The following is a 121896-nucleotide window of genomic DNA, read 5'->3' as shown; positions in this document are numbered from 1 at the left end:
CAGTCGGAGTATTCCAAATTCAGTGCTAAAGCACAATCGAAGTATATACCAACATATACAGGTATATATATGGATATCGATATCATTTTCTTCTATAATTGGAAGTTAGCTATACAAAAATTTTTCGTTTATGACAGCATGCTAGGCATTTCTTTTATTTGAGAAAATATTCTTGGACTTAGCTGCTTGTTGGCGTGAAATCACTGGCTATTTTATATGCATGCAAGAATTATAACAATTAAAATAACCTTGCTAAAGTATTCATTTTCTGGCTCTGTTAAATTTACGGTAGCTGCCTTAGCCAGTAACTTAACATTTTTCCCCATGCCAATATTATACCTAAATATATTTCAAAATTAAGTCTGCTAACAATTGTATAGTTGTTCATTAAGTTTTTCTTAATAATCTTATGGGCAAATAATTTTGCCGGAAATTTGACCGAATCATCCATATAAATAATTCTTAAACTTAATGAAACATAATAATATAGTGGCCTTAATGAAACATTTCCTCTTTATTACTTATTAAATAATTTAAATTACCGATACAGCAATAAAATATTGGTTAGTATGTGTAATAAATCAGTTAAACGAACGGAATCATTGACACCAAAGAATTAAAAGCGGTTACTCTTTCATCCCAGCATGCATAATATTAATTGGAAAAATGTTCATATATATATATTCATATGAGTATACGCGAAGCAATATTTTTATATCTTCTCTATCTGTAGTATGGTATTGCGCACTCTCTAGTATTTCGTAATCCAAAGGACATTTATATTTACCATATATTATATAGCTATATATACAGCTATATTATATATTATTAAACTCTTCTAAAAAAATAAAAGAGACGGTCGCCAAAAAGCTGCACCTTCACACACCCTATTATAATATTGACGGGTAATATCTTTTTGAATACGTTTTCATTCTTAATGGTGTACAAATTGTAATAAGCATGATATGTGTAATGATATATATAACTGATGCATTTATTTTACACAAAAAACTGCCTCTTGTGAAATTATGCCCCAGCTAAATATCGAATTATGTTTTAAAAACAACTTAACGTATAAAGGTAATCACGGTTACACGAAACAACTTTCAACATCAACTCGCAACACAATGCAACAATAAGCGATTGGTTCATTAATCAATCTCCGATGCCATGCAAACCGACTTGTCAGACTGTAGCTTCTGTTGTTCTACCACAGGAGTTGATAGTTTATAGTTCTGAATTTTAACTCTTTAATTGTTGAACATATATATAGTTTCTCGTCTTAGTATTCGCGGTTGTAAAAGAGTGTCAATTACTTATAAGATTACGTAAGATGAGGCCTGGACTTCAAAAGGACCGCGATTTTTTGAGCTGATTTGTTTTTGTGTTCGTTACTTTTAAATTTAAAAGAGATGATGTGAGTAGTGGACTATAGTGGTAGTGCGTGGTTGACGACCTTACTTAGTTAGTTTCCTGTAAGAAATGATTTAGCTAAACAAGCCTAGTATTTAACTACTTTAACAGAAGTCAAATAGATTCGTATATAATAACGTTACGTTACATAAGAAAAAAATATAGATTTATACTAATCAGTAAATAGTTAATTGAACGAAACAACTATCTGCCTAACTATATTGCCATTGACCTATAAAGTAACAATCTGAGCCAATTATCTGATGAACCAGCCACTCTATCTAAATGAATATCTGACTGGCTTACCATCTTACAAACCATTATTATCTGCTAATAAACCAACCATTTTAGTAACCAAATTTGACTAATTAACTAATCCACCTAACCATAATTAAGGTGGCTCGATACAGTTTTCAAAAATTCCATCGTTCATCACTTTGACACGTTCAAACAACGCCTTTTACGATTTATTCTAGCGATATATTGGGGGTTTTATATATTTTGGTGTCTCTACTTTTGAATCGTATTAGTTTTAGTAACAAATTGTCCAAAATGACCTAGTGCCTCGGATAGTTGGAAAAGAAGCACGGTGACCCCAATTTTTTTTCGTGCATTATTTTATTTGGAAGAAAAACTAACAATTAGCAAAATATAAGTAAAGCTTGGTTTTAGCACGAAGTTCTGATTGTTATTACACTTTATGCAAAATAACCGTAATCATTGCTGTTTAGTCTCTTTTTCTGCCGACACCCAACGTCAGTTTGGTGGATAGAAGCGGTCCTAATGATGGAAACGAGTGAAAACTGGTGAAGACTAATTTTCAATATGGCGGACGAAACGTGACTTGGTTAGATATTTATGGTTTCATTCAAATTATTGTTTTTCGATACGTAAACATACAGTGTTGCGATGTTTAAAGGTGTGTATGGACATTGGTTTACAAAATATAGTTGGATGATCTCGAATTATCAGGTATAAATCTGATATTAATTACGTGTTAACATGTTTCAACTTTCAATGACATGCTTTTGAGACGTACATTAATATTAAACATTATCCCGTTTGAATAATACCGAAATTGTATTTATTCTTAGGTGCTGAAGCGAAGTCTATTTCGCCCAAGTCAAATACAATCGATTCGGAATAGTCGATTACTTCAAGAGCAGGATTCGCATGATGTCAGTGATGGTAAGCCTATTTGTGTTTAATACTTTCAAAAGTGTACCATGAATTGACATCTTAGAAAAATTGGGTGGCTTATATAGTAATTAAATATACATTACGATAAAAATGAATGAATGAATAAAATTTTATTTAGTCAGGGTAACCCAATCAGTGGAATCCACTGTTATCCTTAAGGGCCCTGATGCACATATTTTACAAATGTAGTATATAAATACACACTTAAATTAACTATGCACACTGTATAGATTATACGTACCTTACAAAGGCTTACATGTTATACAAAGCATTGAGACTATAAATATTATAACAGTTATAATGCTATACATATTATAATTATACATATTATAACAGCTGATAGCTGATACTCATGCTGGGCATAACCAGATATTTTGATCAAAAATATGAAATTATATTAACACGCTTTGTTGCTGTTCGGCACAAAAATGCTTAATAAACAATACTTAGTCTTTGGCACGCAAGTTTACTGTTGTATTGCATACTTGTGTGAAGGTCTGATGAAGAGTTTGAAAGCATATATAGATTTTCCATGAAATTTTTCAACAGAATTAGCTAGCTGTGGTATTTTTAGTTTGTTTATTTTTGAAAATGAACCCAGAGCAGAAATTGTGATTTCATACACTGTCACTGCACTATGCTTATAAACTCCAAAATATGATTTGATGAGCTCTACTTATAGTGTGGAGTTTCATGTTGATGATAGGGTTGTCTTCCTAAACCCAAAGCATGATCAGCCACTTTGTCTGGCTAAATCACTGTATACATGCTAACTAGTGCAATAATTGTGAATATCTTTTAAGGATTCAACAGACTGTTCCAACCTGTAGCTGTGTATCACACATCAAACGTCACGTAATTTCAATATACATTGAAATACTCACTTAACCAAGCCATGCACACTTAACCTAGTTATATCTCTGTTTTGTAGATATCACAACAGTTGAAAAGTTTAATTCAAAAAGACAATATGAAAATAGGGATTCTTTATGTGTTGCTCAGGTGATATCATTCCCCCATTCTACAGCTATTGGGCATGTACAATTGAATGACTTTGTTTTTGGTACAAATCCAAGGTACGTACATTATACACACGTGATATCATGACTTCGCTAATGCTGCTTAACAAAGTGCTTAAAATTTTGAATTTTTCTAAATTCTATGGTCTGTACCTGACCACAATTTTGTGTTTGAATGACTAAGTGAACTTAAAGACTGCACAACTGGCATCAATGTCTTCCTTAGTTCATTTTGTTACTCAATATTTTTAGACTTGACATACTTCATCGAGTTGTGGTATGGCAGAGAGCAAATGCAAGGGCTGTAAGTATTTTATTTCAAAACACTCAAGCCACTTAAATCGTATTAGCCATGGTAACTATAGGCAAGCTTAAATCATAACTTAAAGTTTTGCATAAAAATAAAGTATTATGAAATTTTTAAGGACTGAAATTTTAGCAAAAGGGTAAGTAAAACCCTTGGTATTTATTGGAGGTGATTTCCTCTGGAGTTTATATTCTTGAAATAAGGGGAGTGTTAAAATAAGTATTACTTGTCATACACCACTATTCCAAAGCTTTTTGATCATACAACCCAACAACAGGGGACGGCATGCGTTAAAGATCGTAGCGAAGTTCGAGGAGGTGGAAGAAAGCCTTGGCCTCAAAAAGGGTTAGGAAAAGCAAGACAAGGGAGCATAAGAGCTCCACAGTGGAGGGGAGGTATGGTGAAATAAAATGTATGCATTGGAAGAAACTGATAAATTATTTGTAATTGCAATTTTGAGTCTAAAAAATTTTGGGGAGTTGTTTTGATTATTTTGATTTAGCGAACCTTAATGGACAATAATTCGTCTTAATCTGTCTCAAAGCATTTCCATGCTATTTTCAAAGGTGGTGTTGTTCATGGACCAAAACCTAAGAGTTTTTCTTACACTTTACCGAAGAAAGTGCGAAGAATGGGTCTAAGAGTTGCGTTAACATGCAGATTTAGACAGGTGGGTTAGTATGCGGTGTGTGCAGTGTAGGTATCTGAAACCAACCCTTTATCACTCTGATCAGATTTTTTTTGTCTTTCCAGGGTGATTTGTTTGTGGTGGACTCACTTAGTTGCAATTCGTTATCAAATAACGTGAGTATTTAAAGTCAATCGTTATACCAATACGTCCATTTTAAAACTCCACTCTACGAAATAAGTCCACAGTTTTTCGTTTCTGTCACCGAAGACCAACAAAATGTAATATTGTCCTAAACATTGGGGTACGTAGAGACATCAGAGCGTGTTGTATTTAGAAGATGTGTTTATTTAGAGTTTTCTTAAAACGATTATTTTAATTCTTGCTTTATTCCCCTTTACACCAATTTCAGTAGATAAGTACTTCAATGTTACGTGCTGTGCTGTGCTGTGGTAACGTTATTGCACAACATTGCATGAAAGAATTAATTCAAATGTCGTGCAAATCTTCAGAGAATGTGCAACCTAAAAGATTTTTCAAGAACAGGAGTCTGAAGTTCTCCCTTTTGTGCTATATATTTTATTTTGAGACCCTTTTTATTTTCATACTCTTTCAGGAAATTGCAAATATTTTTGATAAAAACAATTGGAATTCTGTTCTGGTAGTTGACAGGTAACTTCCGACCTCAAAAGAATTACTAGTGGTGGATTTTTGTGCTTTTTCTCCATGAGCACAATATTTAGCAAGTATAATTGCCCATTGCTATACTTATAAGAAGCTACCATTTCCTGTCAGTGCAGTGCAGTGAAATGCGTGGATCCACCTGACAATGTGTATTCAATAACTCGACTATATCACTATGAATACTTCTTGTGTTTAGTGAACCAAATGAAAATCTTCGGCATGCCGTTGAATCTTTTGGGAAAGCAGAAATGCACAACACAATTAGTAAGTAGACGAATTCTGATTTTATCATGCACATTATCATGTATACGGGAGTATTTTTTGTATCCGGGTAAGTTCAATTGAAAATTCTATAGTATATTAGGTTAGAGTTAGGATGAAATTCGTTGTACATGAAATCCAAAATTTGATCATAAAATCATAAAATCTGAAATTTTGTACATAAAATCTAACAGTGTCCTGGGCCAAACTCAACTGCGATAAATGAATACAATAACCTAGTACATCTCAATCAACACTAGGAGTTTTTATAAATTTTTTTACACCACACTCAATTTATTGGCACGGTACCGGCCTAAATTGGTACACGAGAATGTTTGAAAAACATCGCCTGTTAACTTCGTTTCATCGTGTTTTCTATTTCAAAGATGATTTCGTCATTTCGGTGCTCGGTGTTTTTTACCAAACGATCGTGCTCTTCTTGAAGCTCTGGTTCTACTTGAGATCTATTGTAGAGTGTAATGGCGTATTTGCTCCCCCTGCTCCCCCTGCCCCTCCCAGGTGAAAAATAGGGGGGGAACGCCCTGAGCATGTGCATAAAAGGGTGATGAACGGTCAAGCATTCTCAGGATGGCGACTTTGTCTAATTGTTTTAACAATTTTTGGTTTAGGTCTGAATGTTTACAGCATTCTTAATCATGATAAAATTGTTCTGTCACTAAATGCTATTGAACAATTGGAAGAGCGACTATGTAAAGATAATCGACCTATTTGGAGATGACATCGTTACAAATATTTTGTCTGTCAACTGTTGTTAAAAAACATTGCCCCGAATGAGAATTTCCACGGAAAGAACTTACTTCTGTAAGAGGAGCCGGTAAATGGCTGTAATCCAGCAATTTGAGAGTGTCTCTGCTTTTATGATGACATGAAAGAATCCACTTGTAAAACGTTAATGATTTGTAATATTATAATTTGTTGTTGCTCTTCAGCATATTAATGTTACCACTGAAGTAGCAATAATACATAACCTGTTGTGACTCACGGTACTTTAATTACTTAACTAAATCAAGTATATGGGAGGTAATATTGGTACAAGAAAAAACACATAGCTCATAACTCTTGGAAAAACTAAGACATTGATTTCGAAACATTACAAGCAAGTCCTCAATGAAGTTATTTTATAGGCGATAATGGAAGAACAATGTTCAATCACTTCAATGAGCTGGCTAAGTCGTATTACTCGTATAACAGCCGCAACTGCGCAACCTCGTACCCAGGTCCTTCTCTTAGGGTGGGAGAGAAGATTAAGAGATGCTTTGCGATGGTTGCAGATACATGGTTGCTTTTGTGTTTTAATACACGGTGTAAGGAATGGATAGATTTTCTTGGATATCAAGTAATACTCCACTAAACACAGGAGAAGAACTTGTTATACAACAACGTGGCTTACGAATTTATGACGGAGAAAACAAGGTAAAAAATATGCCATAATTTAATAGGTTCACTAGAGTACACTACTGGTTTAGGGAGTGCTACACGCGTAAAAATCATCATGTTGATGCATTTTGTTAAAAACAGGAGTGAACAAATTATGTTGTGCTGCACCCTGTGAACAGTATTGTTTACAATGTTGTTGAAGCTTGTTGAATCATCAATGTTGTTGCAACTTGTTACAACAACATTGCATCGTGATTGCAACAACATTGATGATTCAACAAGCTTCAACAACATTGTTAACAATACTGTTCACAGGATGTAGCACAGCATTTTTCACCCCTGATGCGACAACCTGATCAATCTTTGGCTGTGTAGGTTACAAGTGTTTTCTAGATGACCAGCACTTACTAGATGACTGGAGCTTTCTCAATGACTACAGTATAAGGTTTTACAATTGAGAAAAATTTCTTTCAAAATGACCACCGCTGATGAGGATCAGTTTTATGCATTCTTTTCGATTTTAGTTCTTTGTCTCTCCCCTCGGTCATTATACAGTTGCTGCAATAGAAGTGTTCGGAAAAATATTTAATCCTATTGGATAATGACTAAGTAGACGCATATGATTAGTCAATTCGAAAAGGAAGTTAGGAATTTTTCAAACATTTCATGAATTTCGTAAGCCAACTGATAAATCTGAGCAAATGCATTACTCAATATTTTTTAGAACACTTCTATTGCTACGACTGTAAAAGTAATTTCAAATTAATACTATAGCATTAAATGTGGTATAACAACTGCCTAAAATAAACAAAACACTTCTTGATGTTTCGAGTTGAGCGCCTTCATCAGGAGAGTTAGTATGGTCCATACTAATTACTGGTCCAACTTAGTAAGGTACATACTAACTGAAAAAGGCCCTCAGGTCGAAATGTTGAGAAGTGTTTTGTCTATTTTAGGCAGTTGTTATACCACATTTGATGCTAAGTTGTTTGAAGACGGTGCCACGCTGCTCCCTGGTTATACATTGGAACGTATCAAATTAATAATACTTCACATTTTTTAAGAATTACATAAAGTTTACTTGTAAATTTAACTCTGATAATCTTCAGGGCTTATTGCAAATGAAGTATAACTGTTTCTCTCTTAAATATTTTAGACAAATTTTGATAATGGGAACTTAATATTGACTTCATTTTCTTTAATATGGGAAGATGAAGAGCAACAGGTAAATTGATTTTAAATTAAATCAGTATTTTTCTGCTCTTTTGAACTTTTGTTTGCATTATTTTACGACTATAGGATCGGAGAATTCAATTGTATCTTGAATTAATTATAAGAATAGAAGAACAAGCAGCTGGGTTCATGAAAAGGTAACAACAATTGATTTCTAAGTACATAAAGTACTTCTTGAAAATTTTCATGGCTGAAGATGTTATCTCTACAAGGTACATAAATTCATTTCTGTATAACTTTCTGTCTTATAAAGTTATTTCCATCTCACCTGGGCAATACCTTATAGGAAAGAAATTTTTCATGGTTATATCTCAAACAATAAATAATATATATATGTTATAGTAAATCTTTTTCAACAAAATATATTATTTTTAGTGCCAAATTATTGTTACATTTACATTCACCGCCAGCCACAAAAGATCCCGGTCCATTTAATTCAAGTTCATTTACTTACATAAAATTATCATTTCGCTCTGGTGGTCACATTGAGGTATTTTTTAATAAGAAATATGATCATGGTTGATTGATTATGATAAGTGTTTAAATGTGCCCAAAAGATATCTGGATCTTCTGAGGCTTGAAGGATTATGTCAGCTGAAAAGCTGTTCTGTCAATTATAATAAACCAGCCTTTTTCCTTCTATATTTTGTGCATAAAAATATTTTATTCCCGACTGTTTTCTATACATTTAGTTCCACAAATTATTAAAACAACAGTTGCAGAAAAAGGCTTGGATACAACGGAAGCCAAAAGAGAATGCTCCTTCCAAAGTAAGTTGTAAATATTATTTATATTTTTGTCTTTTTCATGGGGTATAAACAACTTTCTTCATAAAGCACTCAAGCATTGCATTTTGCTTATATTGATATCAGTTATAAAGTTGTATTCAAGACGTGTTCTATTTGCATTCGTAGTAACGGAAGCCTTATATATACATCCGTGTACTGTTAGAAAATTTAGAAAATTTATTAGAGAAAAGAGACACTGGCAGTCATGAGACTGAATTATGTGTCTTTTACATACAAATATATACGATAATTTAAAATACATAATAAAATAAGGAACAATATATATTTACAACTTATTAGACCTTTTTAGTCAAAGTCACAATTATGTGTTCTTTAGATTAGATATATACAATCATTTAAAATTGAAAACAATACATATATACAACTTGTTATCAATTAGCAAAATTTGCTTCAGTACTAAAACTCATTATAAAAGAGTTTTTGAAACGATCTGTTCGGCATTGTGGCGTGTTAAAAGTTCTATTATTTCTCAGAAAACCATTACAGCTATTACGAGGGGGAAGTAAACCAGCAAGTTTATGGTTTCCATTGACAACAATATCTTTAAAAAGACTTTGTGATAGCATTTCTCGCCTGTCAAAGAGGGTGGGAATAAATGCCTCTTTCAGTGCTTCATTATAACTTTGATGAGGGAAAATAATCCGCAATGCACGCTTCTGAATGCGTTCAAGATCATTCGAGAGGTAATTGGGGAGATTTCTATGAAACAATTGACAGCAATATTCCAGTACTGATCGGACAACACTACAATAAAAGGCTTTCATATCATCAACACTGAGTCCCGCTCTTTTAAGTTGTCTTAAGAGATATAGGCGCTTTGAGGCCTTGGCAGTTATGGTTTTAACATGATCTATCCACTTAAAATCGTCACGAATAGTAACACCGAGAAGTCTTGCAGTACTAACTTTATCAAATTTTATCCCATCTATCTCAATTGGAACGAAAGATGGAGGGATTCTCTTAAAACATGATTGGATTTCTTTACATTTGGTAGGTTTAAGTTGTAGATGGTTCTCTTTAGACCACAAGTTAACATAATCAACAGCGTCCTGAATGGAACTTTCATTAGATTGGGTAATCACTTCGGATAATGTGATATCGTCAGCGAACTTCCACATTTGGGAGATCTGATCTGGTAATCGTAGATCGTTAATTAGAATAAGAAAGAGCCATGGACCAAGACGAGTACCCTGGGGAACTCCAGCGTGGACATCAACCCAGTTGGAAAAAGTACCATCATATTTAACCCTCTGCTGCCGATGACGTAAAAAATCAATATCCAATTAACGATGGTTGCTTTACTCCTATGCTGAATAGTTTAGCGATCAGTATATGATGGTCTACTAGGTCAAAGGCTTTCCGAAAATCTAAGAGAACAGTTCTTATTGTGGACGATGTCCCATCAGTGGCAGATAACCAATGATGAAACATATCGATTAGTGCCATAGTTGTCGATGAATGGGATAAATCCAAACGTGGGATCAACAATAGACAACATAACCGGTTTTAAAGCCATATCAATCACAAAGCTTTCTGCAACTTTCGACAGAGTCGACGTAAGAGAAATTGGTCTGATGTCGTTGTTAAATCACAAATGAGAGACGACTTTGGCAGAGGACAAACATCTGCGAGTTTCCAAACGTTAGGCACTCTACATTCGGTAAATGAGGTGTTCAATATATCAGTAATAGGACTTGCGATAATGTCCGAGAACGTTTTGAGCACCCAATTTGGAAGGTTATCAGGTCCACTGGCGCGAGATATCTTAATCGCTCTTAGTTTCCTTGCTACAGATTCTTCGGTAACATACAAAGGTTCATCATCAACCGCATCCACGCATGTATAATCTGTCAGAGGCGAGTAATCATTCATTACGCTGATAAACGCTTTGTTTATGTTATTCGTAAGAGTAAAATCATCACACACAAGATCAGGGTGTAAAAGGGATCTTAGGTCACGACGAGTGTTTTTATTAATCCCACAAAGATTTTTGACCTCTCTCCACCAATCTCTGGGCGTAGAGTCCTTCATTTGACCAATTTTACTTTCATAATAGGTTTTCCTACAATGTTTACATTCCCGATTAACTTCATAATAGGTTTTCCTACAATGTTTACATTCCCGATTAACTCCTACAATGTTTACATTCCCGATTAACTTTATTTCTGTATATACCAATTAATCACTGGTTCAAACTATGACCAGCAGGCAGCAGAGCATATACTTCACAATGTAATAGGTAATGAAATGGTATATTTACAGTACAATTCTCGGCTCAGCTAATGGACAAATCTTACCGTAGCTTTTCTTCACAACTGTCACAGATTCAAATTATTTTTATCGAAGTCCGGGTGCAAATTTTCCTTCTCTTTTACGACGACCTCAAATGATCCAAAGGGAAACTGCAACAACAGTTCGGCTAAAACGTCCTATTAATGTTAACTTACTTACGTTGTGATCATTTCTCCAAATTTCAAAAAATGTAAACTTCGATTAATTTTAGATATAGCTATATTTCATTGTATTTGACCGCACGATGCTGTATTTCGGTATAGAGTTTTGTCGTACGCTTGACAATTTTCATCACTACGGTCTTACCTGTGATTGTATTTGCAGATTTATTCGTGGTAATGTTGGGCATTTTAAAAGTTGCTTGTGCGAGATTTTGTTTTTTCCTATGCAGGGCTTAATACTATGAAGTAGTTTGTTTCATAAGTCCCACTGCTCATCATATTAACATATCTTTTTTTAGATTACTATAAATATGTCATTGCGGTCGTGTTTCAAAAGATTATGGGTTTTTGCAGGTCCATAGACGAGGTCCTGGGATTGTTGGAATTGAACGAAATTTAGAAGAAAAATCGCGTGCAACAGACAAAACTATCAGTCAGGTACATTTTCTCCAAAAAAGTATATCAGTTATACACTTGTTTAAAGGAGACTGAAACCTTTGCCTGGAAAGGAATTTAAACTCTTATAGTATATGAAAGATAATAATGCGTGAAAAGCTTTTGTTTGTCCTTCTATTATATGTGTGGTTTTTGTGTTCGGTATTATAATTGAAATATGCACTAGTTGATCAACTTGGCATTTAGGCATTTAAAGATCTGGACGGTTTAATGGAAAAGGTATGTTTGATAAAAAAAAAGATAATGGCGAGTCGACCATTCAGTGGCGTAGCCAGCCCGACAATTTGGTCATGCTATTCTAATATTTTAGTGTTTATTGACTGTGAAAACAATGAAATTCTAAAGAAACGAATGATGAATGATAATAACATCAAATTTGCATAGCAGGACTAAATCTTCAGGCTGGCTATACGACACTGCGACCATTTAAATTTTTTTGTTGGCTTTTTTGTATTATCAAGGAATAGCAGCAGTGTTGTGGTAAATATTTTTTCTATTTTTTACCCTATATTCCCCTCCACTCCTCTCTTCCACTTTTCAGAACTCTTTTACTCCTCTCGACTATATAAAACTTCAATTTAAATTGTGAGCTGTATAGTTGGATCTTTTAGGCCAAAGAGATGGTTGCTTTAGCAGATAAGTTTGCATCAAAAATAGAAGAAAAGAAAGGAAGCATAACTGAAGATGAAGTAAGCGAGAACTTTTATTTCAAATTGCTTGATAGTCTTTCAAAACACGTATATTTATAAATAAATTGGAAAATGTACACTGTATTAAATACAAAGTTTTAAAAAATAAGTTAGTTAACATGTAGGAATGATCTTTTTTAGACTATTTTATTCAAATCCTATCTTCTTAGTGTTGGAATTTCAAACCCTGTAACCAGGTTAGTTCTGTCTGACTAAGAGGCCAGAGAAGTTCAGTGGAAGGCTAAAAGCATATCAATCCGAGTCCAAAAAAATTAGCTGTACTGGTATTATAATAATTTGAAAAGTTTTTTGAAAAACAAAGAATTGGAAAATATTTACTGATTGCATTGGCTAAAATAGATTTCAATCTTGCAAATGATTTACTCTAGTCTATTATAATAAGATTCACCGTAATGCCCACTGGCGGATCTAGGGTTATAGTCACAATAAATTATATATGGCCTAAATTTAAAACAGCTTAATAACAACTCTGTTGGTTATGTATTTCAAAAGAATATTTTTAAAACCTAATAATTCGATCGCGAATTCAATCTGCAGTACTTAATTTATTCTGCTTAACCTGGATTGATCTGAAGTTACAGATGTGATACGTTCACGGCAACCAGTACATAATCCATCGCTATTATCTTTACTCTGGTTTAAAATAATGTTTAATCATTTATCATTATAGAGAAACCCATGGTACCGGGACAACATACCATAATGAATTGGCAAAGCAACTAGAAATCTTTTTGAGAGAGCAATTGAAGGTTTGTCGTGTACGAGCACTAGCCCATTCTAATATTTTTAGCCCTAACGTTTAACCCACCTAACAATGCTGTAAAAAATGGTGAAGTCTTTCTTTCTGGCTGAGGTCAAGGTTTTTATGAAAACTATAGTGATTCCGAAAACTGGTTTGAAAATGTTTATGTTTCTTAAGATTTCCAAGATCATTGGGGGACGCGTATACACACTATTTAGTGGGTTATCATGCACTACCATGCAGCCAGCAATTTAGCACCCATGCTTCCTTGCTGCATTGGTAGTGGAAATCAAATCTGGTACCTGCATGCCTATACGGGTATTGTGACACATTGATGAAGATTATTTTCTACATAATTGCTTTAATAATTTTGTTAGGAAGCTGGTGGTATGATGACGTTGACAGACGTATATTGTAGATTTAACCGTGCACGAGGAATGGAGGTGATTTTTTTTAGTAAAAAAATACAATGGGTTTACGTGTAGCTGAAACTTCTAAATTGAAGTGTACCAATTTGTTAAATATTGTGATGTTACATATTGTGATGTTTCAGCTAGTTTCTCCTGAAGATTTGGTTAATGCATCACGACAGTTTGAGTCTCTTAAACTTCCATTGAGGTAACAACTGAAACAATTAAAAATAGTCCGAAATCTTCCATTCTTTTTAATGTATCCGGCAAATTTGAACTATAGATAAGCGCAAGCCCTCCCCGCAAGCAAGCATGCGAGTGCATGTTTTATTAGTTGAAAAGAGCTTTCTTAAAATTTTCTACAGACTGCGCTCATTCGACAGTGGCGTGTTGGTTATTCAGTCTTCAAATCATAGTGACGAAGAAGTTATTAGAGACACAAGGGATAAAGTATGTCAGTTTACTTTAACTTTCTGTCTACTCTAATTTTCTGTCCATCACTGCAACAGCGACACGTTGTTTAAAAAGTTATATTCAGTTTACTAGATCTAATGAAACATCTGCCCATCCATGCATTGTCATACAAAATTACTATTAAGTGTATATTATTAGATTTGCTTTTTGCTCTTCATTTTTAGTTATTTTCTAATAAGTGCTTGACAGCAGATGAACTCTCGAAAATTCTTGGTTTGTCAGTCATGCTTGCTAAGGAAAGGTGATGATGTACTTGTATATATATTGAATATTTTCGCATGCAATTGTTGACCAAATTTAAAAGCATTTAAAATCTGTAAAAATCTCCGTGTGTGTACGTGGGTAAGATAAACACGTAATGTAATGTAAAATGACAGTACGTAACTGAAACTGAGCAGCCCTTAGAATTTTTTGTGTGTTTTTTATACAATTGTTCTCAGTTACTGAAAACTCACTTATGTATCGCTTATAATAGCTAAACGTTTTACTGTTTTCTTATAGGTTGCTTGTTACAGAGAAAGTAGGCAAAGCATGTCGAGATGATTCTGTGGAAGGTTTAAAGTTTTATCCCAACTTCTTTCTTGAAACACCCGTTGAATAAAACCCCGACAACAAAATCATCCACCTTAATGCTTACAAAAACTATAGTGCAGTTACAATTGATTTGTTCACTGGTTTGGATGCATTTGACTGGCCAGTCTTAATGGAAAGAAAAGAAGGAAAGAACTTTTCAACCACCGGACCACCAGTGTCGGTGCCAAATAATTCGTGTTTGACGTAATATAATGTTAAAAGATTTGCTGAGAAGAACTATATTTTGTTGCAATAGTGTTACTTTAGTCGATATCTATAGATCTTAATTCAGAATTAATCAACTTTCACCTTACAGTTTTGAAAGTCTTCTGTTTCATCGATATCTCGTGCTGTGTACGTCGGGAATATTCCCTAGGGACACAACATTTGTATTTGGAGGGATAATAGGGGATAAAAGTGCGCCTGATATGGTAATCCCCACTGAGCTATATAGGCCATAATTCCCGAATAATTGGAAATTATATGATATAGCTCTCCTTCAGTCAAAACCAAGTTAAAATGATTGTATTCTTGTGTTACTGATTTCTGGTCCGTCAAACCTAGCTTTTTAACTTTGATAGCCTGAATCTCTCCAACAGAAAATGAGTTGTTGGGTTGGTTCTTTATCACTTTCGTTGTAGTTTCTGTTTCTTACTGTTTACAGACTGACAGTGACTGATGTCTTCTGTACGTTGGGCATTTTGTACCAAAAAGTGGATTCCTACAAAATCGGTCAGTATGTATTTTTGTAAAAATAGACTCGTAATATAATATAGACTTCAAATATAAATTAAATTATTATACATTAATTATTAATTAATATGAAGCTTTTCATTTTGATAATGCTTTGTATATACTATTTTTCTCTGCTATTTTCCAATATGATATTGTTGGTACAGTAATTTTATTTTTTCCCAAAGGAGTGGTTACATGCATTGGCTTGCATTCAAGATGAAGAAAGAGATCGTGTTATGAAATTTGTTTACAAGAAAGATGCAAAGTCAGCATTGGTATGCATGAAATTTTGCATGTTGTTATACCTAATATTGTAAGGGTTTTATAAGGGTAGTTGATGATGGCTAGTCTCTCCTGGTCTCTATGCCATTTGTAGAATACAGGCACCAATAATGCTGGATTCTGCACCAGGCCTGTATTGTTTGTCCTTTTGATATCCCTATATCACCCACAATCACACCCTGTGATGTAGCCTGATCCACTCAAATGTTATATTTCACCCTCACATATAGTCTTCACATCCACACACCATGCTACCTCGTTTTATTTTCAAATATAATCTACATGGACAGCTAGTAGACCACTACCTTGTTTATATAGTCTTTCACATCCACACACCACGCTACCTTGTTTTGTTCTGACATATGATCTTTCACATTGATACACAACTCAGCATACAGACCTTGCATGCATGATGCTTCCTTGCAGTGTGGTTATCCATGCAACATTTTGCCTATTTTATTAAGATTGGTCGACTGTTGTTGAAAAAAGTTATCGTTGAGAATACCAGTATTCCATATTCTGCTATCAAGCTTGGCAGAACAGAAAGAGGAAAACCTTACTTAGTATGTGATCATAGTATATGTTCTCATATTCAATGAATTTTCAAAAGAAAAAAATTAACAAGCAATTAATAGCATCATTTCTTTTTGTGTGGGAATATATGCATGTAAAAGCAAACGTTTAGCTGTATTATATCAAGGTTTATCAAGATGTTTTAACTGATTTAATTCAAACACTATGTATAGCTGTACTGTAAAAGTGCTGCTTGCCTTTCTAGGAGTTTGTATACTTATTTTCTTAAACATTATATTTCTTTCAGTTACATGCAAAAGAAAGCCTGAACTTCAACATCTCTCATCAGGTATGCAAAATAATTCCAATTACGTACAAATTGCTTTTAATAATCTCTTCAAGATTTTGAATAGATCAATTTTTATTTTTAACAGGGTGATTTTGTTGTTCTAGCTGCGGAATCATCTAGAAATGGTAACTGCACGATTATTTCATATTAACTACAATAAAGACTTACAATCATTTGACATTTCAATTTGCAGCACAATTACCACAACCCAGAATCATTCACATTGATGATAGCATAAGATTAAGCACATTTGATCATATTTTAAATGTTAATTTGCGCTCTATAAATTTTAATTATTATTATAGTCTCTCCCACATTCCAGCCATTTCTCGTATCTATATTTTTTCAAATACTTTTGTATAATTGGGATTGGTCAATACTAGTTTGCATTTTTATAGTTGGAGTTGATGTTATGAAGACAGAGATTAAAGGTTTAAAACTGTCAACATGAAATATTTGTGCCAAAATATTTGCATTTTTAGTTTTTTAGTTACATATTTGCTGTTTTCCATTTACAGGTAATCAAACAATACCGGAATTCTTTCACACAATGAGACGTCAATTTACTCCACATGAGTGGCAAACTATAAAACAAAATCCCTCAGATTTCAAACAGTTGGAAATGTTTATGAGGCATTGGGTGGGTTTTCATTCATCCCTGTTGATGAAGCTACAATATTGGCATGTGGAAGATTGTCAAAAATTATGCCTCCCATTCAATGTTGTCCTTAATTCGACACAGAATGCCTGTGCATCTTTACGAAAGCACAAAAATTAATAGTTGAAGCATTATGAACCGCCATTCAAAGCGGAGGAAGGAAGGGGGTCGGCGAAAGGACAGAGCGGAGGTCAAAGCAATAGTTAGCAAACTAAGAGAATGGTGTCATCGATTCACTATATATACATCAGTGGGTCTAAGGACTTTAGCCTGGATCTCACTTGATCTCACTGGGTTTTTCCTTCTGCGTTCGTGTGTGATTGACACTTTCGTTAATATGTTAGCCACTAGCAACTTACTTGAACAACAAGCCTAAATGATTGATGCATTTTGTGGGATTCCATTCATTGACGCAGGAAATTTTTCTTTTTTTGTAGTGTTTAAAAGAAAGTTACGTGAAAGCTCTTGGTGTTGGTATTGGTTTGTTAAAGAAACTTCAGTTTATGGAATTTCACATCGCACCTCAGTCTACTGAACTGAATGATAGGGTCAGTAGAGTTTACTTACTGTCTTGTAGGTCCGCATAAAAAAATATTTTCCTGAGGTCCTTTTTCCACCAGTCATCGTTCGGTCGTACTATAATTATTTAGTCAAAAATTAAAACTTCTTTAATTTGATTGACTAAAATCACTTCGTTAAAAGTTGGCAAAGAAATTTTTAGGGAAACAAGACTAGGCTTCGCTCGAGCAAAAGAAAGATTACCGGTAGAGTGGTCAGATCACAGTCAGATATCGTAAAATTCTGCCCGCACCTTCAGCTAATCGGCCTATTTGTTTTAAGATATTTTGAAATATGGACTAAATGTATATATCGAAGTTTAATTTACCAAATATCGTCCACTACCACTTTTGGTAAGAAAACTTTGATATATCCTAGCTCTACCTATGATATTGAGCACTGGATACTCAGACTCTCGCCCCTCTTTTCCTAATTTAAACCTACAATTACAACCTCGAATTTACTGTTTGTCAAATACATAGACTCAATTTTATTCATATTTTTATCACATGGGGATCATTGCAATTGGATCGAAATTTTTCCATGTAACTGAATATCCGTAAAATGTCAACCAACGAAACATTTCAAGTCAACAGTGAAGTGCTTTTGAAACTTTTAGGAAGTGGCAATGGATACAAAACTTTTTTTGGAAAGTAAGCCATGTGATGAGTGGTGTTTTCAAGAAACAAAATTAGACGAAGATGTAAGTGCCATATAGATTAAATCTTAAAAAAATGATTTGAGATTAAAATATTTCTCTTATAAATCCTTCTATTAATTAGGAAACTGAAACAAACGTAAAATAAGGTAGTGCATCGTGAAAAAAACAATGCTAAATGAAGGGAGAAGGGGGATCTGCTTTTTTATCACTCGTTAGACTCTCATTAGCTAAGTTTCAGCAGGAAGTTAAAATGGTTTGGAATTTTTCTAAATGACGTTCAGGGTTTAATACACCCACTGGAATCAGAAAATAGCCTGTTCATCAGACTTTGTTAGTAGTGTCTTCTCACGGTATATCTTCACAAAACTAAATCAACCATTATCATCAACAACTCATAAAGTTAACTTGAATTATTTAATAGCGATTAAACGTTCATTCCTAAGTAAACTTCTTTAGAATTAAGTCCTATTATGAGTATTATCGGATGAAAATATAGCCTAATTTATAGTTGTTCTTTGCGCAATTGATTTTTGTATCTTTAGCATCAAGTAGTGGTGGCATTACATCAATCAAATTCACCTCAAGAGAATGAAAATTTGCAGTAAGTCATGTGTGTTATGAAAGTGTAATGATGTTATATACGAAAAATGGATGATTTGAGTCTGGACTAACTGGAGTGTTCCATGTCGAGGGCACTGTTTGCATTGCACTCACTATATCGTCGCAACATAATATGGGCTGATGGGCATAATATACCCGTGTTGTGACTATAAATTGAGTGTAGTTTAAACTTGAAGTCACCGACTGTGGATCCAGCAATCCAAGTTAGTGCAGTTCTTGAAAAGACTATCGTGATCCTGCTTCGTCCTTGGGCGCTTTGGTTCTAAAAAGGTTTTGCTATAGCTAAGTCGCTGTACATAGAAAAGTTTACATAAAGCAATGCCTTGAGTCGAGATGTTGTGAGCATGCAAAAAATATCTTTTAGAAGCAAAGCGTCTGCATGAGTATACGTTTTTCAAATTATTTTAGAAATGGAACATTCATACTGTTAACGATCAAAGATTTACTCCCTCCTTCAATGTCATTTCAAACTGTTAACGAAATATTTTGGAAAGAGTTTATAGAGAAAAGTGAAAGCTCTTGATAAACATGACAAGCATTCTACCATCTTTGCATTAAAGAGTACTCCTAATATGGCGTCTAATACCAATGGACAAAATTAATTTGTGCAGCTTACGTTGCCTTTTCAGTTTCGTGCATTGCAGAAAGGATCATGTAAAGACTAAAGCTATACAGCTTCTGCATTTTATGTGGAATTCTTTAATTGATTCTTCCGCTTCTTTGGCGCATGGTCAACCTTTATTATTATAAACCTGATTGGGTAAAGCAGGCAGTCTGACTGGGGTATTTACAGGATGTAATTAGCGCCAGTGATGGAATACCTGGGAATTTTGAGGGATGTAATTGGTGCCACTATTGAACACCTAGGGATGTTTGAGGATGTAATCAAGTACCATTATGGAACACCTAGGAGATCGGTTTAGAGGATGTAATTGGCACCACTATTGATAACTGGGGATGTTGAGAAGATGTAAATAGTGCCACTGTGAAACATTGGAGGATTCTATTTCCGCCACTATGGAATACATGGGGTTGTTTGGAGGATTTAATTTCCGCCACTATGGAATACATGGGGTTGTTTGGAGGATTTAATTGTTGTCACTATGGGACACCTGCCATATAAAAACAAGGTAAACCTGTATGGAGAGATTCATATTTTTTATGCATGGTTCATATACACTCATTGTTGAATAGATCACATGCTTGATTATACAATTACTTAATGGTTTCCGTGTTTGGATGGCCTGATCCAAACACGCGGGAATGTTGCGAGACTTAAGAAAAGCGCGCGAATTGTTTCATAAAATAGCAACGACAAGGCCTGAATTTAAATTTAAATTCTTTAAAACTTTAAATTTCCGTGTTTGGATGACCTGATCCAAACACGGGATTAGACCAATCAGAACACGTGTTATATACATGTTATTTATAATTGTGTTTGGGTATGTTTTCACTGACTGCTTCAGTTACGCTAGCTTCAAAGGTTATAACTATATATCTTATTTAAACCACGTTATTTTTTATTCTCCATTGCTTCTAAAAGTCTCAGTCGTTTTAACCATTTTCGAATGGTACATTTCTCTTTGATATCATTCTTTAAATAATGATAATTTAGTTTCAAAACTTTTATTTACAAGACTCCCTGCTACCATACATAAAATGTAATATCATACAAAAAAGGTATATCGCTGTTATTATGTTATTTTTCATATATGCATGCTTATCTTCTTTTCTGCCTATTCTTTAACTACCATTTATTCTGACACAATTTTGCTCAATGACATCGTTTTAGAATTACTTCATCATCGAGCTTAATAAAATATTAAATTTATTTCCGGCCTAAGTTTCTTCCACTTGTGTTTCTGTGCTTTTAATTTTTCATTTCATTTTTTACTCCTAATACCGCATTTCGCGTCTACTTATATTTACACACGCATTGCTATTTTTTCCTCCCTCAACTTGATCGAGAAAGCCTCAAGCTTTCGCCTTGTACTGCATTTTTAATCCTTGAAAAGTAATCTTTTGACCATAGCCGCCGACATATAACATGCATTAGCTATAGAAGGAAAAATTCTCCCGATAAAACTGCGTGTCTGACTCGTGGATAAATACGCATTGGAAAAACTGCTTAATACATGCACGTGCAATAAATAATAGGATTTTCAGAACACGTGTTTTTATCCTATTTGTATCATGCATGCGTTCTTCACATTATGCGTATTCCAAACAACGGTTTAAACCTGCACATTTAGTACTGGATATTTTAGTATTTCGCCTGTTCACCCCGTTTAACCTTAGAACAGCTGGTTTCTACAGGGTGTATGAGAAAAAACGCAAACATGATACTGATAGTTCCCAGGGGCCTACGATCTTCTATTATTCGAAAAAAGCAAATACCTCTGAATATCCTTGTACAGGGAAAATATTTCCTGTTTTATGCAGGACTAGCTCCTTTTTTTAGCATATCTTCCATGCTTGTATTGGTTTTAGTTTCTCTTACTTTAAGGATAATCCATTGAGATTATTAATGAATTATGGTAAGAAAATGGCAAATGTTTATAAATCACCTTTAGAATCACACGTGGCAGCCATTGGGGAAATGATCTTGCAAAATCCGAGAGAATCTAAATTATAATTGTCATCAGTTTACTACCCCTTTGAACTAATTTATTTCCTACGTTGTAACTCGTCATAATCTAGTGTGGGCTATCTCTATCGAGATGCAGATATCGACGTTTTATATTTTCTACAGAAACCAAAGGGAATTTGTGTTTTTATGTTTATACCTTGAAGGAAAGGTCATCAAACTGGCCAATTTTCAAATCCAATTACCCAAAAGAGAATGACAAAAATCCAATTGTTACAGGAATTCCTCCCGTTCCTTATGTAATCGCCCTGACTTATAAATTATAATATGACATTAGACAAAGGCAGTTGCTTAGCATGCAACACGTGTTGGGAAAATAAATCTCAGCCAATCAGCCATAATCCCAGCAAAAATCAAGCGTATCTTTGAAATAAATCTTCCGTATACACTCCGACAATATAATGAATATATTACGTGGTCAAGGACCAATTTCTTTCATTCTAAGATTTATCGCTTGTGGAGATACATTAGAAGATCCAGAATGTTTCATTATATAATTCTAATCATTCTCACTCTCGTTATATATTTCAAGTTTTTAAAAAAATCTCCACGACACATTTTGGTTGATAGCAATAAATGTGTGTTCATTACTGGCTGTGATTCTGGTTTTGGTCTAAACGCTGCGAAACAACTCGATTCCATCGGGTTTACAGTCATTGCGACGTGTTTAACTGACAAGGGAGAGCAGATACTCCGCGAAAGTTGTAGCAAGAATTTACATGTTATAAAGATGGATGTCACTGACACGAAGCAAGTTCAAGCTGCTTTTGACTATGTTAAAAACACAATGAAATCAGAGAAAGGTAATATGGTACATATGCGTCTCATAGAAAATATACCTTTCGGAAATTTAGCGTGATACAATACTTAGCTTAACTTATACTTAACTAACAATACTTAGGGCCTGTTTATATGATCCCGTCTAGTCGGGACGGGATGTTTTCATCCCGCTTAATTAGCCGGGAAAATCGCCTAGGCGGGATGGCGTGTTTATATGGACCCCATTATGTAGTTCGACGTCGACAGGTTCGTTCGACGGCATGTTTTATTGTAGAAAACGAATATCATATGCCAATATATACACATGCTCCAAATGTATGTTTATCGCAATCATCCCGGCCAAGCGGGATGGAGTGTTTATATGGCAATTTCTCGTCCCGTCTAAGCAAACCGTGGTCTAAGCGGGATACCTGTGACACCGGACCCGGAAAGTGGTCATATAAACACTAATTATAGTATGACTGGTTATATTGGTATGATAAACTGAACTTTATATAATAGCTTAAAAGTAGCTAAAACTGAATTTATGTTGATGAGCTCTTCCAAATGATAAAGAATGCCTCGTATGTTCGACCAAATATTTTAATTGAGGACAAACAAATCCAACAGGTGTAAACAAAGCCAAAACTCTAGGAATAATCCCAGCTCTAGGTCGTGTCAAATCATTTATTGCTGAGAGAGATGCACTTATGTCCATATACAATGCCATTGTTCATCCCTACTTAGAAGTTTGGATATATTTGGTGACATGCAATCAAAACAATTACAAAAGCTCCAAAACAGAACTGCTTGAATTATTTGAAATATGAGCAATGTTGTACATCAGTCTATTGCTTTGTGTGCCTTGGGCTGGGAGCAATTTCATATGATGAGGAAAAAGGCAAATACAAAAATGATGTACAAAACTTTAAATAAAATGGGGTTTTAGTCTCTGACAAACCTCTTTCATTATTGTAATTTCTTCTTATGACATGACCCCTATTGAAATCAGCTTTGTTTGATAAGGTTAGAATGTGAAAATGCAAGGTATAATATATGTCACTCATACCCTATTTATATTCAACCATTCACTATTTATATTTGTGAACTTAAAATGTAGCTTTGCTAGGGCATTAGTAAGAGAATATAGAAAACACTCACAAAAAGCAAAAAAGAGGGTTAATTAATTTACAACTGTGTTTTCATTAATTGTGACTTGGTTATCTTATCCAGTGTTTTAAGTGGGGTCTAATATATTTTTTTTCAAGGTCTATGGGCGGTGATCAACAATGCTGGTGTTTCTAGAATTGGACCTCTGGATTGGCAGACACTGGATGACATGAAGAACATGGCTGACATAAATTTGTGGGGATTAATTGATGTCACTAAAACATTTCTGCCACTTTTAAAAATCTCTGCTGGACGTCTAGTGAACATTGGAAGCATTGGAGGTAAGATCAACATTTATTGTGATTTACATTCTACACAAATGTATCTTGTTTTCCACAAATAAATACCTCTTATGTATTTAGGTCGTCTAAGCCTTCCTTACATGGGTGCATATTGTGCAAGTAAATTTGCAGTTGAAGCATTTACAGATGCATTGCGTGTTGAGTTGTGCCACTGGGGGATGAAGATTATTCTCATCGAACCTGGGTTCTTTAAAACTAACATGACGGAAAAGGATACATTAGGTTCTCAATATGATCAAATGTGGTCAAAATTGTCTCAAATTAAGAAACTGGAATATGGAGAGGAGTTCCTTCAGAAAAGTAAGTAGTACATACTACTCAAGCTATCTGCTGAAAACCTTCAACTCAGGAATGGTGGGTCAGGGACGTAGCCTGACCTTAAAGAGGAGGGGAGCCGTGAGGCTAGAGTTTCAGCTCGTCTAACGGGCCGAAAGTATTTTTCAATTACATGGAAAGTTTCTGTTCAGGCTGAGTTTATAACATGTCTGTTTAGCTTAAAGGGTGGATAAGTCAAATTTAAAAACCACTCTTACATCTCTCTTAAATGAGTCAACTTAAATATTATGCACTGAATATGTAGTTGTAAACAGTATCCTTGTATTAAGGTTAAAAACATTTAGTTTACTTCTTGAATAAAATGAAAGACTTGCTTTCTATTTTGAACCTAACTAAATTAATAAAACAACTCCCCCCCTGGCTAAGTCCATGTGGTGGGTTATGGTAATCTATTCTGCCCTTTACAAGTCAGAAAATTGCTTTAACTAAATTTTCTGTAGTTAGTCAACTCTTTTTATCACTAATTTCTAACGGATTCAAAATTTAAGGTTGTATGTATGTTTTAGAAAGACGGTCTATGTTGCATCATCTGTGCTCCACACCTCTGCAAAACATAGAAAAACACATTTCTATCCGCTAATCCGCCCGCGTCCGTTGACATGCAGAGTCTTATTATTGTATCATATTTTTAGCCAAAGACAATATGTTATCTGGGGTCGTCGACACCTGTGTATCTCCCAATGTCTTTGTGGTCACTGAGGCAGTTGTAGATGCTGTTACATCATTGAATCCTAGGATTCGCTACGTGCTTGGTTGGGATGCGCGTTTCATTTGGTTGTGGCTTTCAAGATTGCCGTCTGGTATTTCAGATTTCTTAAAGCGCCATGTATCAAAAATTGAAATTCCTGCCAAGCTAAGAGGATCGAATTAGGACATAAAATATATAAGCAGATTATTTCCAATGCAGGGACCGAGTGATAACAAGTTAAATATTTTCTCTCGTAGTTGGCCATGGTGATGCCTATTAAATCACGGTTGCTTTGTAATCTTACATATTATAAACATTTTACTGATTTTAGATTATTAGAAATGTAGGATTTCATGGGGTTAGCTGAAACTGTCACTGAAACTGTCACTGAGGCATGAAGTATAGTTTAATTCAAGCTTTCCTGGTAGGATTTTTGAATCATATTATATACAAACACACATTGCTCCTTTTTCTGACCTTTTTTCTTTCATCCTCTCGCTAACCATGAAAGCAATTAAATCATTCAAATTTCCGTCCCTTTGTATGGTAATGTGAAGGTTGGTTTCGTCGTAATTCTGTAGAAGTCGGGCTTTCCGAATGCGCCATACGACGACTAATTACAAAGTATGCAAACCAGGTTTTTAAAGTTCGTAAGAAAAAACTGAATATTGAAGTTTCGTTTACTATAATTCCTTATAGTTTTATATTACTTATATATATGAGTAAATACTCTTCAAACGAAGTATTAAAAATTGCACGTATATATATTATACATGCATGCAGCACTATGTATCTCTAAAATATTCCATGACCACACTTATTACTAATAACTAAGTATATACTATTAGTAAAAACAGTTATCCGAAATTACACACGTCAAAACTTAAGCTATACTTGTAGTAAGTTCCGATACATAACACATAAATTTGAAAAACCTAAAAGTATACTGCATGAAGTCGAGGAAAATCTTGTTATGCGGAACAAGCTGAGATCGCATTATTGCACTGATAATCAGCCTGGACCTTAAATAACTTGTAGTTTGTAGTACATATGCACAGTCGATATCTCATGCCAGAGTAACCATTGCTGGGTTTTACACTTCCAGGAACGTTCTTGAAGGTATATTTTGAAGATACAGGGTTAAACGTCAACACGTCCTAATGAAGAGAAAATATCTAAGTCTAAGAAACTAATCAAAACTATAAACAATAATGTTTGGGTTGGGGTGGTCTTGTAACAAGGTGGGCCTTTCAAAAGTAACTGTGTGCGACAGGAGACGACGTTTTGAAAACATAGGACACCATACACCATATTATTTTCAAATGAATAATTAGATATTTTGCATAATCATATCTGAATCGATTTGTTGAACTTAATTGGGAAACATCCTTATTTTGAACGACTAGTCCTTGCGACTATCGCATTTTAACAAACGTACCAAACAATTTGAATTATATATAGATGATCATACATGCGGAAATATGGAATATATTTCGAGTGTTGAGAATAATATCGAACAAGTTAGCGCATCTGTTTATTATATAATAAAAAACTGGGTTTTTTTGAAAATTTTTATCCCCCTTCCTGATTCCAGATCGGTGGATCAAAAACGATAATCGCACATGAAATTGTGTTATTATCATGAAAAATCGCACATTAAACTTCACAATCGTCGTTATTCATTCAAAGCTTTTTTACGGCGGTTGAAAAAGCCACTATCCAGTGGCAGTGGATAACTTTATCCACCCTTCGAACAATTGTTGGAAAGGAGTTTAGCTTAAACGATGGATAAGTTAAAATGGAAAACAGTGGAAGTACAATTAAACGCATAAGATGCAAGTTCAGCAATACACAAGATCAATTAGAGTATTTTTAAATTTTGGCTCATCCACCGTTTAAACAATAAATGTGGACAAGGTAAAAATGAAAATAACAATCAAGTAGACCAGGTATTAGCAAAAATCACTTACATCTTTTTCATCTCCAACTTTGAGCTCGATACGCTTGTCTGCTTTCAAATTTAACTCTTTCGAATCTATAAAAACATTTTCATTTCCTCGTATAGTTAAAGTTTCTGCAGCGTCGATATTCAAGTCTTTACCATCGTCACTAGTGATCTATAAAAAAAATAGACATAGTTGTGTTCACTCACTATATGTATATAGTTATTTAAACAACCAAACTGAAAATATCAACTAATATTGCATACATGGGTTAAGTTTGGTACCCACATCCATCAAGCATTGTCTTATTGTTCAAAATTGGCCCAATTGGTAAAGAATAGTATTTTTTTATTACCCTGTGTGAAACAACGTTAGTTGTATCCAAATTGACAGCTTTAGCAGGTACATCCCAGACAACTTTTCGTTCAGCTATATGAAGTATCGTCTTGTTAATCTCAGAGGAGACAATTCGTACACCATTCTTCGCTTTGAGTAAAGTTCCATTAGTTCCAACGTAAGCTTCAAAATTATAAAATATTAAATTATATAAAATTTGAAGGATATATGACAAACACGCGACAAGACAACTGGCCTCAGACAGAGAGCTATACATGATTGTGTGTGTAGCTATTTTATCGGATAAAACAGACATATGAATTAGGGCGCTTTCTGATATGAATTGTTAAAGTTTATTGAAAGAAATACGTTGCCGACAAGCTCGAATGCCAGAAGAGTAGAACTGAAGTGAAAAAGAAACTGAACTGACAAATCTTTACTGCCTGAGAAATGTGAAAGCGTTTTCGAACTGTTCTCAGAGTGGTTTGTTGTGAATTCAGTAGCGTCTGTTATTCGTTTACGTATATATATATACTTCGGCAAAGACCATTTTTACAGACTGTAAACTCGACTAGAGATATACCATCAATGGTTGTGTATTTTGCGTTGTATATATATATATATATATATATATATATATGTGTACTATGATCACTATGTAGACATGTAGTGTCGGTGGGTGGATCAGAAGACATACATTGGTATGTCTGTGAAAGAAATAACGATAATTGTTAAAAAACTCGAATCCAAACGTTGGTCTGTTATAAAATTTTTGGAGGGATTAGAAATTGGACAAAGAGGACATATATAGAGAAGAAATGTATGTATATAAGACAATACTTGCAAAGATCAAGTTTATGATGAAAATGACTTTACAGTCCTGAGAAAATTGTTAAATAACTTAAACGTTTTTTATATCATACAATATTTGACAACATTGACAATCTGACAACACAGCAATTCAAAAAAGGTTACTGTAGTGCCTAGATGTAAATTATCAACAAATAAAGGATAGAAGAATTACGGCATGGCTAGAAATTTTATGAAACTTACCAGAGCTTCCTTTTGTTCCAGGAATATTATTAACAAATTTCACCTGGAAGTAATTTACATAAAGATAATATATAGATGTATCTTAACTTTATACCTATGCACATGATCCATTCACATTAATTTGTGTCGTACATCGGTAGTGGTCAATAAAAAATATGACTTACCCCAGCATTATTGCCTCTGATATTTAGATTTTTGTCTTTAAAAGCTCCAATTTCACCTGTTTTCAACACAACTTGCTGCAAGTCCCCTCCATACATCCAGCGAACTAAGCCGGATTTGAATAGAGATAAACTCTCCATTCCAGATTTATCAATACGCAAAACACTCAGCATAATGCACAACATCTGTCAGAAAACAAACATGAAATTCCTTTATACAATCATGATATTACTCAGTTTGGACTTTGTTCAAACATTTTATCTCTGTGAATGTGGTGTTTAAACAGGTAACAATAATATACTTCAAATTATATGTAGCAGGTTTCATCTGTAGATCCTGAAACACTCTATTAAAACACCAGTAATCTGTGTGTGCTGTGATACAATAGGACTGGTCTGGCCATTTTTTCTGCATAAGGAAAGTGCCTCATATTTACTTTCAAAAATACAACTTATATCTGTTATGTTCTCTATCTGAAATTCTATTTTGTAAAAACATTCCAGTTTAAATTTTAGGTATGTATTGAAATGATAAAGAAGGTAATGATCAACACTTGTTCTATTTTATTAACCTTCTCAGGTATTTAGTATTTGATAATATACTAGCCTTACTTCAGCTAATATTTTTTCAAACTTGAAAATAAAATGAGGCTTATAAGCCAATAATGGCATCCTAGAAACATATCATTCAATATAGTTCATTATGATTTTTTTGCTATTTTTTGTGTTGGCTATGTAGCACATGGTATGGTGGTATACAATTTTTTATAGTAACTGTGTGGATGTGAAGAGCAGCTCAGTGTTGCTTGTGAAGTAAAGAACTTACCACAAGATTAATAAAACAAAGTATACCCAATAGATATAAAAATGCATAATAAAGATATCTTTTTCTTCCCCGAATACCAGTTCTATGTAAATGTCTTTCATGTATTGGTATTCTCCCAGCTTTAAAATTACTTTCATGTTCTCTTTCAACAGCCTTTTTTTCTTTTAGTTTTTGCCACATTCCTTTACGTTTTCGGCTTGAATTATCACTCGACTAAAAAAACAATGAAACATAAATGAGGGGCAAGTGCCCGAACAGTGCTGCTGTTATATGTAGACATGACAATTCAGTTTGATAACCTATAGCCAGATATCTTCTTTCTTCAATGAGATCACAAAATTCTTGTTGAACAACTAAGCTTGCAAAACATTATAAAATTGTCTAGGGTGTACGAGTTTAGAAAAACAGGCACTAAGTAATGCTATGGAAATTATTTATGAAAATCCATTAATGTTTTCTGTGATCGACATATTTATTGTAATTAGTAGGATCAATATAATAGAAAAAAGACAACATTTTAATCTTTTCTTAAAATAGGAAGCGCAATATTTTAACTGAGTATCTACAATACTGCAAATGAAAAGAATATGGTCACTATTAATCAGGACAAACGGAAATGTACAACATAATAGCAAAATTTGACACATTTACGTTTTAATTGCAACAACTTGAAAATGGAATAGCAGCGATAACTAGCTACAGTGGATACTAGTTACATTGTGGAAACATAAATTACTACAATCAACAACAGAATAAAATGTAGAAAAAATGCAGTAGATAAACAGTAAACCAGTGAAGCACATTAATGACGTTCACGAAACATTTCAGACATTTGGGCAATGGAAATAACTGTTTTCATAGTTGTTCTGTTTATATCATTCTACTCTATATGTTATTAGGTTACGGACTCTTACAAGAATATCGAACGTGATTGTTATATCAATACTGTGAATTAGTCAGGACAAAGTCTGTATGATAAATTCCCTGGCATTAAACGATACCAGTATGAAATCATAGGGACGATCAATTCGATCAATCAGGCATGCAATTTCCTAGCATTCATTAAAACATTTTAAAAGCATCACATACCATCTTTACTCTGTTCTTTAAAACGAAAGTAGTTTAGGAAAAAATGACCATATACGTTCACTCACTCCTCAAGATCAAAACAACATGTATGCTTTACTTGATGGTGATATTTTCTTTATATATGTGGCCGCCCAGATATCATAAACAATACACTGAAACAATATCATAATACATCCTGACAGCCTGCATTTACCCAGTTTAAACCAAATACCTTAAAATCAGGTTTGTTTTGATGACGTGCATGCTGGGATACCTGGGAACGGGTAACGAGCAGTAACGAGGGAAACGTTGACATGGCGCAGGTTTCCTGCATCGAAGACGATAAATTCTTGTCATTTTTCAATGTTTTTCAATTATTTTGACAAGGATTTAGATTGGATATTAAAGTCTTATTCATGATATGCTTCATTCTTGCAAGGAAAACATTCAGCATGATGTCACGGTGGCACCTTTGCGCACATCCAGATACAGTTGATGTAACCTGAATAAATGATTCGTTGTAGGAAAACTACGTTCATTGTAGATTACATATTTTAACTACAAGAGCAAAATGTTGAATTGTATCAATATGATATTACAAAAGAATTTATTGCTATGAATAAATACGACGTTCTTGGCATCGTTGGAGAAGGTATTAAAGAAGTTGTCAAATTGTAATTGTATTAACTATTAAAGTCTCAAATCTGTTATAATTAGCTGATGAATTTATTAATCGTGTATGTTCTGAGACTACGTTGGTTTTTTTTATAAAGGTGCATATGGTGTCGTAATGAAATGTAGAAATAAGGTATGACCATTAGTATGAGAAGAATTTTTAATAGCGTTGTATAATTTTGTAGTTTAGTACCTTAATATATTTTAATATAATTTTGGATTGTTAGAGTAATGAGTAATTGGAGTGTTAGATTTGTTGAATTATTGGATATACATGTATAAATTAAGTGTTATAATAGGTATAATCCTGACTTGACTTGAAGTTGAGTTTACGGCTGCACATTTGTATATTGAGTGTTTTTATAATGAAATATACACTATTTGTAATATAGGAAACAAATGAAGTTGTTGCTATTAAGAAATTCAAAGACAGTGAAGGTAAACTAAGCATTAATTGAGCTTGCTTTTGTAAGTGCATACCATATATATCTCTGACTTTTGCTAAGCTCCTTTTAATGCCACACCTAAAAATTTCTAATATAGACAATGCAGATGTAAAGAGAACTACAATGAGAGAACTAAGGGTTTTAAAAATGTTGAAACAAGAAAATATTGTGCAACTTAGGTAAGTTAATTAATGGTTGCATTTACAGAACTCCAAACAACAAAAAGGTATAAAATTTACATGTAAACTCTTTGTGAATTAATGATACATATAATGAAAAGTGTATTTGGAATTGTAATTTTGAAAGTCAACTATAAAAAGTGGCAAATATTTCAATAGTTTTCACTTATAAAGTGTGAATTGATCCTAGGACTTTAACTAGCATGTTAGTTGCAGTAGAGATGCAAATTCATATGTTCATGCAATATTGCCTATTGAATTTCTTCTATTGAAAGTATAAAAGAAAATGCAAAAGAAATATAACTGTTAGGAGAACAAACATATATGAAGTGGATCCAAGGGTGTGCAGAGTAAATTAATTTTTTGAGCTTAAAATTGAAATCGCATTGGCAGAATTTAATGTAAAAATATTCTTTTCAAATCTATAACCAATAGTGTTGCAATGTAGTTTGCGTTGTAATTTGAATTTAGAATTAAGCTGTGTAATTTATTCTGCACACCCATAGATCCTCCACTATATCATTGCATCTATGTAGTTACTGCATGCATAGTACACACCATATGAAAACTGCATAGTTCTATTAAATAATTTGTTTTTGGTTTAATAGAGAAGCATTCCGAAGAAGAGGAAAATTGTACCTGGTTTTTGAATATGTTGAAAAGGTAAAATTCACCAATTAATTACCCATGCAATTATTGATTTTTTTCAAAATTTTCCATATTTGTTGATTACCAAAAAGATTACTTAGATGCAATCAAAAGATTATACTTGTAAATCAATATTGATCAAAATCAAATAGTATTACTAGTCATATATATATATAAATGTAAGCAGCATTACAGCTGGTATGTGTGAATAAATCTTTTTATGGTACACTTCAGCCAGGTTTATTTCGGTTTATAATCTTACTTTACCTGACAGAACATGCTGGAATTACTTGATGAGATGCCAAATGGTGTCCCAGTGACTAGGTTAAGGTAATGTTATTTATTTATTTCTGATTAATTGTACTATAGTGGCATGTCCCACCATCACAGAGGTACACCTGAAATCTTGATTTAATTCAGAATAAATATATGTATGATTACCTCAGCAAAAAAATCCCGAGAAATTTCACCACTGACCCAAGTATGATATATGTGGACTGTGTATTATATATTTCTAGAGGACATATATTTCAACTCATTAAAGCTATACATTGGTGTCATCAAAATAATGTTATACATAGAGGTAAGTAAGACAGGTATATATACATGCATAACAACAGCTGAGCATGTAGAGCTATTAATTTGTATTACTCTTAATTTAGATATAAAACCTGAGAATTTGTTAATCAGCAAAGATGACTCACTAAAATTATGTGATTTTGGTTAGTAGAATAAAAACTATGAAAATATCTCTAGATTTTAGATCTAGATTTTTTTTGTCCATTTTTCACAACATAATATTTGTGATTTAGGCTTTGCTCGTGCAATGTCATCCAATTCATCAGCTCCATTCACAGATTATGTTGCAACTCGCTGGTATAGGTCTCCAGAGTTATTGCTTGGGTAAATCTTCTAGATCAATATCTGTATTGGCCCAACGTTCGTTAGCTCAAATTAAACTAGTGGAAATTTTGCTATGATATCACCATGCATGCAAACTGTTTGATTTGATTGTTTACAACAAACACCTTAGGCCTGTTTCAGACATCGAAGTTTTCATCTAATGTTAAGGAGTCTTTGTGTTCTTTGCATTTGATTCCGCACATGAAAAGTTCGACGTCTGAAACGGGCCTTATTTTAATTATTACGTTTGTCCTTTTTAGGGGTTCTTATGGTAAGCCAGTGGACATCTGGGCAATAGGTTGCATTCTGGGTGAATTGGCCGATGGTCAGGTATAATTGTGAACTTACATATCCTAAGACTGTGAATTACTATAGTTTCTATAACGCATTCTCTTCATTCTTTTCACGCGTTCTACTTCGTTTTTATCTTAGCCTGTATTTCCTGGTGAAAGTGAAATTGACCAGCTTTACACGATACAAAAGGTGAGAACGATTCACGTGAACTGCTCTATGTATTTTAGAAACGTCTATTATATATTATATGTAGAGCTCTAGTTTTCCGCCGAAAATGCTTCTTGACCGGTTAACTTTTTCCCTTTCTGGACATTTTGACCGTTCAAATTTCATTCGCATTTGATTTCATTAACTGATTACCTTGAAATAAATCTCTTGCAGAACACTAGACACTAACATACACAAAGTCAAAAAAGAATCCGGGTGTATTGGTTCTTGATTTTGTCATGTTGTCTTGTTGATTTTTGAAAATTGTGTGAATTAGTGACTGGACAAATACCGATTTTGACCGAGCTAAAATGAGCGGTCTCTTTGATCGGAGATATCTCGGCCGTCTGTGCATATTTACAGAATTAGCTCAAGCTGAATTTGAGCATCAACCAACAATGCCCAATGATGTTTCTGTCCACAAAACAGTCTGCAGCAATGTTTCCTGGTTTCGATGTTCTGAAGAAGATGCATTCTTATATATATACATGCAGCTTATATATTTTTTGACATTTCTAAGGTTCTGGGACCTCTTCCTCCAGATCAAATGGAAATGTTTCGTAATAACCCTCGCTTTAAGGGACTAAAGGTTTGTATCATTATTACTTAGTTAATTACTATTGTTAATGGCCATTCATAATCGACACATTGTCATATCGAATTCCAATTTTCTAATTTGTAACAGTTTCCTGATGTGTCGAGACCTCAGACTCTGTTTAAGAGATACAATGGCATCCTAAATTCGAATCTTCTTCAATTTTTGACGGTAAATTTCTATATAATACGTCATTAACAATATCATACAGTATGTAGCTGTACCAGCCTGACTTTCAACATCATGCGTTTTTGGTGTTCATTAGTTTCGTTTGTATCCGCAAATATTCTGTCGCGGATTCATAGAAGTTTACACGTCCACATAGTCCGCCCGTTTCCGTCCGGATTCGTTTTTGGCGTTCACACGGTACAGTACACCTGCACCCATACGAATAGCCAAGGATCATTGATACAGAGGACCCGCGATGAAGTTGCTTGTAAATGTCTAGAGCCCTTTTTATGGACATAGATGATCATTGTGTTAAGTGCCATGCAGTGGGAAAATTGCATGCATGCATATAGCAATTATAGGTTTAATGATATAGTTCCAGTAATCAACCCTGTTTGGAAAGATTCAAAATAAAAATATTTTCTATTCCTTTTATGATCGTTTTAGCAAGCCTTACAATTAACTCCTCAGCAAAGACCAAATATTGCTGAATGTATGCAGCACAAAGCATTTACAAATGAAACAAACTGTGACGAGGACTTGACGCAACAATCCAATGGAAAATGTGGAATATCAACTGATCTTGCTTCGGACACTTCTGAACGCCAGGAACAAGGGACTATAAACGAGAATCTTGAGATTTCAGACGTAGCAGATGACACAAAACCTATCAAAGAAAGTTTTCATAGTACTACAGAACCTCAGGAATTGTTGTTAAAAAGCACGATATCTGAGCCGCAACTGAAATTAGATTTCTCATTGTTGAATAAGAATGAACTAAAAATGAAACCACCTGAACCAAGAGAACTATCAAAATATCATGTTTCTAGTTCATTGGGAAATGAATGGAATTTTTCAGATGGAAAACCATTCATAGTAAGCTATATTGACGTGTCTTTAATATACATATATTGTAGCTAACTATATATACTCTGACAGTTCGTATTGGTCCACCAGAAGATGGAGTGCCTATATATCATATCTCAATTTTTGTCGTCGAAGATACAATGATGTTTATTTGGTGTGCGCTGGTCTGCCGTTTTCATACAACGCACTGGCCTTCCATATATGTAACACATGTTTTCTAGAAAGCAACTTCTTATGTTTTTTGCCCATATTAGCCGACTGGCAGCGGACGAGTTAAAGAAATGCAAGTCAAAAATACGTGAAAAGACAAGAGCAGTAAAAGTTGAATCTAGATGCTCCCAAAGTAGAGGTAAATATTCTTAAACTGTAGCTACACACTGTACTTTGCGTAGTGCATAATATGTGCCAAAACAAAATATTTCGAATGTTTCGTTTTGGTTCAGTGTGTTCGTTGATGATCTATATTCAACATCTGTTATCATCCATCTAGTCCATTATTCCAGATGAAAGCAGTAATACTTTGGAACGTGGAATCAGACAGGGAGAGGTCGCTGAGAATTGTAAGTTGTTTTTTTGTGGACGCCAATTCTGAAATTATTATATTTGTAAGATTTTGAAAAAGGGAAAATTAAGAAGAGGTGACAACAAGTATGTTTGCCAAAGGCTGTCGTAATTTTGTTCCTAACAAAATGGCCCAACCGGCTCATCGCTGGCCCAAAAAGAACTGTGAAACGCGACCAAACAACCATTATATAGAGCTTTGCCCTAACTGCAGAAGTTTATATAATCATAAATTATATGTTGTCATGCCTGCATGTGCTTTGTTGTTGCCTTGCCTGTGTTCATAGTTGAATGTTATAGAAACGCTTATAAGAATTAGCATCACTGGTTGTATTGTATAATATAACGATATAGGATAGAAATACAACCACGCAAACGTCATTGATAAAAGAATCTGTTTTATAGCATGTTGCGACCAAACAATGAAGCCTCCTATCTTCACAGATGGATTGCTTCCAAGCAAGGAATATGGCTTGAAAGAAGGTACCACCATTCATGAACATTTAATATCTCCAAGAGATATGCCAACATCGCCCACTGTTGTACAAGAGAGAAAATCTGATCTTGGCTTGCCAACTTGCCATCCAAGGTTAGTGCTCCTGTTTCGTATCTTCATGTTCGAATAAAATTCCAGGCCTGCCAGCAGGCTGCTATAATTGCAAGATTGCTTTATTCCAAGTACGAAAATGGGGCCCGGATATAGCTGATGTTCTTAGCAATAAACATTTATTGGGTTCATGTTTCCAGGTATAGTTATTATACCAAAGTTTATTATGCTGTTTTTTTTCCTCTTAAGAGAAAAAAAAGAACGAAGAAAAAAGAAGAAAAGATCAAACCAGGTTCTTTTTAATATGACGTAAATGTTTGTGACGAAATTTTTCGGGCGCGCTAATGATCGCAAGTTATATATAGCGTCCAGCCTGCACCAGTGCATCATTTTCGTAGATGCCGGAAACAACCATTGGTATTACATTTCAATTAAGATTACAGTAATCCCATCTGTTTTTTTGTATATCGTGTTTTAGACAGATATTATAGTGGACTCCTCCTAGATCTTCAAGGTTGTAAGATAGGATGTACGGTTGATACGCCATAACTATACGTTTTTTAGTTTCATTTTATATGTTCATATTTAAACTGTTTTTAGGTGTCAGTAAAGGAACAAAACATATATGACTTTCCTACACCAGATATGGCTAGGTATGCTCCTCAATTACTGGAATTTCTACCAAATATCTCGCAATCAGAAATTGAATCCCCACCTGATTTCGCCCAATACTTTACTAATGACGCAGTTTGTAACCTTATCAATTGTGATCGAGACTATATCGATAAAAGCAGCGAATACTAGCCTTTATGTTGATTGAATAGAATTGTAATAGAATGTAGATAACCTGAACTATTTATTTAAGAGAGGGCGTTCGGAGCTAACATACCGTCCCTTATCACGGAGTTAAGTCTTGTCTGTTCAATTGTTTATAGTGATGAAATAAGGCATGAAGTCGGTAGTAAGGAGGATGATTTACCGGTAGGTTCATTTATGGTAGAATTTTAAAACTGGTTTGCAAATAATGTTAAAAGAAAACCAGCATGCATGCATATAATCTCAAATTATATTTCTTTATTTGAAGGCTACTTTTTCTAATTTCTATTCACCTGGATCTCTACACAAGACTCAGCTGAAACCTCTCAATTACACGATAAACAGCATATCACTTCGTGAAACAAGACATCCTAAAGTTCAAAGATCTTTTCAAAAACCATATTTACCACCACCACCTAGTATACCGCGACATTTACTGCGGGCAGACACGCGATACATGATGACTCACACTGATCACGCTGAATTGGTTGAACCTGAACTACAAGGATTAAAACTAAACAATAAACAATCTGCTTTTTTAAAAGAAGGATTACCACAAAGCCCGGGACTGAAACCTCTACAAACACATAAGGACTGGCGGAATCGTCCTGATAGAAGTGGAAATACTGATCTAAGTTCTTTAAAGGAGACACTTCTCTGACAACTCGGATTCTCCTCCCCCTACCCAAAAATGTTATAATTTTTATATAAGTAAGTCCAAACTGAATTTAAATAGTTTTATTAATATATTCTTTTTAATGAATATATATTTATAACAATTTCTAATGATTGTGTTTTTTCAAAAACAAAAATCATTTTTAAAACTTTAGCATGCATATTTCATCGCTATTATCGCTTCTCTGGTTTAAAATAATGAAAGTAACCACACACAAAGATTAAATTAGCAACCCAACGTTTCGATACGACACTCCAGACTTGTCTTCATCAGGAGTGATTTGATGTTGGATCCTTTTATAATTGCGAATTTAATTTGGCAAATAGCTTCCGCCATCGCTATTTAGAGCACAAGAACTCGCATTGATACAAGAATGCCACTAGTACGGCAAAGTCCGCAATTCTCCTACAGCGGGGAATTGATTATTGCTTCTTGTATAGTAGGTAGGGGATACCTACGGAAAAACAGGTGTTTGCGACAACCTTATTTCCTTTTCTCAATGCGGAAAAGCACCGGCCTATTCTACGAGCTAACTTCCTCCTTCATTCATTCATACTACATATTCCCGTAAAATAGTTCACGAAGGTCCTGTTCTATCACTGATGTTTTGAAATAAATGGGTTGAAATTTGCAAGACGGTTGTGAGCTTGAGTTTTGCTTACGTACTTTTGGGGCAACAAGATCCAGTCATGTAAACAACCTTCACGGTACTTTCCAAAGCTTGTCACATGCATGTCCTTACTATAAAGACGTAGGGAAGCGTTCAAACTTTCCATCAGAGAAAGATATATAATTAATCAAATATTTGTTTACAGCAACGGAGTCCTTGTTGTTTTGGGGGCAAGTATAAAGCCGTATAATGCAATAATGTGCACGATGATTGAATGTTTTTTGTTAAAATCAATGATCGATAAAAACCGAAAGCAAATGTGAATACGTTTATGGAAAAAATGATCGTTTTCTAGCGGCAAATGCTGTAGATAGCCTGTTAACTGGAAGTAAATATGCAGGGTAATTAAAAAACCTAGTTGGGAAAGTCCCCATCTCCCCAGGATTGACGATCCCCCAGATTGCACTCTATGATCCTAGGTGACATTGAACTATGACCTCCATAAGATGAAGTACTGCTTGGAAAATGCAGTGTACTCACGTGTAAAAGAAAATTGAAAATCAAAATGTCTTCTCAAATATTCTCTCGTATTTTTCGACCTCTTTCAAGAACTATTTGCTATGGAGTACGTGGAAAGAATATTTATATATTGTCTGGAAAAAGAAATGTTTTACCAAACCAGGCAAACCTTGTGCAAAATGTGAGATCTAAGAGTAGCACTGGAGTATTTGCATCTGACAATGCCCTCATGGTCACAGGATTAAGTTTATTTGGTGGAGTTCTTTTTTACGTATGTTTATATATTATTTGAGTTCATTGGCGTGCTGCAGGAATATGAAAGTTTTTACAGGCAGTAATTAATACGAACTTAAACTTGTATTTTGTTGCTTTACAGGCATTCTATTTTGAAAGATTGGGAAAGATTCCAAAATTAAAAAAACAAAGTTTAGCCAACAAGGTGAGAATTCACAACATTGAACATGAATCATCCAGCTTACATTTTATTATTCGATCAGTGTTGATTACATATGCTTTATTTCTTACCATCTTTGTTGAATAAAACAAATTGACTTTCAATTGATTTTCAAATCAATATCACTGAGTGATCTATATATGTATTTCTCAGTCTACAATGTGGTATATATTGGGTAATCTCAACTTATAATCAAATGCTAATGGCATCACTTTTAATGAAATGAAAAAAAATCTTGTCTCACTAATCACCAAGTGAACCGAAGGGTGATATCCTTTGTTTATGTATGGTACATGTAGAGGGGATTGAATGGAATCATGCCTAGAATTTTTTTGTTTTAAAAGCTATTGTAAACCTGCGAAATTTGCAAAAAACAAATGTTTTTTGTTCATTTTGTGAAAAGGTGTGGGATCCCATCATCCTGACATATGTCATAGAAAATAGCTTGGCCAGGCAATCTAATTGGCTGGTTAAAGTGAACAAAATTCAAAGTCAAAGATGAGCCAATCGGATCACCTATTTTACTGTGACATAGGGTAGGGTGATGGGATCCTGACTGCTTTCAATGAAAAATGGTATTTTTGCAAATTTGTCATTTTCTCAATGGCTACATTGCCAAATTTTTCAGTTTTCACTTCATTTTTTGTTTGATATAGCAAGAGACTGTCCTAGCCGATATTGAAGATGAAGAACAGATAGAGGAAGGTAAACTAAGATGTTTGCTGTTTCACAATACTCAGTATTCATCATTAACACAATCTGCTTGTAAGATATCCTAGTTGGCACTCATCCTGCAGATGAAGAAATTCCTGAACATGTCCCGTTTGTATTAATTGGAGCTGGTACTGCATCATTTGCAGCTTATAGGGCTATTAAGAATGAGAAACCTGATGCCAAGGTAAAACAAAATCTTTTTAGGACTGGAGTCATAATGAACTTAATATGAAGTGCTACCAGAAAAAGCATGCAAGAGATTAGAATATGAGTTTAAAGCAAATGTAGACGTTTCATATTGTTAGTAATTATATAGCTCTTTGTTGGTGAAGGTTTGTCAAATGCAAGGTCATGCATTTACCTTGTCACAGAGATTGCACAAATCAAATATGTGTTTAACATGTGTGAGATTTTCTTTGGTGGCATAATGTCTATATATATTCATAACAGGTTCTTATCATTGGTGAAGAGAAATACACACCCTATATGAGACCCCCATTATCTAAAGAATTATGGTATAGTGAAGATCCTCAGGCTATTAAAACATTGAGATATAAAAATTGGAGTGGGAAGGAAAGAAGGTTAAATTATTTTGTTTAATCAGACCTGTTCAAAGGAAAATTTTGTTTTATATTTGCTGGAAATGTTTTTTTGGTTCTGTAAAATGTATGGCATGTGTATTTGATTGTGTATTTGTTCCATGTTTTTGAATAGTAGAAATATTTAGAACCAGAAGAAAGAGATATAGAGATTAAAGTAGTGCGCAATGTTTATTGCAGATTATTGAATATTATTTCTCAATTTTTTTCAGTCTGTTTTACGAAAATGATGAGTATTATTGTCAACCAAGTGAACTAATGAAAAAAGAAGGTGGAGCTGTGGCTTTATTAAGAAGAACTAAGGTTTGAATTATTTTAACCTAGTTGAAAGAATACTGGTACATAATTTATCAAAGCATTATCATGTTTACAGTGTCTTTTTTCTTTATGCATAAAAAAGAATAAATATTTAATCACAGAATTTATTTACAAATTTCCTTTATTCCTATATAAATGGCTGTTTCTTTACTGTCAAATGAATTTAGATCCACCATGAATATATGATATATCATGACGATTTGACTGCATCATGAGAATAAAGTTCATTTTCAAGACATTAATTAAAATAAACTGATAATTAACTGAAATAATTTTATGATGCAGGTTATTGAGATTAACCCCAGGAATCACAAAATCAAGATACAAAATGGAAAAGAAATAGGATATGACAAACTTCTTTTAGCAACAGGTTTTGACAATAGCTGTGATATTATTGTGTGAGGAAAGATATTTTAAAGCATATGTTTTGTTTTGGTACAATAAATAGTTGTTAGATTCAGATGTACATACACTCAGGAAAAAATAATGAAAGCTTCCTACACATACTGCTTGGCGAAAATAGTGGATAGTTTAGAGCTTCCTAAATTGATATATATCGTGAACTGCTATAGCATCTTTTCATTGCATATTTCATAAAAATTGCTGATAATAACATTTTGAAGGTGGGACAGCTAAGAATCTGAAGGTTTTTGAAGACGCTGACCCTAATGTGAAAAGACGAACTACGCTATATAGATCAGTAAGTATGATGCATGGAATTAAATATAATAGCTAAGAATATATATTTTTTGTACCGTATGAATAATTGCATACTCACAAAATGTTGATCGTTAGTGTAGTTGTGAGAAGCGTTGTCAGTGGTGTTGAATGACGTTATGAGATGACCGCCTTATATAGCAGTAGTCATCTTCAAAGTTGAGAGTCAAGCTTGAGTTTTAGTAAAGTGCTTTTTGAAATTCGTAGTGGTTATACCACCACATCCACTGCACTGATAACATTGGCTTTTTAAAATGTATTTAATAGTGAGATAACAGTGTTGAAAAGATAAAATTACATGATCATGCTGTGGTGAGCGCCACTTACTTGCACCACAAGCACGAACAATACTTCTCAGGAATACGTTAACATATAACTGTACTCTCTGTTCAAACAACTCAGTTTATATAGTCACAAGAGTTCACAACAATGCCCTAGTACAGACGATGTTCAATCTAACTAATAGTTCCGTGAAAAGTGTTGGGTCTAAGAAGCCGGAGGGAACTGTTATTTTAAATAGCAAATTTTTGAGAAGAGCTGAACTTAAAGCAATATGTCGGCCAAAAACAACTTTAACAATAAGCAAGTACCCTTTAGATTGCGAATCTTCAAGCACTGGATAAAGTGACAAATAAAGCGAAATCAATCGCTGTGATTGGTGGAGGATTTCTTGGGAGTGAACTGGCATGTGCTCTAGGACACAGAGGTACTGGCCTTGCCTAAAAATCAACAGTTAGCAATAGAAATTACATTGTAATTACAAATGAGAACTGCTTCTGAAATAGTAGCACGAATCAACATAGTTGTAAACTGGGTTTTAGGCTCCTGAGACTAATTAGGAATCAAGAATTTGGTCATTGTAACTCACGATTTGATCCAATTTAGACCTCGATTTACAATCATTATTAATCACAGTGCGAAGTAAATGGATTTCCAAATTTTGAATTTATCTCAATAAGATTTTACAAATTATATACAAATTTATTTTAAAATGAAATTCTATGGAACTAGGCATAATAAGTATGTAGGCGACTATATAAGCTTATAACGTAACCGAGGTTTGATTGATTGAATTATGATGTTTTGGGGGTTTTTATCTTTCATGTATACAGCAAATTCAGAACTCTTATCTATTGTATTTCAGGTCGCAAGTCAGGTATTGAAATCATACAAATATTTCCTGAAGAAGGTGTGTTGGTTTCATCGTTTCCTCAACATGATAATGACAATACATGAACCAATCTTTTACCACTCAGTTTGTGAATGTGTAAAACAAAGTTGTGTATGAATACGTATTTTTCGGGTTGTCAGCGTGTGCGTTTCATTTAACTTTCTGCATGAACTATATTCTGGATTTAAATTATAAATTAATGTAAACTTGGGCAATTTAGGTAACATGGCGCGAGTTTTACCTGGGTATTTGAGCAAGTGGACAACAGAAAATGTTGTGAAAGGTAAATACAAAGGTTTACAATTCCTTACAATAATTTAGAAATGTTTTCCTTTTTGCGTAAAATCCATTCAGATCCATTATTTACCGTATTTTTAATATTTGGTTTCTTGTATTCAGTGTAACAGCCGAATGTACTCTAGGTGCCAAAAGCACTGTAGGCTGAATAGTATTATTTTTTCCGTTATGCAAGTAAACTAATAATTGTATCTCCCCTTGTATTTATTCAACAGCTAGTGCAGAATTCCTTATACCATAAATTATACAGTGGTGAACTAGACGTACACCTTTATTATCGCTTACTGATGCGGCATAGTTTCTCAGTTACACAGTAACTACTTTTTCATTTTATGACGACAAATATATAATTCTTTCATTCGGGCAAAATTTGCGAAAAAGGTATTTTAAATACGGCTGGCCTAATACTTTTAGCACTTGTGCAATTTTAAAACTGTGATTCAATTTCATCAGTCATCAATGTCTCTCTTTATTGCCATCATCAATGTCTCTCTTTATTGCCATTATTCGTAGAGGGCGTGAATGTCATGACTGGTTGTCATGTTGAAAATGTGAAATATGAAAATAAGAAAGTTGCTCTCTTCCTGAATTCCGGGGAAAAGGTAGGAAACGTTGCATGAGAATTGTATTTACGTATATTTGTCCATACACAATGCAAGTCTATATGCAATACTATAGTCTATACGCAATCCTTGTCTATATATGCAATGCTTGTCTATATCCAATGCTTGTCTATATATCCAATGCTTGTCTATATATGCAATGCTTGTCTATATCCAATGCTTGTGTATATATGCAATGCTTGTCTATATATGCAATGCTAGTCTATATGTAATGCTTGTGTATATATGCAATGCTTGTCTATATATGCAATGCTAGTCTATATGCAATGCTTGTCTATATGCAATGCTTGTGTATATATGCAATGCTAGTCTTTATATGCAATGCTTGTCTATATGCTATGCTTGTCTATACATGCAATGCTTGTCTATATATGCAATGCTTGTGTATATATGCAATGCTTGTCTATATATGCTATATTTTAATGTATAGTTGGAAGTGGATCATGTTGTTGTCGCCGTCGGACTGGAAGCGAATGTTGATCTATCAAAATCTGCAAGACTTGAAGTTGACCCTGAGTTGGGAGGTTTCAGAGTTAATTCCGAGCTCGAGGCTCGATCTGATATATGGGTGGTAAGTCATAATGTAAATTTTAACAATCTACGGAACAGTAAGTCATATATACTTAAATATAATAAATCATGTCTTACTGTTTGAATCTTCCTAGGTCAGATAAGTGTTTCGGCTAACGACCTATTATAATATTACCAATAACAAATTGCATTGGACCATTATTTCGAAATTTTTTAGAATAGGTTAGTTGTAATTTTATTCTTACAACTTCCATTTTAAATCAGAGTGAATGAAAATTCATAAATGTCAAAAACGCAATAATTACAACCCCCGTATGTTATTTAAAATTTTAGTGAGTTTAAGATTCACCAAATCTACGACGCGGACCTGAAGTAATACTGCTCTAATTTTCACAGTTTCCTAACAGGCAACAGGGATGGAAATTATAGACTCCTTTTGTTAAACAAAGTCAGATCGTATGTGAAACAAATTAATACTGGTTTTCTAACACTAGCGGCTGTTTTCATGTCACGTCCGCGTCGTATGTTGGTGCATCTTAAACTCGCTAATAGCACATCAGCAGGCAACTGCCTGAAACTGAAAAGAAACTATTCAACGTGTCAGCTTGAGGATTTTCCTCGTACACTAATCTTGCCGAGAAGGACTCTTATTCTTAGGGCATTAAAAGGTGTAAACGTCGAGACTTGTTTTTCCAGTACAGAAATAGTTTTATTTCACATTCACTGCATTTGTATATTGAAGAATTCTTCGTACCTGTTTTACTCTTTTTTTTGTATTTATAATTTATTACCCTGTGTAATGTTGATTAGTTACCATTAAAGATGGTAAGAATATGAAATAATTTAGGCTGGAGATTCTGCTTGTTTTTATGATGTCAATCTTGGTCGTCGTCGTGTGGAACATCATGATCATGCTGTGGTCAGCGGTAAACTTGCCGGGAAAAATATGACTGGAGCAAAACAGTCGTATTGGCATCAATCTATGTTTTGGTAAGAAATGTGTTGTTAGTAATAGGACTATAGATCTGTAATAGGACTATATTCTGCGCTCTTTTGGCCGGCCTTCTGAGGCGTAAAGTTTAATTAATATCGATCTGATGTTACCTAGAATATGCTAAAAAGAATGTTGAATTATTTTCGGCGAAAACAATTATTAGACTATATATTGAAGTTATATGGAACTTGTAGGAGTGATCTTGGTCCAAGAATTGGTTATGAAGCAATCGGTTTAGTTGACTCAAGTTTACCCACGATCGGAGTTTTTGCTAAAGCTACATCACGTGACACACCAAAGGCCGCTGTGGAAGCTACTGGTGAAAATATTCGATCAAGCACACAAGAGCAGGTTATTTAGGTTAACTGCTTTATCTGGTCTGTTGAATATTATCAGAAGAACAATAATTTTGCAATATAATTTTGCAGGTGTTCGAATCAAAAGAGGAAATTGTTGAAATCGCGGAAGGTATTGAGTCTAATGAAATCAGTGATGTAGAAAATAATGAAGAATATGGCAAGGGAGTTGTGTTTTATATGCAAAAGAAAAGAGTCGTTGGTATTGTTCTTTGGAATATTTTCGAAAGAATGAACATTGCAAGAAAGGTAGGGTATCCATTTCAGTTCGTGGACATCTAACAAGATACACAATTTGTACGAGCTCGCTACATTCTCCTACTGATTTTGAAACAGCGAGGGCAGAGACATACGATATTTTTTAGGATTTTACAGGGAACGTTGCGAAAAATGAAACTTCCACCTTTACTGAAATACAAAAATACGGCTTCTCCCACGCGCAACTTTCTTCCGTAGCTTAGTTAGTAGTTAGAGCTTGATCTGCTCCGCGATCGCAAAAGGCGGCTAGGCTTAACCCGCAAACGGGCGTACTCTGGGAACGAGATTGACAACATTCCTACATGGTCAAATGTAAAAATGATGTTTTTTTTATTTTTCGACTTCGTTCTCCCAAAAAACCTTCCATAGCTAATCATGCGATGGCGAGCACAATTTGGGATAAATAGTAGGAGCGTTGTTTCAAAATTTTGCCAAAATTGTACGAGCCGCCAGGATATGACGAGTATTATTAATTGTACGAGCAACATCACACGATTATTTGTTGATGATAAAAAAATCGGAGTTTTTTTAACAAATCAATTGCAGTACAAGTAATGAAACAACTTTACTAGACTAATTATTATCCAGTAATTCTACGATGCTATTACGTCTTCAAATAAAGCAAAGGAAGTGTAATATACCCAGCACGCCATAATAAGAGCTCCTTGTCGAGCTCAATCTGACTTTTCTGCTGTGGTTGCCCCTCAGACACCCATTCATTCATTCTTTCATTCATTTATTTATTCAACGAACTTATATAATTATTATGTATGTATCCATTTTGAGACTCATATCTACTCGGTGCATCCAATTTGAAATCAACAAAAAAGCATTTTGATTGGATGAAAACACTTGCAACTAGCTTGCGAGTTAGTGGTTGTGATGAGTGAAGTACATAACGTATGTCGATATTAGAGATTTTGCCGTGTGGTTTTTTAACAATGCTCCTTGTCGAGGAAATCTTGCAAACGAGGAAAGTCCTTATGACTGTCGTTATGATTAGACTTTTATTGTTTGTTTTCGTATAAATTTTTAGATCATCATGTCGGAAAAAGACCAAGACGATTTAAATGAACTAGCAAAACACTTCAATATTCACACGTGACATCTTGTTGATACGTCATCACTTCATATGAGACGTCACTTGCAGAGAACATTAACTCAAGTCCACAGGTAAAACAGATAAGAAGAAAGAATAAATAGCCACTGAAATGAAAAGAAAACCGAAAACTAATTATTGAACCTGTCACGAACAATACATCGTGTTATCGTCCTAATTCGCCATGTTGTTTTAAAATATCGTAAGCGAAGTGGATTTTCTTGAAATGTAAATCGTCACATATTATCGTTTTTGTATTTTTACTTTGAAATAGAAGTTATTTACTTTAGTTACTTTGCCTTTATGACAATACAACTTTGACATTAATACATTTACACTTGTCAGCGAGACACCCCGGTAAACTGGATAAACATGTCCTGTGTTTATATGAGAGGATTTCTTTATTTAAACATTGGCTTTGCGTTGAAAGTTCATATCTGTTCCCATATATTGTTCGCTTTTAGCGTTTTAGCATTTGTATATTAAGAAGGTGCAGCTGTCACCATGGGCGTAGGACCAATGGGCCAAGGGGGCCAAGCCCCCCCCCAACTTTAAAAATAACAGAAAAAGTGCCCTTTTGCTGAGGTAAAGTGCCCTTTTTCTTTGTGGAAACGTTTATGCCAACGCAACAATATAATAATATAATTCAACTTTTTTCAACAATAATACGTGCCAATGTTAAATGCTCTTTCATCAGGCAAGTGCCCTAGACGTTAATGCCCCCCCCCCCAACTTAAATATGCTTCCTACGCCCCTGGCGACACAAGGGGCGGACTGGGCTGTTAGTGATTCTGGTGTTAACCGAGGCGTAACCGAGGCGTGGCCGTCTTCGGGGGCCCGAAATAAACAGCCTTGTACATCATGAATATATTAATATGTGCCCCCTCTTATATGAGCCTCAGAGCCTGCTACGCGAGATCTCGCTTCGTTCAGGCGGGATCTCGCCAGAGCCGGGCTTGCCCAGTGCATTCCATATCAATGCAATTTTACAAATATAGCGAAATAATATGTGAAACGAAATCCCAGCACTGTCGAGCTAACCCGTTTGGCCCGTCTTATATGAACAGCCAACGACCCCCTAGGCCTTAGACCGATGCATCTTTTTTTGAGCCAGTAGATGCATGGGTAGGATCCAAATTTAACCTTATAACAAATTCATTTTCATCGTAAGAAGATTTCGGTATCATCCGCATACATGGCTGGGGTAGTTGATTTCGTGTAATTATAGCAAATTCCCATTGACATTTCATTGCTGTACTCTGTTATTTAAATTCCAAATTGTTTATTCAATTTATTTAGCAAAATGTTTATAGATTGGATGGTTTATGGCTTGATCTCTAGAAACACGACACCGTAGGAAGTTGGGGACAACCACTGACCTATACTAGATGGACTGAGCGCGCGGCCTATTTAATCAGGAGCATATTGGGATCCCCGTTGCCAACGTCATCACGTCATATAAATCGTTGCTCTCATGCGTAAACTTGCAGACCGAAAATAACTGGCTCGTAATTCGGATTTCGAAGTGAGTAAAATATATCTTTCTTTTGAATTCCAATCTCAAAAATTTGCACAAGATACTCACTAGCATTTGCCCAAGATACTCGGTGGATACTCGGCCTCGAGCGCTCAGTCAATATAATATAGGTCAGTGGGGACAACATGCCTAATCTGACATGCGCAAGGACATTTATTTGTAATATATATATAAATATATATATATTTTTCTTGCGGTCCGAATTCATATTTTCCTGCAATCTGATTGGCTACGCGAGCGGTCCGTATTAGGCCGTACGGACCAGGCGAGATTTAAAAGCACAGAGCCAACGCTAAAACATGAATTCAGACCGCAAGAAAAAAAAATATATTATTTACCAGTTAGTCGGTCTGTATAGGGAAAATTTACCTTCGGTCTCAAAATCGTCCCTCGGGAAATATTTCCCTATACGGACCTCCAATCTGGTAAATAACATATTTTTATCCAACAGGAAACAAGGAATTTGAAAGTGGAAGTGCTGTTAAATTATTTTCATCAAAGATACATATGACATAGATATAGTAGGTCGAGGTCAACGGTGTTACATTTTGGTGAGAAGTCTAAGAAAGGTAAGTACAACTTCTATTTAAAATTCGTAATGGTTGTTTGTGCTGTCTTTAAAGTGTGTCCAATCGAACATAATAAGTCCTGAAATATTATTATAGCCTAATCTGATAGCAATTGCATAATTTATCGATAGTTCAACATGCATTTGTTAACTTGCATTTGGTTGCTACATAACTAATACGTATTGCTAATCCGGCCAAACTAGTACAAATGCACGTACCCTAACAGGTTTTATCTTGATTGAATCAAACAGTCGTAAATTTGGGAATATTTCAACGTAAGTATTTCAATGAATATTTTGGATTTTGGGATTGTTTGGACATTATTGTTTGTATCATTTGTGTAATTTGATACGCTTCTATAATTATATTGTTGCGTATGTTGTTATCATCTCATGCTTGAGCAGGTACTACACGATGCCGGAAGAATTTGAAAACGTTTATCCGTTAAAATATTTATCCGCGTCCACACGTAAACACAAAAACGATAAAGTTATTTGATCCTGCAATACACCTACATGTTTTCCACCCGCGTGTCACAGGTTGGATGTCGAATTCAAAGAAAAAATCTACCAAATCCAAAGTAAAAAACAAAAATGAGAACTTTGTTTGGACAGACAAGCCCGAACTCATAAATATTGTGGTTGAGTATCTATTAATGTCGGGTATAAGAAATTGTGTATAACCATACTCCGACATGTTTCTCGTAAAATACTTCCGCAAATGCTAAAAGAATTGGCGACGATTTTACTCACCATGAAAATAACCTAAATAAAACGTATTTGAGGCTAATATAGCAATATAAAATCGAGCATAAGACACCAGACTTCAAAGAAGCATTAATATGGAAACGATTTGATACGTGACGTCATCGTTTTCGAATTTATCCGGCAAAGCCGTCGTTTTCATATTCTTCCACTTCCACGTGTTGGCCTCTTATATAGACTATAGCCCCTTCTCTTTCTGCTTCCTAAGTTTTATTGGCTTTTCACGAATAGTATTCTTTCTAATCTTCTCACATCACAACTCACAAGATGTCAACTGTTTTCATCATGATTATGATCTAAAAATGTAATCCTTAAAGTTTACTTAACCCCCCTTCTAGATCTAATCTGACTATTGAGGCGATTCTTCATTACGTCCAATCTTTTCGTGCTCGTCACGGTCCGTCGCATGAGAATATTTTCAAACGAAACGAATGTAAGAAATGTCAGCTTTCCTGTATGTATTTCATCACTTTCATGTTCCCCGTATAAAACTTCATGTTTAAGCGACTGCATACACCCACAGCCGTTCAAGCATTAAATTTTATACGGCAAACATGAAACACATATAACGGCAAAAGCAAAGCTGAATTTACTGCTTAGTCTTTCCTAAATACATCAAATATAATCTATTGCTTTCTTACATTATTGCTGAACGAGTTAATAGTCTCTATTCACTATTGTGTTCATAAATGCGGACAGTAAACAATTAGTAGTTGTTACTTATTCATTCAGCCACAAAAAATTCACAAGGTCAAGTGTAAAACATTTTTTGTATAAACTACATAAAAAGACAGATTAGCGTTATCTCGACTGTATTTATGCCCGTCTTCCAGCAAGAGAATAAGTTGTGTTACAGTATATATGTAGCTCTACACTCCAATATACTATGCTATAATAACTGCACACCCAAAAACGCACAAGTTGTAACAAGTCTGCAAACAAGTTCTTACAAATTTTTCACAAGCTCGCAACAAGATATGTTCCCACGGGTTACTCCAACTGCCGTGTAAGATGCTACTTCAAGCGTTGACGCATAGTCGTGTCGTACTTAAAACATTCATCATTCATGCTCATTATATTGTAAAATATTCCACAGCAATAATTGTGTATACCTTATCTTACAAAAGTAACTAAATCTACCAACAAATTTAAGTTTTTTGGTGAGGTCTCGGGTGACGTAATACTTTCCCAACCGCGATACTGATGCCTGGTTTACATTTAGTCGTGACTGTCTTGAATATGGTCGTGAACATGTCAAGGAGGCTGGCGTGATTGAATATTTCTATTGAAGTATGTGCGCACAGTCAACAATCACCGATCAATTGAATACATCAGGTTTGATCAGCTTCATAGAAGATCTTGGCATTTGTTTTTTTTTATTATGGCGCACAGCCGCACACGATGCTGGAAGAATTTGAAAACGCAAAATTATTTCTCCGTTAAAATTTGTATCCGCGTCCAAACGCTTAAATTACTTGATCCCACAGTTCCACCCTGCGCACTTCATTTGTTCAGTCCTGTTTTTATCAACCGGGAAAAACTCTTATGATTTTACCAAAGTAGATACTAATTATGTTTTCACATAGTAAAACCATGTAATTGTAATTTTTAACCTTTTTAGGATTCATGCATTCGTTTCTTTTCTTGCTAACGGTGCTAATTTGTCTACCTGCATCGACTACCGCAGTGCTAGTGGCATGTAGTGGTTCAAACAGCACTTGTCAGGAAGCTTGTTTGAAACATGGATGTACAAAGTGGGATTGTAATGGGTCCTTATTAAATTTCTGTGAACAATCATGTTTCCAGAAACAATGTTCACATTTAACATGTGACAAAACGACGCACAGATGCAATCAGGAATGTGGTGGATGTAAAACTATGAATTGTTATTCATCGGAGTGCAACCAAAAATGTTTAACTGGATATTGTAATCATATTACATGTGATGCTGCAATAAATTGTCAACAATTGTGTGTGTTCTGCCGTAACCAGCGTTGCTATAACATTAAAGAATGCATTCAAACCTGCGTGGAGTCAGATTGCTCATTGAAATGCCTAAAGTCCGATGTATGTCTGCAAAACTGTCACGGAAATGGCTGTTCAGCAAATTGCCATAGTAATGAAAGCTGTCTTCAGACCTGCCATGACAAAGCAAACTGCACAAAACTCATATGTGAATCAGAATCTTGTCAACAAAATTGTAAGAATAGTTCTTATTGTGGTTTACTATCTTGCCATGGCAAAAATTGCAGGCAGGAGACATTCGTGGAAAAATCCGAACTGGTATGTACATCTTCTCGCTGCGAGGAGCAGATTTCTCATGCTTCAAACACAATATTATATTGTAATAGCGTCGACGGTTCATGTATACAAAAATGTTATGGCAGTGGATGTGTAATGACATGTGGACAGGACGTGAAAAAATGTCAACAATACTGTGGTGGTGGCAACTGTAACATGACCTGTGCATCTGGTGTTGGTACTTGTAGCATTGAGTGCCCTGGAGGTAACTGTACGTTCTCATGTGGCCCAAAAAAATGTGGTGTACCACATGAAACTTCCAACGTAAATGTAGAAGGTAACAATGAAACTAAGAGTAAGGCTTTAGATATCGATGATCGTCCAGAATGCAAAAATTCTGGTAATAAACTTTCACTTCTTTTTCTTATATTTCCCTTCCAAATTGCAGTTTTCATTTCATGAATTTTTTTCACCGTCTCTGTAGTTCATTGTATTCGTACGATGTATTTAAACTTATCCGTTGTTACACAATATGCACAATTGATATTTAATTCATTTCAGGGTATACTACAGATAACATAAAAAAGGGGTTGTTTGAAGTTTTTTGTTATTGATATTATTGGTGTTAATATAGATAATAGCAAAGTAAAACGCGCACTAAATTACAGCCTGACAGTGGTTGCCGTAATACCGTTGTAGTGTCTGATTGTATATATTAATTCAGCAATAATTGGGCCAATGACTATTAAATTGGTAACGAGGATTTTTATGCGTATGCGTGATGGACATGTACGTTTGTGAAATTTCTGCAAACAATTCGAACATAGAAAATTAATAGTGAAAAAGGACTTTTAGACTATTTAGACATAGAGACATAGGAATGATTTTAAAAAAAATGGGAATTTGTAAGAAATATTCTGGGATCGATTACTTTCAGTCATCATCTTAAAAAGCTTCAGGCTTAAAATTGTCTGCAATTTGGCTCCCTACAGTTTCTTGGAAATGCTCAAGGGATATTAAGCAGGTAAATGTTTGGTTTTAGGCAACATTACCAAACTAGAGCTAAAACCTATTCAGAACTTACCGCCTGGCACGTATTGCTGTTACAACATCCGCACTATAGATCACACACACAGAAATTATTTAACCTTTCTAAATGATGAAGAATCTTTAGTGTAAATTTTTACTTGAGAAATTGGCTCGGTTTTTCCTTTTGCGTCACAGTTATGGAAAGCGCGTCACTTTGAACATGAATATAATGGGTGGGGTCATTTCTTAGGAATACATTCGCCATTCGTTACGTAATTTAATTAATTTCTGATATTTCCATGCTAAAACGTTCGTTTCTCAGACAATTGTGAATTGGAATTTCAATAATTTTTATACTATTCGCGGGAAGAACAGACTCTATGCCAATAATCATTAATGCTCTATGCCAATGGCATGATTGGCATCGCATTTTTGATGCGTAACATTTCATTCGGCTTTACATGAAGTTCATCACGGTGTAGGAACGAAGGTTAATTAATAAAATAAAAAGATAAAATGAAGACGTATAGTATTATATTTATTTTCCTAAATATCTACATCAAATATTGTCTTGGCGAAGACGAAATAGAGGAATCAAATGCAAGACATTTTATTGAAGGGAAGGTGGTAATCCAGGGCGATAAACTACCAGGTATATATAAAATAGTTTTTATGTATGAATCATATTTCAATATACATGATAAATTTTAATATTAAATTCTAACCAAGTGAATGTTTTATAGTGCAGACGTTTTTATAGATTTTTTATCAATGTCTTTATTGTTTGCATAGTTAATCTAGTAGTACTTAGCTTTAATAGATTGGCTTTAATTTTTGGACGTTTTTCGAAATCTATAACTTTGGAGGTGCAAAATACAATAGTTAATGGTTTGTCATTTGCTCACCTGCCACGCCAGTAGGTTTTGGGGTTCATTAAAAAGATTAATTGATATAGAGTAGCTCAGAATGATTTTGTCATGCTTTAGAATGGACAAGTGAAACTCGAGTCCTTGTGAATGGTGGAGAATATGTGGGGTTTCTTAAAGGCGATGGCTCATTTATTATAAATGATGTTCCATCTGGATCATATATTGTTGAAGTGGCTTCTCCCAATCATTTATTTGAACCTATGCGTGTGGATATTAATGCTAAGCGTGGCAAGATAAGAGCAAGGAAAGTAAACTTTCTTCAAAATTCAGCTGTTGTTACACAACCATACCCTCTGAAATTCAAAACCAAAGAACCTGCCAATTTTTTTGAAAAACGTGAAGCATGGAAAATTAAGGATTTTCTTTTCAATCCTATGGTAAGAACACATTTTTCAATTGTATGCCTGGTTGTCACATAATTTAGCAAGGGCATAAGGTAGGACCAAAAGGTAAAACAATGAGCAACATAAGCACCAACATAAGCACAACAATAAACATAAGACTTCAAGCATAAACCAAAACTCAATTATTTTCCTTTTTTTGCACTTTTAAGCTGGAATGTTTTATCTGCTATGCATATCTTCCCCCCCCCCAGTTATTTTAAAGACCACTTTTGAGATTTTTATAAATTTGAAGAGAAAAAGGGGGGGGGGGTACAATGATTCTAATTTCCAACAGCCTTGTAAATAAAGAAATTTTTTAATCAATATTACTTTTGATCACATTAAGAATAACATTTGAATAACCTATTAGCATAGGAAAAGACTAGATAAGAATGAGTTGGATAGTCTTGTTGACACATTTTGATTAGCTAACAACAGAAAGTTGCCCTTGTGAAAACTGTTTGTTTATAACATTTAAACCCCCCCTAGAGGTCTCGTGCTTTTGGCATTTGCCTCGTACCCCCGAGTCTGAACAACCTGGCGACGCCACTGCCTTAGAATGAAACCTCCTAGGGCAAATTCTCTTCTGGGACCACAGATCATTTGTTCCCACTTGTAATTTTGAGAAGTTGTTGAATTTTGATAATTTTGAGCCTGGTTTACATACAACTAGGGCATGCCTGTCTCATTATCCTTTATATATTTTGATGCATAAATTCCTTTTAAAATTATCTGGTTTATCCTAGTGCTTAATAAAAATCCTTTCTTTGTTTCATGTACAGTATGAACTTCAACATGCCCGAGCATTGTAAGGATTTTTTTTCAAAGACCCTGTATTATGAGTAAGACTTGTGATGTTCTTGTCTCAGGGGGGGGGTGGGGGACTCAGAATATTTCTATATCATATATGCCCTCGACGGGGACCACAGCTCATGTATTTGCCCATGCTGTACTAGGATATTAGCTAAATTGTATACCATTCTGAAGGTTTTAATGATGGTTCTTCCATTGCTTTTGCTGCTTGTGTTACCGAAAATGATGGGACAAATGGATCCAGAAACACAAAAGGTAATACTCTTACTCATTTATTTAATTTGATCTAATACGCAATGCTGAATACCTTAAATGAGAACATACAGTACTACACCTCAGTCGACCGATCAAGATCGCGTTGTGCACCTGGTAGGCAGCTTTTATTCTTTCTTACCGGCTATCTTTCTTTTTGACAAGCAAATAAAAATGCTGTTAAGAAGTCATCTGGACTACAAATCATTTGTTCCTATCTTCTTTATTTAAAAAACTTCCTAAGATTTGAAACTCTGTTTTTTCTGTGGGTAATTTTACCTTCTTTTCATACCTCCAGGAAATGAATTCTATGAATATGTTTAACCAATCCCAAGAAATGCCCGAGTTCTCCGATATGCTCACGAACTGGTTTTCCTCGGGATCAAAGAAGAAACCTGTTAAAACTGTAGCTAAGAAAACTCCAACTGCTCGACGACGATAGAAATATAAAACTACTTGCAAGTTATTGTTACTTTCTCTAAACAGCAAATTTAAAGACTTTCAAGCTTAAAGGCTGTAGGGGGCTTTAATAACCTGACTTTTTCTTTCCTTCATGCTTTTTCCTATAAAATGTACTTAATATTGCACCAACACCTCACATTTGCGATATAGGGGTGGGAAAAATAGCGCACCACTCGGACCATCGGTAGAATTGTTTTTAGTTTAAAGTAGAAAATGGCAGAAAGAAAGCAAGGAAAATGAAACAGGGACACTGTTATCAGCTTTGTTTTCAATATTAGGAAATTATTAATCTTAAGGTATAAGTGCTTGGTCGGAATCTATCATGCCCATAATGCATGTTTATTAATGGCACGGCTCGGTTAAAAAGGGTATAGTTTAACTTTAATCCTTACTCAGCCTTTGGTTTGTTAGCTTGGGCACAGATAAAATTAGGTTTAGCAATTTTAGCTGTGGTGTGTCAATAAATTGAATGTAAACGGGCTATCATGTACCATGCCAATTTATAAAATTAAATTTATCACTGCACAATACAGCAAAAATAAGGTATAAATTAATGTATTTGACTATTTGTAACGTTTAAGAAATGCTCTTTAGGAATTGATTCTGCAACTTAAAGTTTACGTAATTGAATGATTATATGTTTATAATCATGTGCTGTATAAAAGTATGTGTATTATATGATCCCATTTTACCACCGAACAAAATGTGACGTTGCATTTCTTTTGTCATCGATTTCCTTCTGTCAACGGTACAAACGGGTCTTCATTAGGGCATGCGAAAAATATTTTAAAAAAGATTTTTGTGAAAAATATTCCTGGTGACTTGTTGTACGCCGATAATACAAGAACAATCTTTTTCTGGTCTCCGCTCAAATTTTGTCAAAGCTTGTGTAATTACATCAAGGCTTTGAAATCTGGTAATTTTTAACTTTTCTTGTAAGATTTTCTTACTCGTGTCTGAAGTCGTTCGTTGATTATCTTCTAGATTTGTGACGTAACTTTCCTGAGGTAATCAGCTTGAGATGTGCTTATTCTCAACCATTTTATTAAGTATAGGATTTCACGTGAACTTCAAATTCAACCATATTTTCCCTTGAAGTATAACCATATGAAGTTTTACCCAGGGAATGACCCACACAGCGTTACCTTGTCGAATTCGAAATGATTAAAGAATTAATCATTCTTGTTTAAAATACTTATCTCTTCCGATAAAGATTATCGAAGTATAGTTAGATTTAATTAGCTGAAAGACAAGGAATATCTGCAAACTTGAAACATAAATGATCATCGTTCACAGCAATTAAGCTCTTGAACATACTTGTTATAAGAGTTGGTCCTTTAAGATGAAGCTGTATTTTTATGTATTCTCTTTTTGTTAAACAAAGTTGAGGTAGTGCAATGCCACCATATATGTTTTTAACGCTCTTTTCTCTTTATCAATATCAAATGACCACTTCTGAATGGAATGCGATTGCAGGGTAAATCTAAAATATCGCTTTCATCAAGCTTCGCTGATGGATTTAGTAATGATCCTTCAAATATTGCAAAATACTGGATATTTTCCTTGAATACACCAAGTGTCTTGGCAACAGCTGTTAATAGGTCTTTAACTAGGATTTTGTGTTGGTAATGCTGAATATCGATTCTTCGTAGTTGTTCTGGAATTAATGTCCATACGCAAACATTGTGATGCTTGCTGGGTTTATACTTGCTTTCATTATTCATGTCTAATTGCAGACAAGAGATTTTATGATCCTATTGAGCACGAAATTCGTTGACGCCGAATATATATATTCTTATCTTCTCATCCTCGTATTAATGCCTTAGTGTTGCCCAGGCACTATATATGTATATAAATAAACATTGGGGGCACTATAAGATTCTGATAAAAAAAGATTTAAAAATAACATACCTGTGTTTATACACGATAATTGTGATGAAAAACAGCTTGCATGACATAAAAAAATACAATGTGGTTCCATATTTTAGCCTCGTTTTATACTAGGAATCCCCTAATATATAGGAATATATGGGCTGGCAGGTTTGGCGCCAGTATGTTGGAATATTGCAAACAGAACTATACAGGGTGTATCAGAAAAAACTAGAAGATTTTAAAATGTCCAAAAAACTATCATTTTATCAAAATATCACAAAAATATACTTACGTCTAAGTATTTTAGCATCTTCTGGCTTATCTAACAGTAAAAGCTATCAGAAAAATTAACCTAAAAAAGCGGGAAAACGGTTTGTAAAAGCCTCATTTTTAACCGCTTGCGCAAAGAAAATGAGAGGTTCAAAATCCAAGTTCATTTAAAGAGATGAAAGTTTGGACCCTTTTGTGCAAAGTATCAAAATTTCAGGAAATTTAATAAACATTAAGTCCGCCGTGGAACGTTTCAAAATTGGACTTTTTCCGTTTACTCCGCTCTCGCGTAACCTTTTTTCATGCAAGAATGATTACATGCATGAGTGATGGTTCGAATGACGTACTTAAACATAACTAACAATGAATACTCTTGTTTCATTGTTTTATTTAACAAAGAGTTTTGGTAATTACATCTGGAGAATGCAAAAGTAGGGCAGAAGTTTGCGTGCAAAGAAATGGAGGACATGTTGAGAACTAACAACAAATTTTGTAAACTCTGCTCTTGTTTGCAATTGTGTACTGTTTGACGTTTTTGTGTAGTTTATTTTTAACAATAGCATATTAGATACAGCATCAATGTAAGGAGGTATAACAATAGGATTGTAAGTAGCTACGTCATTCGAACCATCACTCATGCATGTAATCATTCTTGCATGAAAAAAGGTTACGCGAGAGCGGAGTAAACGGAAAAAAGTCCAATTTTGAAACGTTTCACGGCGGACTTAATGTTTATCAAATCTCCTGAAATTTTAATACATTGCACAAAAGAGTCCAAACTTTCATCTCTTTAAATGAACTTGGATTTTGAACCTCTCATTTTCTTTGCGCAAGCGGTTAAAAATGAGGCTTTTACAAACCGTTTTCCCGCTTTTTTAGGTTAATTTTTCTGATAGTTTTTACTGTTAGATAAGCCAGGAGATGCTAAAATACTTAGACGTAAATATATTTTTGAGATATTTTGATAAAATGATAGTTTTCTGGACATTTTAAAATCTTCTAGTTTTTTCTGATACACCCTGTATAAGCCAGGGTTTAAAAAACAGCTGCGAATAAAGTCGCTATTGCACTATGCACTTTTCTTTGCAAATTGCAATGCAATTATAATTTTGAGGGAAATAGTGGCGTAGAAAGCATCCAGAAATTAGGGGGGGGCCAGCTTCCTGGGGTACTTTTGGTTAATGAAAATCCGGGCAGCTAAAAATATGTACAGGGACGGTTGATTGCCAAAACTGCGAGGACAGCACTATAATAGTGTGGTTTATATTTATGCTCTACAAAAAGATTTAGGCAAATATAAGTGGGCATATAAGTGGGCAATATGTAGGAAACATATGCTCACACAGATCGTAAAAAAATGTTCGTATTTGACAACTTTAGATGCTTCAAGAGTAGAATTGCATTGCAAGTTGCAAGAAAAGTGCATAGTGTACCGCCTTTAGCCACCGAATTAGTATCACACGAAGTATACCTTTATTATACCAAATTTGTGTATAGACTAAGCCAAGGCAAGGGGTTGCGATAAGCCAATATACGTCTAGTACCGCGTCGGTGTTGTTGAAATGCACAATCATAACGATGTTAACATTCTTCGTTGAACGAATATGGAGACTGAAACTGAAAACTTATATGACTATAATGACAGCAAAAAAAATGGCTGACAGCCTGCTAAATAATTTGCATCATATGGTACTCTGGAGTACATTCACGTGCTCTTATCTTTATTTCTTTCCAAACTGATTATTTTGCTCTTGGTGGCAGGCATTGTTTTCCAAGTAAAGATATAGAATCGTCGTTAGAGCCTATAGGTACAAGCTAGCTAGGGAGGTGAGGGAGATCTTAAGTAGAAATTCCCCGATTTTTCATTTGGGTCGCACGCACTAATTTCCTGGCACGGCGTATTTTCAAAATGTTGTCATATAAGCATAGATCATTGAATTCAGAACCAACCCGATCTACATTGAATTCTGGCTACCTGAATTGTATAGTATACACTTTAATACTATCAAGAAAACTGCGTGCATGTTGTGTCCGTGCTGAATGACGATCTTTTTGAACTCGCTATCACCACATTAAAATGTTCAAAAGCGGGTGAAATAAATTTACATTAGTCAAAGTACTGAGAAAAAGGGTTAAACAATAGCTTAGACGACTTAGACGAGGTTTGAAAATATATATAATATAAAATGTGTATTGTCAAAATAGTATTTTTTTAAATTGTACATAGTCAATCTGTAAAACACGTGAGTAAATTTTACAATGCCTTGGGATTATATGAAGTTATGAACATGGAGGAATTCTGTTTTGGACTAATCAGCAACTTTGTTTTGCTTTTTAGTAATGCAATCGGAATGCATAAATTGTCACTAACCGGCTTTTGGTAAAAAGGTACATTTTTACAATTTTAGATGACTGATTGTTTAAAAATCCAAGCTTTGTCTACTGAAAAAGGAAAACAAATTTGCTGATTGGTTTAAAACGAAATTCCTCCCTTGTTACTGATCTAGGTGACCTATATAACATGAGATTTGCCTTTTGATTTGTTTTTTAAGATGATGTCAAAGTAATCGTTCTAGTTTACTTGCAGATCTCAGTCATATGACATATAAACAAATCTTACCAGACGTCAACTTTGGCACATTTCTTGATTTGTAATGCAATCAACTCCGCTTTATCTCATTTAAATCTACACATATACCCACATTTCGTAACCTTGCTTCACGAAAACAACTGCAGTTAGCCATCTTTTTCCCATCTCATTAACTCTTGTGATAAACATGAAACAAGCCGACGTAGAGTTAATCCAATTTCGATTAATATTTAATTTTGCCCATGCTGCAAAGTTAACCAAATAATATATTGAGATTTTTTATTCATCTTTAAAAAGTACCACGCTGGGTACGACTGACTTAACTGATCAGAAAGTCTGGAATTCTTAAGTCAAAAAAAATAAAAAGCTGTGTTACTCCAGTGGCAGTGCATTAATTGGCAATGCTGTACATACATGAGACAAATTTCTTACCCTATAATGGCTATATGCATACTGACTATATTGTACTTTCAAATATTCCGGGATCTTTTACAATATGTAGGTGGATAATTATATTCAGTTTAGAGAGGTAGAAACCGAATTTATTGGTCGGAATTATATTCATTTTGCATTTGAATGAACACGAATATAATTTATCTGAAATTAAGATATCCTTGAAACAAACGACCTCTTAAAAAAAGAAAGTCTGAAAATAAAAAAAAAGGTTATACATTAAAATTAACAGGCATGCAGAATACAGTATATAAAGCGAATTATTGTTAAACTATATAAATACGGTTTTTGACTCAGTGCAATGAGTTCAGCTAGTATGTCTCTTGCATAAATATAATGCGATTGTGCGTAATGTCACTAATGATTTGATGAAAACCAAAAATACCATAGCAGGTTTTATCTGGAGATCAATCATCTGCCCTAAATCATCTTCATCTGTTTTGCTGAAGAACATTCTTTCTAATATTTTTCTCTAATATTTAATAACGTGTTAAAGAATGAAAGTTTTTAGCAATACGTCTCCCTGGTCTTGCCAAATACTCATTCATATATAGTGAGTACAGCATATATACAACAGCATTGAGTTAACACTTAAACCATGCAGTGTGTCAGTTTTTAGCAGCTATTCACGAAAGCTGAACATCCTGAATAATTTTTGTTATCATGTGAAGGACCCACACAAAAGTTCATGAAGAACCGCGACTCAACGTCTCATATTAATGGAGTTTAGATATAGATCCATATCTGCGGAAAGATATTCAAGATTGAAACAGTCGATACCATGTGAGAATTGTCTCCGGTAATATTCTGTGAAATTTAGATATGCAGTCTTATATTTATCATATGTATTAAGGCGTGTACTCTTACATATTTTTCACCATGCGGGAGATCATGGGTCAATTTAATATTATAGATTGTGATAAAAGCAAATTTTCGTGGTTTTCTTTTAGTTTTCACTTGTGTACACCAATTCTTGCTTCATTTTTACTCCGCTGAACGCCAGCGACTTACAAACATGTTACAAACTCAGGGCTTCACAAATTACGAGAAAACTGCATGCATGTGTACAAAATAATTAACGCTCATTCGGAAAATGAAATTGTTTTAATAACTGCAAGTTTTAGCTATGCTTCAGTCACTCATGTATAAGTAATGAAGCTTTTGTTTGGTTAAAGCCTTTGCGTTATTCTATTCCGAGTCATTTTATTTACGGTAGAATGTCGCGCGGCCGACCATTGGTATACTCAGCCGACCGACAGCTTATGATGCATGCGTCTTGAAAATACGGGGTATAATGGCAGTACTCAATTTCCACACTTTCTTTGTTTCGTCAAGTGTGGGTAGATCATAAGTTTTGCCATAATGATTAATAAATTACTCTCAGATATCGTGTTGTGAAGACTCACGCTATATTCCTAGTTGTTAACAAGCGTCATGTTGCTGGGTAAGATAGGGGAGATTACACAACGCTGTATGAGTTATAGGTACCGATTGCCCACAAATAACAAAAGTCAAGAAATTAGAAATATAGTTAGCACTCTTGGAACGCTTAGAAACAGCTGGTTCCAAAGAACATTTAAAAAGATAATATTTCTTCTAAACATAAAAAGACTTGCAAAATTTGCATGTCATCAAGAATAATTCTTCTTAACTGAACATCTGACGTTTAGTTCGCAATTCAAATGAAGTTTAAATTGATGTTATTAATAATTCACAATTTTGGGCGGTACAAAATATAATGCACAAAGTGAAGCTTTTTGTATTTTCATTGGTTTTCTATAAGCTAGTCAGGGAATTGTTTTGGAAAATATGACCCAAGTATAATATTAAAATGCAAATTTTTGGTCAGCTCCGTGTGGCGTAGCAACAGTTAAAAGCAGATGTTGGGGTATTGCTACAAAACTTGGCAGTAATTACAGTGTAGAAGAAAGTATTTCATCCTCTTATTTCCTAACTAATCACAAACTATGGGAAAGAAACATAGCACCTTATCAGATGAACATCTTGAAAGACTCCGATCAAAGACACAGTTTTCCGATGAGGAAATTCAGAAATGGCATGATATATTTAAGAAGGATTGTCCAAGCGGTAAAATGTCGCGTAGCAAATTTGAGGAGTTGTATTGCAGTTATTTTCCTGAAGGGGACGCCAAGAAATTTGCCAGACATTGTTTTCGAACATTCGATAAAAACAACGACGGAACTATAGATTTTCGCGAGTTTTTGTGCAGTTTGTCAATTATATCTCGTGGTTCCCAGGAAGAGAAGTTAAAATGGGCATTCTCTATGTATGACATAGACAGCAGTGGGACAATAAACAGAGAAGAAATGTTGGAAATTGTGCGTGCTGTCTTTAAAGTCGCTGGAAGAACGAAAGTAAAGTTAGCAAGAGATGAAAGTACTCCTGAACGAATGGCACATAAAATATTCTCTTTACTTGACGCCAACAAGGACGGAAATATAAACGAAGCTGAATTTATCGCTGGTGCTAAACAATATCCAACGTTTATGAAACTGCTTGAAAATCCAAGCTGTATGTGATTTAAAGTCTTGTTGTAATAACCCAATTAAAAGAGGGATTGCATATTTAGCAAGTAGTATACACTCTCCTACAGTTCTATTTAAAGCACGAAGTATATATACACAAATATGTATGCTTGCATGCATGTCTACAAGCATGGCGCGAATAAAGAACTTTAAATACTTGGCTTTATATAGTATGATACATCTGTCCATGTAAAACGACATAATGGCTTAAATAATCTATTATTTATTCTCAACAGATAAACTATTATCAGTTGTAGTTTTAGGTAGCTCATTTTGATAGAAGCAATAATTAAAAGCTAGATCATGATGGGTGACATCTTGGGCACTTATCTCAGTCTCGTGCATATGTTGTCGGAATATATAGTTTAATTATCCGATCGCGAACATAGATCCATGTACACAGCACGTTTTTACACGCATTTTAGTTTATTGCATGTACAATATGCCATTTAATGATATTTAGTTTACGCACAGTCACAGAATTCACTGCTAAAATATTACTGTGCTTAAAATAATCTCACGGAATATTGTCAGTAATGACTTTGCTCGTATGTGAACACGATAGGCTTAGATACAACAAGTGTAGTTAGCTTGGTTAACTTGTCACTTTATATTTTCTCATTGTTCTAGCTACTAAAGAAAACCACATTATAAAATTCAACCTTTTTACAGAACTGCGAATTCGATTACAACACGTCATGATCTTTACAATGCAAGTGACCAACAATTAGTTTTGAGTTCGCGTTTACTTTTAGTTTGGTTTGACAGCAAAATCAAATATTGTAAATGATTTAGCAAACACCAGGCTTTTGAACACGGCGTTAAACAGAACGCCATCGACATCGGAAAAGTACCGGTAATTTAACAAGTATGTATAATTAAGAAATATCCAGTACTGCACAGACACAGTATTATAAAAACGATTGATGCAAATCTAATAGCGTTGGGTTTGACAACAATCAGCTAGTATATAAAATTTCATTTAAAATATGTAATGACGTATAGGCGGTATAGAAATGCACAATGTGAGAGGTCCGATTTTAATAAAGTTTACTATATACTAGCTGAGATGACTGTGTCTCTTATTTAAAACATGGTAAGTTAAAAGGTGGAAACTGAAATCTTTTTATCTGTACAGAAAAGTATACAATTATGGTCTATGCATGCATGGTAAAGTAGCCTAAATTTAAGAAAACGATAATGATATATATTTCAGTTTGTCGCATACAAAATTAGTCAGTCCTGTAATTTTTTGTTATCATATAGTTGCAAACCAAAACAAACTGTTTTTGCCGGAAAAAGGTTTTGGCCCAGCAAAAAACACAGTCCTGTGTCAAGCTTGGGTGTCGTTCGCACCCGAGTTTTTTAGGGGAAACAAACCTCTAGAGAAAATGCTATTTCCTTTTAGCCTTTAGGGCAAGATTTTCGCAATATAAAAATATAGCATCATTGCAATACCTAAATCAGTATATTATGTTCAGTTCAAAAATAGGAAAGGCCTCTGCCGGGGCTCGTGGCAAATTGCCCCTCGTAAAATTTAGAATTTAAAGATGGAATATTTTTAAAAACCTTTTTAAAGGAGTAGTGGTATAACTTTTGAATCTCGTGGTCTGGGATGCGTTTTCTTAGTCATTTTGACTCGGAAATTTATAAACCAAAAAACGAGATACATGATTAAAATTTTACAGAAAAACTGGGTATCTGTGGTAATTTTAATTGCATTTGTTTCATGAGGTTTGTAAGTGTTTGATGGTATTAATTATTTAAAAGCATTCAGTAACATTTTGAGGCGCCGTAGGAATCAGTCTTACTAAACAATCTAACAATTATTCTCTCACTAGTAGGCGAGAAGAGCGAGAAGACATCAACTATGATGTCATGTCAGCATCGGAGCTAGGCCCTGGGGACGAAATAAAATGGCGGGTTGAAATAGCACTTTTCGACTGTAAATTGAGTATATTTATGTAGCATATTCCAAATATGTTTATTTGAAAGCCTTATGGGTCAAAAATACGTCAAGACACTTCAAATTGTTCAGGAAAATGCCGTAACTCTTCGAGATTTGACTTGTCTGACTTATGATGGCTTAATAAGTAAGTTGAAACTTTTATAGCTACACAGGTTAATGAGTAGTTGTTTTATTCTCAACTTGTTTTATTATATGTGTGATTCATGTCTCATTGCCATTGGTAGTTTTTGGTGGGTAAAACATTCCTGAAACTATTTTGTTTTCATTTTATGCTTGTTACTCCATCTTAAGAAGCTGTTGAGGAATTGAATATAATGTAAGTAGAAACACATTAATGCCAGAAATACATAAATTTAAGACTAATTCTACCTAGACTATGTGTGATTACCTGATAACTATACAGCTGAAATTTCTTTGAATGATATGTCAAAATTGGTGGTATGCATGTGCGTATTGACACTGTTATTAATAAGTACGTCAAGACATGAATGATACATCCATATCTTTTGCTCTTACCTATGTGCCAAACCTCTATCAGTTCCATAAAGCATATAATTTCCATCATTAGCAAACCTTGTTAAAACATAATGTAAAAGGCCATTTTAATATAATATGTATCTAATAATATTCTTGTACATTTGCATGGTGCCATCAAATAAGTAAATTAGCTTGTAGGTGGTACACCACTTAAGTATTTATTACTGTAAAGTAAGTAAGTATTTATTACATTTGTAGTAGTAAATACTTACCTGGTGTACCTACAAGCTAATTTACTTAATATGTATGTTGATTAAAGATCATTAAACTGCACTTTGTCATTGTAGACTTGATGAGCTAACACAATGTGAAGGAAATGATTTTCAGTTGCTATTTACAGTATCATCAACTGACACTAGTTATTTATGGAAAGCATTTGTTCAAGTAACCTGTTGCAAGGTACCAATAATATTGTACATTCATATCCAAAAACTAATTGTTGTTTGATATTCTATTTGGCGAGAGGTAAAAACCAAAAAGTGATTTTAAGTGAATTCAAAGATGGCTTACAATGAGGCAGTACTGTATGTCAGGCTTTGTTTTGTTGTCAGGCTTTGTTATACAACTTCTGGTCTTTGAAGCACTTTTGATCAGATGTAATATTACACAACTTAACTGTGGTCTCAAAGCCTGCCTGTAAAGACTGTCATTGTTCTAATCATTAGCTATCTGGCCCTGTTACGCAGTACATTTCTTTATGCAACTATGAAATGGACATAAGGTTTCCTACACTTTCTTTTCTTGACTCTTCACTAATTTACATCTCTTAAAAGTTGAATTATTCCAAGTTGCATTGCATCGCATCTTAGCATTTCGAACACTCTGATTAACATCCCTAAAAATGATGGTTGCATAGTGCAATGTTCAGCGACTTTACATAGCTATATGTTACCGCTTGCTTGTAATTTTAATAGTCTGATGATGTTTGTAGAATAAAGATGAAATATCACTGATTTTGTCTTTACACTCTTGTTTTATCTTGAATTTCAAGAATACAAGAGTATCGATTTTCGGAATCTTCGGATTTACTATCCTACGAGGAGTGGGATATAATGTTATAATATATAATACATATTATATTATAATATAACGTAGCTATTTAAGTTATTTCGTAACATAATGTGCTCTGTACTTTTTATCAGTTATTAATAATGTAATTTTTATAATAGTTGATCTCTGCTTAGTACGGGTACAGTATTCACATGCGGTCATGGCTCTGAATAAATTTTGTATAGATAAAGAAGTCAACAAATGCTATTGAGACGGAAAAATGTTTGGACCTCGCGAGATTTTGTAGAGTGTATCGTGCACTGACGAAACGTTACAGTAAATGTGAATCTGTCGAACAGAGCAGCTTTTCAACGGTACGTTTCGTGGTTTCATCTTGGATTTTTTTGTGACGCCAGACATAAAAATGCAATCGCGGTCATGCAGAATTGATACACCGGCAATCTTTGCTGCCAGAGACTTTTAGCAATTTCATATGACTAACTCATTTTTGGTCAGAAATAATGGCGTGCATGCATTTTAAATTATTTTGTAACCTTCAATCGTTTTCTATAGAAAGTAAATTTGGAGAGTCAAGACCTTACGATATCTGTAATTCTCTCAAGGTAAACTTCAGGAAGAACTTTGAACAGGAAGATTAGCCGTTCAAATGACATAATTTTCAAAATAGCTATCAAACAGGGTTTAATCGTGTTTATATATGGCCCCCATTTTTTTTCAATAAACGTTTACAATGTAGGTGCTAAAGTTCTGTAGTTTCAAAAACATTATTTTTGCTCTTTAAAAGAACTCCGCGCTTATATTGCGCGCAACATCGCACTTTCAATGAATTTGAACAAATGTGGCGAATCATTTGCAAATATACCGAATCATGGTGTTTGAATGTGATGCAATACTCTAAGTGTTTTAATTCTATGACAAAACCATACTCAGAGTTATAAAATTTATTGCGTTTGCTGCATGCATGCAGCGTCAAGTTTAGTATTTGTTTCATATTATGCTGAAGATGGCATGCGAACATGTCTTTGAGAAACATTAATACTTATTATTTATTAATACTTATTATTTTTGTATCAGTGTTGATGCCGTTCAAGCTGAACCAGTAGAAGAATGCTGTATATGTATGGAACGACATTCAGATGTTTCTCTTGCTTGTGCTCATAGTTATTGTAAAGAATGTATACACCAGTGGTAAGAATGGGAAAGTATATATATACGCTCGTTCCATGTACATCTCCATCGGATGGTCTTGGCCGAGGCTAACTTGAGATCCGCTCTGTTTTCGGCGTTTGGTGTTTGTAAGTCTATATACTATTTTTTCGAAGAACACAGATAAGATAGCCAACCTTGTTCGTTCGCTAAAAGCCGTGTAGTTGTGCAGAAGCAATTTTCAAAAAAACAGTCCTGAGTTTCTGCGATTCTAATATAAGAAACACCCTTCTTCTTCATACATTCTCTGATGTATCATCCATATTTTTGTTAAATCTAAAGGCCCTGTTACACGGTGCAATTTTTCTTGCAACTTGCAATGCAATTCTACTTTTAAGAGATGTATATTTATTACACTTCATGCACTTTTTTTCTGCAAGACTGTTCACTAATTTACATATCTTAGAAGTAAGATTGCATTGCAAGTTGCAAGAAAAATTGCACCGTGTAACAGGGCCTTAAGCGTGCAGATATTCGAATTATTGACTAAAAATCAACTGACTAGAACTATGCGTCCGTTAAATCACAGTTAATCACATAAGTTTATGTTTATGGTTTTATCGAGTTTCGACATTTGAATGAAAGCAAAAATCCTACTGAAAAGTACCTTGTTCAAGTAACCACAGTTAATAGAATATACATGGTTTGGAGACTAAATAAAAGTACAACACAACTCATCAACTATGTTATTGTCCAGGTTTATGCAAAAAATGGTTCCTTTCTCGTCGCGCGTCTTTTGCATTTTAGCCAAATTTACCAATGGCATTCGTCTTGCTAAGCTCATCAACCTTGACGTGAAAAATATGTTAATTATAAGATTGTTGTTGGTTTATCTGTGCAAAATACAATAAACATGTGATGAGTAAGGAACAATTTTTTGCTTAAATGCATGTACCTCAACATAGTTAACGAGTAGTATTGTAGTTTTATGTGGTCTCCAAACCATGTATATTCTATTAACCGTGAAGTAACTAAGTAGGCTCAAGAAAAATTAATCGTGAAAAAAGAATTCTGCAAAATAAAAACAGTTTAAGAACTACGTTATTTTAGGTTCGATGAGCATAAAACTTGCCCAATTTGTCGTAAAAAAGTGGACGGTCATGAGGAATTCTGGGTAATAGCTGACAAACCAACTGAAAGTGAAATGGCCGATTACGTCATGGGTTTTACAGATGAAGATAAACATTTATAAAGAGATTTTTAGTTCCAATAATATTCACTTTCGAAAGTCAGCATCGACTTTTGCTTTTAGAAGTTTTGGCATAGTGATGGGGCATTTAAATTATAACAATAGATTAATTTCTAAAGGTCTAGTTTTTTTTATGCAATATATATATATATACTCATTTTTCCATAGAATATACAACAACTATTTATATATAGTCGTTGCCGAAAAGGTTGTCCTGTCTATATATACATATACAGTAGGAGGCAAAAGTTTGAGTCCTGTGACTGTATTTCATTGTTTTAGCAGCATATATTATTATTCTACAGAAAACCTTTAATACCGATAAGTGAACAAGAAAAAAAGTAAATAAGTCAACTGAAAAATACATGCTGTACAACAACTATGAGATGTTATGATATTCATTTAACGTATGTTAATGTGCAAACATGCATTACATGTCAATGCTTAGTATCCTTCTTTTTTGCTCTTGAAACGGCCTTTATTCTTGCTGGCATAGATTCCATAGGCTTTTTAATGTCGGTTATGTCGCACGTTCAATATTTTGCCAGCATTCGTTGACCACTTGCCTAAAGTCATCCTGGCTGGTGGGTCTGTGGCTCGCCCTTTTCCGGTTAAAACGGTCCTACAAGTGCTCCATAGGTTTTAGATCTGGAATTTAAGGTAGAAAGCCATGAAAGCGAGATTACCAGAACTAGTTTGCTTCTAAAGGATTTCTGGCACATAGAAAATGTGCATGTGCTTAGGGTGATTATCATGTAGTTAGACGCGCGATCATCTTTGTACCAGATGAAATTCCATGTCCTTGAAGAATTGGATGATACTTTTCTTTAATTAGGATCCTATTATATCTTTCAATATTGCCAAACCCAGCATGACCGAAGCAGCTGAAAGTTTGCTTGAGTAGGATTTAGTTTCTTCGAACCTCTTCAAGGTTAATTGCATACCACCTTTTGAACTTCTCACTTTTTCTGCGATCTTACGAGGAAAGAATCCTTCAATACTTAATGCAACTATTTTTCCTTGTGTACCATCACTTTGCACTTTTCCCCACCCATCTTGGGCAGTGTAAAGAATAAGAACTTTATTTTGTCATAATTTAGATCACGAGGACCAAAACAGTGTACAATTAATATGGTTTACAGTACTGAAACACTAGCACGCATGTCTTAACTCGAATACGCTGCAATGATTCAATACTGGAATTCTGTATAATGACCTGTATATTCCCGTGGGTTTTGCGTGGTTTTCGGCGACCTCATGGATAATTTGAGAATACCAATACCTTTAATATTGCAATAATAGTTCTCATATAGCGCTAGAGGAAATAGTTAATACCGTGAACTCTTTGGAGATTCTTTGTGAAATAAATGTGAATTAAATATTAAGCTACTATGATGAATCAAATATAGTAGGCATGATGCATTTTTGCATAGAGATAAGCACGGGCGCGAACGGCTATATATCTCCTCAACCGCTACCAATTCCGGCAGGCACCCGAGTTCCTACCATTGATGAGCTTACTGTGAAAAGCTAACTGACGAAACGAACCGCAACATGTCAGCTGATGAGCTTTCAGACTGCGCATTTTATAGGAGAAGGGTAGGTAGAAAAGCCTGGCTCGTAATGGACCCGACCTATGGATGGAAAATTTGGATGGACCCATTTTGGGATGGACCTCTGACCCTTCGGCTTTAGTCTCGTCGTCGTTCCAAAACAAATATGGCGGATGCTTTAAGTCATCCAGAAATATTACCTTTGGAAAAACTTCAAGATATCTTAACTTCTCGGGGAATACCTTTTAAAGACCTTGTAAATAAACACAAAAGCGATTTGGTTCAACTATTCTATCGCTATGTCGTCCCTTTGCCTCAAAGAGAAAGCAATATGCGACGAGCAAATAGGCTTAAAATTGTTAGAAGAAAATTAATAGGACATGGCAAAGATCGGGAATGCAAAAGTCGTGGAATTAAGCGGTAATATAACCAAATGTGGAAGTCTTTTACACTTTTTAGATGGATTTTTAGACCACCGGATTATGAATACTGCATGCAAATGATCTTTCTGAAATACCTATGGTGTTTTAACTGTTTTAAAAATAAATTTGTAACACAACGTCAACATAACTACAATAGTATACATAATACATGTTCAACAGAATTCTATTGGGGGGGGGGGGGCAGGTTTGAAAAGTTTCTGCTCACATCTACATACACCTTAGTTACAGGAGAGGTTTTGAATAGTTGGCCTTTGCTTGTATGACTGTATGTGGCATCTAATACCTAAAACTAAGGACCTTTCACTCTTGTTTAAGGCTTATTTTTGTAAAAATATACTCACAGTTCACATTAGATTACTGAATGATGCACTCGCAACAATTGCAGCTCACAACTAAACTTTCCAGATTATTTGCAATTGTGCAAAGGGTCAAAAACAGAAAAGACATCTAGGTTTCATGGTTTTACTAATCACCCTCTAATTTAAATTACCCCAAGACATGCATGACTGTATGCTGGAAATATATATCCGTTTCTTGTATATGGAATGCAACCTGGTTTCCAACCTGATAGTGGGGTGAAGAAGCCCAGTTTGTATTTTTTAAGGTTAAGAAGGCTGTTTTTTCCTTTTAACATGAATTTATAACACTACACAAAAAATTTCTGAATCATACTAATTTTAATATTTAAATCTGACCTAAAGCCTTTATTCTAAGAATTCTATATGAGTATTACAGTATTACTACAGGGTGTCCCAAAAAAACCGAAAACTATTGAAATCACTCATTTTTAAAATTTAAATGCCGTGTGCACGAGTTTTAGCCCGTGGGGATTTAATGAAACTCAGTGAAATGCTAAATGCTTTGTGTTGCTAGAGAAAGGGGACATGTCGATGGTCATGGTGATTGAGATGCACATTTAAATATTGTTAATAAATATCATTTTCACATACGAGCAAATTGGACTGCGTCATATGCATGTATAAAAATGCTTATGGCAAACATTTGGGTCCCAACAGAGTGCTTAGGCATTCAAACTCTAACAATTACATTGTTATGAGTGATTTCAATAGTTTTCGGTTTTTTTGGGACACCCTGTATTACTCTGTACTCAATGCTCTAGTAAAACCTTTTGAAGAAATGCAGAAGAAATTAAACTGAAGTTTACTAATGAACTTTTGGTCTACATGACTCTGTGCTTTGATTCTACAAAATTACAAAAATTATTCATGACATGAAAGTTTTCATCTTCTATGTGTACGGTTTTACAGATTTGTCTTATTACCTTAAAATATATTTAATATTATTTGCCGTAACAGCTGCCTAACCTGTTAATGCTATTAATTAGAATTCTATATTAAAAAAAATTAGCTGTTATAACATATAGTTCACCTATAGTTAATGATTTCCATTGTTCACATAGAAAAAACATCTCATCAGAACTTAACAAAAGAAAAACAAAAGAAGATTTCAACTTTTCACATAAAATCTCTGCAATGCCTCTGGTCACTTCAAGCCCCACAACAGAATGTACAAACAAAGTAACAAAACTTTTTATGAATTGTGAGGTGTCAGAGCCACTGAATGTGAATGAAGAATGTTTGGAAAATTCAAAACAAAATCATTCTGCAACAAAAGCAAAAGTAACTGGACAAAGTAGCTCTTTAATGGAAGATGTATGTACATGGTTTGATCATAAGTTTTTTAGTTACTAGGATTGAATTCTGAGAACATTAAGAACAAAAACATTTTAATTTCTAACTCAGTCGCTTTCATCACTGTTTACATAGGCATACAAGGTGGGGGGGGGGGGCAGGGGGGGAAGCTGGCTTTAAAGAATGCCAAGTTGGGCAAATTTTCAACCCAGGTCGGGCAAAATTTCATAATTTCAATGCATAATTTAATAGGTTACCCTTTTTGTCAGTTAACACAACAACAACTGCTTAATTTGCTGTTAAAACTTGAACCATAAATGACTGAAACACCCATATATGATTACGGGTATGTATGTGAGGGAGGGGGGAAGGTTGTTTGAAAATTTGGCATTTTCAGCGTCGGTTGGGCAAAATGTTAACTGCCCCTCCCCTGAAACGTAGACCCTGTACGCCTATGCCTGTTTATATTAATATATATATATATATATATATATATATATATATATATATATATATATATATATATATATATACGGTTTTTAACTTTTTTATCTTCAATTGTATTGCATTGAGCTCTGTCGACCCAGTGACAACCACATTGTGTATATATGTATATATATACGTGCCAATAGCAATTAACGTATAAGAAATAAAATTGAATTGTTCCCTGCGTAAGTTTATTAAAAATATAAATTCAAATATAACTAAAGTTTAGATAACATACCATGTCTCCAGAGAACTGGACATGCACTGACCAGTGTACAACTAGAAAGTGTTTTTGCAAGAAAGGCTGCTTTTACATATTCTTCTAGTTTCCTTCCTGTGTTCTGGAAAAGGTTGAGGTCGGGTAATAAGCACCCCCTCAGAGGTTACTCCCAAGGTGGGGGTGAGGGAACAAGCACCCTCAGTCTATTGACTCTACCCCTTTCTAAGCAAAGGAACAAGAATGAATTCCCTCAATCTACCGTATCTACTATTGTATGCTGATTACACCTTCAGTCCATGAAAAACTAATGTTTCAATGTTTAAAATTAATTTAGGCAAGAAACGAGAACAATTCACAAAGCATTAAAGACAACGACACAAAAACAGCTAAGAAATTTAAACGAATTACCGTGACCTGGCCGTAGGCGTAGTATCACTGGTTTCGCCTATGCCGTTTACTACGCCCATCAATGGACAACATGGGATTACCGATTACGGCAGCATTAATTGACACAACCGTCAATAACGAATACTGTCGTTAGGTGTACCGTGTACGATGGTGTTTCCTCAGTCCCGCTAATCTTAATGAGGGCTAACTATGGCCTGTATCGTATTATACACATGGATTATTCTATTATTATAAACTTGAAGACTTTTTATTTTGCGTATGAAACCGCTGAATGTACGAACGTTTCTCTGAACGACACAATATAACATTTGAAGGCGGAAATTGTAATTTATGCCGTGCCGTTTGTCAGAGAATTTACGGTTCAACGAACTCCCTAATTTCCATCGCATTATAAAGAATGTTAATTGTTGCCTTGCGTTTTTAATTAGATTACGTTAAACAATTACCATAATTCACGATTACCATGCCTGCGTGGAGGATTTTTGGCTGCATTGAAGAATTAAGGTAACATCTCGCACCCATAAAGGCTTGCTCTTTTTGAGGAGTTTTTAGGTATAAGGGGAAATACCTGTATGGAATGTTTGCATATTTTCACAAATATAATGCTTTTTTCCCTCTCAAAGCAGTTGATTAACATACCTGCGTCATACATTAATTTAATTAAACGACGAAAATGTTAGTGAAGTTAAGTTTGCTTTAGGCAGACATTGTGTTTAGATTGGCCAAATGCGAGTGTAAGCTAGTAAACCGTGACTAATGCAGGCGAGATATTGCCGTAAACAAACTTGCTATATCAAACATATATATAAAACAAAAGTTTGATGTGAACAAAAAAAATTCAGGTAATATAAATGACCCATATATATACAGCGTCAATCAAAAAATGGCATCAAAAGTAAGATTTTAATGTATTAAGGCCACATTAAAGCACTAACAAGTCAGTCAAACTTGTTTGTTTAAATACTCAAGGGCGTAGGGATATGTTCAAGATTGAGGTGGGCCCGTTCACGAGGCGCCACCATGGTTGGCGCCGAGCAAGAAAATTTTTGAAATTTGATTGTTTTAGATCCTCGGAAATGCAAAGAATGAAAGTTGAGGTTTACACATCCAACAGCGGAAAGCAAGATACAAATTGTAATATTTCAAACAAACGTTCTGAAAAGGTAAGTAAATTATCACAAACAAGGTAAAGGCAATCACGTAGCTATAGCCTAAACCTGCGTCACTGCGTGCTCGAGAATGCTTCGGTTTTTCTACTCTGGGGACTTTGCGAAGTTCGAAGAGAAGACCAATCGCACAAATTCACAATGTATATTGGGTTATATTGCTTAATAGACCTTTACGATAGTTACGTCACAACGTCCTTGCCAATTGATCTGACACATTTTATCACTGTGACTGTGTAAATTGTATTTGTATCGAATAACGTAGTATACCAAACAACGGTTGTTAGAAACGATACAAACAAATCGTATGTTGATCATACTCAAGGAGAATTTAAGTCAAGATGAAATTCATAACAATTACCACACTAACTCATTTGTAGGTTAAGCAAGTATAAAAAATAAAAATGCGACCGAGCTAAAAGAATTGAATCATTGAATTCAAGAAGTGAGCTTTTATCAAAATGTCGGACTAAGAAACAAATTTCTGTAAAGTAGTACACCTTATATACTGTTCTCTAAAGCAATATCACCTTATGTAATCCATTCATATAACCCGTTTAAATGGCGATAATGTAGCGCGTAAGCGCGACGACACCAAAGAATAAAAACCCTGGGAACAAGGTTGAATAGGTTGAATAGACCGAAAAAGAAGCGACTCCAGAAGAAAACGTAAACAAAAACACAAACGCACTCAAATTATTATAATAACATATAACTTTTACGAATAATTATAGTGCACCGTTACTTTCTTGTTACAAAATTTTTTTGCCATAGTCATAGAAAAGATTAAAAAACAACAAAAATCCAAACAACTTCAAAGACTATATATAAACACAATATTAAAAAACAAATTCCAAATAGACAAAACATCTTGAAAGTCAATAAAATAAGATTCAAACAAGACAATTAGACAAGTTCCGTAGCTTCCGCAAGTTCCTCAGGCTCTGCAGTCCCGTTATTTAGCCACACCCTTTCATACAAAACAAATTTGTGGTGAGTAATATCTTATAAGGTAACATGATAATTTTATGTAATTTAAAATCGCAGAAAACCAAGGAAAGGCGAAAAACCCATGAAATATTCGAAGTAACAAACAACTCAAAAAAACAATGTGGTATGTAAAGTTGTATATTCCTAGCTGTATTTAATAACCCTTTCAAGGACTTTCAATTGGCGTTATCATTCAAACCTCTCTATCATCCTAAGCCCCTATTATACCGTATTCTGTTACTTTCCTACCTCCTTTTACATATTGTTTCGAATGTTTCTTTCACACTTATGAAAAACTCTTGAGCGAGATAGAATGCATACATTATTATTTGAATATATAAGTTCGTGGGAAATACAAGTAAACTTGTCAAACTTTAGAGAAAGGATTAATTTCTGGATCGTAAAAGGTAAATAGTTTTCTCTTTTCCTCATTTAGAGTTTGCCTTGAACTATTCGAAAATTCAGCGTAATAAGATTGCTAGTACAGTCCCAAAATGGCCCAAAGATATATATGGTCATGGATGCAGTAAAGCGCAACAGTTTGAACCCACAAGCAAACGCAAGGTGGCCTGGCTCAAAGAATCCAGCACACAATGCAATGATCACAACAGACCAGCGTTGTTGTGCAAAAAAGAGGTATAGTGCTTTTTTCTAAAAATTTATTTCCTACAAAAAAGTTTATCTTTTCGCCACAAGCACATTCCTGTAATTCTAACATGCTAATTCTCTCTAATATTCAGAAAGACCCTTCTGACGTTATGGATTCAGATGTTGATGAGGTAGGCGATGACACAGGGGAACTGGACCAGTTTTTTGCCTCAATAAGTGGGTAATTTCATTAATAGAAATTTGAAAAGGAAGAGTTCTAAGAATAAAGGAAGCATAAAATGTTTGGGAACATGAAATGTTTTACTGTGAGTCATGCTAATTGATATTTTCCTTGGAATGATGAAGTTTATATATTTTATCATGCTTAGCCTTGCTTTTTAAAATTATTGAGTACATTGCTTAATTTGGAGTAAACTTTGTACATTCATATTATATTGATTGCAATGCTAATGCTGATATAGGCATGTGTTAATTAAACTATAAAAAATAAATCTTTTATTTCATTAACAACTGTTAAATGCATTTTGGCAAAAAATATACATGTATTTACATGTACCAAATATGACATCTCGCATTTAAACAATTTACAGGAACTGATGAAACTAACAAGTAATTATTATTCTCTGAAACAACTCATAATAGTGGTCTTTCCTATTTAGTTTGGCTCCCTATTAGACCTAGCCTACTGGATCCTGCATGAGTTGCATCACCTTATCTTGATGTTTATTAATTAAAATACTTAAAAGAATGTAACTTGTGTAAGTAGATAATAACCAGACTGATGCTAGAAAATGATGTTCAGACATTATCACCAAAGTAGTTTCGGATTTTATCCAACAACTCTCGTTTCACTTCATCTGGAACTAGTTCTAAAATACACATATACCATGGATAAGTTGCACATAGATGAATCTGCACACTTGGGTTGGAAACCTATTATAAATGTATTAGGCAAATATTACTAAAATTGGAACTTGCTCTAGATGAAAGTACTACATCTAGCTAATCCTAGTGAATTACAGTACCTGTACATATTGCTATTTTATGATATATACACAGCCATGTAGAGTATATTTATTTGGTAATGTACCTCTTGCTTTTGGTGTAACCTCACTCACTAGGTCATCAACTGTCACTTTATCCAACCCTTTTTCTCTAATTATGTCTAGGAAAAAAGCATAAATATTCACACCTTAAATTATAAGAACTGAAATTGTAAGAAGATATAAAACAATAGGCACAAATTTAAAAATTAATTTTTTGAAGTCATCATAGTCAAGTGAAACTATAGTCATCATCATTCTTCTCCACAGTTTCCATTGTTTTATTTTGTTATATATCATAGTCTTGTGAGCTATGAATTTTCGTAAATTCCAGGATCTCTAAGTTGAATATCTTTTTTGTAAAATAGCTTTACCTTTGCATTCTTGAGTTAGTCTATCCCTCCAGCCACACTCCTTTAATCTGGTTCTTAATAACTCCATTAACCTAGTGCAAAGAAGATTTAACATTACAACATTCATGTACCATTTTAGAAAAAAACAAGCCACATGGGTATATATTCCTATGTAGTTCAAGGTCAATGAAATTACATGTCATTAAAAAGGTACACCTTGTTCTATCCATTTGTCAGATTACAATGTACATCAGTTATAACATTCAAAAAGTATTAAGTGTTCAATTTTTAACATGTCCAGTGTGCTGTTAGAGTAATTCAGGTACATACCTAATCACTGTTTAATAAGGTAGATAGATATATGCCTACAATTTAACCACGGAGCTTAATTTTTATGTTGTATTTGGATAGATATTAGATCAACGTAATTAACTGCTAATTATCAAGCATTAACAGCTCTTAAAATACATTGTATTGACAACTAGTCAACTATAGCCTTGGATGTTTATAACTGTTAAGCATTAACACTTAACATCATATTTCCTAGCAGCAATAAAATGGTAAGTTTTATTCCACCTACAAGATCATAGAGATCATACACTGGCAAATGCTATGTGCTCACGAGTGTCGTTTTCGAGCGTTTTCAAAATCGTTTTCAAAATCGTTTTCATCTAGTTTATCGCTGTGACGCCCTGCACACGCGATCCAAGGGCAAATATGCTAAATATGTTAAATTAGCTTCAACCCCTACTGTAAATTGATGGTGTTTGAAACCGTTTTGGCATGAAAACGAAAATGAAAACGCTAGAAAACGTTACCGTGTGCACATAGTCTTAGTGTCTACTGTCTAGTGGTACCAGTAGACAGTAGTCTAGTACTAACTATAAAGTATAAAGTATTTAAAAAGTCTACAATGCCTTTCTCGTTCAAAATTTTCATTTAGTTTGTCATTGATTGCACTTTTCATTTCTGAATCTCGTTGCTTTCTGTCCAAACTACAAACGTTTATGTAAAAAAATTGTAAATGATTGTAAATATAAAAAAATGTATATATCAATAATATTATAATATATATATTATAATATTACTATAATCATTTTGTACTTACTCGGCAGCCATCTTGGCAAGATTTGTAAAACTTCATGTAACAATGTATTTTTCTGTGATGATAAAAATGGGTCGACGTCATAAATTTTGCAATAAAGGAAGTATAATAACAGAAGTCTTACATGAAGTCTTCCTAGAGCTGGTTCATAAAAATGATAAAATAAAAATGGCAATGAATGATGATACATTTATACATTTATAAATGTACACGAAACAGTAAATGTCTGTTACCCTTATACCCAGTATAGGAGTGATCATATACTTATGTAATAGTATCTCTGGCTTTACCTTAATTAGGGTTAGGGTTAGGGTTATTGAAAATTTTATGACGTCATGTACGTTAGTTCGATATGATCTAACGCCGACCATAAAAATGATGGTTCAAAATTTCATGATTTGTTGCCATATTTGTTTCAAAACTTATGTTAAAAGAAAATACACACAGCTTCGTTATTTGCCTTGCGATTGATCAAAATCATGATCGTTAGTATTTTTCAAGTAGTCTACCTGGTATATCCGACACCGCGGAAATTGGTATAGGCTTAGCCGCAATTCTCGATACTTAGACTTCAAACTTGGTGAGGAAAAAGATTTATAAATATTCAAGAAAATATGTCTTGCACAAAAGATTTGAAGCTTGCTCACGGTAAAAACGAATCGTCTGAATTAATAACCTTGTGTATACTTTAAGCCTCAAAATGGCCATTTCACAGCGGTCAGATGTGTATGATGAGCTGTCAAAAGATTGCAGAATGCGTATCAGAAGAAAATTGAACTTTTTTAAGATATTCAAAAGGTTTCTCTTTGATAGGGCGATACAGAAATGCACAATTGTGAACCAGCGATTAGATTTTCGGGTTGAAACGTCTTAAACACCAATTTCTGCGGTGTCGGTATATCCATTGATATTTTTGTTTAACGCAAGCTCATAACTTGCGAATGGGGTCAATTTCGGAGTTCGCAAATATCGAAAGATAAAAAATGGTAAAAGAAAATTGCTACCAAGTACCGAGAAAAAAGTTGTTATAGTTTAAATTAAAACGATTAACGCGAAAAGCGAAGGCTTTTATATCAAACTAAAGCCGGTTTTCCACTAGGCGATATTTTTCGATCATAGGAAACTTTTCGTTCGATTTTTTAGGCCCTGGGGACGAGGATGGAATGGGGCTTGTTTACTTCTTTCTCGACTTCTTTTTGGAATTTTGAATTCACGCTTAATTGTTATCATGAATTTGCCCTACATTTAAATCATATTTTTAAATCATTTTTGAGGCCAACAAACCGTTTTCTGACTATGTTTAATGAATATAATGATTCAGTATAACTTGGCATAAAATGTGTTTAACAACTGCCTAAATGGACAAAAACACTTGTTATGGACAAAGCAGTTGTCATACCACATTTGACGCTAAGTTATTTGAAGACGCTGCCACGCTGCTCCTTGGTTATATTGGAAATTATTCAGTAGCTCTATTAAACAAACCATAAAGAACGAACACACAAATTACCTCCCTGAATTTAAAACTGTGCAAATAAGTCTCAACAAGGAAGCAGGAACACGAAATGAAATCGCATGTTTTTCCTCGCTCTTATTGTTCTTGCTAGCTCACCCCATGATGATGCTTTGCATCTCCCAAGTATATTTTACTATTCTGGACCTGCGGCTAATTCCCTGTAAGAGTAGCACGCCCGGTATAATAACTAAAATTCGCCGGAGATGTTAAACGCCCGCAGAATATCAAACGTCGAACTGGTAGCTATATTAAAAATTATAGATCATACTGATGAACGAATGTCTCAGGATAAGATGATGAACGAATGTCTCAGGATGAGATGATGAACGAGCGTCGCAGTATGAGATGATGAACGAATGTCTCATGATGAGATAATGAACGAATGTCCCAGGATGAGATGATGAACGAATGTCTCAGGATGAGATGATGAACGAATGTCTCTGGATGGAGATACGAACGAATGTCACAGGATGAGATAATGAACAAATGTCGCAGCATCAGACTATGAACAAATGTCGCAGGATGAGATGATGAACGAATGTCTCAGAATGAGATGATGAACGAATGTCGCAGTATGAGATGATGAACGAATGTCTCAGGATGAGACTATGAACGAATGTCGCAGGATGAGATGATGAACAAATGTCGCAGGATGAGATGATGAACGAATGTCTCAGGATGAGATGATGAACGAATGTCGCAGTATGAGATGATGAACCAATGTCTCAGAATGAGGTGATGAACGAATGTCGAAGGATGAGATGATGAACGAATGTCTCAGGATGAGATGATGAACGAACGTCGCAGTATGAGATGATGAACGAATGTCTCAGGATGAGATGATGAACGAATGTCGCAGTATGAGATGATGAACAAATGTCGCAGTATGGGATGATGAACGAATGTCTCAGGATGAGATGATGAACGAATGTCTTAAGATGGGATGATGAACGAATATCGCAGCATGAGATGATGAACGAATGTCGCAGAATGGGACAAGGGCGGCGGAACAGGGGAGCTAGGGGGGCTTTAGCCCCCAAAGAAGTAAAAGTGGGGGGCTTAGCCCCCCCAAAAATTTCATGAAGAATTCCAGAATGAAGAATGAGAGATGCTTTTTCAAATGTAGAAGATATCACTGCACGCGCTGTGCCGTTTTCAGTTTGCGTTTTCCCATGAAAAACTACGATAAAAGCGGCAAGTAAGACTCTGAAAAGGCAATTTCCGAAGATCTAGAGCACTGAAATTAAAAAAATATTTCCCTCGGCGCCAACCATGGTCGCCCCTCGTGAAATCAGCCCCCCCCAAAATGTATTATGTTCCGCCGCCCCTGGAATGGGATGACGAACGAATATCGCAGTGTGAGATGACGAACAAATATCGCAGTATGAGATGACGAACGAATATCGCAGTATGAGATGACGAACGAATATCGCAGAATGGGATGATGAACGAATGTCGCAGGATGAGATGATGAACGACCGTCGCAGGATCAGACTATGAACAAGTATCGCAGTATGAGATGACGAACGAATATCGCAGTATGAGATGACGAACGAATATCGCAGTATGAGATGACGAACGAATATCGCAGAATGGGATGATGAACCAATGTCTCAGAATGAGGTGATGAATGAATGTCGCAGGATGAGATGATGAATGAATGTCGCAGGATGAGATGATGAACCAATGTTTTAGGATGAGATGATAAACGAATGTCGCAGTATGAGATGATGAACGAATGTCTCAGAATGAGGTGATGAACGAATGTCGCAGGATGAGATGATGAACGAATGTCTCAGGATGAGATAATGAACAAATGTCGCAGGATGAGATGATGAACGAATGTCTCAGGATGAGATGATGAACGAATGTCGCAGTATGAGATGATGAACGAATGTCTCAGGATGAGACTATGAACGAATGTCGCAGGATGAGATAATGAACAAATGTCGCAGGATGAGATGATGAACGAATGTCGCAGTATGAGATGATGAACCAATGTCTCAGAATGAGGTGATGAACGAATGTCGCAGGATGAGATGATGAACGAATGTCTCAGGATGAGATGATGAACGAATGTCGCAGTATGGGATGATGAACGAATGTCTCAGGATAAGATGATGAACGAGTGTCTCAGGATGAGATGATGAACGAGCGTCGCAGTATGAGATGATGAACGAATGTCTCATGATGAGATAATGAACGAATGTCCCAGGATGAGATGATGAACAAATGTCGCAGTATGAGATGATGAACGAATGTCTCAGGATGAGATGATGAACGAATGTCTCTGGATGGGATGACGAACGAATGTCACAGGATGAGATAATGAACAAATGTCGCAGCATCAGACTATGAACAAATGTCGCAGGATGAGATGATGAACGAATGTCTCAGAATGAGATGATGAACGAATGTCGCAGTATGAGATGATGAACGAATGTCTCAGGATGAGACTATGAACGAATGTCGCAGGATGAGATGATGAACAAATGTCGCAGGATGAGATGATGAACGAATGTCTCAGGATGAGATGATGAACGAATGTCGCAGTATGAGATGATGAACCAATGTCTCAGAATGAGGTGATGAACGAATGTCGAAGGATGAGATGATGAACGAATGTCTCAGGATGAGATGATGAACGAACGTCGCAGTATGAGATGATGAACGAATGTCTCAGGATGAGATGATGAACGAATGTCGCAGTATGAGATGATGAACAAATGTCGCAGTATGGGATGATGAACGAATGTCTCAGGATGAGATGATGAACGAATGTCTTAAAATGGGATGATGAACGAATATCGCAGGATGAGATGATGAACGAATGTCGCAGGATCAGATGATGAACGAATGTCTCAGGATCAGATGATGAACGAATGTCGCAGGATGAGATGATGAACGAATCTCGCAGGATGACATGATGAACGAATGTCTCAGGATGAGATGATGAATGAATGTCGCAGGATGAGATGATGAACCAATGTTTTAGGATGAGATGATAAACGAATGTCGCAGTATGAGATGATGAACGAATGTCTCAGAATGAGGTGATGAACGAATGTCGCAGGATGAGATGAACGAATGTCTCAGGATGAGATGATGAATGAATGTCGCAGGATGAGATGATGAACCAATGTTTTAGGTTGAGATGATAAACGAATGTCGCAGTATGAGACGATGAACGAATGTCGCAAGATCAGACTATGAACGAATGTCGCAGGATGAGATGATGAACGAATCTCGCAGGATGACATGATGAACGAATGTCTCAGAATGAGATGATGAATGAATGTCGCAGGATGAGACGATGAACCAATGTTTTAGGATGAGATGATGAACGAATGTCGGAATATGGGATGATGAACGAATGTTGCAGTACGAGATGACGAACGAATATCGCAGATTGGGATGATGAACCAATGTCTCAGAATGAGGTGATGAACGAATGTCGCAGGATGAGATGATGAACTAATGTCTCTGGATGGGTTGATGAACGAATGTTTCAGGATGAGTTGATGAACGAATGTCTTAAGATGGGATGATGAACGAATATCGCAGGATGAGATGATGAACGAATGTCGCAGAATGGGATGACGAACAAATATCGCAGTGTGAGATGACGAACAAATATCGCAGTATGAGATGACGAACGAATATCGCAGTATGAGATGATGAACGAATGTCGCAGGATGAGATGATGTACGAATGTCACAGGATAAGACTATGAACGAATGTCGCATTATGAGATGATGAACGAATTTCTCAGGATCAGATGATGAACGAATGTCGCATGATGAGATGATGAACGAATGTCGCAGGATGAGATGATGAACGAATGTCTCAGGATGAGATGATGAACGAACGTCGCAGTATGAGATGATGAACGAATGTCTCAGGATGAGATGATGAACGAATGTCGCAGTATGAGATGATGAACAAATGTCGCAGTATGGGATGATGAACGAATGTCTCAGGATGAGATGATGAACGAATGTCTTAAAATGGGATGATGAACGAATATCGCAGGATGAGATGATGAACGAATGTCGCAGGATCAGATGATGAACGAATGTCTCAGGATCAGATGATGAACGAATGTCGCAGGATGAGATGATGAACGAATCTCGCAGGATGACATGATGAACGAATGTCTCAGGATGAGATGATGAATGAATGTCGCAGGATGAGATGATGAACCAATGTTTTAGGATGAGATGATAAACGAATGTCGCAGTATGAGATGATGAACGAATGTCTCAGAATGAGGTGATGAACAAATGTCGCAGGATGAGATGATGAACGAATGTCTCAGGATGAGATGATGAATGAATGTCGCAGGATGAGATGATGAACCAATGTTTTAGGTTGAGATGATAAACGAATGTCGCAGTATGAGATGATGAACGAATGTCGCAAGATCAGACTATGAACGAATGTCGCAGGATGAGATGATGAACGAATCTCGCAGGATGACATGATGAACGAATGTCTCAGAATGAGATGATGAATGAATGTCGCAGGATGAGACGATGAACCAATGTTTTAGGATGAGATGATGAACGAATGTCGGAATATGGGATGATGAACGAATGTTGCAGTACGAGATGACGAACGAATATCGCAGAATGGGATGATGAACCAATGTCTCAGAATGAGGTGATGAACGAATGTCGCAGGATGAGATGATGAACTAATGTCTCTGGATGGGTTGATGAACGAATGTCTCAGGATGAGTTGATGAACGAATGTCTTAAGATGGGATGATGAACGAATATCGCAGGATGAGATGATGAACGAATGTCGCAGAATGGGATGACGAACAAATATCGCAGTGTGAGATGACGAACAAATATCGCAGTATGAGATGACGAACGAATATCGCAGTATGAGATGATGAACGAATGTCGCAGGATGAGATGATGTACGAATGTCACAGGATAAGACTATGAACGAATGTCGCATTATGAGATGATGAACGAATTTCTCAGGATCAGATGATGAACGAATGTCGCATGATGAGATGATGAACGAATGTCGCAGGATGAGATGATGAACGAATGTCTCAGGATGAGATGATGAACGAATGTCGCAGTATGGGATGATGAACGAATATCGCAGTGTGAAATGACGAACAAATATCGCAGTATGAGATGACGAACGAATATCGTAGTATGAGATGATGAGCGAGAAACGCAGAATAGGATGATGAACGAATGTCTCAGGATGAGATAATTAACGAATGTCGCAGTATGGGATGATGAACGAATGTCTCAGGATTAGATGATGAACGAATGTCTCAGGATGAGATGATGAACGAGCGTCGCAGTATGAGATGATGAACGAATGTCTCAGGATGAGATAATGAACGAATGTCGCAGGATGAGATGATGAAAAAATGTCGCAGTATCGGATGATGAACAAATGTCTCAGGATAAGATGATGAACGAATGTCTCTGGATGGGATGATGAACGAATGTCTCAGGATGAGTTGATGAACGAATGTCTTAAGATGGCATGATGAACGAATATCGCACGATGAGATGATGAACGAATGTCGCAGAATGGGATGACGAACAAATATCGAAGTGTGAGATGACGAACAAATATCGCAGTATGAGATGACGAACGAATATCGCAGTATGAGATGACGAGCGAATATCGCAGTATGAGATGACGAACGAATAACGCAGAATAGGATGATGAACGAATGTCTCAGGATGAGATGATGTACGAATGTCGCAGGATCAGACTATGAACGAATGTCGCAGGATGAGATGATGAACGAATGTCTCAGGATCAGATGATGAACGAATGTCGCTGGATGAGATGATAAACGAATGTCTCAGGATTAGATGATGAACGAATGTCGCAGGATGAGATGATGGACGAATGTTGCAGGATGAGATGATGAACGAATGTCGCAGTATGGGATGATGAACGAATGTCTATGGATAAGATGATGAACGAATGTCTCAGGATGAGATGATGAACGAATGTGTCTGGATGGGATGATGAACGAATGTCGCAGTATGAGATGATGAACGAATGTCTCAGGATGAGATGATGAACGAATGTCGCAGTATGGGATGATGAACGAATGTCTCAGGATTAGATGAAGAACGAATGTCTCAGGATGAGATGATGAACGAGCGTCGCAGTATGAGATGATGAACGAATGTCTCAGGATAAGATAATGAACGAATGTCGCAGGATAAGATGATGAAAAAATGTCGCAGTATGGGATGATGAACAAATGTCTCAGGATAGGATGATGAACGAATGTCTCTGGATGGGATGATGAACGAATGTCTCAGGATGAGTTGATGAACGAATGTCTTAAGATGGGATGATGAACGAATATCGCACGATGAGATGATGAACGAATGTCGCAGAATGGGGTGACGAACAAATATCGAAGTGTGAGATGACGAACAAATATCGCAGTATGAGATGACGAACGAATATCGCAGTATGAGATGACGAGCGAATATCGCAGTATGAGATGACGAACGAATAACGCAGAATAGGATGATGAACGAATGTCGCAGGTTGAGATGATGTACGAATGTCGCAGGATCAGACTATGAAAGAATGTCGCAGGATGACATGATGAACGAATGTCTCAGGATCAGATGATGAACGAATGTCGCAGGATGAGATGATAAACAAATGTCTCAGGATTCGATGATGAACGAATGTCGCAGGATGAGATGATGAACGAATGTTGCAGGATGAGATGATGAACGAATGTCTCAGGATGAGATGATGAACGAATGTCGCAGTATGGGATGATGAACGAATGTCTCAGAATAAGATGATGAACGAATGTCTCACGATGAGATGATGAACGAACGTCGCAGAATGAGATGATGAACGAATGTCTCAGGATGAGATACTGAACGAATGTCCCTGGATGAGATGATGAACAAATGTCGCAGTATGAGTGATGAACGAATGTCTCAGGATGAGATGATGAACGAATGTCTCTGGATGGGATGACGAACGAATGTCACAGGATGAGATAATGAACCAATGTCGCAGGATCAGGCTATGAACAAATGTCGCAGGGTGAGATGATGAACGAATGTCGCAGGATGAGATGATGAACCAAAGTTTAAGGATGAGATGATAGACGAATGTCGCAGTATGAGATGATGAACGAATGTCTCAGAATGAGGTGATTAACGAATGTCTCAGGATGAGATGATGAACGAATGTCGCAGGATGAGATGATGAACGAATGTCTCAGGATGAGATGATGAACGAGCGTCGCAGTATGAGATGATGAACGAATGTCTCAGGATGAGATAATGAACGAATGTCGCAGGATGAGATGATGAAAAAATGTCGCAGTATGGGATGATGAACAAATGTCTCAGGATAAGATGATGAACGAATGTCTCTGGATGGGATGATGAACGAATGTCTCAGGATGAGTTGATGAACGAATGTCTTAAGATGGGATGATGAACGAATATCGCACGATGAGATGATGAACGAATGTCGCAGAATGGGATGACGAACAAATATCGAAGTGTGAGATGACGAACAAATATCGCAGTATGAGATGACGAACGAATATCGCAGTATGAGATGACGAGCGAATATCGCAGTATGAGATGACCAACGAATAACGCAGAATAGGATGATGAACGAATGTCTCAGGATGAGATGATGTACGAATGTCGCAGGATCAGACTATGAACGAATGTCGCAGGATGAGATGATGAACGAATGTCTCAGGATCAGATGATGAACGAATGTCGCAGGATGAGATGATAAACGATTGTCTGAGGATTAGATGATGAACGAATGTCGCAGGATGAGATGATGGACGAATGTTGCAGGATGAGATGATGAACGAATGTCGCAGTATGGGATGATGAACGAATGTCTATGGATAAGATGATGAACGAATGTCGCAGGATGAGATGATGAACCAATGTTTTAGGATGAGATGATAAACGAATGTCGCAGTATGAGATGATGAACGAATGTCTCAGAATGAGGTGATGAACGAATGTCTTAAGATGGGATGATGAACGAATATCGCACGATGAGATGATGAACGAATGTCGCAGAATGGGATGACGAACAAATATCGAAGTGTGAGATGACGAACAAATATCGCAGTATGAGATGACGAACGAATATCGCAGTATGAGATGACGAACGAATATTGCAGTATGAGATGACGAACAAAAAACGCAGAATAGTATGATGAACGAATATCGCAGGATGAGATGATGTACGAATGTCGCAGGATCAGACTATGAACGAATATCGCAGGATGAGATGATGAACGAATGTCTCAAAATCAGATGATGAACGAATGTCGCAGGATGAGATGATGAACGAATGTGTCAGGATTAGATGATGAACGAATGTCGCAGGATGAGATGATGAACGAATGTTGCAGGATGAGATGATGAACGAATGTGTCAGGATGAGATGATGAACGAATGTCGCAGTATGGGATGATGAACGAATGTCTCAGAATAAGATGATGAACGAATGTCGCAGGATGAGATGATGAACGAATGTCTCAGGATCAGATGATGAACGAATGTCGCAGGATGAGATGATAAACGAATGTCTCAGGATTAGATGATGAACGAATGTCGCAGGATGAGATGATGGACGAATGTTGCAGGATGAGATGATGAACGAATGTCGCAGTATGGGATGATGAACGAATGTCTATGGATAAGATGATGAACGAATGTCGCAGGATGAGATGATGAACCAATGTTTTAGGATGAGATGATAAACGAATGTCGCAGTATGAGATGATGAACGAATGTCTCAGAATGAGGTGATGAACGAATGTCTTAAGATGGGATGATGAACGAATATCGCACGATGAGATGATGAACGAATGTCGCAGAATGGGATGACGAACAAATATCGAAGTGTGAGATGACGAACAAATATCGCAGTATGAGATGACGAACGAATATCGCAGTATGAGATGACGAACGAATATCGCAGTATGAGATGACGAACGAAAAACGCAGAGTAGTATGATGAACGAATATCGCAGGATGAGATGATGTACGAATGTCGCAGGATCAGACTATGAACGAATATCGCAGGATGAGATGATAAACGAATGTCTCAAAATCAGATGATGAACGAATGTTGCAGGATGAGATGATGAACGAATGTGTCAGGATTAGATGATGAACGAATGTCGCAGGATGAGATGATGAACGAATGTTGCAGGATGAGATGATGAACGAATGTGTCAGGATGAGATGATGAACGAATGTCGCAGTATGGGATGATGAACGAATGTCTCAGAATAAGATGATGAACGAATGTCTCAGGATGAGATGATGAACGAACGTCGCAGAATGAGATGATGAACGAATTTCTCAGGATGAGATGATGAACGAGTGTCGCAGTATGAGTGATGAACGAGACACCGCAGAAATTGGTGTTGGAAGTCAAATTGTTGTTGAGTGACCGAGGCGGACGTGTATTTTGGAGCTCTGTTGTTTCTCAAGTTCTGTTGAGTTAAAATGAATTCCTCAACTGTTTTAAATGTGTTATACAGTTATTTCAACATTAAGAAAAGTAAACTTATTTGGACGGGATCTCTTGAAACCCTGAAAGCGCTTGTACTAACCGAAATTGACGAGGAGACTGCCGAAGCAACAACATGGCGTTCCCCCAGTGGCGGTAAATGGTTATTTGAAAGTAAGCTGTTATCGGTTACTTGGCTAACAAAAAGCCAAAATATAAACTTTGGTGGTGAGAAAGGTAGTGACATAACGGCAAGAATACATTCGCTTTTAAATCAAGATCTGGACAGTGCTTCTGAAATCGATAGCCATGCCGAACTACATCTAAATCAATCAATTGAAAATTTGCTAGCTGTCGAACCTGACGATGTCAATGATGATGCACTTGAACATTCGTTTAGTTATCAACCTGATGTTGAAAGAAATTGGAATACCAAGACGAAAATCAAGCGAAAATAGATTCTGAAATCGGTGTAAAGTATGATGAGTTGAATGCGAAGTCAAAAAATTTGCATGAAGGCCCAATCGGTATGCACGCAAACTTAACAAATTGGCATAATCCCTTGGGAAGCAACTCCAGCTATAACTGCGACTCCGAGTCAATAGCAAGATTGAATTCGAAACTTGAGAGATTTTCCGAAAATGTGGCAAACAAACTACAGGATATTACAGTTGAGATAAACAATATTAAAGAAAGTAAACCCTACTCGATTCTGGTTTTGGAAAACGTAGTTAATGACCTAAAGAAAGACAAGCTTGAGCTAATCAGAATGAATGATGATCTTAGGGCACAAAATATGAACATGTCCTGTTCTATATCTGATTTGAAAATGGCAAATAAAAATTTGGAAAACGAAAAGAGCAGCCTTTTGACTGCTCTTAAGTTATTTCAAAATGACTCTCAACATACGTCCATGACTAACACTGTGATTTCAAAAGACGGAGAAATTAACATTGAACCGGCCTGTGAAATCATACATAATAATGAAGTCACTCAACTGAATCATGAATCTGATCAGCCTGTAATCTATAGTCAGCCCAACGCCAAAGAAAGTCTTACAAAAAAGAGTAAAAAGAAGAGTAAGAAAACCAAGTCTAAACCATCAGCTCATAATACCAGTCAACTAAATGCTCCGGATGCAAATACCTCTGGCTCTGGCGGGATTTCAAATACCTCCAACATTGAAACAACGAGACAGGGCCAGAACTCGCAGAAGCAATCAGTTGTTATTGCAGGAGACTCAATTGTTAAAAATATTATCGGTCCGAAGATGAATGCTGAAGATCCTAATCATTATTTTATTGTAAAGCCGTTCCCTGGAGCAACAGTCACAGACATGGAGGACTTTGTCAAGCCACTTACAAGAAGAACACCGGACAAGATGATTTTACATGTTGGAACAAACGACCTGAGAAGTCATTGCACGCCAAAAGTAATAGCTGACTCTATCGTCAACATTGTAACGCAAGTAAAAGAAGATTCACCAGGTACAGATGTTGGAATATCAGCCATTCTGGTAAGGTCTGATAATCATGACTTAACTGTTAAAGCTACTCAGGTTAATAACATTCTTAAAGGCTATTGTATTCGCAATAAAATTCCCTTCTTAAGTAATTCAAATATGAATGAAAGCCACCTAAACACGAAGGGCCTTCATTTAAATAGACAAGGTAGCTTAGCTTTACAACAAAACTTTTTAGATTTTGCTAAATCTATCTCAGATTGACAATTTCCCAAATCCGTTATTCCTACCTCACGCGGGTTTAAGTTAGCAGCCCTTAATGTGAGAAGCATAGTAAATCACATTGATGAGCTGCGAGTTTTGCTTGCTACTAGCCCAATCGATGTTCTAGCAATTAACGAGACATGGCTTAATTCTACAATAAGCGATAACGATGTTTACATACCTGGATATGAAATTATACGTCGGGACAGAGCATGTAGTAGTGCCGATGGAAAAACGTATGGAGGTGTTTGCTTTTATGTGCGCTCCTGCGTAAATTTTATACTTCGCAAGACCTGTTTATCGATGACTTGGAAAATTTATGTATTCAAATTCAAAAACCAAATTCTAAGCCCTTTCTCGTTACAACATGGTATAGACCACCTAATTCGAATACTGATAAATTTAATCATTTCGAAACGTTTATTGATATGCTTGACGCAGAAAATGTCGAGTATTACCTATTGGGCGACCTAAATTGTGACCTTGGATCGCCTACTTTAGATTGCAATTCGAGATCTTTAATTGGCATCACTGAACTCTATGGTTTACATCAATTAATAAATGAACCAACTCGAATTACCGAAACTTCATCAACTATGATCGATCATATTTTTACCAATACACCAGATAATATTGTTTCCTCTGGTGTTTCTCATGTCGGTATCAGTGATCATAGCTTAATTTACGCATTCCGTAAGCTTTCTATCAGTCCACGCAACAAAGGCCATTCTACAATAAGTTATAGAAAACTTAAAAATTTCAATCTGAATATTTTCGACGAGATATTTCTTTACAGAATTGGGACGTGATAAGGATTTATAATAATCCGAATGATATGTGGCGTATATGGAAAACGACCTTTAACAACGTAGTGGAAAAGCATGCCCCTTTACGAACTAGGCGAGTAAGATCTTCTAAGGCGCCGTGGATCACGCCTGAATTAAAAAGGCAAATGCATGAAAGAGATGTTTTGAAAATAAAAGCTATTCGATCCAAAGATATTTGTGATTGGACTGTTTTTAAGAAAGCTCGAAATTCTGTAAACAATGAAATTAAACTTGTTAAGAAAACCTATTATATGAACGCTTTTCATGAAAACGAGAATAATGTTAAAAAAACTTGGGGTATCATCAATGAATTGACCTCAAGAAAACAGATGAGTTCACGAGTAAATGAAATCAAAATAAACGGGGTTTCTATTACTGACCCCTCGGACCTATCTGAGACGTTTAATACTCATTTTGCTACTATTGGACCTAAGCTTAAGGAAAAAATACCTGACGAAGAAAACAATCGCTCGTATTTAGAATATCTTACTTGCCACAATAGTAACAATAATATAGAGTTTAAGTCAATAACCCCATCATCAGTTTATTCGCTTCTTAACAAACTTTGTAAGTCCAAAGCAATTGGGCTAGACAAAATATCTGCCAAGCTTCTTCGTCATTGTCCTGACTTGCTTTCGGAATCCCTTGCCGTAATTTTTAACTGCTCTATCATTACCGGTATCTTTCCTGAAGAATGGAAATGCTCAAAAGTCATTCCATTATTCAAACAGGGCGAGCGTAGAGACTTAAATAATTATCGCCCAATTTCGATAATACCGGTTGTGGCGAAAGTTTTCGAACGAATTATTTATGATCAAATTTACGGTTTTCTTACTGAGAACAATTTACTATGTAATAGCCAGTCTGGATTTCGACGTTTGCATTCAACTGTTACTGCACTTCTAGAATCTACTAATAGCTGGGCCTACAATATTGACCAAGGACTGGTCAATGCTGTCGTTTTCCTAGATCTTAAGAAAGCCTTTGATACAGTTGACCATGGAATTTTGTTGTCAAAACTGTCAGCATATGGTCTTGGGGGTGCTGTGGCTAACTGGTTTAGGTCTTATTTAAGTAACCGCAGTCAAAAATGTTATGTCAATGGCCATCTTTCTACCAACCGTACGTTACTTTGTGGTATTCCACAGGGAACTATTTTGGGACCATTGCTATTTTTATTGTATATAAATGACTTGCCAAATTGTCTTGAGCACTCCCAAGCACGAATGTATGCAGACGACACCAATTTAACATTTGCAAGCAATAAAATTGAAGATATAGATTATTACTTTAATCAAGATCTTGAAAATGTTAATAAATGGCTTATCGCCAATAGGCTTACATTGAATCAATCCAAAACTGAATTTATGCTAATTGGCTCACGACAAAGAATAGCTACTTTCCAATCAGACCCATGTTTTAAAATAGACGGAATTCCTATAGACAAGGTTTCACATACAAAATCTCTAGGAGTTCACCTTGATGAAAATCTATCTTGGAATATACAGATCAAGGAATTAACAAAAAAAATTGCTTCTGGTATTGGCGCTTTAAAACTCGTTCGTTCATTTGTCCCAGTTGCAACATTGTATTTAATTTTTAATTCCCTTGTCCAGCCATATTTCAATTATTGCTGTACAGTTTGGGACAATTGCAATAAAACCTTGGCAGATAAACTTCAAAAACTACAAAATCGCGCAGCGAGAGTTTTGACCTTTTCAAGCTATGACACTAATGCCGACATCTTACTCGATAGACTTGGCTGGAAAAAGTTATCTTCCCAACGCCAGTTTCAAAAGGCTGTCATGGTTTATAAATCACTCAATGGACTTGCTCCACAATACATGGGTTCCATGTTTGTAAACCGTGACAGTTTCAATCCTTATTCGTTGAGAAACACAAATAGTAAGCTGGCTGTTCCTAAGCCTCGCACAAACTATCTCAAGAATAGTTTTAGTTATAGTGGTGCGATGCTATGGAACAGCCTACCGATTGGGCTACGGCTAGCAAATAACCTATCAAATTTTAAAGCGGGCTGTTCCAAATTATTTTAATCTACATTCACATTTGTATTATATTATATTTCTTGTATATATTCCTTACACGGCTCTCATGAAAAGCAGGTATATTAATTATTAGTTTGATTTATCATTGTAAATATTTTTGTAGTCTTATTTTGTAATTCATAATCTTGTCATTTGTCAGCATGAAAATCCTGATTGAGAATACCGTGTGTAAATAAAGTTTAATAATAATAATAAATAATAATAAATATCTCATCAGTTGCTCACATTTGAATCCTAGTATTCAGAAACTGCTGTCAAAGAAAATACTATCAAATAAGTTGAAAACAAGTTCAATTTTTCTTCCAATATCGGTTTTGGAAACTTTTGAAGGCTCTTCGTATGCATCTGCCACCGTAAAATGGCCATTTTGAGACATTTTCAGACATTTTCAGATGATTTGTTTTTGCCGTGTGCAAGCTTCAAATCTTTTGTGCAAGAGATATTTTGTTGAGTATTTATAAATCTTTTAGCTTGCCGAATTTAAAGTCTAAGTATTGAGAATTACGGCTAAGTCTACCAATTTCCGCGGTGTCGATGAACGAATGTCTCAGAATGAGATGATGAACGAATGTCTCTGGATGGGATGACGAACGAATGTCACAGGATGAGATAATGAACGAATGTCGCAGGATCGGGCTATGAACAAATGCCGCAGGATGAGATGATGAACGAAGGTCGAAGGATGAGATGATGAACCAATGTTTAGAGATGATGAACGAATGTCTCAGGATGAGATGATGAAGGAATGTCGCAGGATGAGATGATGAACGAATGTCTCAGGAGGAGATGATGAACGAATGTCACAGTATGAGATGATGAACGAACGTCTAAGGATGAGATGATGAACGAATGTTGCAGTATGAGATTATGAACGAACGTCTCAGGATGAGACTATGAACGAATGTCGCAGGATGAGATGATGAACTAATGTCTCAGGATGAGATGCTGAACGAATGTCGCAGTATGAGATGATGAACGAATCTCTCAGAATGAGGTGATTAACGAATGTCGCAGGATGAGATGATGAACGAATGTCTCAGGATGAGATGATGAACGAATGTCTCAAGATGTGATGATGAACGAATGTCTCAGGGTGAGATAATGAACGAGTGTCTCAGGATGGGATAATGAACGAATGTCTCAGGATGAGATAAAGAACGAATGTCTCAGGATGGGATGATGAACGAATGTCGCATGATGAGATGATGAATGAATGTTGCAGGATGAGATGATGAACGAATGTCGCAGTATGAGATGACGATCGAATACCGCAGAATGGGATGATGAACAAATGTCGCAGGATGAGATGATGAACGAATACCGCAGAATGGGATGATGAACGAGTGTCGCAGGATCAGACTATTAACGAATGTCGAAGGATGAGATGATGAACGAATGTCTCAAGATTAGATGATGAACGAATGTCGCAGGATGAGATGATGAACGAATGTCTCAGGATGAGATGATGACCGAATGTCTCAGGATGAGATGATGAACGAGCGTCGCAGTGTGAGATGATGAACGAATGTCTCAGGATGAGATAATGAACGAATGTCGCAGGATGAGATGATGAAATAATGTCGCAGTATGGGATGATGAACGAATGTCTCAGGAGAAGATGATGAACGAATGTCTTTGGATGGGATGATGAACGAATGTCTCAGGATGAGTTGATGATCGAATGTCTCAGGATGAGATGATGAACGAATGTCGCAGAATCAGACTATGAACGAGTATCGCAGTTTGAAATGACGAACGAATATCGCAGAATGGGATGATGAACCAATGTCTCAGAATGAGGTGATGAACGAACGTCGAACAGTGAGATGATGAACGAATGTCTCAGGATAAGATGATGAACGAATGTCTCTGGATGGGATGATGAACGAATGTTTCAGGATGAGTTGATGAACGAATATCTTAAGATGGGATGATGAACGAATATCGCAGGATGAGATACTTAAAGACCAAAGACCAAAACGAAGCCCTGACTGACTTAAAGACCAAAACGAAGCCCTGACTGAAAGGGTAAATAATCTAAGCCATACTATCTCAGACCTGTATGGAAAAATGAAGGCTGTCGAGGAAGAAAAAGCAAGTTTAATAACCTCTATACGGTTGTTATACTCTGATTTAAAACCTGAGGAAACCAATCAGCCATCCCACCGACAAGCCGAGAAACAAGTCGATGCTAATGACCTAAGTAAATGCCACTCAATCCCGCTTCAAAATCAATTTTCTTCACTCAGCGTCGAGGAAGCTGACAAAATTACATCAGCGTCAACGAAAGGTACTGAAAATCAATCTTCTGGGAAGCGCGTAAAAGAGGAAATAGTTGTTATAGGGGATTCGATAGTCAAACATATTGACCCGAGAAAACTTACAAAGAAAAAAGTTCATAAATTTACATACCCAGGGAAAACCACTGAACAAATTGAAAAGGAACTAAATTCTATTAATATCCAATCAACCCCCTCCCACGTAATTGTTCACGTTGGGACAAACAACATCCCAACGGATTCAACCGAAGTATGTGCGAAGAAAATGGAAAACCTTGTCGTCAAAATTAAAGCGAAATTTCCAGACTCAAAAGTTGGTCTTTCAGGAATTACGTTAAGACAGGACATTGAAGCAGCTACAAGCATCCAGGAAGTCAACAACAAACTCAAAGAAATATCTGCCAAGCATAAGGTCGCTTTTATAAACAACTCCTCTATAGATAATACATGTCTAAACGGGAGTAATTTGCACCTTAATGGTAAAGGTTCAGCATTTTTAGCCACTCACTTTATTAAATTTCTAAGAGGAGAACATCATTCAAGACCACGTAGCCGTTCTGGTGAGGATTTTCGCACGTCGACTCTCAACCAAGTAGGGGACCTGCTGAAAGCGATTCTCGCAGGGACATCTCGAACAATACTATGTTAACTTCAACAAGGTGTGATCCGGGTTCTGAACCATGCCATCAGATGAGTAACAAATCAGATAAGTCAATATTAAATGAATTAAATAGCTTGAAGGGTATAAAAATTGCATGTTTAAACATCAACAGTCTTCCAAAGCATATTGATGAGCTTCGAATTATTATGCAGAATAAGCCCTTAGATATTCTAGCAATTAATGAGACTAAAATTGATGATTCATTTTCGGAGAATGAAATTAGCCTTGTCGGATATCACCTAATTCGAAAAGATCGTAATAGGTACGGAGGCGGTGTACTTTTGTATGTCCGTGACACCATACCCTTTACCGAACGAAAGGACTTGCTAACATGTTCACTAGAAATGATATGCATAGAAATCAGTAGACCATGTAGTAAGTCGATTCTAGTAAGTACATGGTATAGACCTCCCAATTCAGATGTACAGGTATTCGACGACTTTGAAGTTTTTCTTAGCAAATGCGACTTAGAGAACAAAGAACTAATACTTTTAGGTGATTTAAATTGTGAACATCAGCAAATCTCCTCCTGATCCCCACACGCGTAGATTACAATTTTTATTGTCTCTTTACCAATTTGATCAACTAATTAAAGAGCCTACAAGGGTAACGAAAACGACAGCTACCCTGATCGATCTGTTTATCACGAATAAGAAGCAAAATTTTGCAAAATCAGGAGTTATCCATCTAGGTATATCAGATCACAGTTTAATTTTTGCTGTTAGGAAACATTGCGCTTTTAATTCTCGACAAAACGTAACATATGCTCTAAATTTTAAAAATTTTAATGCTACTGATTTCCTTAATGATCTCTCCCAGATACCCTGGGAAAATGTGGCACAGCATGACGATCCAAACACTTGCTATCGAATATGGAGGTCCTATTACTTGCAAGTACTCGATCTGCATGCACCGTTAAGACGCATGAGGGTTCGGGGCAATTCCCTCCCTTGGATTACTCCAAATATTAAAAAGCTAATGCGAATGAGAGATTTTCATAAAAAGAGAGCTGTAAAATTTAAATCTCAAATCCACTGGGCTAAGTATAAAGAAACTCGCAATAAAGTTCACTCAGAAATGTATAAGGCAAAAAAAAACTTTTTCTGCAAAAAAATTGAAGATTGTGCTCTGGCAAAAGACCCTAAACAAAGCTGGAAGCTAATTAACGAACTTCTGGGGAAAAATAATAGAGCGAACAATATTTCGCAGTTAAAAATAGGCGAAAATATTATTTCTGACGACATAAAAATGCAGAGTCCTTTAACGAACACTTCGTGAGTATTGGGGCTAAATTAGCCGCCGAAATTGAGAATAATTTCTTGGACCCAAGTTGGTCAGAAAATGTCAATTCCCAATCAGATATACAATTTAGATTTTCAGAAATTAATGTGCATGATGTATTCCTTCAGTTATATAGACTTAAAACATCAAAATCGACAGGCATTGATACTATTCCAGCAAGGGCACTCAAAATTTCAGAAGTAATTAGCCCATCATTAACGTGGATATTTAACCTCTCGATTAGAACTGGAATCTATGTAGACGAATGGAAAAAAGCTTGGGTTCTACCGATTTTCAAATCTGAAGACAGACAAAAGTGCGAAAATTATCGCCCAATTTCAATTTTACCAATTATTAGCAAAATTTTTGAGCGTTCTGTTTTCAACCAATTGTATGAATTTTTGAGTGAGAACTCTTTGCTTTCTAAGTATCAATCTGGATTCCGCCCAAAGAATTCGACTTTGACTGCACTTATTCAAATGTGTGAAGCATGGTACGAAAATATAGATAATGGCGACTTGAATGGTGTAGTTTTTCTTGATATTAGGAAAGCTTTTGATTCAATTAATCACAATATCTTATTGCACAAAATGAAAGAGCAATTTGGAGTTTCAAATATTGAATTGAAGTGGTTTGAATCTTATATTTCTGATAGGGAACAAGTATGTTTTGTCAACGGCACGATATCAACGCCAAAAAAGATAGTCTGTGGGGTTCCTCAGGGATCCATCTTAGGACCATTATTGTTTTTACTTTACATTAACGATCTCCCAGATTGTCTCGATAACACCACCCCGTGCTTATATGCTGATGATACGCAGATGTTTTCAACAGCAAAGGATTCAGCAGAACTTATCTCCAAGTTAAATAGCGATTTGAATAAAATCAGCCTGTGGCTAAAAAGTAACAAATTACAGCACCATTCAACCAAAACTAAATTTATGTACGTTGGATCAAAGCATAATCTTCTTAAGATCAATGATGATATTCCTGTAATGCTAAATAGCAAACCTATTCCCAGAGTATATTCAATCTCTTGTCTGGGCGTTACCCTTGATGAAACATTAAGTTGGGAAGAACACATTGAAACGATTTGCAAAAAAGTTGGGGCAGGTATAGGAACGTTAAAACGCGTCAAGCCTTATGTTCCTGGAAACATGTTGCAATCGATTTATAAAGCTTTGATACAACCCTATTTCGATTATTGCTCTCCCCTTTGGGATACCTGCAACAAGACATTGAAAGATAAGCTGCAAAAATTTCAAAATCGAGCAGCTCGAATAATAGCTGGCGCTAGCTATGAAATTAGGTCTGCAGATATTCTTCGGGCACTTGACTGGGAAAATTTAGATTCCAGACGAAGTATGACCAAGGCAGCATTATTATATAAAATTTTGAATGATTATACCGCACCTAATTTGAAAGAATTATTCATCAGGAGGAATCTTTTGCAAAATAATTATGACCTCAGAAACTGTCACATTGATTTGGCTCTTCCAAAACCGAGACGAGAATTTCTGAAAAAAAGTTTTAAGTACAGTGGTGCTAAACTTTGGAATAATCTTTCGCAAGAAGCTAAGGAAGCGCAATCTATTTATTCTTTCAAAAATATTGTAAAGCAAATGAATTGTTAAATAGAATTAAGATTCAATCATGTATAGATCTTAGCATACGGCCGGATCACACCAACTTAATCTATTTTCTTTCCTATATATTTCTCTTTTGTAAATAGCTATGTAGATATATTATTATCTTTTGTAAATGTTCTATTGTGTTTTGGACGCCCCTTATGGAAACCAACTTTTGTTGATAAGGCTAGCGTCATTAAAGAAGGTTTTACATACATACATACATACATACATACGAACGAATGTCGCAGAATGGGATGACGAACAAATATCGCAGTGTGAGATGACGAAAAAATATCGCAGTATGAGATGAGATGATGAACAAATACCGCAGAATGGGATGATGAACGAATGTCGCAGGATGAGATGATGAACGAATGTCGCAGGATCAGACTATTAACGAATGTCGCAGGATGAGATGATGAACGAATGTCTCAAGATTAGATGATGAACGAAAGTCGCAGGATGAGATGATGAACGAATGTCTCAGGATGAGATGATGAACGAATGTCTCAGGATGAGATGATGAACTAGCGTCGCAGTGTGAGATGATGAACGAATGTCTCAGGATGAGATAATGAACGAATGTCGCAGGATGAGATGATGAAAAAATGTCGCAGTATGGGATGATGAACGAATGTCTCAGGAGAAGATGATGAACGAATGTCTTTGGATGGGATGATGAACGAATGTCTCAGGATGAGTTTATGAAAGAATATCTCAGGATGAGATGATGAACGAATGTCGCAGGATCAGACTATGAACGAGTATCGCAGTATGAAATGACGAACGAATATCGCAGAATGGGATGATGAACCAATGTCTCAGAATGAGGTGATGAACGAACGTCGCACAGTGAGATGATGAACGAATGTCTCAGGATGAGATGATGAACGAACGTCGCAGTATGAGATGATGAACGAATGTCTTAGGATGAGATGATGAACAAATGTCGCAGAATGGGATGATGAACGAATGTCTCAGGATAAGATGATGAACGAATGTCTCTGGATGGGATGATGAACGAATGTTTCAGGATGAGTTGATGAACGAATGTCTTAAGATGGGATGATGAACGAATATCGCAGGAAAAGATGATGAAGGAATGTCGCAAAATGGGATGACGAACAAATATCGCAGTGTGAGATGACGAAAAAATATCGCAGTATGAGATGACGAACGAATATCGCATTATGAGATGACGAACGAATATCGCAGTATGAGATGACGAACGAATAACGCAGAATAGAATGATGAACGAATGTCGCAGGATGAGATGATGAACGAATTTCGCAGGATCAGACCATGAAAGAATGTCGCAGGATGAGATAATGAACGAACATCTCAGGATCAGATGATGAACGAATGTCGCAGGATGAGATGATGAATGAATGTCGCAGGATGAGATGATGAACGAATGTCTCAGGATGAGATGATGAACGAATGTCGCAGGATGAGATGATGAACCATTGTTTTAGGATGAGATGATAAACGAATGTCGCAGTATGAGATGATGAACGAATGTCTCAGAATGAGGTGATGAACGAATGTTGCAGGATAAGATGATGAACGAATGTCTCAGGATGAGATGATGAACGAATGTCGCAGGATGAGATGTTGAACGAATGTTTCAGGATGAGATGATGAACTAATGTCTCAGGATGAGATAATGAACGAATGTCGCAGTATGAGATGATGAACGAATGTCTAAGAATGAGGTGATGAACGAATGTTGCCGGATGAGATGATGAACGAATGTCTCAGGATGAGATGATGAACGAATGTCTCAAGATGTGATGATGAACGAATGTCTCAGGGTGAGATAATGAACGAGTGTCTCAGGATGGGATGATGAACGAATGTCTCAGGATGAGATAAAGAACGAATGTCTCAGGATGGGATGATGAACGAATGTCGCATGATGAGATGATGAATGAATGTTGCAGGATGAGATGATAAACGAATGTTGCAGTATGAGATGACGAAAAAAAATCGCAGTATGAGATGACGAACGAATATTGCAGTATGAGATGACGAACGAATATCGCAGTATGAGATGACGATCGAATACCGCAGAATGGGATGATGAACGAATGTCGCAGGATGAGATGATGAACGAATGTCGCAAGATCAGACTATTAACGAATGTCGCAGGATGAGATGATTAACGAATGTCTCAGGATTAGATGATGAACGAATGTCGCAGGATGAGATGATGAACGAATGTCTCAGGATGAGATGATGAACGAATGTCGCAGTATGGGATGATGAACGAATTTCTCAGGATAAGATGGATAGATAGATAGATAGATAGATGGTTTATTGACTTAAAACTTGCAGCCTCGGCAATAGGCTCCGGCTGAAAAACCTTAAGTGTTACAAAAAGTATGATCTATGTTGTTAAAATCCATAAAAGTGGAGGTTCAATTGGTAAAACTATCTATTTACATTATTTAGTGTCTCAGATATATTATATGTATTTACTAGAATTGAAATTGATAAAATCGTTTTTAAATCTAATTGTTCTACAGTTTGGAACTTGAAATATTCTTCTTTCTCTCAGAGATGCCTCAGATAAATTTAATGCTGGTAATAAATGGTGTAATTTGTCTTGCGGATCATTAACAATTTGCCGAAAAAGTTTATCGGTCAAATTTTGTCTTGGATCGAACAGTGACAAGAGACCTAGTTGATTAAGTGCATCCTCGTACGAATGTTCGGGGAGGATTATTCTGCAAGCTCGGCGTTGTAATCTTTCGAGATCGTCTGACAGGTATTTTGTAAGGGAATCGTGGAATACTTCGCACGCGTATTCAGCAACCGGCCGAATACAAGTAACATAGAACAAGAGAAGATCCTTGGATGGTAACTTTGCCCGTTTCAATTGTCGCAAGAAGTATAGACGAGTTGAAATCTTCTTGCATACAGTCTCAATATGTTTATTCCATTTGAGGTTGTCGGAGATGGTTAAACCGAGTAGTTTTTCACACTGGACTACTTCGATGTTTTTGTCGTTGATAATAATAGGATCAAACTCTCTCTTTACAGTTGAGAAACTTATTCGAAGTTCCTTGCATTTGGACTCTTTTAACTGCATACCATCACTTCTGGATTTTGAAGAGAATTCGTTGACATACGCTTGCATTATACTAGGTTGATCTTTATTTATGACTTCAGACATAGTTGAATCGTCTACGTATTTCCAAAGGTTCTTGTTATCAGCAACATCAAGGTCATCCATCATGATTAAGAAAAGCCAAGGGCCTAATTTTGTCCCCTGGGGGACACCCGCTGGCACAGCCTTCCACTCGGAAAAACAGTCATCGCTAAGTTTAACTCTCTGACTGCGATCAGTGAGGAAGTCTAAGATCCAATGCAATATAGGTTTTGGGATGTTGTATTTTAACAGTTTTCGTGCGAGGATATGATGATCTATCATGTCGAAAGCTTTACGAAAGTCAAAAAGCATAATTCTGATTGTAGAGCCATTTCCGTCCGTGTTTTTATTCCAAAAATGCAACATGCTGATAAGGGCATACGTAGTGCTTGAATTCGGGATGGATCCGAATTGCCTTTTATCAATTGTGGCTAATACCGCAGGTTTTAGGTGTTGTTCAACCACGAATTCTTCGGCCAGTTTTGATAAAATAGGTGTTAATGATTGGACGTAGGTTGTTATTAATGTCAGTTATGGGTTTCTTTTTAGGGATAGCAATAATGTCGGCCTCTTTCCAAGATTGTGGAATACGGCATTCGCGGTAAGAACTATCTAGGATCTCTTTGACTGGAAGTTCCAATAAATCAGCATTCTCTTTTAACACCCATGTTGGTATTCCATCAGGGCCGTGGGCTTTCCTTGGATTAAGCGTTGACAGTTTTTTAAATACGTCTCCTGCAGCAATTGTGACAGTAGAATCATTAGCTGCGCCAAATAACAGATCTTGGTAATTCTCTGGAGTGAGAGGAGTAAATTCAGCCATTGGGGAAAGAAAAGAATCATTTATCTCGTTTGCAATATCTACTTTATCTGTTTCCGTAAGGTGTTCATCAGGTCTTAAGGCTTTAAGGATTTCTTCGTTATTTCCGCTAGTAGATTTTGCTCCACTGAGCTTCTTAACCTCATTCCACCAAGAGGATGGTTTACATTCTTTAAGATGTTGAATGCTATTTTCATAATGCTTCGCACGACAACTTTTCCTTTTGCGGTTTACTTTATTTCTCAAGTACTTGAATTGGGTAATATTTCCTTGGTTAAGAGCTTTCTGGCGTTTCTTAATTAATAATGATAATTTTGAGTTCATCCAGGGAGGTTCATTAACCGAGATAGTTGAGCGCAGTGGGAGAATATAATCCAGACCAGTAGTTACAATGGTTTCCAAGAGGGAGATTTTTTCTGTGCAAGAAGGGGCTTTGTCAAACATGCTGGGAATGTCCAACAGTTCCAAATATTTACGGAATGCAAGACGGGAGCTCGGACGTAGATCTCTTTTCTTCACCACTCTTTTCTGCGCTCTTTGGGTTGACATCGTTCTTTTGGTTTAAATTCTACAGACATATGATCAGAGAGACCGAATGGTGCATACTTTACCGGTTGATCGTAGTATTCGTAAAGATTTGTCAAGACGAGATCAAGAGTATTTCTGCCACGTGTTGGAAAGTTAACAAGTTGACGTAGGTTATAGCTTAGTTTTAATCGGTTGATATTTAACTGATTAAAGTCGCCCAGAATAATAAAACCACAATTAGGATAGCATGATTCCAATGTAGAGAGACAGTTGGATAAATAATCCAGCATTGCTGAGTCGTCAGCACTTGGGGTGGTATAAGGTCCCGACGACCAAGCTATTAAATCTTCTCGGCAGTCTGGGCATCAGCATTTTGATCCATAACACCTCAAACAAGTCATTAGTTAAGTTTTCTATTAACTCAAAACCGATCGTATTTTCAATATAAGTACAAACGCCTCCGTGTTGGCCGTTAATTCTGTCTCTGCGGATGAGGTTATATCCTTCGATATTGACTACATTGTCGTGTATATGACTCTGTAGCCAAGTCTCCACTATGCTAATGAATTGGTAGTTTCCGCGTCGGACAACATCTTGTACTTCATCAATTTTTGGGGCTAATGACATTACATTAGATAAGAGAAAAGCAGGGACATAGTGGGTGTTGTTTTGGTTTGTCGAATCGATGGAATTACCGACTTGTCTGGGAGTGGGATTCATTGGTAGGCAAGGAATTCTGATCAAGTTGGTTTTTTTGGGACGTTTAGTGGCTTCCATATGTTTAGGGGTGGATTTTGTGCGTTGGGTAACCCAAACGGGTATATTTTGGCTTGGTAGGGTGGATAGGTTCGTCGATAGAAAAAAGGATCATCCAATGTAGTGAGGGACTTGTTATTAGGGACAGGGTGGAAAAAATCACATCTGACATCCTTCAGACAATAACCTTTCCTCTGCAAAAAGGGGCAAAATACTCGGATGATGAACCAATGTCTCAGGATGAGATGATGAACGAGCGTCGCAGTATGAGATGATGAACGAATGTCTCAGGATGAGATAATGAACGAATGTCGCAGGTGAGATGATGAAAAAATGTCGCAGTATGGGATGATGAACGAATGACTCAGGATAAGATGATGAACGAATGTCTCTGGATGGGATGATCAACGAATGTCTCAGGATGAGTTGATGAACGAATGTCTTAAGATGGGATGTTGAACGAATATCTCAGGATGAGATGATGAACGAATGTCGCAGAATGGGATGACGAACAAATATCGAAGTTTGAGATGACGAACAAATATCGCAGTATGAGATGACGAACGAATATCGCAGTATGAGATGACGAACGAATATAGCAGTATGAGATGACGAACGAATAACGCAAAATAGGATGATGAACGAATGTCGCTGGATGAGATGATGAACGAATGTCTCAGGATCAGATGATGAACGAATGTCGCAGGATGAGATGATGAACGAATGTCTCAGGATTAGATGATGAACGAATGTCGCAGGATGAGATGATGAACGAATGTTGCAGGATGAGATGATGAACGAATGTCTCAAGATGAGATTATGAACGAATGTCGCAATATGGGATGATGAACGAATGTCTCAGGATAAGATGATGAACGAATGTCTCAGGATGAGATGATGAACGAACGTCGCAGTATGAGATGATGAACGAATGTCTCAGGATGAGATACTGAACGAATGTCCCAGGATAAGATGATGAACAAATGTCGCAGTATGAGATGATGAACGAATGTCTCAGGATGAGATGATGAACGAATGTCTCTGGATGGGATGACGAACGAATGTCACAGGATGAGATAATGAACGAATGTCGCAGGATCAGGCTATGAACAAATGTCGCAGGATGAGATGATGAACGAATGTCTCAGAATGAGATGATGAACGAATGTCGCAGTATGAGATGATGAACGAATGTCTCAGGATGAGACTATGAACGAATGTCGCTGGATGAGATGATGAACCAATGTCTCAAGATGAGATGATGAACGAATGTCGCAGTATGAGATGATGAACGAATGTCTCAGAATGAGGTGATGAATGAATGTCTCAAGATGTGATGATGAACGAATGTCTCAGGGTGAGATAATGAACGAGTGTCTCAGGATGGGATGATGAACGAATGTCTCAGGATGAGATGATGAACGAATGTCGCAATATGGGATGATGAACGAATGTCTCAGGAGGAGATGATGAACGAATGTCACAGTATGAGATGATGAACGAACGTCTAAGGATGAGATGATGAACGAACGTCTAAGGATGAGATGATGAACGAATGTTGCAGTATGAGATGATGAACGAATGTCTCAGAATGAGGTAATGAACGAATGTCGCAGGATGAGATGATGAACGAATGTCTCAGGCTGAGATGATGAACGAATGTCTCAAGATGTGATGATGAACGAATGTCTCAGGGTGAGATAATGAACGAGTGTCTCAGGATGGGATGATGAACGAATGTCTCAGGATAAGATAAAGAACGAATGTCTCAGGATGGGATGATGAACGAATGTCGCATGATGAGATGATGAATGAATGTTGCAGGATGAGATGATGAACGAATGTTGCAGTATGAGATGACGAACAAAAATCGCAGTATGAGATGACGAACGAATATTGCAGTATGAGATGACGAACGAATATCGCAGTATGAGATGACGATCAAATACCGCAGAATGGGATGATGAACGAATGTCGCAGGTTGAAGTGATGAACGAATGTCTCAGGATGAGATGATGAACGAATGTCGCAGGATGAGATGATGAACGAATGTCGCAGGGTGACATGATGAACGAATGTTTCAGGATGAGATGATGAACGAGTGTTGCAGTATGGGATGATGAACGAATGTCTCAGGATGAGATGATGAACGAATGTCGCAGGATGAGATGATTAACGAATGTCGCAGTATGAGATGACGAACGAGTATCGAAGAATTGGATGATGAACGAATGTCGCAGGATGAGATGATGAACGAATGTCGCAGGATCAGAACGAACTTCAGAAGAAGAGAGGAGAAGAGAAGTTGAGAAAAATCAAAGAACAGATGGAACTGAAAAGAAAAAGGCGAGAAGAAGAGGAAAGGAGAAGAAAACAACTTGAAGAAGAAGCAAGAATGTAAGTTTAAAATGATTAAGTTTGGCATTCAACGATATCATATCCTTTTTCCTGCTAAACTCACACCAGATGATGCAAAATGGCGGAAATAGATTTTGACTATTTGTCAAACTAAACAAAAATCAAATTCTGGGTTAAAACAACATTAATATCACTTGAATTATAGGTCACATTTATTGCAGTTCTTATAACTAAACATTTTCGCGAAATTTCGGCTATTTTCATAAAGAACAACAAAAGATATGATGGATTAAATACTGCAGAATGGTTTCTATTTTGAAAACCCTGCTGAGCACTGATTGGCTGAAATATGAACGCTGGCTGTGTACGATATTTAAATGTTTACATTTTTTTTCTGTGTGTTTTAGTAAAGCTGAAATGGAAGCCGAAAGGCGAAGGGCAGAAGAGGAAGAAATGAAACGGAGGGAACTTGAAAAAGCGAAACAGGTTTTGAGCATAATTACAATGAATAAATGTAATTATTTTCAAAGCTTTTTATGTATTAATGTCGTACCATACTTGATCACCTCTGGCAATATTTTTACCGTGAATCTTTTCTGGGTTTTTTAGAAAGAAATCGAGGAACAATTAAGGAAAGAGGAAGAAGAGGCAAAATCTCGGTATGAACGTATTTTTGCTACCATAAACATCTCTGCGAGGTTTTCCAAAAAAATTCCCGAGTCCTTTTTATAGACTCACACGTAATGCTTTAAATCTGATATTTTTTTCAATGTAAAATTTAATCATTTCAGACAAGCTGCTCTTGAACAAGAGAGATTAGATCACGAACTGGCCTTGCGTTTGGCAAAGGTATTATATCTCAATATTTTTTCAATTTCTTTGGCGATTAATACTACTAAATGCTTCCGTTTAACTGTTCAACTGTGTGGAAGTTTATGTTCATTTTCTGCTAGACAGAATTAGGCCTATACTAATTTGTTCTCATTTTAGGAATCCAACTCGAATGTAGAACCCATGGAGGAACAAAAAGCTATTATAAGGTAAATATTTTATAATATTGTATAGCTTTATCAGTTCTAAACTGTTCTTCCTAGAGGTCCAGTAAGGATCATCCCCTTTTGATCCAGTGTTACTACAAGAGGAAACCTAAATTAAACTAACTTTATTTATTTGTACTGGATAGCTCTATCAGTTCTAAACTGTTCTTCCTTGAGGTCCAGTAAGGATCATCTCTTTTTATTGATCCAGTGTTACTACAGGAGGAAACCTAAACTAAACTAACTTTATTTATTTATACTGAGTAGCTCTATCAGTTCTAAACTGTTCTTCCTAGAGGTCCAGTAAGGATCATCTCTTATTGATCCAGCGTTACTACATGCAGGAGAAAACCTAAACATACTTTATTCTGATCAGCTATCACAAACAAGATACTAAAAAATGAACTTTTTTTCCAACAGAGCGGCTTCCTTGAAAGATCCGAATAAGAAATATGACCTGAGTAAATGGAAATACGCTGAGTTAAGAGACACCATCAACACCTCGTGCGGTATGTGTTGTTGTCATTACTTGGTTCCTGTGGAAAGTTTAGTTTTGAATACAAAATATGGACTTCTGTTTTTGTTTTTCTAGATGTCGAGTTATTAGAAGCTTGTAAACAAGAGTTCCATCGCCGTCTTAAGGTTTATCATCAGTGGAAAAATAAAAATAAGGATCGAAGTCGACGGGTCAAAGTGCTGGTGATCAAAGAGCACCTCAAGAGGTCGTGGAAGAAGGTTGGGAAATAGTTAATACAACATTACATGCTTATATTTTAACAAGTTCATTTATCAGTTCTGAACTCTTGTTACTACAGGAGGAAACCTAAACTAAACTAACTTATTTATACTGGATAGCCCAATCAGTTCTAAACTGTTCCTCCTAGAGTTCCAGTAAGGATCATCTCTTATTGATCCAGTGTTACTACAGGAGGAAACCTAAACTAAACTAACTTTATTTATACTGGATAGCTCTATCAGTTCTAAACTGTTCTTCCTAGAGGTCCAGTAAGGATCATCTCTAACTAAATTAACTTTTTTCATACTGGATATAGCTCTGTATCAGTTCTCAAACGTTTAATTTCTCGTTTTAGCTGCAAGTCACGCAAGCGTTAGTAAGCCAACTTCCAGACTTCCCCCGCGTCGACCACAGCGATATTTCCGCGTTCCCTTTGTGAAGCCCGGTGACGAGTATCGTGACAACGACTTCAAGAAGCGCGGGTACTGGTTCGCCCATTTTGACGGGCAATGGATAGCCCGCCAGCTGGAGATACACCCGAACGGAGTGAACGTTGTCCTGGTCGCGGGCACAGATGATCTTGATATGTGTGAGCTGAGTCTGGATGAAACAGGTCTGACTCGCAAACGGGGCGCTGAAATAACAAAACGTGAATTTGAATTTAGTTGGCAGAAATGTGGCGGCAAATCAGACGCTTATAAACAACCGACTTTTGAATGAAATCACTTCACCTAGGATTTTTTTTGAGATCTCACCAAAATAGAACTTCATTTCTTTCCTAAATCTAATTTGGAGGAGATAGACTGAAAAGAGCCTCACATAATATCTTCGCAAATCAATTTCCACAATAGAACACTGTTCGACAGTTTTGGAGCATGTTTTTACAATGATCTCGCAATATTATTGAACTTCAATCTTTTCTCATTGCACCTATGAGCATGCACTGCTGGTGAACTGCTCCAACACTTAATGGTCACTATAGATAACGTTTTCCAACACTAGATCAAATTCGTAGATAGTCATTTTTAATCTATACGTTTATTTTTTTCACTTTGTAATATTTATATACATAAAAATACTATGATGACTATGATGCAGTTAGGATAATTTTTTTTCAATCGTCGTATTTTTCAATTTTGTGTTGTCTGTCTTTATTTGCCGGTTTCTTAGCATAATTTGGTAAAGTGTGCTTGCATTGGGCGAACTGGAATGTGTCTGTAATATGTGTGTCTTTACTCTTACATTTATCTCCAGCTTTATTGACATAATTGTTGTATTATTTGTTTTCAATATGAAATACTCTGCGTACAAGGTTATGAAAAGTTTCGAGCTCTGATTCTGCCTGCAATGGCCAATGATGATCATTTTTTACGTTAAGATAGCGTTAAAGAAGGTACCGAGAAAAAAGTTGTTATACAGGGTTTATAAAAAAAAACGCAATCATATTCTAGCGGCACAATCGTCGGTAAACAAAGTCGGGTGCGTAAACCAACGAGCTGAATTGAAAGTATTTAACGAGTAAAATGTTATTTACAATTTATTTGACAAGGTCGACAGTTAGCATTCAAGTTATCATGCACGACAATAAAAACTCGTTCGGTTGTTAGCTGCACCATTATTAGTTTAGCTGATATGACTATTAGCAGTTGAACTGTACGATTAGAAGCCATTTTAAAATCCCAGGGGCGTAAAATCTATTGAGCTTATGAACAATATGAATTTTAGAAAATAAGTGGTTGCGTTTTTTTTTGAGACATCCTGTAGTTTTAGTTTGAAAAGATTAACGCGAAAAGAGAAGGCTTTTGAATCAAACTAAGAGTTATATCCATTAATCGCTTCACGGAGCGGATTGGCTAATTTATATCCATTTCGGACAAGTCTGGCATGAGTTAGTTGATTATCTATTGTTCTCAATGCTAAAATTGTCCGTTGGAATTTTCTTTGTCGTTGAAGTAATAAAAGGCGGTTGAATCTAGACGAAACTCAGTGTTTGCAGTCTCGAAAAGGAAGCATCAGTCGAAGAAGTTCAGGAAAAGTTGGAAGAGTCTTGCTTACTAAGGTACATGGTGATAGTTGGTTTGAACATCTTTTGGCTTGATCTTTGGCTTTGCAAACAAATTTACTGATCGCTGTGTTGATTTGAATAGCGTGGGAAGACGTGAGCGAATGGAGTCATATTCTTGCCGATTTTTACTGCTTTATCTTGTATATTTCGATTGAAAATGTCCAATGCAAGTGAGCTGTTACTTTAATTTAGTTTTTCTTTGCTTATTTGGTTTCAGAACGAACTACGGCGCCGAAAGATGGGAAAGGAGAAACGTAAAGGCTTGCTCGCAGCGAATAATAGGTATTGTTCTATTAGTATATGTGTATTTTGCATTTGTGACTTGAAAAAACACGTTTGTACTTTGTTTACGGATAGTCGGGGTGGACGAAACTAGAATAGTTTTGATATATAGAAATGAATTCGAACTTTATGACTGAAACTAACTTTCCAGGCTGGCCTATTCGTTTTTCGGACAGGGTTAAAAGTAAAGTAAAGGGAATGCTCGTTTTGAAAGGGAAAGACGGATTAAAACTCAATGCCTATATAATTATTTGTATTGGTATATGATTGTACTATGCTAGACTTCCCTGTCCTTTCGTTTTACCGAAGTTCTGTTTTTGTAGAACGAAAGAATCGTAAAGAGATGTCGGACATGCCTTGGGACATTAATGCACGCAAATACAAAACTCGATTTCGACAATATGCATGAGTAAAAATTGCATGGAATTTGGCTTTCTTGACTAAGATATAAACTGAACACTCTTCTGTTTACCTCCTTCATTTTCAAGTTTTTCGCCTCTGCATGATTTTTGCATGAAGTCTGGTCGTATCAAACGCATGCTGAGTGAATACAAGTGATTTTGGGGCCCTAATCACTTGTGTTTTCTCCATTTTTACGACTATATAGTCCGGACAAAAATATCGCTCAGAGAGCGCTTAAAACATAAAAACATGACACATGTATTTCTAGAAGGAGATGATAGTCCAGTGTTCTTGCTTTCTTGTACAAAAACGTGCATGACATTTTGTATTAAAACGTGCATGACATTTTGTATTAAAACGTGCATGAAATTTTGTATTAAAACGTGCATGACATTTTGTATTAAAACGTGCATGACATTTTGTATTAAAACGTGCATGACATTTTGTATTAAAACGTGCATGACATTTTGTACCAAAACGTGCATGACATTTTGTACCAAAACGTGCATGACATTTTATATTAAAACGTGCATGACATTTTGTATTAAAACGTGCATAACATTTTGTACCAAAACGTGCATCACATTTTGTATTAAAACGTGCATCACATTTTGTATTAAAACGTGCATGACAATTTGTATTAAAACGTGCATGACATTTTGTACCAAAACGTGCATGACATTTTGTATTAAAACGTGCATGACATTTTGTACCAAAACGTGCATGACATTTTGTATTAAAACGTGCATGACATTTTGTATTAAAACGTGCATGACATTTTGTATTAAAACGTGCATGACATTTTGTATTAAAACGTGCATGACATTTTGTACTAAAACGTGCATGACATTTTGTATTAAAACGTGCATGACATTTTGTATTAAAACGTGCATGACATTTTGTATTAAAACGTGCATGACATTTTGTATTAAAACGTGCATGACATTTTGTACCAAAACGTGCATGACATTTTGTATTAAACGTGCATGACATTTTGTATTAAAACGTGCATCACATTTTGTATTAAAACCTGCATGACATTTTGTATTAAAACAAGCATGACATTTTGTATTAAAACGTGCATGACATTTTGTATTAAAACATGCATGACATTTTGTATTAAAACGTGCATGACATTTTGTATTAAAACGTGCATGACATTTTGTATTAAAACGTGCATGACATTTTCTACCAAAACGTGCATGACATTTTGTATTAAAACGTGCATGAAATTTTGTACCAAAACGTGCATGACATTTTGTACCAAAACGTGCATGACATTTTGTACAAAAACGTGCATGACATTTTGTATTGAAACTTGCATGACATTTTGTATTAAAACGCGCGTAACATTTTGTATTAAAACGTGCATGACATTTTGTATTAAAACCTGCATGAGATTTTGTATTAAAACGTGCATGAAATTTTGTAATAAAACTTGCATGACATTTTAAATTAAAACGTGGATGACATTTTGTATTAAAACCTGCACGACATTTTTTATAAAACCTGCGTGACATTTTGTACTAAAACGTGCATGAAATTTTGTATTTAAACGTGCATGACATTTTGTATTAAAACGTGCATGACATTTTGTATTAAAACGTGCAGTACATTTTGTATTAAAACGTGGATGACATTTGTATTAAAACCTGCATGACATTTTGTATTAAAACGTGCATGACATTTTGTATTAAAACGTGCATGACATTTTGTATTAAAACGTGCATGACATTTTGTATTAAAACGTGCATGACATTTTGTATTAAAACGTGCATGACATTTTGTATTAAAACGTGCATGACATTTTGTACCAAAACGTGCATGACATTTTGTATTGAAACTTGCATGACATTTTGTATTAAAACGCGCATAACATTTTGTATTAAAACGTGCATGACATTTTGTATTAAAACCTGCATGACATTTTGTAATAAAACATGCATGACATTTTGTAATAAAACATGCATGACATTTTATATTAAAACGTGGATGACATTTTGTATTAAAACCTGTACGACATTTTGTATTAAAACCTGCGTGACATTTTGTATTTAATGTAGTTTATATGTTGAGATTCTTTATAAGGATTTTGAACGTCTGGCAACTTAGCAAAGGAACAACACAGTGAGACATTTTTGTGGCATATAATTTGGGCAGGAAGCGCTCGGAAAAAGGTCTAGAGGCTCTAATTAACCTAAGTTTTTCCTAGAGGAACAGGAGGACCTCTAAGTTGCAGATGGTGTGAGCCAGCTCTGTGCATGTTGTTCAGTGAGTTGAGACCTGATGATCTAGGGACCACCATTAGTTATACTGAGACAGTAAGGGCACTCAAAACCCAACAGAGCATGCAAAAACTATAGGTTTTTCTAGAGGAACAGGCGGACCTCTAGATAACAGGGGAACAGGCGGACCCCTGTTCAGGTCAGTCAGCTCGACTCAAATATTGTCTGACTGACCCATCGAGTCTCTAGGTCAGGTCATCAGGTCGCGTTTTCGACCAAAATGACCTGTACAAATGCACTTCACGTGGTGAGGTGTTGTCCAGAAGGACAGCACTTCCTGCCATTGTTTAATCACTGCAATTCATTACAAGTTACAAGAAGAATATCGATAGACTATCTAGAGATGACATATGAACGAACTTAACGTATCAGTATATTTACATGCGGATGCCACAGCGGCCAGTCCTTCGCTGTGGGGAGGTGGGTGGGGTTTATTTTTGTAGTTTTTGGTTATAGTTACTTTTAAAACGCAGATATATGTATTACTGCCTTTCGATAGAGACCTTTAAATATTTGACCGGCGTTGTGGACGCATTGGCTGAGGTCTTGCGAATGACCAATGCATGCATGGGGAGCAGGCAAAATTCTTGCAGAAAAAAGGGGGCCATTGTTCAAGTCCACGTGAAGGGAAAGACCGTCAGGGGAGATTCGATTGACCGTAACACAAGTTTGCATACGTTGTTCACATGCTAAGATGCCAGAGTTCGTTCAGATTTTGGACTTTATAACTATTAACATGCCTGGTAAAAACTGCCTTGTTCTATTGAGGCCTTGACCTTGCCCGGGCTAAAATTAGTGCATGCGATAACTATGACAGCTAGGCCAGAGATGGTCCATATGTAGGGTGAAATAGGACCTTCTAGAACATATTACTCCATTAACCGCAAATTTATAACTTGCGAATGAATTTTTTATTAAAACGTGCATGACATTTTGTATTAAAACGTGCAGGACATTTTTTATTAAAACGTGCATGACATTTTGTATTAAAGCGTGCATGACATTTTGTATTAAAACGTGCATGACATTTTGTATTAAAACGTGCATGACATTTTGTATTAAAACGTGCATGATATTTTGTATTAAAACGTGCATGACATTTTGTATTAAAACCATCATTACATTTTATATTAAAACGTGGATGACATTTTGTATTAAAACCTGCACGACATTTTTTATTAAAACCTACATGACATTTTGTATTAAAACCTGCGTGACATTTTGTATTAAAACGTGCATGACATTTTGTAATAAAACCTGCATGACATTTTGTATTAAAACGTGCATGACATTTTGTATTAAAACGTGCTTGACATTTGTATTAAAACCTACATGACATTTTGTATTAAAACGAGCATGAAGTTTTGTATTAAAACGTGCATGACATTTTTTATTAAAACGTGCATGTCATTTTGTTTTAAAACAAGCATGACATTTTGTATTAATACCTGCATGATATTTTGTATTAAAACCTGCATAACATTTTGTATTAAAACGTGCATGACATTTTGTATTAAAACTTGCTTGACATTTCGTATTAAAACATGCATGACATTTTGTATTAAAACGTCATGACATTTTGTATTAAAACGTGCGTGACATTTTGTATTAAAACGGGCATGACATTTTGTACAAAAACATGCATGACATTTTGTATTAAAACGTGCATAACATTTTGTATTTAAACGTGCATGACATTTTGTATTAAAACGTGCATGACATTTTGTATTAAAACGTGCATAACATTTTGTATTTAAACGTGCATGACATATTGTATTAAAACGTGCATGGCATTTTGTATTAAAACGTGCATGACATTTTATACCAAAACGTGCATGATATTTTGTATTAAAACTTTTATGACATTTTGTACAAAAACGCGCATAGCATTTTGTATTAAAATGTGCATGACAATTTGTATTAAAACGTGCATAACATTTTGTATTAAAACGTGCATAAGATTTTGTATCGAAACGTGCATGACATTTTGTATTGAAATGTGCATGACATTTTGTATTAAAACGTGCATGAAATTTTGTATTAAAACGTGCATGACATTTTGTATTAAAACGTGCATGACATTTTGTATTAAAAAGTGCATGACATTTTGTATTAAAACGTGCATGACATTTGTATTATAACCTACATGACATTTTGTATTAAAACGTGCATGAAATTTTGTATTAAAACGTGCATGACATTTTGTATTAAAACGTGCATGACATTTTGTATTAAAACTTGCATGACATTTTGTATTAAAACGTGCATGACATTTTCTATTAAAACGTGCATGACATTTTGTAATAAAACGTGCATGACATTTTGTACAAAAACATGCATGATATTTTGTATTAAAACGTGCATAACATTTTGTATTTAAATGTGCATGACATTTTGTATTAAAACGTGCATGACATTTTGTATTAAAACGTGCATAACATTTTGTATTTAAACGTGCATGACATCTTGTATTAAAACCTGCATGACATTTTGTATTAAAACGTGCATGACATTTTATACCAAAACGTGCATGACATTTTGTATTAAAACTTTTATGACATTTTGTACAAAAACGCGCATAACATTTTGTATTAAAACCTGCATGACATTTTGTATTAAAACATGCATGACATTTTGTAATGAAACGTGCATGACATTTTGTATTAAAACGTGCATGACATTTTGTATTAAAACGTGCATGACATTTTGTATTAAAACGTGCATGACATTTTGTATTAAAACGTGCATGACATTTTGTATTAAAACGTGCATGAAATTTTCTACCAAAACGTGCATGACATTTTGTATTAAAACGTGCATGAAATTTTGTACCAAAACGTGCATGACATTTTGTACCAAAACGTGCATGACATTTTGTACAAAACGTGCATGACATTTGTATTGAAACTTGCATGACATTTTGTATTAAAACACGCGTAACATTTTGTATTAAAACGTGCATGACATTTTGTATTAAAACCTGCATGACATTTTGTATTAAAACGTGCATGAAATTTTGTAATAAAACTTGCATAACATTTTGTATTAAAACGTGCATGACATTTGTATTAAACGTGCATGACATTTTGTATTAAAACGTGCATGACATTTGTATTAAACATGCATGATATTTTGTATTTAAACGTGGATAACATTTTGTAATAAAACGTGCGACATTTTGTATTAAAACGTGCATGACATTTTGTATTAAAACGTGCATGACATTTTGTATTAAAACGTGCATGACATTTTGTATTAAAACGTGCATAACATTTTGTATTAAAACGTGCATGACATTTTGTATTAAAACGTGCATGACATTTTGTAATAAACTGTGCATGACATTTTATACCAAAACGTTGTGCATGACATTTTGTATTAAAACTTTTATGACATTTTGTACAAAAACGCGCATAATATTTTGTATTAAAACGTGCATGACAATTTGTATTAAAACGTGCATAACATTTTGTATTAAAACGTGCATACGATTTTGTAATAAAACGTGCATGACATTTTGTATTAAAACGTGCATGACATTTTGCATTGAAACGTGCATGACATATTGTATTAAAACGTGCATGATGTTTTGTATTAAAACGTACATAACATTTTGTATTAAAACGTGCATGACATTTTGCATTGAAACGTGCATGACATTTTGTATTAAAACGTGCATGATGTTTTGTATTAAAACGTACATAAAATTTTGTATTAAAACGTGCATGACATCTTGTATTAAAACGTGCATGACATTTTGTATTAAAACGTGCATGACATTTTGTATTAAAACGTGCATGACATTTTGTATTAAAACGTGCATGACATTTTCTAATAAAACGTGCATGACATTTTGTATTAAAACGTGCATAACGTTTTGTATTGAAACGTACATGACATTTTTTATTAAAACGTTTATGACATTTTGTATTAGAACGTGCATGATATTTTGTATTAAAACGTGCATGACATTTTGTATTAAAACGTGCATGACATTTTGTATTAAAACTTGCATGACATTTTGTATTAAAACGTGCATGACATTTTGCATTAAAACGTGCATGACATTTTATATTAAAACGTGGATGACATTTTGTATTAAACCTGCACGACATTTTTAATAAAACCTACATGACATTTTGTATTAAAACCTGCATGACATTTAGTATTTAAACGTGCATGACATTTTGTATTAAAACGTGCATGACATTTTGTATTAAAACGTGCATGACATTTTGTATTAAAACGTGCATGACATTTCGTATTAAAACCTGCGTAACATTTTGTATTAAAACGTGCATGAAATTTTTTATTAAAACCTGGATGACATTTTGTATTAAAACATGCATGACATTTTGTATTAAAACGTGCATGACATTTTGTATAAAACCTGCATGACATTTTGTATTAAAACGTGCATGACATTTTGTATTAAAACGTGCTGACATTTTGTATTAAAACCTACATGACATTTTGTATTAAAACGAGCATGAGTTTTGTATTAAAACGTGCATGACATTTTTATTAAAACGTGCATGTCATTTTGTTTTAAAACGTGCATGACATTTTGTAATAATACCTGCATGATATTTTGTATTAAAACGTGCAAGACATTTTGTATTAAAACGTCATGACATTTTGTATTAAAATGCGTGACATTTTGTATTAAAACGGCATGACATTTTGTATTAAAACGTGCATGACATTTTGTACAAAAACATGCATGATATTTTGTATTAAACGTGCATACATTTTTATTTAAAACGTGCATGACATTTTGTATTAAAACGTGCATGACATTTGTATTAAAACGTGCATGACATTTTATACCAAACGTGCATGACATTTTGTATTAAAACTTTTATGACATTTTGTACAAAAACGCGCATAACATTTTGTATTAAAACGTGCATGACATTTTGTATTAAAACCTACATGACATTTTGTATTAAAACCTGCATGACATTTAGTATTTAAACGTGCATGACATTTTGTTTTAAAACGTGCATGACATTTTGTATTAAAACGTGCATGACATTTTGTATTAAAACGTGCATGACATTTCGTATTAAAACGTGCATGACATTTTGTATTAAAACGTGCATGACATTTTGTATTAAAAAGTGCATGACATTTTGTATTAAAACGTGCATGACATTTGTATTATAACCTACATGACATTTTGTATTAAAACGTGCATGAAATTTTGTATTAAAACGTGCATGACATTTTGTATTAAAACGTGCATGACATTTTGTATTAAAACTTGCATGACATTTTGTATTAAAACGTGCATGACATTTTCTATTAAAACGTGCATGACATTTTGTAATAAAACGTGCATGACATTTTGTACAAAAACATGCATGATATTTTGTATTAAAACGTGCATAACATTTTGTATTTAAATGTGCATGACATTTTGTATTAAAACGTGCATGACATTTTGTATTAAAACGTGCATAACATTTTGTATTAAAACGTGCATGACATTTTGTATTAAAACCTGCATGACATTTTGTATTAAAACGTGCATGACATTTTTATAAAAACGTGCATGACATTTTGTATTAAACTTTATGACATTTTGTACAAAAACGCGCATACATTTTGTATTAAAACCTGCATGACATTTTGTATTAAAACATGCATGACATTTGTATGAAAACGTGCATGACATTTTGTATTAAAACGTGCATGACATTTCGTATTAAAACGTGCATGACATTTTGTATTAAAACGTGCATGACATTTTGTATTAAAACGTGCATGACATTTTGTATTAAAACGTGCATGAAATTTTCTACCAAAACGTGCATGACATTTTGTATTAAAACGTGCATGAAATTTTGTACCAAAACGTGCATGACATTTTGTACCAAAACGTGCATGACATTTTGTACAAAACGTGCATGACATTTTGTATTGAAACTTGCATGACATTTTGTATTAAAACACGCGTAACATTTTGTATTAAAACGTGCATGACATTTTGTATTAAAACCTGCATGACATTTTGTATTA

The 121896-nt window shown here is 35.5% G+C and overlaps 15 protein-coding genes and 1 long non-coding RNA gene across 23 annotated transcripts; 14 read left to right on the top strand and 2 right to left on the bottom strand.

Moving 5' to 3' along the window:
• The first annotated feature begins 2158 nt into the window (after positions 1-2158).
• LOC114521440 (50S ribosomal protein L4-like) lies at positions 2159-6409 on the top strand. Its single transcript, XM_028541895.1, has 10 exons — positions 2159-2385; positions 2508-2601; positions 3545-3689; positions 3885-3936; positions 4217-4334; positions 4506-4609; positions 4693-4743; positions 5184-5239; positions 5448-5515; positions 6142-6409. The coding sequence occupies exons 1-10, from the start codon at positions 2323-2325 to the stop codon at positions 6249-6251; spliced, it is 861 nt and encodes a 286-aa protein (XP_028397696.1). The 5' UTR covers positions 2159-2322; the 3' UTR covers positions 6252-6409.
• A 363-nt stretch (positions 6410-6772) lies between these two features.
• On the top strand, positions 6773-15042 carry LOC114521649 (vacuolar protein-sorting-associated protein 36-like). Its single transcript, XM_028542148.1, has 15 exons — positions 6773-6946; positions 8067-8135; positions 8210-8280; positions 8519-8633; positions 8836-8913; positions 11760-11843; positions 12048-12080; positions 12473-12550; positions 12692-12747; positions 13242-13320; positions 13691-13756; positions 13867-13931; positions 14089-14173; positions 14362-14438; positions 14699-15042. Exons 1-15 carry the CDS (start codon positions 6845-6847, stop codon positions 14796-14798), a joined length of 1158 nt encoding a protein of 385 aa, XP_028397949.1. The 5' UTR covers positions 6773-6844; the 3' UTR covers positions 14799-15042.
• A 183-nt stretch (positions 15043-15225) lies between these two features.
• LOC114521653 (L-aminoadipate-semialdehyde dehydrogenase-phosphopantetheinyl transferase-like) lies at positions 15226-20103 on the top strand. Of its 2 annotated transcripts, none has more exons than XM_028542153.1 (11): positions 15226-15502; positions 15691-15780; positions 16252-16350; positions 16608-16649; positions 16735-16774; positions 17048-17080; positions 17168-17289; positions 17745-17855; positions 18485-18568; positions 19069-19127; positions 20015-20103. In XM_028542153.1, the coding sequence occupies exons 1-11, from the start codon at positions 15449-15451 to the stop codon at positions 20022-20024; spliced, it is 744 nt and encodes a 247-aa protein (XP_028397954.1). In that variant the 5' UTR covers positions 15226-15448; the 3' UTR covers positions 20025-20103. The 2 variants fall into 2 exon arrangements, with proteins under 2 accessions (XP_028397954.1, XP_028397953.1); XM_028542152.1 differs by lacking the exon at positions 20015-20103 and adding an exon at positions 19556-19694.
• An 86-nt stretch (positions 20104-20189) lies between these two features.
• On the top strand, positions 20190-25581 carry LOC114521650 (retinol dehydrogenase 2-like). Of its 2 annotated transcripts, XM_028542150.1 has the most exons (5): positions 20190-20277; positions 22327-22597; positions 23822-24004; positions 24086-24325; positions 24994-25581. In XM_028542150.1, exons 1-5 carry the CDS (start codon positions 20251-20253, stop codon positions 25230-25232), a joined length of 960 nt encoding a protein of 319 aa, XP_028397951.1. In that variant the 5' UTR covers positions 20190-20250; the 3' UTR covers positions 25233-25581. The 2 variants fall into 2 exon arrangements, with proteins under 2 accessions (XP_028397951.1, XP_028397950.1); XM_028542149.1 differs by lacking the exon at positions 20190-20277 and having other exon boundaries at positions 20951-22597.
• Positions 25582-25717: 136 nt separating this feature from the next.
• Positions 25718-30608, bottom strand: LOC114521652 (beta-sarcoglycan-like). Its single transcript, XM_028542151.1, has 7 exons — positions 30458-30608; positions 29369-29581; positions 28546-28728; positions 28382-28424; positions 27348-27511; positions 27020-27166; positions 25718-26206 (listed from the first exon to the last, which is right to left on the bottom strand). Exons 1-7 carry the CDS (start codon positions 30458-30460, stop codon positions 26021-26023), a joined length of 939 nt encoding a protein of 312 aa, XP_028397952.1. The 5' UTR covers positions 30461-30608; the 3' UTR covers positions 25718-26020.
• Positions 30609-30893: 285 nt separating this feature from the next.
• LOC114521502 (cyclin-dependent kinase-like 5) lies at positions 30894-38063 on the top strand. The gene is made up of 21 exons (XM_028541970.1): positions 30894-31088; positions 31210-31244; positions 31504-31549; positions 31655-31736; positions 32345-32399; positions 32659-32714; positions 32903-32967; positions 33047-33106; positions 33197-33287; positions 33548-33617; positions 33720-33770; positions 34309-34377; positions 34474-34554; positions 34999-35427; positions 35673-35705; positions 35909-35978; positions 36424-36568; positions 36776-36818; positions 37127-37179; positions 37462-37507; positions 37611-38063. Exons 1-21 carry the CDS (start codon positions 31052-31054, stop codon positions 38001-38003), a joined length of 2010 nt encoding a protein of 669 aa, XP_028397771.1. The 5' UTR covers positions 30894-31051; the 3' UTR covers positions 38004-38063.
• A 1096-nt stretch (positions 38064-39159) lies between these two features.
• Positions 39160-47506, top strand: LOC114521384 (apoptosis-inducing factor 1, mitochondrial-like). The gene is made up of 17 exons (XM_028541813.1): positions 39160-39418; positions 39524-39586; positions 40258-40306; positions 40372-40499; positions 40766-40896; positions 41127-41217; positions 41518-41602; positions 41856-41932; positions 42547-42655; positions 43094-43138; positions 43341-43403; positions 43931-44019; positions 44471-44611; positions 45419-45561; positions 45760-45916; positions 45994-46170; positions 47216-47506. Exons 1-17 carry the CDS (start codon positions 39194-39196, stop codon positions 47282-47284), a joined length of 1842 nt encoding a protein of 613 aa, XP_028397614.1. The 5' UTR covers positions 39160-39193; the 3' UTR covers positions 47285-47506.
• A 1820-nt stretch (positions 47507-49326) lies between these two features.
• On the top strand, positions 49327-60139 carry LOC114521500 (keratin-associated protein 4-9-like). The gene is made up of 4 exons (XM_028541969.1): positions 49327-49384; positions 51371-51438; positions 51770-52664; positions 59926-60139. Exons 3-4 carry the CDS (start codon positions 51775-51777, stop codon positions 60137-60139), a joined length of 1104 nt encoding a protein of 367 aa, XP_028397770.1. The 5' UTR covers positions 49327-49384; positions 51371-51438; positions 51770-51774.
• LOC114521385 (ER membrane protein complex subunit 7-like) lies at positions 53929-56304 on the top strand. Its single transcript, XM_028541814.1, has 4 exons — positions 53929-54070; positions 54405-54724; positions 55718-55798; positions 56094-56304. Exons 1-4 carry the CDS (start codon positions 53935-53937, stop codon positions 56235-56237), a joined length of 681 nt encoding a protein of 226 aa, XP_028397615.1. The 5' UTR covers positions 53929-53934; the 3' UTR covers positions 56238-56304.
• Positions 60140-63100: 2961 nt separating the features above from the next.
• Positions 63101-64839, top strand: LOC114521464 (neurocalcin homolog). The gene has a single exon (XM_028541925.1). The coding sequence runs from the start codon at positions 63410-63412 to the stop codon at positions 63980-63982; it is 573 nt and encodes a 190-aa protein (XP_028397726.1). The 5' UTR covers positions 63101-63409; the 3' UTR covers positions 63983-64839.
• Positions 64840-65606: 767 nt separating this feature from the next.
• LOC114521643 (RING finger protein 141-like) lies at positions 65607-70047 on the top strand. 2 transcript variants are annotated; one of them, XM_028542141.1, is made up of 7 exons: positions 65870-66081; positions 66249-66273; positions 66782-66893; positions 67730-67858; positions 68058-68107; positions 68580-68693; positions 69762-70047. In XM_028542141.1, the coding sequence occupies exons 1-7, from the start codon at positions 65988-65990 to the stop codon at positions 69901-69903; spliced, it is 666 nt and encodes a 221-aa protein (XP_028397942.1). In that variant the 5' UTR covers positions 65870-65987; the 3' UTR covers positions 69904-70047. The 2 variants fall into 2 exon arrangements, with proteins under 2 accessions (XP_028397943.1, XP_028397942.1); XM_028542142.1 differs by lacking the exon at positions 66249-66273 and having other exon boundaries at positions 65607-66081; positions 66835-66893.
• Positions 70048-71604: 1557 nt separating this feature from the next.
• On the top strand, positions 71605-79589 carry LOC114521614. 5 transcript variants are annotated; one of them, XM_028542111.1, is made up of 8 exons: positions 71605-71873; positions 73317-73569; positions 74589-75166; positions 75729-75825; positions 76876-76942; positions 77255-77454; positions 77559-77597; positions 78963-79589. In XM_028542111.1, the coding sequence occupies exons 3-8, from the start codon at positions 75126-75128 to the stop codon at positions 79011-79013; spliced, it is 495 nt and encodes a 164-aa protein (XP_028397912.1). In that variant the 5' UTR covers positions 71605-71873; positions 73317-73569; positions 74589-75125; the 3' UTR covers positions 79014-79589. The 5 variants fall into 5 exon arrangements, with proteins under 5 accessions (XP_028397912.1, XP_028397910.1, XP_028397911.1 ...); XM_028542109.1 differs by lacking the exon at positions 78963-79589 and adding an exon at positions 78087-78168; XM_028542110.1 differs by lacking the exons at positions 73317-73569; positions 78963-79589 and adding an exon at positions 78087-78168.
• LOC114521616 (transcription and mRNA export factor ENY2-like) lies at positions 77900-79960 on the bottom strand. The gene is made up of 5 exons (XM_028542112.1): positions 79932-79960; positions 79741-79818; positions 78845-78915; positions 78518-78592; positions 77900-78296 (listed from the first exon to the last, which is right to left on the bottom strand). The coding sequence occupies exons 1-5, from the start codon at positions 79940-79942 to the stop codon at positions 78226-78228; spliced, it is 306 nt and encodes a 101-aa protein (XP_028397913.1). The 5' UTR covers positions 79943-79960; the 3' UTR covers positions 77900-78225.
• An 11847-nt stretch (positions 79961-91807) lies between these two features.
• On the top strand, positions 91808-92720 carry LOC114521499. The gene has a single exon (XM_028541968.1). It carries the CDS (start codon positions 91808-91810, stop codon positions 92702-92704), a length of 897 nt encoding a protein of 298 aa, XP_028397769.1. The 3' UTR covers positions 92705-92720.
• A 16244-nt stretch (positions 92721-108964) lies between these two features.
• LOC114521339 (unconventional myosin-VI-like) lies at positions 108965-111558 on the top strand. The gene is made up of 8 exons (XM_028541745.1): positions 108965-109104; positions 109473-109551; positions 109675-109724; positions 109857-109914; positions 110056-110105; positions 110523-110611; positions 110695-110781; positions 111194-111558. Exons 1-8 carry the CDS (start codon positions 108965-108967, stop codon positions 111556-111558), a joined length of 918 nt encoding a protein of 305 aa, XP_028397546.1.
• A 1251-nt stretch (positions 111559-112809) lies between these two features.
• On the top strand, positions 112810-113611 carry LOC114521274. The gene is made up of 3 exons (XR_003686796.1): positions 112810-112897; positions 113121-113185; positions 113509-113611. It is a non-coding gene; the product is annotated as an uncharacterized LOC114521274 (long non-coding RNA).
• Positions 113612-121896: the final 8285 nt, after the last annotated feature.

This window comes from Dendronephthya gigantea, unplaced genomic scaffold (assembly GCF_004324835.1).
Source record: "Dendronephthya gigantea isolate DGI-Jeju-01 unplaced genomic scaffold, DenGig_1.0 000020F, whole genome shotgun sequence".
Classification (NCBI taxonomy): domain Eukaryota; kingdom Metazoa; phylum Cnidaria; class Anthozoa; order Malacalcyonacea; family Nephtheidae; genus Dendronephthya; species Dendronephthya gigantea.
This window is presented reverse-complemented; position numbering and strand designations above follow the sequence as displayed.

What these genes read in the sequence shown, in the direction of transcription:
- LOC114521464 (XM_028541925.1), top strand. Translation starts at nt 63,410, where the DNA reads ATGGGAAAGAAACATAGCACCTTATCAGATGAACATCTTGAAAGACTC.
- LOC114521384 (XM_028541813.1), top strand. Translation starts at nt 39,194, where the DNA reads ATGTCTTCTCAAATATTCTCTCGTATTTTTCGACCTCTTTCAAGAACT. An exon ending in ATGAGAAACCTGATGCCAAG is followed by an intron (nt 40,500 to 40,765) that starts GTAAAACAAAAT and finishes TATTCATAACAG; the next exon opens with GTTCTTATCATTGGTGAAGA. An exon ending in CTTTATTAAGAAGAACTAAG is followed by an intron (nt 41,218 to 41,517) that starts GTTTGAATTATT and finishes TTTATGATGCAG; the next exon opens with GTTATTGAGATTAACCCCAG.
- LOC114521653 (XM_028542152.1), top strand. Translation starts at nt 15,449, where the DNA reads ATGTCTTCTGTACGTTGGGCATTTTGTACCAAAAAGTGGATTCCTACA. An exon ending in AAGATGCAAAGTCAGCATTG is followed by an intron (nt 15,781 to 16,251) that starts GTATGCATGAAA and finishes TATTTTATTAAG; the next exon opens with ATTGGTCGACTGTTGTTGAA. An exon ending in TATGAAGACAGAGATTAAAG is followed by an intron (nt 17,081 to 17,167) that starts GTTTAAAACTGT and finishes TTCCATTTACAG; the next exon opens with GTAATCAAACAATACCGGAA.
- LOC114521500 (XM_028541969.1), top strand. Translation starts at nt 51,775, where the DNA reads ATGCATTCGTTTCTTTTCTTGCTAACGGTGCTAATTTGTCTACCTGCA. An exon ending in TGCCCTGGAGGTAACTGTAC is followed by an intron (nt 52,665 to 59,925) that starts GTTCTCATGTGG and finishes GGTTGCGATAAG; the next exon opens with CCAATATACGTCTAGTACCG.
- LOC114521440 (XM_028541895.1), top strand. Translation starts at nt 2,323, where the DNA reads ATGTTTAAAGGTGTGTATGGACATTGGTTTACAAAATATAGTTGGATG. An exon ending in TTCGCATGATGTCAGTGATG is followed by an intron (nt 2,602 to 3,544) that starts GTAAGCCTATTT and finishes TCTGTTTTGTAG; the next exon opens with ATATCACAACAGTTGAAAAG. An exon ending in TAACATGCAGATTTAGACAG is followed by an intron (nt 4,610 to 4,692) that starts GTGGGTTAGTAT and finishes TTGTCTTTCCAG; the next exon opens with GGTGATTTGTTTGTGGTGGA.
- LOC114521643 (XM_028542141.1), top strand. Translation starts at nt 65,988, where the DNA reads ATGGGTCAAAAATACGTCAAGACACTTCAAATTGTTCAGGAAAATGCC. An exon ending in GTTGAGGAATTGAATATAAT is followed by an intron (nt 66,274 to 66,781) that starts GTAAGTAGAAAC and finishes TTGTCATTGTAG; the next exon opens with ACTTGATGAGCTAACACAAT. An exon ending in AAAGAATGTATACACCAGTG is followed by an intron (nt 68,694 to 69,761) that starts GTAAGAATGGGA and finishes ACGTTATTTTAG; the next exon opens with GTTCGATGAGCATAAAACTT.
- LOC114521502 (XM_028541970.1), top strand. Translation starts at nt 31,052, where the DNA reads ATGAATAAATACGACGTTCTTGGCATCGTTGGAGAAG. An exon ending in GAAATTCAAAGACAGTGAAG is followed by an intron (nt 31,550 to 31,654) that starts GTAAACTAAGCA and finishes TTTCTAATATAG; the next exon opens with ACAATGCAGATGTAAAGAGA. An exon ending in TTTTTGAATATGTTGAAAAG is followed by an intron (nt 32,400 to 32,658) that starts GTAAAATTCACC and finishes TTTACCTGACAG; the next exon opens with AACATGCTGGAATTACTTGA.
- LOC114521614 (XM_028542106.1), top strand. Translation starts at nt 71,620, where the DNA reads ATGGCGGATGCTTTAAGTCATCCAGAAATATTACCTTTGGAAAAACTT. An exon ending in AAAAGTCGTGGAATTAAGCG is followed by an intron (nt 71,874 to 72,440) that starts GTAATATAACCA and finishes TCTTGTATATGG; the next exon opens with AATGCAACCTGGTTTCCAAC. An exon ending in CCCAGTTTGTATTTTTTAAG is followed by an intron (nt 72,501 to 73,316) that starts GTTAAGAAGGCT and finishes TTGTTCACATAG; the next exon opens with AAAAAACATCTCATCAGAAC.
- LOC114521385 (XM_028541814.1), top strand. Translation starts at nt 53,935, where the DNA reads ATGAAGACGTATAGTATTATATTTATTTTCCTAAATATCTACATCAAA. An exon ending in CCAGGGCGATAAACTACCAG is followed by an intron (nt 54,071 to 54,404) that starts GTATATATAAAA and finishes GTCATGCTTTAG; the next exon opens with AATGGACAAGTGAAACTCGA. An exon ending in TGGATCCAGAAACACAAAAG is followed by an intron (nt 55,799 to 56,093) that starts GTAATACTCTTA and finishes TCATACCTCCAG; the next exon opens with GAAATGAATTCTATGAATAT.
- LOC114521650 (XM_028542149.1), top strand. Translation starts at nt 22,276, where the DNA reads ATGTTTCATTATATAATTCTAATCATTCTCACTCTCGTTATATATTTC. An exon ending in CACAATGAAATCAGAGAAAG is followed by an intron (nt 22,598 to 23,821) that starts GTAATATGGTAC and finishes TTTTTTTTCAAG; the next exon opens with GTCTATGGGCGGTGATCAAC. An exon ending in AGAGGAGTTCCTTCAGAAAA is followed by an intron (nt 24,326 to 24,993) that starts GTAAGTAGTACA and finishes TCATATTTTTAG; the next exon opens with CCAAAGACAATATGTTATCT.
- LOC114521616 (XM_028542112.1), bottom strand. An exon ending in GAAAATTTTGAACGAGAAAG is followed by an intron (nt 78,916 to 79,740) that starts GCATTGTAGACT and finishes TCTTTGCACTAG; the next exon opens with GTTAATGGAGTTATTAAGAA. An exon ending in GGTTACACCAAAAGCAAGAG is followed by an intron (nt 78,297 to 78,517) that starts GTACATTACCAA and finishes TGTGTATTTTAG; the next exon opens with AACTAGTTCCAGATGAAGTG.
- LOC114521499 (XM_028541968.1), top strand. Translation starts at nt 91,808, where the DNA reads ATGGCAAATAAAAATTTGGAAAACGAAAAGAGCAGCCTTTTGACTGCT.
- LOC114521652 (XM_028542151.1), bottom strand. An exon ending in TCAGAGGCAATAATGCTGGG is followed by an intron (nt 28,425 to 28,545) that starts GTAAGTCATATT and finishes AATTACTTCCAG; the next exon opens with GTGAAATTTGTTAATAATAT. An exon ending in TGGAACAAAAGGAAGCTCTG is followed by an intron (nt 27,512 to 28,381) that starts GTAAGTTTCATA and finishes ATAATTTTGAAG; the next exon opens with CTTACGTTGGAACTAATGGA.
- LOC114521339 (XM_028541745.1), top strand. Translation starts at nt 108,965, where the DNA reads ATGTCGCAGGATCAGAACGAACTTCAGAAGAAGAGAGGAGAAGAGAAG. An exon ending in AACTTGAAAAAGCGAAACAG is followed by an intron (nt 109,552 to 109,674) that starts GTTTTGAGCATA and finishes TGGGTTTTTTAG; the next exon opens with AAAGAAATCGAGGAACAATT. An exon ending in GAACAAAAAGCTATTATAAG is followed by an intron (nt 110,106 to 110,522) that starts GTAAATATTTTA and finishes TTTTTCCAACAG; the next exon opens with AGCGGCTTCCTTGAAAGATC.
- LOC114521649 (XM_028542148.1), top strand. Translation starts at nt 6,845, where the DNA reads ATGGATAGATTTTCTTGGATATCAAGTAATACTCCACTAAACACAGGA. An exon ending in GCTCTGGTGGTCACATTGAG is followed by an intron (nt 8,634 to 8,835) that starts GTATTTTTTAAT and finishes CTATACATTTAG; the next exon opens with TTCCACAAATTATTAAAACA. An exon ending in TCTCTTAAACTTCCATTGAG is followed by an intron (nt 13,932 to 14,088) that starts GTAACAACTGAA and finishes AATTTTCTACAG; the next exon opens with ACTGCGCTCATTCGACAGTG.